Source organism: Sciurus vulgaris (genome assembly GCF_902686455.1).
Source record: "Sciurus vulgaris genome assembly, chromosome: 1".
NCBI classification, from domain to species: Eukaryota; Metazoa; Chordata; class Mammalia; order Rodentia; family Sciuridae; genus Sciurus; species Sciurus vulgaris.
This window is the reverse complement of record NC_136461.1, coordinates 111,442,330-111,586,508: the sequence shown is the minus strand read 5'-3', so window position 1 is coordinate 111,586,508 and position 144,179 is coordinate 111,442,330. Positions and strand designations below refer to the sequence as shown.

Here is a 144,179-nt window from a genome sequence, read left to right as displayed (position 1 = left end):
ATATAATGTAGAGCTCAGTCAAAAATCCCAGAAAGCTATTATACAAGCTGAACACACTTTTACTCTTGCTAATTTTATTTTGTAAAACTGTTACCTGTTTTGCAGAGGTACTGCTTCAAGAACACAGAACCTAAGTAACTTGTGATAATAAGCCATCATCTACAGAATAGATAGTATATAATGGTAACTTCCAGTACTAATACAGACTCCAGTTAAATAAAAGGATAAATAACTGTAAAGTTATAGACATTGAAGTTAAAGCCCAGTACTCTTACTTTATGATTGGTGAGACTGGCTTGCTGGATGGTTAAGATCAAATTTAGAGATTGAGATTAAATACAGAGGCCAAGAAAAACCAGTATTTGGATCTTGCCCTCAGTGTCAGCCTGAACCAAGGGAACAAGAGGACTTCTCTAAGGAGCTTTGCAACTCTGGGTCACATGACCTTCCAATCAGGGAGATTGATGAGACCACTGGAGGATGAAAAGTCAATCAGAGCACCTGCTGCAGAGGAGGGTCATTGAAAAAGGGAGACAACCCTGATGCTTCCAAAGGAAGTCACCTCATCAAGGAGAACCTACCTAGCAAATGGTACTAAAGGAGCTAAGAAGCTGCTCTCAAGTTCTCCATGAGTGACCCCTATGGGAACTCAGCTGACCCTTAACAACAGATAAGAACAAGGTTAATTTGACCAGCTTGATCTTGAACACCTAGCAAAACAGTTAAAACCAAAACATAGCCATTCCTGGGCATTTAAAAGAAGAAACAATAGTTAGATGTAACTTAAGAACACTTATGTTAGCCCCAATAATAAGTAAAACTGGAGGTTACTAAAGAGATTCTTAGGCAGGTGTGCCTGATAACCATCAAGAGAAACTGCTGGAGTCAGAAATTTTGGGTCATTTTAACATCTACAGATCTTTCTAAACAGGACCTTGCCTACTAAATTGCCTACAGAAGTTCCTACAAGATCAGATACACAAGTTCCTGAGCTGACAGATGCACACAAGTTCACCAACCAATCGGCCAATCAACCATTTCTCCTTCAAGACTACAAGCCCCTGACACACAAAGCTGAGACCTGCGATTCACTTGACAACTCCGACTCCAAAAAATCTGCTCCTACGTAAAGCCCTCCCTAATCCTCTTTTTTTTTTTTTTACAGAATGAGGCTCTTCGCCCCTAACCAGGAGGAAGAAGATACAAAAGAAAGACCATCATCCCGCCCCCAGTATCTATAAAAACGAAAAGGGAGGAAAGTTGTCATCAGATCTGTTATTTTTGCTGCTGCCATTATTCTGCTGCCCCATACCACCTTACAACCCAGATCATAAGCCCACAAACTTCCCAGCCAGTAATTGGTCCAGATTGTTAGTAGCCCGCAAAATTCCACTGCTTAAGAATGGCTCCCCCACCATTTTCTCTCTCTCTCTCCTCCTCACTTTCATGCTCTCTCCTCCTGGCTTTCACTCTTTCTTGCATGCACACTCTTTTTCTTTTTTCAGATCTTTTTAAAAAAATTGTTGTTTTTAGTTATACATGACAGTAGAAAGTATTTTGACATATCATAAACACATGGAGTATAACTTCCCATTTTTGTGGTTGTTCATGTTGTGGAGTTACACTGGTCATGTATTAATATATGAACACAGGAAAGTAATGTCTGATTTATTCTACTGACTTTCCCAATCCCAACCCCTCTTTCTTCCCCCCCATTTCCCCTGACCAATCTAGTGAACATCTATTCCCCACCCCTATCCCCCATTATGAGTCAGCATCTACATATCACAGAAAACATTTGGGCATTTTTTTGGGGGGATTGGCTTATTTCACTGTAGCATGATAGCCTCCAGTTCCATCCATTTACCTCCAAATGCCATGATTTTGTTCATCTTTATGGCTGAGTAATATTTCATTATGTATATGTACCACATTTTCTTTATCCCTTCATCTATTGAAGGGCACTTATGTTGGTTCCATAGTTTAGCTATTGTCACACAATTTCTTGGACCAGATCCTAGAGGGCAAGTTTGTGAATAAGTTCTGTGGGCTTCTGATACTCATGGAATTCTACATCACCAGGACTGTAATGATGAGTTTTCTTTACCCCACCAATAGAAGGCACACTCTTAAAAGTTGCTTTTGTAGCCAGTTTCTTCCTGAGCTTTTACAACTGATTATTTTTTTTGTTTTGTTTTGTTTTGTTTTGTTTTTTTGTACCAGGGATTGAACCCAGGAGCTCTTAACCACTGAGCCACTGCCCAAGCCCTTTTTTATACTTTATTAGAAACAGGGTCTCCCTGATTTACTTAGGGCCTTGCTAAGTTGCTGAGGCTGGTTTTGAACTTGTGATCCTCCTGCCTCAGTCCCCTGAGCCTCTGGGATTATAGGCGTGCACCACTGCCTGGCTGAGACATCTATTTTTCATTCCTTGGTAATTATAAATAACTGAAAATGTTGTGGTTCATCTTTTTTAGTTTCTAAAAGAAGCCCTCTCAATCTGAAAATAAAATATCCAATAAAGAATAAAATAAGATTAATACTGAGTACTATCTAAGATTAGAATAAGATTAATACTGAATACTATCTTTACTATAAATATGGTTTCAAATCTTAAATTAAAAAAACAAGCTAGTAAGTGTTATAAAATAGTGAAAGAATAATTCATCATAATTGAGAAGTGCTTACCTCAGAAATTTGAGGATGGGGGACTGGGGTGGTAGCTCTCAGTACCACATAAAAATAAATAAATGAAATAAAGATATTGTGTCCATCTACAACTAAAAAAAGAAAAAAGAAGGAAAATAAATCTGAGGATGGGCAATAATAAGAAATTTATCCTCAAAACACTGAATATGAAAAATGCAAGATCTTATCAGATGTTGTTATTCAATAAAAGTAAACATTCTATTTTAAGTACTTATTAGGAATTATCAACATGATATATACATGATATATATTTTTTAAAATAACAAATAATACTATTCTTATAGAGGAAGGTAAACAATTTCCCCATACCCTTTCTGAGTTCTTAACTAGTAGAGACCCTTGTAACAAAAGACAGATGAATAAGAGAAAAACAGAAGTTTATTAATATGTATAAGTCATGTATGCATGGGAGATACCCAGAAAAATTAGTAAATCTTAAAACGGGGGTCCAGAATTCTGTCTTATATAGCATCTTCAATAAAGAACAATAAATTTTTGGAGAAATGACTGGACAAATGAAAAGGACTTTGAGTCTCTTTGGGGCAGCAAACTGTAGAACAGTAAATAAATGGGAGTTCGTTATGTTTAAGCTGATGAAGATATAAAGTTGTCTTCAGTGACCAAACTTTGTCCTTCCTGGTAGAGAGGGGAAGGAGGGACACTTTTGCCTTTGTAAATATAAATTTATGTCCTGCATTTAGACAAATAAGGGTAGGGCAGATAACTTTTTTGGTATCTGTTTCTTCTCAGTTGCCTTCAGTTCAAAATAATCCTTAATGCCAAAGAGGTATATTTTGGGGTGGCATATTTTCATCTCTTGCATTCTTAATGGCAAAACAAATTTCCATTAAAATGAGAAGAAAATTAAGGATGCTTGCTATTGCTTGTATAAATAAAGAAAGATCAATCAAGTGAGAAAATGCAAATGAGAAAAGCAGCAACTCCCCCCCACCCCCCCTTTTTTTCCATTTGTTTGTTTTGGTGAGGATTTGCCACTGAGCTAAGTCCTCAGAACTTTGATTCAGGGACTCACTAAATTGCTGAGGCTGTCCTTGAAGTTGCAATCTTCCTGCCTCAACCTTTCAAGTTGCTGGCTTACTGGTGTGTTCTACCACACCCAGCAAACGCTTCGTTTTGTCAGAGACTCAAAGGCAGGCAGAGGAATGAGGTAAAGGGAAACTTCAGGTGTATCCTCATTGGAGGCCGTCATGGGGAAGCTATAGATGGGCTGCCTGTATTGGCTATGGAAAATGACAAACCACAAAATAGTGTAGCCTGGGGAAAGGGGATGAGGGAGAAGGCAATACATTGATCCTTTCCCAATACATTCTTTCCCAGTGACAAGAGAGGCCCCAGAAAGGAGATATACATCAAGTCTGAAATGATAGTCTCTGGGAAGAGGCCAAAGCATTGATCCTTCCCAAAACAAGTCCTTCCCCAGACCCTCCATCTGGCCCAGTAAAGACAAATCCCAGATACTGACTGCTGACCCCAGACCCCTTCCATCTCGCCCAATAAAACAGACCCCAAATTCCTGAGTTCCCAAACTGACATACTCATTAATTAAAGCCACTTTTCAGTGGCCTGTGGCTCATTTTCCACCAGGAAAGTGGGTCCATTAGAGGCATGACTCTGTTCCTGAATAAAGGCTTTTGCTGATCCGTGAAGTTTGCGTCCAGCCCAGTCCTTTTGTGCTAACAGCCTGGAATTGGAGCTTATGTGATCTGTTAGGACACTGACTTTCTCTGGTTGGTTCTATGTTGGAAGCAGGGATGAACATTAGGGAAACTGTCTGATTATAATCAAGTCCTGGCTATTTTGAGACAGTTATGACAGAGGATATTGTTTGATTTCCTGGAGTGTCACTAGAGATTGCAACTTGACTTCTTGCAAGTCTGACTTAGTGTAGGTTGTCTTACTTGTTGTTTATTGTAAATAAAATGTTGATCTCTGGGTAGGTTGCTATACTAATGCAATAAGATAGCAAATAAATAAGTAGTTTAAATTTGGGGGAAAATGTAGATGAGGGAATCTCTATGCATAACTATTTAAATTAATATAGGAGTTCAGGAAAAAACACTAATTCTGGCAATAACTAGTAGAAAATTAAAGGAAAAAATTCTATTCACTGTATCAACAAATAAAAATAGTAGGCATATATATAAAACCCAAACTATCAAATTATTACCAGAGGAAAAAAATTAGAAGCAGTCTTTATGTACCTTTAAGTTTTTTTTGTTTCTTTTTTTTCTTTCCTGGAATTACAGGAATGCGCCACCGCACTTGGTTATGGACCCTTAATTTTTCACCACTAAATAAAGGAGAGGCATACTAAGTTTTAGTTGGAAAATGTAGACATTGTAAAGATTTCATTTTGTCCTATATCAAAATTTAAAAATTTAGTACAATTCCCATCTAAATTCCCAGTGTAGGGCACTAGTGCAGGATGGGGCTAGAGAGGAAGGCTTTGGGATTGTCAGGGAGCCACCTGTACCCAATATCTGTTTCTGGCTACCGAGGCTCTAGGATCCAGTGTTTCAACTCAGTGGGAAAATGTAGCCTGTGACTGAGGAGGAGATCCATGTAATGTTTGAGAAGATAGTCAGATACATCAGGGAGACTCTAAAGCAACTGTTCAACAGGCTTGATGGCACCTACTGTTCCAGACTGCACAACAACCATGTGTGTTTCCTGAGGGAGATTTCGAAGCTGGTCACCAGTGTCTCTGAGAACAAGCTGTTGTCTTTAGGAACCTGCTTTGGAAAATTCACTAAAACCCACAAATTCCATTTGCACATTACAGCTCTGGATTACCTTGCACCCTATACCAATTATGGATAAAGCCTGGAGCAGAGCAGTCCTTCCTGTTTGGAAACCACTTGTTGAAATCTGGTCTGGGTCCAATCTGAAACACTTCTCAGTACCAGGGACTGGTGGTGGACTGACTCCATGGCAGACATCCCTTTGGGTTTTGAAGTAGTAGGAAAATCTACAGAAGACTGAAGGAAAGTAGACCCCATGGTGATTGTGGTATTTTATCAAGCAGACACTGGGGAATATGTATGGTATGAAGACACACTGACTTAAAATGAAGTCGTTGCAAGAACTTAACAGCTGTGTGGAAGGGCCTAGTTTCCTGTGTCTACAAAGATGCCTCTATCATGTTGAGTTTTGTCAGCACCGTGACCTCTACAGGAACTTCTTAGTTTAATATTCTTATTATCATTGACAGGTGTAGGCTGGATTCTTATTATACAGAAATGGCTCAAAAGTGGGGTTTTAGATCTTTGTGTTACTTTTATATTTGAATCAGAGGGCTTCTTGTTCTGATAATAGCTCCAAAATTATTGGAACTGAAGACAAGAATAGTGTATTACTGTTATCTGTGATAACACTGTTTTCCAGACTCATGGTAAGAACACAAAAGATTTTCTTTGTTATTTATTAATATCACAAAAGGTAGATATTGTTATTTATGAGTAGTTGACCATGTTTGAAGTTTTAGATATGTTTGACTAAAATAATAAATGCAGCTTAGCTGTTTTTCTATACAGTAAGTGCTGTATGGTATGGAAGAAAAACTTGGATTCAAATCCCACTTCTGCTACGTATCAGCTATGCAGCATAGATGAGTCCTTGAACTTCAGTAAGCTTCATTTTCTTCTGTTTAAAAAAACTCAAAACTAAATAAATAACCAGCTTTAGCCATCAGCCTAAGAATGTTTTTTAGGATTAGGACTCATGACTGTAAAGCATAAGGCACAGTGCCTGGCAAATAATAGGTGCTGGTGAAAAAGGTAGGAGTTATTTTTATATTACGTGTGTTATATTTTTCTTTTACTAAACATAGGGCCTTTTAAAAAATATTTTTTGTTTTAGTTGTAGATGGACACAATACCTTTATTTTATTTATTTATTTTTATGTGGTTTTGAGGATCAACCCCAGTGCCTCACAAGTCTACACCACTGAACTACAACCCTAGCCAAGTACAAGGTCTTATGAGTATAATTTGATTATATTGTCTTGCTCTTTACATATTTTTTTTTCAATATTTCTTTCTTGGATGGAATGATCCCAGGTTGTAATTTTGTTTCATCACTTTGATTTTATAAAACATTTGTCTTAACAAACTTTACTTACTTGACTAGACTGAATAAAAAGCATTCATTACAAACCCTAAAATAATTCAGCTCCTTCATATTTCCTCATGTCCCCAAAATTACTTATAGAATTATTAAAATATTTTATAAAAAAGAACATTGCAGAGACAGAAGTTTTAAAAACTACCTGTACTGTAAAACAAAACCATTTCTTAAATGAATATACTTTTAATTCCAAAGGTGACATTTCTAAAATTAAATACTTTAAACTACAATAAACAAATAAACAAATACATAAATAAATTCCCAGTATATTTTTTCTGGAGTTGACGGGGTGTGGGGGTGACCAAAATTTTTTTCCAAAGTCCTTTTAAAATAATAAACAAAAAGAGCAAGACAAATGTGGTTTTTTGTCCATTCAATAAATAGTTATTGATTTCCATGTTCCAAGGCCCAAGGGCATATAGGAGAGAAAAGGTATCCTATCTTTACCTATCACAAAGTTCATGGCAGAGGCCCCTATAACAAAAGATAGATTAATAAGAGAAAAGTATACACATTTATTTAATGTAAGTTTTATGTGACACAGGAGATATCAGAAACAAAGACCCAGAGAAAAGGGAAACATGTATTTTTATGCCAAGTATTTTGAAGAAGTGGAGAGTCATGGGGCAGTGTGATGGGGCATGGGGGTTTGACCTCATGATAATGGGGGAGACTTAGCATTTTTTCCAACTTGTCTCTGTGTTTTCAGAGATAAGGACGGTTCTTTCCTCTGGATACAGGGAGGACACTTCTGGAATGGTTTTGTGACCTACTTTAGGGAAGAAGGGAGAAGAAAAGGTAAGAGTGACTGAAAGGAAAATGTGACACAGATGAGCAATGCAAAAACCAGGCGAGGAGTTCGGCACATAGAAAGTTTTATTTGCCAGTCAGGGTCTGACAAAGGTCGTCACTCGGGAAAGAGAGAGAGGCAGGTAGAAAGTACCCTTCTAGGGTGGGAAAGTTACTTATGGTAAGAATTTAAAATGCTTGCATAGATTCTAAGCCTTGGACTTAATAGCGATCCTCTTGCTTCTGCTGTTTCCTCAAACGTCAATGTGCCACATACATCAGATACATTAATGAACAGAGTATTAGAAATTTAAGGTAACTTGAGAAGCTGAGGCAGGAGGACCCAGTGTTCAAAGCCAGCCTCAGCAAAAGCGAGGTGCTAAGCAACTCAGTGAGACGCTGTCTCTAAAATACAATATAGTAGGGGCTGGGTCTGTGACTCAGTGGTAGAGCACTTGCCCAGCAAGTATAAGGCACTGGATTTGATTCTCAGCACCATGTAAAACTAAATAAACAAAATAAAAGCATTGTGTCCATCTACAACTAAAAGTAGTTAAAAATATACATACAAGAGGGCTGAGGATGTGGCTTAGTGGTTGAGTATCTCTAAGTTCAGTCTCCAGTACAAAAAAAAATTAAGGTAATCCAGTAAAGTCATTTGGTAGGAGGATCATGAGTTCAAAGCCAGACTCAGCAAAAGCAAGCCGCTGAGCATCTCAGTGAGATCCTACCTCTAAATAAAATACAAAATAGGACTGGGGATGTTGATCTGTGGTCGAGTGCCCCTGAATTCAATCCCCGACACCTCCCCAAAAGGGACAACTTTGTTAGTAATACTCCTTTACTTAAAAAATATTTTGTGGAACCCCCATTGCTTATTCATCTGGGTCTTCTATTCTCCTACCCCTTTTTCTTGTGTTATTTCTGTTCTTTCCCTAAATATAATCTGTTTTCTAGTTACATTGAACTTCTTATTACCACATGTTGTGGGGTAAATTTGTGTTCTCCAAAAAGGTACGTTTAAGTTCTACCTGTAGTATTTATTTATGAATATGAACTTATTTGTAAATAGTGTCTTAATTAAATTATGATATCACATAGGATTAGGATTGGTGTTCTTATAGGGAGATGATAGAAGAGACACAGGCACAGACATAGAGAAGAAGGCCACGTGAAGAGACACACAGACATGACATGACAGTGGAGGCAGAGACTGAGGGGATATGTCTCCAAGCCAAAGAATGCCAGAACCTTGAGTGACCACTCGAAGCCAGGAAGAGGCAAGAAAAGTCTCCTTCTAGAGCCTTTGAGTAAGTATGGCTGGCCAGCAGCTAGGTTTCAGACTGTTGGCCTCCAGAACTGTAAAAGAATAAATTTACATTGTTTTAAGTGTGTGAGACATTGCTTTTGCTGCCATAGGAAACCAGAATACCATATTGTTTTGTTTTTGCTCATGCTTTTCATTCTGCCTGTAATATCCCCACATCTAATCATCAAAATCCTCAGACAAGTAATTTTATGTACCCCTTGGGATAACAGTCTTTCTCACGCATATCCATGGGTTTCTTATCTAGATGAGTTGCTTATGAGATGGCCATTACTCAGTCTCTTATCATTATTCTTCCTGTCCAGGGATATAACTCCTGAAGAGCAGCCATTGTTTTTTGTTTCTTTTACCTTCTTTTTTTTTTTTTTTTTTTTTTTTTTTTTTGGTACCGGTGATTTAACTCAGGGGTACTCAACCACTGAGACACATTCCCAGCCCTATATTGTATATTTAGAGACAGGGTCTCACTCAGTTGCTTAGTGCCTCATCGTCTCTGAGGCTGGCTTTGAACTCATGATCCTCCTGCCTTAACCTCCCAAGCTGCAGGGATTACAGGTGTGTGCCACCGTGCCCAGCTTGTTCACCTTTGTAACAATGCCTTGCTTATAATGCTTCTTTAAGTCTTTATGGTCCCACTAGTTGGGATTAACTGCTTCACTAGAGAAATGTAAGGAGGGAAAGATCTCAAGTGTACTTAAAAAAGACTATTTTACTTTTCTTGAGAGATTATTCCTTAAACCCACACTGTACTTTCTATTTAAATTTAAAGCGTAAAAACCAGTGTGGTAACCTATGGCAAACATCTGTAATACTAGCGACTCAGGAGGCTGAGGTGGGAGGATCACAAATTTGAAGTCAATCTCCATAATTTAGCAAGACCCTATCTCAAAATATACAAATTAAAAGGGTTGGAGATGTAGTTCAGTGGTACAGCACTCCTGGGTTCTATCCCTAGTACTGAAAAAACTTTAAGCATAACGTTCTTGATAGAACACAAGACAGTATCTCTATTTTTTTTTTTGCATTTCCTAAGGGCTGCTTTGTGGCATAACATATGGTCTATTTTCAAGAAGGTTCCATGTGCTGCTGAGAAGAAAGTGTATCTGCTCATTGATGGATGGAATATTCTATATATGTCTATTAAGTCTAGGTTATTGATTGTATTATTGAGTTCTATGGTTTCTTTGGTTGGATTTTGTTTGGAAGATCTATCTAGTGGTGACAGTGGTGCGTTAAAGTCACCCAGAATTATTGTGTTGTGGTCTATGTGATTCTTGAAATTGAGAAGGGTTTGTTTGATGTACAGGGATGCACCATTGTTTGGGGCATAAATATTTACTATCATTATGTCTTCCTGATTTATGGTTCCCTTAAGCAGTATGAAATGTCCTTCTTTATCCCTTCTGACTAACTTTGGCTTTAAGTCCACTTTATGTGATATAAGGATGGAAACCCCCGCTTTTTTACTGAGTCCCTGTGTGTGGTAGGTTTTTTCCCATCCTTTCACTTTTAGTCTGTGGATGTCTTTTTCTATGAGATGAGTCTCTTGCAGGCAGCATATTGTTGGGTTTTTCTTTTTAATCCATTCTGCCAGTCTATGTCTTTTGATTGAGGAGTTTAGGCCATTAACATTCAGGGTTATTATTGAGAAATGATTTGTATTCCCAGTCATTTGGCTTATTTTTGGTTTTTAAGTTGGCTTGGTTTCTCCTTTGAGTGCTTTTTCTCTAAGGTAGTTCCTCCCTTTGCTGACCTCCATTGTTGTTTTTCATTTCCTCCTCATGGAATATTTTGTTGAGAACATTCTGTAGTGCAGGCTTTCTATTTGTAAATTCTTTTAACTTTTGTTTATCATGGAAATAAAACTTTTGTTTTATTTCATCTTCAAATCTGAAGGTTAGTTTTGCTGGGTATAGGATTCTTGGTTGGCAACCATGTTCTTTCAGAGCTTGAAATATGTTGGTCCAGGCCCTTCTAGCTTTTAGAGTCTGGGTTGAGAAGTCGGCTGCTAGCCGTATTGGTCTCCCCCTATATATAATCTGATGCTTTTCTCTTGCGGCCTTCAAAATCCTATCTTTATTTTGAATGTTAGACATTTTCATTATAATGTGCCTTGGTGTGGATCTGTTGTGATTCTGTGCATTTGGTGTTCTGTAAGCCTCTTGTATTTGATTTTCCATTTCATTCTTCAGGTTTGGGAAATTTTCTGATATTATTTCATTGAATAGGTTGTTCATTCCTTTGGTTTGTATCTCTGTGCCTTCCTCAATCCCAATAATTCTTAAATTTGGTCTTTTCATGATGTCCCATAGTTCTTGGAGATTCTGTTCATGATTTCTTACCATCTTCTCTGTTTGGGCGACTTTATTTTCAAGATTAAATATTTTGTCTTCATTGTCTGAGGTTTTGTCTTCCAATTGGTCTAGTCTGTTGGTGATGCTTTCCACTGAGTTTTTTATTTGGTTCATTGTCTCCTTCATTTCAAGGATTTCCGTTTGGGTTTTTTTGAGAATCTCTATCTCTTTGTTGAGATGATCTTTTGCTTCCTGCAGTTGCTCTTTCAGCTTATTGGTATTATCATTCATTGCCTGCATTTGCTCTCTTATCTCATCCTTTGCTTTGCGAAACATCTTAATCATGTATAATCTGAAGTCCTTTTCTGACATTTCTTCTAACATATTGTCATTGGATCCTATTACTATAGAATCTAGATTTGTTTGGATCATTTTCTTCCCTTGTTTTTTCATGTTGTTCATGTATCTTCCCCTCCAGCGCTGCAGATCTGGGGTATTGCAGATTTCCCCCTATAGGCTTATAGTGGCCCTATAGGTTTCCAAAACCTTTTCTTTAAGGGGAGATCAATATTAGCAGTGCCCAAATCAGACACTATGCAATCCTAGACCAAATAGCCCCTGACAATGAGCTTCAAGTCTCCAGCAGGCATCTCAGGATGGGATTTGTCCCACCTGAAGATCGGAGCTACGGCTTCCAGGATTATCCAAGATGGCTGCTCTGGCTTCCAAATGTGTTGGCAAATGGGGAGCTGCAGTTCAGGGTTGGATGTGGTCAGCTGGAGGTCCTGGAGACAGGATGCAGTTGGTCCGGCGGTGGTCCTGGAGATCGGGTGTGATTGGTGTGGTTGTGGGATCCTGGAGGCCGGGTGCAATCAGTTGGTCTGGGTTCCCGGTGATAGGGCACAGTCAGTTGGTCTGGGGGTCCTGGCGGCAGGGAGCAGTCAGTCGATGTGAGGGCCCCAGAGGCAGGGAGTGATCGGTCGGGCTGAGGGATCCTGGAGACGGGACTCAGTCAGTCCATCCAGGGGTCCTACAGGTCCCAGCTGTTGTCTCAAAATGGTGGCAGCCACGTGTAATCAAACCTGCAGGTACTGTAACAGTGAACTTCCAGGCAGCAGCAGGCAGCTGGTTCTCCACTGGCGGTCTGCGGTCAGTCTGCTGGCAGCTGTCGGACGATCGGGAGGTGAACCTCAAGCGTTGGGTGATGGATAGGGGTAAGGCAGACGATGGACAGAAGCATAAAGTTCTTTAGAGGTGTTTTAACAAATCAAGGAAGGAGAAAAAAAATATGTAAAGCATTCCAGAGGGATTACCAAGTAACTAGACATAATTAAATCCATATATTACCAATTTGGATTAAGCTGTTTAGTACAAGGGACACCTTGATGCCCACATTGATGCCAGAGGAAAATAAAGAAAATTTTATGTTCTGATTAGTGTATTCTGTGGATGCTGTTTTCAAAGTCAAGATACTAAATGACCATTGACTGTGACCATTGACTGTGGCTAAGAAGAAATGAACTCTTGTAATTGAAGCCAGATGTTCTAATTGAAGCCAGATGATATTCAAATGTGACAGGCAGAGATGAAACAAGATAATTACTGCAGTTTACTTTCTTAAACTGTAAGTACTAAAATAAAACAATTTCTTACAATTTCTCACATTTCTTTCTTTCTTTTTTTGATCCAATTTGGAAAGAATGTAATTAATAAAGTGGGGGGAAATGGTCCAGGTGGGGCTGCAGGGCTGGAGGATTCCTGTCTATGGTTAATGTTCGCCAGCACCCCAGAGGGTCCCAGGTGGGCAGGGCTAGGACCTGTCTCGGCAGGAGCAGCCTTGACAACCAGAACTACTCTGCAGACCTCACATCTTCCTTGCCACGCCCATTGCTATGTACAGACAGTAAACACCAGACAACTGTAGTTTGTTATAAAGTGGCTTCAGTTCTCCTACGCTGGGCTTGACATACCGTGCATACAAAGTAATGAGACTTCGAGGGCTTCACCACACAGTTAATTTTGGCAAAAAAAAAGAAAACAAAAAGCTAAAATTCATAAACAGGATTAAAAGCCATTGAAGTGAAAACAGTGTATCTTCCCAACAGTATGGAGTTAGACTATCACTACAATCCTCCCCCACCTTTTAAAAAAGTGTCTGCCATCCCCCACACCCCAATTTAGGTCGAAGTTCATAGCAACAATGCATGAAGTCCTCTGAAAAGCCTGTGTTCTCTTCTCCCAGGGTCAGAGTTCACAGGTCAAGTTCAGTCAGTCTGAAGAATCATGGGAGGATGCTCACTGTCTTTGTCTAGGCGCAGGGCACTGGTTTCATCCTTAAGACATGCTCCACCCATGACACCCAGGTCATCTGTGTAGGCTTCTAGGTGTGTCCTGCCCCTTACCAAGTCTTGTTGGAGACCAGGGCATGTAGGCACTTTTTGTGGCTGCTGCATCATACGTCTGAGTTATTAAGGGGCAGTCATGACAGGCAGAGTCTATAATTTCACTGATTGTCTCCATGCTGCCATCCAGCCTGTGCTGTTGCATCAGGACACACTCATAACCTTCCTGGGAGTCCAGGTTGTACATATACAAGTAGCAGTCAGAGAAACCACCAACAGAGAAATCTTCTGAATTGTGGCTAATGAGCAAATGTTCTTATGGCCACTGAATGGCAGGTGGATGGTGGGAAAGGCTCTCATTTCTATCACTTGAAAAAGCAGGTAGCTGGTGGATACCATGAATACCTTCCCAAAGTAGCCAGTCCAGGTGGTGGGCTCTTCTGGAGGTTTTTCTTTCACAGTCTCAAGTCTGAAGATGTGCACAGTCTCAGTGTTCCTCAGAGAGGAACATGCCACTCATGCTAAAGGTCAAAGAGCAGAAGCTTACACACCTCTTAACACCTCTCCGGAATTCAGAGTTTTTGTCCCTCTGGAATGGGAAACACTCTAATCACTGTCCCCTTCTCAGAAGACAGGCAAGTTTGTTTCCATTTGCATCAAAAGCCAGTGCTGCTAAAGGGCTATTATGAACTGGGAACATGTCTATAGCTCTCAAATGAATGGTGTGGAAGACCTGCACCTCTCGGATGGTTGCACTGCCTGGATATGCCAAGTAGCAATTGCCTTTGTTTAATGACAGTGCACACTGGCTTGCAGTGTTTTATTTTTTATTTGGGGGGGAGGGGTGGCGGGGAAGGGAATCTCCCTGATAGTGTACAGAACCTTCATATCCCCAATGTTGTGTATATTGAAAGACTCTTCCAGGCACACGATGAACCTCTACCTGTTGAGCTTCACGACCAGGATGATGTTAGAGTACCTGTAGCTTCCTCGGGGCCTTGAGGCTAACGATGGCCACTAAGCTGCTTGAGAACAATCTGTCAACAATGCACACATCTTCAGTTATCGGCAAGCAAAAGAAGGACGCCCTGGACTAGCTATTCTTGCTGTCTCTTTCACCGCTGTGTTGCCCTGGTTGAAGTTGGCGAAAAGCAGCTGGCCTGCGCGGGCCCCGCAGCTCTGGCTAGATAGGTTCATGGCTGCATGCAGCGGGGCGGCCCATGGTGGCTCAGTGGGGCGCGCACCGGGGCGGGTCGGGCTGCATTCAGGGTCGCTTCAGGGCCCAGCGGGCCGCCCCCGGCGCCTCCACTAGCTGCTGAAGGTTCAACTGCCGCCTCATCCCGGCCCCACTCTAGTTTCAATTTCTTACATTTTCAAATCAGGGAACAACACCTTTTAGCCAGTTAAGCAGACTGCATCTGGAGTAGATATTCTTGTTTTTCATAAAGGTCATAAACGGTGTAAAGTTTTAAGAATCATAACCAGCCAGTCACGGTGGCGCTCGCCTGTAATCCCAGCGGTTCAGGAGGTTGAGGCAGGAGGATCAAAGTCAGTCTCAGCAACAGCGAGGTGCTTAGCAATTCAGTGAGACCCTGTCTCTAAATAAAACACAAAATAGTACTGGGGCTGTGGCTCAGTGGTTGAGTGCCTCTGAGTTCAACCCTGGTACTCCCCCACATACCACCAAAAAAAAAAAAAAAAAAAAAAAAAAAAAAAAAAAAAAAGAGAGAGAGAGAATCATAACCGTAAAAAGATCCTTCGCTCTCCACTGGAGCTCTTCGGTCGTCTGCCATCCAGGAGCCATCTTGGGACTGCTGCGTGGCGGAGCCTTCGAAACCCAAACCCAGATTTGTGCGGTACTGGAAACCTTCAGGGACACTATAAATCTATAGGGTAGAAACTGTACTACCTCAGATCCCCACGACTAAATGGGAAGACACACAAACAAAATGAAAAAAAAAAAAAAAAAAGGGAATAAAGCACTCCAAACAAACCAGGATGCTCCAATTATAGACTCCATTGACAAACCAGTAGAAGAAATGTCAGAGAAGGAGTTAAGAATATACTTAGTAAAACTGCTTCACGACTTTAAGGAGGATATAAAGAGTGAAATCAGAGCTATGTTTCAGGAGATGGAAGATATCTTAAAGAAAGAGATAAAGATCCTGAGAAGAAATCTATAAGAAATCTTTGAAATGAAAGAATCAATAAACCAAAATAAAAATTCAATGGAAAGTAGCACCAACAGAGGAGACCACTTGGAAGACAGAACTTCAGGCAATGAAGACAAAATATATAATTTTGAAAATAAAGATGACCACACACAGAAGATAATAAATTGCGTGATGTTCCCTCACCCAGACACAATGCTTGAACAGCAGCTGTTGAAGCTAACTGAGTGGAGCTACTGTGACTAGTTCTGGGCTGATAAGAAAGACCCCCAAGGCAATGGCACCATGGCGGGATTCGAACTGCCGCTCCAAAAGCAACTGAAGGGCAAACAAATGCAGAAAGAAATGTCTGAATTCGTCTGAGAGAGGATAAAGATTGAAGAAGAATATGCAAAGAACTTGGCTAAGCTCTCTCAGAACTCGTTGGCTGCACAAGAGGAAGGCTCTCTGGGAGAAGCACGGGTTCAGGTGAAGAAGAGCCTGGCAGATGAAGCAGAAGTTCATCTCAAGTTCTCCGCCAAGCTTCACAGTGAGGTAGAGAAGTCCCTAATGAACTTTCGTGAGAACTTTAAGAAAGACATGAAAAAGAGTGACCACCATATCGCTGACCTCCGCAAGCAACTCGCCAGCCGCTATGCATCAATGGAGAAGGCCCGAAAAGCCCTCACAGAGTGGCAGAGAGACCTGGAGATGAAGACCCAGCAGCTGGAGATCAAGCTGAGCAACAAGACAGAGGAGGACATCAAGAAGGCCCGGAGGAAGTCCACACAAGCTGGTGATGACCTCATGCGCTGTGTGGACCTCTACAACCAGGCCCAGTCCAAGTGGTTTGAAGAGATGGTGACCACCACTTTGGAGCTGGAGCGGCTGGAAGTGGAGAGGGTGGAGATGATCCGGCAACATTTGTGCCAGTACACACAGCTGCGGCACGAGACGGACACGTTCAACCAAAGCACAGTTGAGCCCGTCGACCACTGCTTCTAAAAGTGGATCCGGCCAAAGACAGAGAGCTGTGGGTCAGAGAGCACAAAACGGGCAACATTTGCCCTGTGGACATGGAGATCTAGACACGCCTGTGTGGCCCCTGGGGTCCTCCCCAGGAGAGGGGCTGGGTGTCCCACAGAGAGGAGATGGTGGCTCCTGCTGGGTGAAGCTGCCCTCCCACCCATTCTCCTATCCACTGAGGAGAGAGGAGAGAGCTGGTGATTCCAGAAGGGTGATCTGGATGGCCCAGCTGGGGGATCCCAAATATTCCCAGGCCAAGAAGACAGACCTGCAACCCTGCCCTTGTCTCCAAGACTGAAGCCCCCAAACCCCATGCCATGCTTGTTGCTCTGAGAACAAACTGAGGCTGGAACTTTGTGGTCCCTGCTGAGTTCCATAGGGGTGGCCATCACACACTTGTGCCCTTGGGTCCCTGAAGGCCCATCCTCCAACTGGTCCCTTTATCTCCTTAGGGGCTTCGGAAGATCAGGGGAGGGTCACCTCTGCCTCCAAGCCAATGTCAGGATCAGACTCATGAACAGAAGGCGCCATCAGCTCAGCCTGCACCTAGAGTCCTTTACAGCCCTCTATTTTTCTCATTGTATTCTGGGAGCCCAAATCTAGCTTTTCTTGGCCACTTTTCATCCCCATGAGTCTTGGGAAGGCCTGTTTTCTGTCTTCCCAGACCAACCCTGCCTAGAGAGGTCAGGATGAAACTACCTCATTCGGGAAACTAGCCCCAAGTCGGAGCATTGAATCATGGTTTCTATCAGACCAGGCATCGTCTCTGACGTCTCTGGAAATCCCAATCCATCCATTTCTCGGCTGCTTTCTCAAGGCAGTCCCCACCCTGCCACCCCTGTGCAGTCTCACTAGAGGGAGCTTTCCAAAGTTCTCAGCCAGCAAGGCCTCCTTCAGTTCTGTGCATGTCCAAAGGCTTTGAGGGATGGAAATACCAGCTTACCTCAGAAACCAGATGGGGTCTGTCTGCCATGGCGTCCTGTCCAACACTGGGCTACCCTGACCACCACTCTCCCGGGCTGCCCACCATGGGCTTAATGGGGCTGGGTCAGTCCCATATGAGAGACAGATTAGGGCAAGTCCCTTTGTCATTCCTCATATGGCTCCATCTGCTTATGCATGATGGGGTTTGGACTACTGTCCCTTGTACGGGCACTGCAGACTTTCACGGCCATAGGAGTTCTTTGCTATCCAGGTGTGTCCCGCCACCTGGGCCTCCAGCTACTCTGAACTTTCCAGTGCCCTATGCTAAGCCCTCCCTTGGTGCCAGCACCTCCTTTCCCTCTGTCCATCTTCCCTGGAGAAGCCTGGGCCCAGTGTGATTCAGGAAGATTTTCAACACTGCCCTGGGTTCAGCCCGTCACTTCCTTCCTCTACTACAGCAAACATGATTACCACGTTAACCTAGAGAATCAGCCTGAAGGGACTGGGAGAAGAAATTGACATAGTGAGCAAGGAACAAATTCTAGCCAGAAACTCATGCTCTGAGGGTCCATCTTTCTTCATCTTTCCATCAGTGGCTTTGGATTGACCCTTACATCTCCCACGGGGGCAGAATCCTATGAGCACGATTCACTGATCTTTCCCTCAGTTTTACATGCTAATAGTGGATAACATTAATCTTGAATCTCTTGGCATCTCTTCCATTAAATTGGAATTGCTTTCTCATAAAAAAATAACCATAAAAATACGGAACACTGATTGGAAGTGTATCTTTCTCAAATTTGTCCAGGTGTTGGCAAAGGAAGGAAAGTTTTCTTGGAGTATACCCTATTTTTTTTTTTTTTTTTTTTTTTAGTTGTTTGAAGGAATTACAATCCTTAAAAGTTGTCTTTATGTTTGGTAATAGTCAAAGTGTCCTAATAGTCATCTGTCACTAGCAGTTTCTAACATTGACTGTGTTTCTGTCATCAGGCTTAAGTACCATAAATTTAAGTTTTTCTTCTTCTTCTGTCAATTGATTCTTTAAATAAAAAATTTGTGGAAGAGAAATTTATAGCACTCATGGGCCTGCATGGAGGAGGGGCCTGCCCAAGAGCTGCTGCGGCCTCTGCTGCACTGCTGTCCATGCGGCACCTCTCCCAGGCTGCATGCGCCATGCCGAAGCAGCCTGCAGCTGTGAGTTGCTGTTGTCAGGACTGCTGTCCTTCCTCCTAGTGGACCTGCCTTTGAGGCAGTGACAGTACTGGGAGAGCTGGTGACTTGGAGGCCCAAGCTTGACCTAGAGCTGTCACAGGGTGACTGGATTCATGTGGCCCACAGTGTGGCACTGGGCAGTGAGGCTCTGTGCAGGTGAGAAGGATGAGGACACATTTATTCAACCAACAGGATTGTCTTTGATTCTGAAATCATGTCCTTTCTCTTAAGAGGATAAAATGTCCTTTTATAAAATGAAGTGGCAGAGGGCAGTGTTTTGGCTTTTTAAGATGTTCTTGGTCATGGAACAGAGTGTCAGCTGCCCTTCATCAGCCCAGTTTCCCTGAGCTTGCCCTCCTTTAAGCCCGAAATGCAGGGCCTCCTGAGCTCAGTGAGCATGCGTCTACACCAGAGTTCTGGGTCTGCAATTGCCTGCCCATGGGGACAGAGTGTTGCTTGTTCCTGCTGCCTGTAGCCCAAGGACCAGACCTGAGATCCTTCTAAGCTTGAGGAAGTGCAGACACTTCTCAGGGTGGACTGCCCCTTCCCTCAGGCCCTGGGAGACCACGGCACCCCTGGATGCTGGTGATGGTGCCAAGCGTGGCTCAGTGAACTGATGGCACTGGGGCTACAGGCTCTAGCTTCTGCCTCCTTTCCTGCCTGCTCACCCACCAGGCCCTCAGCAACCAGTGCTGCTTCCAGGAGTTTAGATTCTGTGCCAGCACAGATCGTACTCCTGGAAGTGCCTGTTCCCACAGGCCCTCCTTTCTCTCCCTGCTCACTTAGGTCTCACTGCCTCCTCCTGCTCTAAATCCGACACCCTCGGTGTGCAATAAAGTAATTGATATGCATGCATGAATAGTGGGATTCAGGTCCTGTCGCAGAATTCCAACCATTCTAGGCTGTCAGTGGGAGAAGCGAGTGTGGCGGGAGGGACTTCTGTTGCCTTACTGTGTGTTGCTCAGTGTCTTTTTATTCCTTAAGTTGCTTTGATTTTGAGGTCTCTGAGATATACTAGATAACCTCAAAAGGGCATCAATCTTGTTTGAATGTGATGTGTGTGAACACAGCGTTCTACATACAGGGTGACATTTTGCAGCTGCAGTTTAGCCAGCAGCACCCTGCTTTGCCCTGTGGTGTCTGCACAGCTCCTACCACCTGTGTTGGTTGTGACAGGCACTGGGGCCTCTGCCTGGGACATGCTGAGAGATGCTCCCACCAACCCTGTTTCACTTTCTGCCTTGGTGATGAGCATGAGTTTATCTGCAGTGGCTAGGACCATGGCTGTTTTTGCTCCTGTGCCTAGTTAAAGCTTTCAAATGTACGACGAAGGGCTGGGGATGTGGTCAGTGGTACACTGCTTGCCTGGCAGGCATGAGGCCCTGGGTTCCATCCCCAGATTCCCTCCAAAAAAGTATGATGGATGTTTTTGGTACGTTATTATAACTTTAATAAATGCTTTTCCCCCTTCTAGTTCCCCCCAAATGCCTTAATTTTCTGGACCGCCTCACTGGGTGGAAGCACCGGCCTTGTGAAATGTTGGTGTGCGCGGCTCACGACGGTGGCTCTGGACAGCCTGCCATGCCTGGGGGTCGGGCTCTGGAAGGTGCGCCAGGGCCCAGGGAGGCACCCAGATGTTGTGTACAGGTTTGACCTGCTGACAGCAAGGTGTTCACAGCCCACCGCTTTCCAGACAGTGAGGCAGTGCAGTGTTGTGTGGGGGCGAGGGAGACCTGGCGAGAATGTTGTTGCTGGCCCTTGTTCTCTGAGACCGGTTTTGTCCATGTGTTGGGGCTCCTGGAGGTGTGATTTGGGATGAACTCCAGAGTGAATTAACTGAATAAAGAAACTGTCTATTCAAAAAAAAAAAAAAGTTGTCTTTATAGCCAAGTGCAGTGGCACATGCTTGTAATCTCAGCAACTCAGGAGACTGAGGCAGGAGGATGGCAAGTTTGAGGCCAGCCTCAGCAAGTTAGAGAGACCCTGTCTCAAAATAAAAAAATAGAAAAGGGCTGGAGTATAACTCAGTGGTAGAGTGCCCCTGGATTCAATCTCTAGTAACACACACACACACACACACACACACACACACACACACACACACACAACCATACACACACACACACACCACAAAAAAGAAGAGTGTGTCAATATTTGGATCAAGGGGATTACTGGGAACTGCTGTATCAATGGAGGCCTACTAGCAAGACTTCACAGTGGTAGCTTCCACCATTATACACTGAAGACGTGAAATGAGAGTAAATTGTCTGCCAGTTCTCCCTATCTACACTAAGGAGATGATATTGAAATGTCAATAACAACAAGAAGTTGGTGGTCTATTTTCCACCATTTATCCAGTGCAGCTGTCTCCTACAGAGACTTAACTTGTTTTTAATGACTGCTAAAAAGTTCAGCTCTCTGCTACAGGGTCACATCCAAGTAGCATTGTTAACTTTGCCATTTTTGTCTTCTGAAGTCAGATTCTATGTTATGAATCCAGTTTCAGCCTGTTCAACAGCCAGTGTGGTTGGGTGACTGGACTTGTTTTATCTCTTGAGATTTGATAGGTAGCTACTTAAAATTTGCCACATATTTAAATGCATGTGTCACATCTGCTAAATTTGTCTTGCAATGCTGGAATAGATGCTCCTCATTGTATACATGTTGGCCTTAGGATTTTATTTCGAAATATGTTATTTATTTAAAGGTAAATAGCAAATATAGTTTAGTGAAAACATAATAATTATTAGTAACCCAAAAAAGAGTAGACATAGTTTTATAACACCAAGCTAATAATAATGAGATATAACTATTCAAATGCCAAAATTCTGACTTAGCAGGATAGTTAAAGTGCTAAGGGATTAATGAACTCTTACTGCGATAGTTTCCCAGTATTACTATAACAAATTATGACAAATGATGCTAACAACACAAATTAATTTTCTTATAGTTTTGGAGGTCAGAAATATGAAATTGTTCTTATGGGACTAAAATTAAAGTATCAGCAGAGAATCCATTCCTTGCCTGTTCTAGCTTCTAGCCACTTGCCCATCTTCCTTGGCTCATGGGCCCTTCATCTTCAAAGCCAGTCATTACTTCACTCTGATTTCTGTTTCCATATCACATCTCCTTCCCTGTCTCCCTCTTTTTTTTTAATTTTTATTTTTTAATTTGGTACTAAGGATGGAACTCAGGGGCACTCTACCTCTAAGCTACATTCCCAACGGTTTTTATTTTTTGAGACAAGTTCTTGTTAAGTTGCAGGATGGTCTTGAACTTGCAATCCCTCTGCCTCAGCCTCCCAAGTCACCGGGATTATAGGCGTGCACAATTGTGATAGGCACCCGTCTCCCTCTTTTATTTAGAAGGACCCTTGTGATTACATTGGGTTCAGTATAATCTTCCCATCTCAAAATCCTTAACTTAATCCCTTTTGTCATATAAGGTAACATATTCAAAGGCTCTGGAAATTAGGACTTGAACCTTTTGTGTAGAGAGTCAAAGAACCGCCTCCCATAGTGTCTTAAAAAACAAATCTAATGAAAGAATATTTTCTCTAAGGAGTTTAAAGTGCTATCAAATTAGCAATGAATATATAAACTCATTTTTAGCATAATTTGATTTTTTTAAAAAATTGGATGATTTAAAATAATTGTATATTTCAGAATAACCTGAATTTTTTGCGTAACTGAGAAAGGATCCTTTCCATCTGGAGACATACACCTCTTCTCACTCTTCAATTAGAGCAACATCCTTCCAGACTTTGTGTTTCCTTTTAGCTTTTTACTTCCATTCGAGTCATTTAACTCTTCTAGGATCTAGTTTTAAAAATATATCCTAAAGCATTTGATTATCTTTTAAAAGATAAAAGCCTAAAATCTGTGTTTTGCTTTATTATATGATCATCTGACTTTCTAATTGCATTTAATCAGAATAGGATGAAACCAACATAAACACAGAATCAGTAAAGCAATAGCCTCTGAAGAGGAGGTATTGGAGTAATCACAAACTGCTCTGTTGCTAAAAGGATTTCCATTTCAAGGTTCTGCTAATAAGAGCTTGACAAATGTAGAACTATAATATTTGCAGTTTTACTGAGTAAACACAGAAGATATTGGGTTTGAATGTGTTAATAAAAAGCAATAATTTTAAAATCATATATGTGAGTTAAAATTGTTTATTGATATTTCTTGTGTTTATTTCTTTAGCAAAATCAATAAAACCAGTGAGAAATTTAATGAGGGGAGGAAGTTATTTCTCAGTGCCAGTCCAGACTTCCTTTTTATATCTTAGCTATCTAGGCATCAGAGCTATTTGCAGATTTTTAAGTTCATAGAATCAGGTTTACAAACATAATTGGTATATTGGAGGAATCATCATTCATGGAAGATCTGAATAAACCCTCCTGAACACTTTTCTAAAATCCAGATTTGAAACTTCTTTGGATATTTTGTGGGAATTTTCATATTATATTAAAAGTAGTTTCTTGGTTGTGCCTGTGTGGTTAATTAATGCTGACCCTCTAAGATTTGTTGTATTGGAGTACAAATGCTTATACTTCCCTCCCACATTCCCTTCATTTGGCCAGAAAGGCAAGCTTTGTTTTCTAACCATTTTGGAAGGGAGTGAACAAATCTCAGAAATAAAGTTGGAATAGAAAACTGAAAATACAAAGAATGTCCGGTCAGCCAGGACTTCAGTACTTCAGCGGGCGGGGTGCGGGTGTGGGGTGGGATTGCAAGAGGAGCTGAAAGTCTTAATTCTGTTTTTTGTCTTTTATGAAGAAAGGCAGTTCTCCTTTATCTCACTCAAAGGAATTAGTCCAGAGGAGGAATCTTTTTTTCTTCACAGTTTTCAGATCTAATGTGAATGCTTTGGACAACATTCAGGTTAATGCTGTGGTTCTCAGCCAGGAGTGATTTTGCTCTCTTGGGGACATTTAGCAATGTCTGAAGATATTTTTGGTTGTCACAAGTGGGCTCTGTGCGTGTGTGTGCTACTGCATCTGTGAGTAGATACCAGGGTTGCTGCTGAACATTCAACAATGGACAGGACAACCGTATAACAAAGAATTATCCAATCAAAATGTTGATATATGTGAAGTTGAAATATCTTGGGTTAATAAGCTGTTTGATTTTGGGCAGACTTTCTTTGCTTTGGTGTTAGATAAAAGGACAGTGTTTAAAATTTTTATTATAAAAGTATAAGCACTAGAGGGCAGTACCTGCCCAATAGTTGCAACGGATGTTTCTTTAGGGGTCTTTGAAGGAAAAAAGGAGTTCCGGATTTAGGTAATGGGAAGATAAGTGACTGTAGGAGACACATAAAGAACTATTTAAGTAATTCTAAACCAAAAGACAGTTTTAATAACTACTGCTTGAAGTCAGTAAAAGCAGAGCCAACAGGTTTTCTCCCCCTTCTTTCCATAATGATGCCCCGTGAGTTTTTGCCAGAGAAAAGGGAAGATTCACGCTAGGTTTTCACACATAGAAACACCAACGTCATTGCCACTTGCACTTCTGTTTGCTCTGTCAGGGAGCAGGTGATGGAAAGTTGCTATTCCTAGGGCATGCAGATCATTGTAATGCTGTGGAAGGTGTGTCTGGAGCAGGGGAACAAACAAAGCACACAGGAGAAGCATCATGATTGAGCTCATTACACATTTCGGAGTTGGATTCAGCTCTTTGATTCTCTGAAACAGATTAATAATAACCCCTTTGTTGCTTGAAGCTATTTCCATTAGCTAACTATGCAAGAATGCAATGCAACTTTCTCCTAAGGTTCAGTCCAAGCTTAAAAAGGAAACAATTGTTTTTCCTTTTTAGCATCAAAGATGCAGACTCAAACCTCTATGTTTTTGGTTATTTTAATAACAGTTGGTTCCCTCTTCCCCCAAATAGGACAAATCACTTGCTAAATGCGCATTAAGCCTACACATTCCTTTTTAAAATTATTATTAAATAAGGCATATGACAAAGTGCCAAGACTAGACATATGTGAATCTGACATTCAGCTTAAAAAAATAAATCTCAACAACCCAGTTGAAGGCCCCTGTGCATGTCTCCAATTGCATCCTTCTTCTGCCTCCAGCCTGCAATCATTCCAGGGTATATGAATTTGAAGCTGAACATTTCCATGTATTTCTTCCTACTTGTATTACTTACGTTAAATATGCACAGCTATATATGATTTCTGCACATTTTATACCTTATATAAACAGCATCATAATTGTTCTTCTGTAATTTGGGTTTTCTCTTCAATAATAAGTTTGTAAGATTTATCCACGTTGATACTTATAGCTCTAGTTTTAGTATACTCACATTTTTGTTTTTTTGCATATTTGCTAATGCAAATAATGATATTATAACCGTTTCATATATATATCTGAGTTTGTTCATGCGTAAGAATTCTTTAGGGCTGGAGTTAGCAAAGCATGGCGTGGTCCATTGGTCCTCCACCTGTTTTTTTTTTTTTTTTTTTTTTTTGCTTGTGTGTGTGTGTGTGTGTGTGTGTTTTGGTATGATTCTCAAGCTAAGGTGGTTTTTTACATTTCTGATTTTTTGTTTTGTTTTTAAAGTAGTTGTAGATGGGCAGAATATCTTTATTTTATTTATTTTTTATGAGGTGCTAAGGATCAAACCCAGTGCCTCACACGTGCTAGGCAAGCACTCTGACACTGAGCTACAGTCACAACCTTACATTTCTGAATGCTTTTTTTAAAAATTAGTTTTCAGTGTCCATAAATAAATTTTTAAGTTGGAACAACTATATTCATGTATTTTTATATTGTCTACCGCTGTTTGGGGACCTAATGAGTAACAGAAACTAAATGGTCTGAAAAGCCTAAAATACTTACTGTTTGATACTTTAAAGGAAAAGTTTGCTGATTCCTGCTCTAGTATACTCATGAAATGGAAATGCTGGGTTGTATGTATTCATTTTTTGCTATCTTATCATTAAATCTAAGTTTTAAAAAATGCAAAACCCTATAATCTGTTCATTAGATTGTTTTCTAAAACTATGGAACAAATATAAAAAGAATTCTCTGAATCTTATGCTCTTATTTGGTTTACCTAATGAGGTTTTTTTTGTACCAGGAATTGAAACATATCTCTAGTCTTTTTTATATTTTATTTTGACATAGGGTCTTGCTAAATTGCTGAGGCTGGCTTTGAACTTGAAATCCTCCTGCCTCAGCCTCCCAAGCTGCTGATATTACAGGTGTGGACTACTGTGCCTGGCTTAAAGTCACTTTTAAATATCCAACAATAAGTCACCTAAGAAGCTCACATCATTTGGACTGAGTCTTTTGGTCACTAGCTATATTGCCCTCTACTAGAATGTAAACTCCATGATGATAGTATTTTCAGTCTACTTTTGTTTGTATTATGCTTGTGGAAATACCTAGCATAGGGTAGACACTCAAGGAATATTTATTCCTTGAATGAATAAATATAAAGAACACCATCCAGCCGAATGAAAGCTTGAAATTCACTGAACTACTTGGATATTTAGAACAAATCACTTAATATAAAGCAACACTATATTTGGAATTATGTAAGACATTTCTTATTTTCATCTAGATATTTTATACAGTAAACACATAGTTTGTGACTTTGCTCCCATGGTGAATAAAGATGATAATGAAAATAGCTAACACTTAGTAGGTGCTAGGCACTTTTTTAAGCGAGTTGCAGGTAAAGATTCACTTAATCCATATAACCACCCTGTGAGGTGTGGATACTATTATCTCCATTTTCACCAGTTAGGAAACTAAACAGAGTTTAAATAAAAGCTCCCACTTGCTACCTTGTTTGATGACTCTGAACTGGACTGGGTGCAAATAAGGGTTGGTATTCCTAATAATAATAATAATAATAATAATAGTAATAATTTGCACATGGTCACAAAGCTAGTCAGTGGCAGAACAGAGATTTGAATCCAAATCATTTGGAAGAATTTTATTGTTTAAACCTGGAAGGGATCTGTGAAGTCTTTCAGTCTAATCCTTTAAGTCAAGCTATGCAATAGAAACATAATAGGAACTACTTTTTAAAATTTTTAAATTTTTGGTACTGTGTATTGAACTCAGACACTTTACCACTGTGCTACTTCCCTAGGCCTTCTTTATTTAATTAAAAAAAAATTTAGTTGTAGATGCACATGATATCTTTATTTATTTTTTTAATGTGGTGCTGAGAATTGAACTCAGTGTCTTATAGTGCTAGACAAGTACTCTACCACTGAGCCACAAACCCAGCCCCCCTAGTCATTTTTTAAAAATTTGAAACAGTGTCTCACTAAGTTGCTAAGGGTCTTGATAAATTGCTGAAGCTGGCCTCTAACTAGTGATCCTTCTGCCTCTGATCTCCCAAATTGCAGGGTTTATGGGCATGTACCACTATGCTGGCGATAGGGGCTAATTTTGCATTAAGACTTTTTAGTAACTACATAAAAATTCTTTTAAATAGCTGAAACTGATTTGAATTAACAATTTAATGTAGTATATAAAAGTATTATCATTTACTTTTTTTCATATTAAATATTTAAAATATGTGTATTTTACAAATGCAGCACATCTGATTTGCAGGAAGCACAATTTTTTTTTTCCCCACAGTGCTGGGGATTGAACCCAGGGTCTTATTCATGCTAAGCAAGTGCTCTATCACTGAGCTACAACCCCAGCCCAGGAAGCACATTTTGAATGATTAACAGCCACATGAAGCTAGTAGCCACTGTAGCTGCATAGTGGAGCTCCAAATTGTAGAAGGAATTCAAACCTTGAAAGCACATAATTTGAACAAAGTCATGCAGTTAGTTGGGTAATACACAGATTTTGGTAAAAATCTTATGATTCTGGGGGTGGGTGTTGGCGACAGTGGGAGGGAAGTGATAATAGAATGATTGATGGTAAATGAGAGTTTCTAAAACGACTTGGACCACGGCAGACCCTTAAAAATACAGAGTAGTATTAGATATCCTAGAACTGCTAAGTAGATTGGTTTTAGTTATCAAGAAGTTATCTGTTCACATTCTGAACTAATATTTACTTAGTTACTTATTCATGTATTCATCATGCATTATTGCTTGCCTACTATGACAAAAGAAGTAAATATATACCATATACCCTTGTCATATCTCAGGGCAATGAAAGGTCTGTTGCCAATTATGTTTGATTGTTTCACTAGCCATACTATTTAGTTACTATTTATCAATTAGAGGCAGAGTCAGAAGAAATTCTAATTATGTGCAGAAGGGTTGGGGTGTGGAGATGTAGGTTTGCTACAGAAACAAACTATATGATTCTGGCTCTCAATCAGCTTGAAATCTAGTGGGAAAGTAATATTAGTATAGAAATTTAATATAGTCTTTAAAATGTACACCTAAAATGCTAGAAACTGAAAGAGCTCAACTCATGGTTCCAGAAAGAGGAAGATCAAGAGATCATTGCGGATCCTGAGTTAAAATGAATTATCTGGTTCTTTCAAAACAATTTCATATTAATCCCAGTAAATTAGGAATATTTGCACATTATAGAAGCAGTAGGTTTTAAATTTGTTTTTCCCGTTATGAAATTGACTCTTGAAAAAAATTAATCCATAGTCCTAAAGACAAATATTTCTGTATATTTCCTTCCAAGTGCTTTGAAAACATTTAAAAAATATTTGTGATCATGGAAAGCTTTTATTTTGCTTTTTATTCTCTTAAAATTTTGTCATAAGCATTTGTTTTAGTGTTCACAAATATTAAAAATGCTTACGTGAGCCAGGTGCAGTGGCACATGCTTGCAATCCCAGGGGCTCAGGAGGCTGAGGCAGGAGGAGTGCAAGTTTGAGGCCAGACTCAGCAATTTAGAAAGGCCTTAAGCAACTTTGGAAGACCCTGTCTCAAAATAAAAAATAATAATTAAAAAAAGGACTGGGGATGTAGTGATTAAGTGCCCTAGGTCCTGGGTTCAATCCTTGTACCCAAAAAAAAAAAAAAAAAGAAAAAAAAAGCCTACATGACAATAGTGTGCCACGATCTGTTCAAACCTCTCCCAAGTTCAGACATTTATTCCATTTTCCCATCTTTGATGCTTTAGTGCCTGTCCTCAAACATAACTCTTTTTCATAGTCAGAATTTTCTTCTTGAATCTGATTCCTGGAATTGGAGATACCAAGATGAAGAGTATAAACATTTTAGACATTTTAAGGTTCTTGATATGTTTTGACAAATTGCTTACTGAAAGGTTGTCCCCATTTGCATTCTTACCACAGTGTGACAGGGCCCATTTAATGGCTGTCACCAGCACAGAGATAGTCTTATTGGTATTTTAATGCAAGGTTGGAGACAAAATTTTTTTTTAAATTGTTGTTCTACAAAGTATTTGATTACTATTACTATGAGTATTTCACCATATTTATGGTAATTCTTTATTATATTATAACTATTTACTTTCTTTTCAAGTTTTTATCAGTTTTTTTGAGTTCGTGATGTATCAAAACATTGTTTTTTAAAAATGAACATTGTTAATAGTTCTTTTAAGATATTTTCCTTAAATGCCAGTTTTCAACATTTTTTTCTTTTTGTATCTTATGTGTGAAAAACACCCAGTTTCAGTTCTTTTAAGTCTTTTTTTCCCCTTGTCCTCCTCCTTCTCTTGTCTTGTCTTGTCCTCTCTCTCTCTCTCTCTCTCTCTCTTTTTCCCTACTGTACTGGGGATTGAACCCAGGAGGTTCTACCACTGAGTTATATCCCCAGTCTTTTTTATTATTTTAATTTTGAGTTAGGATCTCATTAACTTGTCCAGGCTGACCTCAAACTTGCAATCCTTCTGCTTCAGCCTCCTCAGTAGCAGAGATGGGGCTATTGCCTGTGGCAATTTTTATTCACTCTTTTTTTTTTTTTTTTTTTTTTCCTGTACTGGGGATTGAACTCAGGGCCTTCTGTATATGTATATATACAAATATATATATATTTGTATATATACATATATATACATGTATATATATATACATGTATATACATGTTTGTTTAGAGACAGGGTCTCCCTAAGTTGCTTAGAGCCTTGCTAAGTTGCTGAGGCTGCCTCTGAACTCTTATCCTCTTGCCTCAGCCTCCCAAGCTGCTGGTATTACAGACATGGGGCATCAGGCAGGGTAAAACTACTTTTTACTAAGCAATGTTTAAAGAAAAATAAAATTACAAAGATAAGTCTTATGTAAAATCTACATAGGGTATACCAAAGTATAGTAAAAATGCTTTTGAGAAAAAATGTTTTTGAGAATGTTTATTATTTTGGATTATCTGTATCAATTCTTATTTTAGTGGTACCAATAGAGTATGAATGTGAAAAAATTCTTTAAAAATTAATGTGTTGGGGCTGTGGCTGGGGCTCAGTGGTAGAACTCTTGACTGTTGTGTGTGAGGCCCTGGGTTCAATCCTCAGCACAGAAAAAAAAAAAAAAAATGTTGAGGTTAAAGTCATGTGAAAAGATTTTTATGTTTAAAATTTGGAAAATGATAGTTTTATTTGGAAAGGAGGAACAGGTTATGCATGTTCATTTTTATTTTTAAAATTTTTGATGCTGCATAACCCAAAGAGTACTTTATTGATTCCTAAGAACTTTTTTTTTTGTGTGTGTGTGTTTAAGTTAGGTTTGGTTTCTATGGGATGCAAACTTTTCTGTAGTAGCTGAAAGCAAAGACTTCTGGTTACTTTTTAATTTTTTCTTTCTTCATGGTTTTAAAAGAGTCCCTTGCCTCCTCTGTTTGTCATTATGTGTACTGAAGGACAGAATAGAAAATGCAAAACAAGACAGCTGTACAGGAGGGTTTTCTTTTTAAAGAAGTTGATAGACAAATGGCGCAGGGTTCACTGTTCTTGCCAGCTGAGAGTTTAGCTTCCAGAAAACGCTACTTTAGGGGAACAAGCGAGGTAGTGTGGAGGGCCTGAAAGGCTTCATTGACACAACGGCTGGGAGGCTCTTGTAGCACATTGTCTGGTATGTGGTGCCCTTCGGAAACCAGCTCTCAAGATTTCTACACCCCTCTACATCCCCAAAACTTCAAATATTAGGGCCCCTCCATCGTACTTGGTTTTCCAAGTGAAACTCCTGAAAAGTATTTGGTTTTGATTTTGTTTATCTTTTGCCTTTGGATGTCGAGCAATGATTCCAAGGGGCACTGGGCTTATTTGTAGGAACACTGAGGATGTGGGTGGGAGGGCTGCAGTTTCCTGGAGAAATCCATGGTACAGCACTAGTGTGTTTGTTTTTTGAACCAAAATCTAAGTGCTACTGCAAAAGGAATGGCTGGGGTAGGAGAAATGAGGCAAATTTGAGGTTTATAATTTAAATCATTAATACTAGTTTCTTAGTTTTTTTGGGGGGATACTGGGAGTTGAACTCAGGGGCACTCAACCACTGAGCCACATCCCCAGCCCCTTTTTTGTATTTTATTTAGTGACAGGCTCTCTCACAGAGTTGCTTAGTGCCTTGGTTTTGCTGAGGCTGGCTTTGAACTTGCAATCCTCCTGCCTCAGCTCCTGAGCCACGGGGATTATAGGTGTGTGCCATGGTTCCTGGTATGTTTTATATTGTTTTGTTTGTACCAGGGCTTGAACCCAGGGGCACTTAACCACTGAGCCACATCCTCAGCCCTTTTAAAAATAATTTTTAAGTTTTGAGATGGGGTCTCACTAAGTTGCTCAGGGCCTCACTAAATTTGCTAAATCTGGCTTTGAACTTCTGTTCCTCTTGCCTCAGCATCCCGAGTCACTGGGATTGCAGGAGTACAGCCCCACATAGCAGTTTCTTAGTTTTCTTGATGGTTGATCTGGAGAGATTTAAATTTACACTAAGGGTTACACTAACCCTCTCCAAGATATTGAAGTTATTAAATTTGTATCAGTGAAGTTGTAAAATCATCTACAGACTTTGAGAGAGCGCTTCCCAGGAAAAATATAATTATCTGTGGCATATTGGTTTGCTAGAGAAAGTTTGGGGCCAGGCAATTTCTTCCTCATTGGTTTTCATTCAAGCATTAATAGAACTCCTAGGAGCTGGGTGTAGTAGTGCATTCCTGGGATCCTAGCAACCCTGGGGACTGAAGCAGGATGATTTCAAGTTCAAGACCAGCCTTGGTAACTTAGTGAGACCCTGTCTCAAAATGCAAAATGAAAAAAGGACTGGGGATGTAGCTCAGTGGTAGAGCACCCTGAGTTCAATTTCCAGTACCAAAAAAAAAAAAAAAAAAAAAGGGAGAGGATGGAGGTGGGTGGGCATTGTAGCTCAGTGATAGAGCCCACGTGGGTTCCATCCCCAGTACTGAACTGTGGAAGATCCTTACCGATCAGCAGTCCTTCTCTTACTCTGCAGGGAGAACTAAGTCCAGAAAGGTGACTTGTTGAAGGGTACTTGTTGAAATTAGTGGCAGACTCTTAGTGAAAAGCCAGACCTTTTTATTCCCTATGTGGTATTTGTCCATTCTACTGTTGTTGAAATTACCTCATAGCTGTAAGAGATAATTTAAGACAATATATAGTAAGTGTTAAATTCCAGACTCGATTGCCATTGCACATGGGGAGAGTTCACTGTTAACTGGAATTATCTGCAAGTGTGATGGATTTTCAAGAATAGAAATGCTGTGGACATTACAAAAGAGCCAAAAAATCTGGTCTTTGGTCTATGTTGTTTGGGGACATCCATGAGGAAATTACATTTCTTACAATCCTTCAAGTCTGAAGAAGTCTTTCAATATGCCCTCTGCTGGATGAGCATGTCTAGAAGTGCCACTGATGAGCATCCTGCAAGCTGACAGGGAGAGGGACACAGTATGCTGAAAGCTCACTCTTTTCCCAATCAAAACTGAAGCCACTGTGGTGGGAGGGGAAGTGGAATCCAAATGATTCACAGATTTCTGAGTAAGTTTGCAAAGGTCATTTCATTTCTGAGGATGAACCTAGGTTGCAGGAACTTTTGACTTCAAGACAGGAGGGGTCTTCGTGTAGGCCTTGGTGTAAAGAACAGTTTCCTCTCATAACTTCTCCATGGCTGCTGACAGAGTTAATTCTCCCCGCCACCCTCACCCCCGCTGTGCTGGGGATTGAACCCAGGGCCTTATGCTGGCAAGCATCTGCCACTTGAACAAGAGATTTATTACTTTTAATTGGGGATACTTGTTTTAACAGGAGAAGGGTATGCACATTGAGGAAGCAAGCCTGTGGCAGTGGCTTCTTAGTCTCTTTGACCTCCCAGTGTGTATATTTAGGTCACTGCTCAGCAGTTATGTTGTGGGGTGGAGGGCAGTCCTTGAAGAGCAAGCAGCAGGCATGAATGTTAGAAGCTGGAGAAAACAATAATGGTTCAGGAAACAGAAAGGGAAGTACCTAAGCAGTGTGACTGGAGTTTAGAGCAGAGGATGGGCCCTAGGGTATCTACAAAAGGACTGAAGAGGGAGGAAGACAGCGACAGAAGGAAGCAAACTCCAGATCCTGTGTTAAAGACAGTGAACTTTAATTCATGGGCAATGGGGAATATGAGTATCAAATATACATTTTTATATCACTCTAATTGCAGTGTGGAGATGGATTATGGAAGCAGGAAGATGAGAAACAGTAGAATCAATGAGACTGATTGGAATACTTTGTAGTGGTTGAAGAGAGAGGGGTTGATGGTTTGAACCAGGAGAAGCAAAACCCTGAAGAGCAATTTTGGTACTCAGGGCAAACAACTCAAAATTGACCTTCAAATAACTCTGTAATTCAAGATATGGCTTGCAAACTGGTGTGACTGGTAATGTGTCTTTTGATAGTGTTAAACCAAAACTCTCGAAAACTGAGAGATATCTGAAAAAAAAAAAAAGTTTATTGAACTATTACAGATAGAGTCAGAAAGAAAAAACAGGTCCTGGGGCAAGTTTCCACAGCCCCCAGCTGCAAGGCTAGGTAGTGGTGGGAGAAGTGTCTGCTGGATCTGAAAAAGTTAGAGTATTTTATAATGAAAATTTTGGGGAAGAGAAAGCACAAATTGTTTACATCAGGTGTAGAAAAGAAGGTAAGAGAAAGCAGGCAAAGTTTGGGTTAGGAGAGCAGATTATAAGAAGTACTTGCTGGGTTGGGGACATAGATCAGTTGGTAGAGACCTTGCCTTGCAAGTACAATACCCTGGTACCCTGGGTTCAATCCCCAGAACTGCAAAAAAAAAAAAAAAAAAAAAAAAAAAAGTACTTGCTGCTTCTTGTGTTGTAGCAGAATGTGAGGGTGCGTTGATGGGTGACTTCTTGGGTGTTTTTTTTTCCCCTCCCACTCCTTAATGTGTGTGTATGTGTGCTGGAGATGGAATCCTAGCCCTCACACACAGGGCCTCACACCAGCTAGGCAAACCCTCTGCTACTGAACCACACGCCCAGCCCTTGGGGTTTTGAGTCAAGGTTTCAACACACTTTAGGAATGTGAAACAGTTCCTTGGTTGGTTTGGGCAGATGTTAGTTGATTAACTTTTTTTGTTCTCTGCCTCTTGTAATTAAATTTAGGACATCTCAGAATTTATCTCCTATCAATATCTTTAATTTTAATCCCATATTCTGGATAACAAGGTGCTATTCTTTTAAAAGAATTATGCAAGAAAACAACAACAACAAAAACTATGCTGTCTCCTTTAGATTTTGATGTTCAAGGGCAAAGCATATTCAGCTCCTGTGGTGAAGCTGGTGCAGAGGCCCTACGAGGGAGGTAACCAGATTTGGGAGATACTTAGGAAGTATGATGTGTGAGTAAAACTTTGGAAAGAAATGATTTTAAGTTTTTTTGTTTTTGTTTTTTTTAATTGAAACAGGAACACACTCTCTAGTAAAATCTGAATAGTACTAAAGATAAACAAAGAAAAGTAAGTCTTTTTAATGAGAGTAAACCACTATTAATGTTTTTTGTGTATTCTTTAGGAATTTTTTTGTGCCTTTGTAAGCTTATATTTCATATTTTTCATTTTATTTATTTATTTATTTATTTATTTCTGGCACTGGGGTTGAACCCAGATGCCTTCTACCACTGAGCCACATCCCTGACCTTTTTAATTTTTAATTTTGGGATAGGGTCTAAGTTGCTTAGGGCCTCATTAAACTGCTGAGGCTGGCTTCAAATTTTGATCCTCCTGTCTCAGTCTCCTGAGCCACTGGGATTACAAGCATGGGACACCACACCCAGCTGGGCATTTCTTACAGGGATGAACTGAAGCTGGCCAAAACTGCTCCTTCACTAATTAAAGATCTTTCAGGGGAGGAGGCTGTCACTGCTATGAACGTTGACCATACTCCCAGCAGAAATGCATTCTTGCCCATCCACAGCTGTCGTATCCTAACTTGACCTACTGCCATAGTTGTTTCTCTGGACACTCTCCCCATAATGAGAAATATGAAGTATTTATGAAAGACACAAAATAGGTTTCCTGGCTTAAATAGGAAGTGGTGTCAGGGAAAAATGAGAAATGAGCCATTTTTTTAAGGTCACCTTCCATTAGTTCCTCCTTTTAATTTAAGCACACTTGGTCCTCTCTCTGCTGATGTTGGAAGGATTAGTTTTAGATGTAGCCATTTACCAGTTGCATAATCTTGAGTAACATCTCCAATCTTCAGTTCCCCATGGTAAAGTGGCATAATTCCCAGCTGGCATAAGTGTTGGGAAGATTTAATGAACCAATTGATGGAGGTGGAAGGGCCTATGTTTCATTTTACTTTTTCCCAAGGCCTTGCAAGCATGGAGTTTATAATACAATGCATTATCTGACCCAAGACAATAGACAGAAACATAGTCTTTTTTTGCCTGGGATGTGGCTGCCCTTGTCAGCCTCCCACACATTGTGTGCTTTATTGAAACTATTCCTGAAAGTTCATTACATTCAGGGCATTCTTAACAGATTTATTTATATTTGTGTTAGTGCTTTATGGCTGCCAGAGGGACATCGGCAACAATTATCTAATTTGAACACTCTAACAAACCTTCTGGGATAAGGCATATTTTGTTTCAGTGTAACAGATGATATAACTGAGGTTCGGAGAGATTGATATAAAGAAATTGAGTTTCAGAGTAGACACATAAATAGTTGAAGCTAGAAATAATTCACTTCAAGATTTCAGATGCTCTTCCACTTACGATGGGTCATGTCCCAATAGTTGAAAAAAATCACAGAGTGAAAATGTTTTTAATACACCTAACCTACCAAACAGCTTAGCCACACAGTATACTGTAAAGGATCAGTCAGGTTTCCCTCCCCAACCCCCAATGCTGATTGTTGGATGTTTGGGGACTGTGACTCACTACTAACTGTCCAGCATTGAAAGAGAATATCTAATGCATTGTAGCTAGCCCAGGAAAAGATCAAACTTCAAAGATTGAAGTATGATTTCTATTGAATGCACATTGCTTTTGTACCATAGTAAAGCTGAAAAATTCTAAGTTGAACTATTGCCATGTAGAGACTGTTTGTACTTCAAGACTGCTAAGGGAATATATGGCTTCCTGGATCCCACTCTGCTTGGGATTGAAATTCTTGAGTGTGTTTCTCCAGTCATTTTGCTTCCTAAGGAAATGCGTGCCACTTCTAAAATCATTTTTTTGTTGTTATTGAAATAATAATATCAGCAAGTTATGTTATAGTTTGCAAACACTTTAAAATCCATTGACTCATTACAATAATCCTGTGGGATAAGTAGAGAAAGTATGAGTAATTCCATTTTTTCAGATGAGGAAATAGATTTAGGAGTTGACACTTGTCCAATATCAACCAACAATAAGGAATAAGGCCAAAATGGAAACCTGGCCTTCCACAGCAACTTCAATGCCTTTTTATACTTTCATTATTATTGTTATTATAGTTTTATTATGTTTTCATTTTGCTCTGTAATTCTTTTTTTTTTTAAACTAGTTAACTTCTCGTAGATATTATTAAAAACATTTATTGAGCACCTGTGTAAACTGCTCACCATCTAGTTTGGAGAAAGGTAAATAAACAAATGGTTATACTTGAAGACAAAACATACTTTGCAACTTGGAGACTTAATAAATGTTTATGATGACAGCAGGATGACAGTTTTTACTTTAGAGTTAATAGCCACTATCACATTTTGCAGAGTGGGAGAAAGAAGCCACATTCCGCATACCCCCACACACTGAGAAACCCACCACACACACCAGTGAAAGGCATCTGAAGTCTACATATGAATAAGTCACTGGCATTTTCTTGGTGTGTTAATCTGTAGGAAATTACAGTCTGTAGTGTTGTAGTGTATCATCAGAGAATGTCAAGTAGATTACAGTATTACATACTCTGATGTCACTGCCCAGCATTGTTTTGGTCTTTTTCTTACTAACAGATACATTTATTAGAACTTATTTCATGTTAAAAAAAAAAAGAAAGAAAGAAAGAAAGAAAATTTGAAGTAACTTTTAAAATAAACAGCACATCTCTTGTTTGATAATAAGGATTTTGCTGACTTCTGTTCTCTTGCTCTTTTCAGGTCAGAGCTCACCCTTGTAGTGCTCCAGAGCAACGTTGTGACTTGAAGCAGTATCTAAAAGTGGAAGAATGGGTCAAAGACAGAGTTCAAAGATTAAACAGGATAGTGCCTTGAGAGCTCTAGATTTGAAATTAAAACAAAGAATGAAACAGGGAGTTTACAGCCTTGGCTGTTTGTTACTGAGAGATGATCTCTTGGCCCCTGGAATGTCTCGCCTCATAGACTGTCTTTGTTTGCCTGGGAAATTTGGCCATCACATGGTTGAACAACATGGTTTGTAATGGGGGCTTTGGAATATGCCATATCAGTTCTGAAGGAAGTGGAGACTAAAGATCAGCCATGTGGGTAAACCCCCAATAAAAGCTCTGGACACCAAAAACTTGGATATGCTTCCCTGGTTGGCAGTACTGTTGAGCGTTGTCACATACCAGGGTCAGGAGGAGGTGGCAATGTCTAGAACTCCATAGAGAAAATGGAAGTTTTATATTTGGGCCCCTCCCAGACTTTGCCCTATGTGTCTCTTTTTGTGGCTAGCTCATTTGTACCCTTTGGCTAAATAAAACTTTTCTTGTAAGTATCAGGCTTTTCTGAGTTCTGTGAGTCATTCAGGCAAATTATCAAACCAAAGAGGCTAGTGGAACACCTGAATTTGTGATTGGTGTCTGAAGTGAGGGCATCCTTGTGGAAGACTGTCCTCTTACCCTGTGAAGTCTGGCCTAACTCTGGGTAATTGGTGTCAGGCATTATTGCATTTTCCAAAACACACTTTTAAATTTAGATTTTGGTACTTTCTGGCTTGGTTACTTCCCTCAGCTTCAATTCTTTTAAATCCTTAATCTGGCGGTGATTCTGTTTTATTTTCTTCACAAGGTTAATGTGCCAGGTGCAGTGGTGCACGCCTGTGGCTCAGGAGGCTGAGGCTGGAGGATCACATGTTCAAAGCCAGACTCAGCAATGGTCGAGGCGCTAAGCAACTCAGTGTTTCTAAATAAAATACAAAATAGGGCTGGGGATATGGCTCAGTGGTCCAGTGCCCCTGATTTCAATCCCTGGTACCACCCCCCCCCCAAATTAAATAATGTGTATAAAAGCTATTATGAAAACAAAAATATGCTATTTAAAATTGTAAGAGGCCATCAAAATATTTAAATATTTTTATAATGGAACTAAATGGTGGGGATCGACGTGGCAGAGGTATGGCTGGCTTAGGCAAGACTTCTTTTTCTTTTCTTTTTTAGTCGTAGGTGGACACAATACTGTTGTTTTACTTATTTTTATGTGGTGCTGTGGATCGAACCCAGGGCCTCATATGTGCTGGCGAGCGCTCTGCCACTGAGCCAAAACCCCAGCCCAAGACTTCTTTTTCAATTATTTATTACACAAATAATAATTGAATTATATTTCATGTAGGGCCTTGGAACAGAGGACAAGTAAGGGCCCTGCCCCTGTGGGGCTTATGTTCTACTCAGTGAGAGAGATAATAACAAGACAAATGAAGCGAATAATTAAACTGCAGTCATTGTGAAGGTAGCAAACAGGATAATATTGGTAACAATCCCATTGAAAGAGGAGCTTCTCAAGACAGGGTGGACAGTAAAAGGTCTCAGAGGAGCTGATGTTTGAATAAAGATTTTAAGGAAGAAAACAAAAATATTTTATGAAGAAGGAAGAGCAAGAGCAAAACCCTGAGGTATGAAAGAGGTTGACGTGTTTGAATAACAGAAAGGAGGTCTACTTAGAGGACACAGGTTGGAGATATGTGTGGGTTAGATTAAAAAGGGCCTTATGTATCAAGGAAAAGATTTGGATTTTTAAAAGTTATGTGAAGTGCGGATGATTTTTTATTTTTAGTTGTTGATAGACCTTTATTTTTTATGTATGTATGAATGTATGTATGTATGTATTTATTTCTATGTGGTGCTAAGAATTGAATTCAGTGCCTCACACATGTCAGGCAAGCACTCTGCCACTGAGCCACAATCCCAGCCCAAGTGCAAATGGTTTTAATAGACAAGTGGTATGAATTGCTTCAAGAAGACGTGCCATGGGCTGGAGATGCATGAAGCCCTGGGTTTGATCCTATCCCTAACACCACAAATAAATATATACAACAGTGCTTTAAAAAAAAGAAGAAGAAGAAAGAAGAAGAAGAAGGAGGAGGAGGAGGAAGAGGAGGAGGAGGAGGAGGAGGAGGAGGAGGAGGAGGAAGAGGAGAGGAAGAAGACGACATGCCAGCTGCTGAATGGGAAGAGGAGAAACAGCGAAAGAGATCATCAGAAGACTGTAGCTGTCAGGTGAGGGTGGACAGAGAAGAAACAGAGAAATGGTCAGATTCGAGATGTGCTTTAAGGTAGACCCTCTAAAGACTTCCTGATGGATTAGAGGTTGAAGTTGGGGAAAGGGAGAGAAAGAAAGGTATGTCAGTTGGGCACTCTGGGAAGCAGACGATGAGGAGTTAGGAGTGTAACAGCCATTTGAAGGGGTAATGCCTATAAAGAAAAGGGGAGTGGGGCATGGTGAAACATGCCTGCATTCCCAGTGACTTGGGAGGCTGAGGCGGGAAGATCACAAGTTTGAAGTCAGCCTGGGGAACTTAGGAAAACACTGTCTTAAAATTAAAAAAAATAAAAAGCTCATTGGTAGCTGAGTGGTAAAAAAATAAAAAGCATTCCTGGGTTCAATCCTCAATAAAACACACACACACACACACACACACACACACACACACACACACACACAGGAAAGAGGAGAGGAAGCAGGGGGTACCTCAGACTGAAATCCAGATAAATGTTTGGGCAACTCATGGGGGAAATCCAGAGCAAAGGTGTTTCATTGAAGAGTTCCTACTGGGCAGAAATTTCCAGACTCTGGTAACCCTTCCACTCTGCTCAGTCATTGGCCAGGGCTGCCTTGGAAGGAGTAGGCCTTGGGTGGAAATCTGAGACAGATTCTGAAGGTACTAAAAGCTGGAAGCTGGCAGCTAAGTGCATCTCTTGAGTTTGAAAGGTAGGCTCTTTTTCAAGACAGAACTGGGTGGGGCACTTCTGTGGCTACCAGAATCTTTTTCTTATTCCATGTGAATCCACGTTTTGGTACACATCAGGAGTTGCTCTTTTGGACTTCCAGTTGGCTCTTTTCTTAAAGAGACTTAAAGTGGGATAACCACAGGTTGTTGCAGTTTTGGGGCTGCAACTGGTACCTTATCCCCTTCCATTATCCATTTTAAATTCCATTCTCACTCTCTGCTAGAGATGATACCATTATCATCTCTGCTGGTCTTGATGGCTTACCTGGTAATGTAACATAAACCCTTATTCTCAAGGGGGTAGGGGTCCCTGATAACACTACCATCTACAGGCTAGGCTACACTTACCATTGATGCCACAATAGGTCATGAAGATAGTGCCAAGAGGTGCCCAGGTGGATCATCTTTCCACACATATTCTAGTCCTATGGTACAATAGCAGTTATAACTCCTTTTGATGAACAGGCTCAATATTCCTGTCCCAGCCTCACTCAAAACCTTAGTCTTGCATGCCACTCAGCATATAAGGTGAAGCAGTATTCCTGGATGTGGAATATTTTGTCTTCAGAACTCAGAGGTCCTCCTGGCATTGTGTTTCCATCTTTGTGTGTGTAAGAGGGAGCAGTTTGTCTTTTCTTCTAGCAGTAGTGTCCTAGCACACCCCTGACCATGGGACACCAGAACATTTTACTGAAAGGGCAGGCTTAGGTGTATTTTCAGAGTTTATGTCCCACTTTCTAAAGTGCATGTATCTTACTGAGGCTTCCAGGTGCAAGTCACTTCTTACTGAGTTTTCCCCAATCAACCTGTCATTGATGCAGTGGGTCAATGCGATGTTCTGTGGGAAGTACAGTTGGCCTAGATCTTTTCTGAATATATCCTGATATAGACTGGGAGAGTTACAATAGCTTGGGGGTAAGGAAAAACTAAATGAATAGTGTCTGCCCCCTGCTAATATTGTTTCTGATTCTCTTTCATTATTGTGATGAAGAAGAATGCATTTGCCAGATGAATGAACGCAAGTCATGTCCTTGAAGCCATCTTTATGTGTTCTAGCAATGAGATCAGATGCAGCACAATGGCTTCAATCAGGACTTGAGTTGAGCTGTCAGTAGTCTCCAGGACTCATGTGTTTTCTGCAGGAGCCTGATTGGTGAATTAAGTACAGGCATGATGGAGACCACTTTCCTTGATCTCAAGGAAGCTGAAGAGTGGTCTCCATCATGCCTGTACTTAATTAGATAGATTTCAAGTCTGAAAACTGACTCAGATCTAGAAAATGGGCAAGAAATTATGACTTTTCTTTTGAGTATTTAAAAAATATTTTTAATTGTGGTGAACAATATAAAATTTATAATCCTAATCATTAAGTGTAGAGTTCAGTAGTGTTAAGTATATTCACAGTATTGTCCAACTGAGCCCCAAAACTTTTTCATTTTGTAATACTGAAACTCTACAGCCATTAAACAATGATGCCTCATTTCCCCACACCCGAGCCCCTGGTAATCACCATTCTACTTCCTCTTCCTATGAATGTGATTACTTTACATACCTTATATAAGATGAATCATGCAGTATTTGTCTTTTTGTAACTGGTTTATTTTGCTTAGAAAAATTTCCTCAAGTTCATCCATATTATAGTATGTGACAGTATTTCTTTCGTTTCTAAAGCTGAATAATATTCTATGTTCATACCATATTTTATTATCCATTAATCCCTAGATGGACCCTTAAGTTGCTTCCAGCTCTTGGCTGTTATGAATAATGCTGCCATGAACATGGGTATGAAGATATTTCCTTGAGCTCCTTCTTTTAGTTCTTTTGAATATATGCCCAGGAGTGAGATTACTGGGACATATGGTAATTTTCGTTTTAATATTTTGGGGAACCATTATACAGTTTTCCATAGTGGTTGTACCATTTTACATTCCCATTAACAGTGCACAAGGATTCTAGTTTCTCTACTTCAGGATTTTTTTGACTTTGCACTGGGGCAACTGTGACCAATCTCCTGCTCATCTATTATATATATATTAAATTTCATTGTGTATATTGAGCAGTGTCCTTGTTGGTTTTCTGTCCATCTATTTTGTCCCTGGGGTTATCAACTTTTATTAACAAACTTAATTCCATGTGAGTTAAGTTCCTTTGACCGGCTGTTTGACTTTGCAGATCATTAAGATAATTGTGATTCCCTGAGTTCTACTACTGCCACCTGGCCTGCTTGCTTGGCAGTGCGATTGGGAGTATTGTTTCTACTGCTATTAATAATCCCAGCTCCCTCTCCTATCTTCATGCCTAGACTGCAGAAGAGAGCCATCCATTGAGCTTAGGGCTGTTGATGTTTCTCTCCTTTGTACACTCCTTCATATTGTGGTGAATGTTGTGTCTCAGGGTCTTCCATGAAGCATAATCCCATGGTGAGTCTCAAATAATAGATCCATTTCAGCATGTCTGCTTCCCTAAGCTTCTAAATTCCTTCCTTTACAGCTGATACGGCAATTCATGAATTTCAACTTTGCTTAGTGTAGGGCATCACTTTTTCTAGGATTCCATAGCACATCTGAACCATCTCCTGTGGTCCATGCTGAAGTGTAAATCCTGTATCCCAAGAGGGTACCCTCCAACTCATAAACTCTTTCTTATTCAGGATTATATTCTGGTATTATCAAAATCTAGATCCTGGGTTGGGGATGTAGCTCAGTATTAGAGTGCTTGCCTAGCATGCACAAGGCCCTGGGTTCAATCTTCAGTACCATCAAGGGAGAAAAAAAAAAAAAAAAATCCAGATCCATGTGAACCTACCCAGATCCTGTTAAAACATGTTGGGTATTATTTTCTTTCCTCCCTAATCAGGTCCAGCATGTTCTTGGCTGAATTATGCTGTGACTTGGCCTTAGTTATCATTTTGGCAGCCAGGAGAGGAGATGGGGCAGATCTGGAGGGGCATTCCTGTTACCTTGTTAAAAAAAAAAAAAGACCTCTGCATTGTTTTTGCTGAGTGGCAAATGATGTTGTCTTTTAATGGGGAGGGGTGGGATGCTTTTGAAGGCTATGAGGGTTGAGGGGAAACTGCAAATTAAAAATCTTTGGTTTGCATCAAATGTTCCCACTAATGTGTCAGGGTTCCAGTCCAGATTTCCTCAACCAGAACCCAGATCTTGGCATGGCAGAGCTACCTGCTTCAGTGGAGGGTAGTTCTTGAGGCTCCACATCTCTATTAAGCTCAGAATTAGTCGTCTTCTTACACTCTTCTCCTACCTTGGCAGATAATGGCCTCTTTGTAAGTACCAAAGAGGACACTGACTTTCTCATACAGTTTCAATTGTTTGTTAACTGCTTTCCCTTATCTCTCTAAGATACCAAGGCAGTTTAGTAACAACCAGCCATTTCCATTGTCCTTGTATGCATTGTACTGCTGTACTTTTCAAATGTCCCAGTTTTTTCATTGGCCAGGGTGTTTCCTTAGATCAGATCATCTTCTTAAATGACTACTGGTGAAAGTTGATATACATATTTTTTAAAGCTGGAGACTGTTCCATATCTCTGTTTTCCTTCAAATATTGCTTACAAACTGAAAAGTTCCTTTTACTTCATCCTTCTAATAATATCATTCATAGCTAAGGAAGCCTTATTGGTACTTTCACCATTATGCCTGGAAATCACCTTAGCCATCTCCAGTGAGTTTCGTAGGTACATTTTCACTTTGACAGGTAATATAAATCACTTCATTTCTATAAAAGATGGCAGAACCTGTCTCTAGTTCTAATAGCAATTTCTTCCCTGATCATCCAGCCTCAACTAACATGTCCATGTTGCCCTTCTAGTCCCTGCAGCTGGTCCCAAGTCAGTATCACATGTTTTAGGTTTTAATTATGGCAACATCCTACTTCCAAGAGCCAATTTTTGTTTTAGTATGAATTGCTGAGTAACCAAGCACCCCAAAACTTGTCTTAAGTCAACAATGATTTATGATTTCCTCAGAATTCTGAAGGTTGACTGGGCAGTTTGTCCTCCGGTTTTACTTGGTTCACAGCCTTCAATTGTATTTGGCTGGAGGCTTAGATGTTGGGATAGAGCCACATGGTTTGGGGGCCTCTTTCACCACATGATGTCACATCAAGGATACTGGGCCTGCCAAATGGACATGCAACTGAGTTTTAAGAGGACCAGAGTGGAAACTACAAGTTTCCTTAAGGCCTAAGCGCTGGACCTTACACTTATGGTATGTTTTATTATTAGTCAAAGCAAGTCATGAGATTTGAGGAGCAGCTGGAGAAATAACAATGCCTCTTGAATAGAGGAAACAGTAAACTCACATAATAGAAGAGTATATGGAAGGTTGATTGAGGACTTTTTTTATACTGGGGACTGAACCCAGGAGTGCTTAACCACTTAAGTTACATCTCCTGTTCTTTTTATTTTATTTTTTTTTAATTTTGTGGGCTGGCTGTGGTGGCATACACCTGTAATCCTACCAGCTCAGGAAGCTGAGGCAGGGGGATCACCAGTTTAGAGTCAGCCTCAGCAACTTAGCCTAAGTAACTTAGTGATACGCTAAATAAAATATTTAAAAAGGGTGGGGGTGCTGGGGACCATTTTTAAATGACCCATCATGTTTAAGATTCCTTTTAGACAGGTAGAGATATCAAATAGGCACATGGCTATGAGGGCTTTGATGGGGGAGGTTTTGGACTTAGGCTTGAGAAATGCATTCAGAAGTCATCACCATATGGACATGGCACATTATGTGAATCATCCTGCTCTCTGGGTTCTTGGTTATTGCCTAAGTCTGAATTGTGCATGAGGCATAGTGCTAGTAGAGTGCTGCCCTCTGCAGCCAGGGCTGGTGGAGGTTGGGGGTGAGGGGAGGAACAGTCTGTTTTTGAGGTGGCTCTAAGTCCACTTCTCCTCCTGCACATAAAGCAGTTCACTAGCCCTCTTCCTCCCTTCCTCCCTCCCCCTTCCATCTCCATAGAAATACACATTGGAGATTAGGACACTGGGCTAAAGACAGGACAAGAAGCTATTCCACTATCTTGCTTTGTACCTAAGGAAAGGAACCCTGGGACCCGGTCCACATGCTTGTAATCCCAGTGACTCGGGAGGCTGAGGCAGGAGGATTGTAAATTCAAGGCCAGCTTGGGCAATTTAACAAGACCTTGACCCCAAATAAAATACAATAAAAAGGGCTGCAGATGTAGTTCAGTGACAGAGGTCCTGGGTTCTATCTGCAGCACCAAAGGCAAAAAAAGAAGAAGAAGATGAAGAAAGAAATATTGGAAGGGGATGTTTGCACTCATGGTTTTAATATCTGGAGAAAGGAAGAGGAAAAATTGAAGTTAAGTCTAGTATTCTGAAAAAAGGGGTGATTTCTAGGTTATCCCAAACCAGTTGGAAGCAAAGAGAAGAAGTGAAGAGCTGAAGGTCATGACTCAGATCTGGAGTTCCAGTGCTTGCTTTTCTATGAGTTACTGTTCCTCATATTAAGTCTTTAGGAAAATTGCCTTAAGTCTGTCCTTGCTTTAGTGGTATCAACCTCTATGCTTATGATCATTTAGGAGGAGATGGGAATCTATAATTGTCCAACTGCTCCCCAACCTTAACACACTTCTTTCCACACTTGTTAACTCTCCAAGATCCTATATTTAAACTGATCCTGCTAATTTTTGCATTCTCCCCATTCCTGCTTCCAAACCCTGGGGTTGCAGTGGGGTTGGGCTAAGGCATGTACACGACTTTCAGGCTCCATCTCTCATTTCCTGAGTGGAGCTGGGCTGCACTAATTGACCTCGAGGGTCTCAGCTGTGCTAAGTTGGGTGTTTGTTAGATCTCGTTAGGCTTGTAATTAGTGCAGGGAATCTAGGTCAGAGACAACCGTTGGAGTGATGGTCTCCTGGGGCATGAATAAAAGTGGGGAATAGCAAACAGGTTCCTCATTCTGTGGGTGGGATGAACTGGGGACAGTGGAACTCATGTGATACACACAGACACAAGATCACGTGCAGAAATGCACTCAAACTCTGGTGTGTGTGTGTGTGTGTGTGTGTGTGTGTTCGCTCCCGCTTTTACTCCGGTTTCCTTCCAACCTCTCCATATATGGTGTGGCTCTAGAGCAGGCTGGGGATTGGCTGCTGTTGGAAGGTAGAGGATAGCAGAAAAAGAAATAAACCCAGCTTGGGGAGGGAGTGAGAAGGCTGTGTGTGTGTGTGTGTTGGCACTGGGGAGCACGGTAGCCCAGTTCTGAGGGTGGTAGAATGGGCTAGGTCTGCTCGCCTGTGAGGGGCAGATAGGGGAGAGAATCTTTTAGACTGGTTTCTGGGGAGAAGGAGGTTAAGTTACTGTTGGCAGAGGGGTTGGAAGAGTGGGTGAGGAGGAAGGCAAAAGCTATTTCCCTAGGGTTGGAGTTTTAAGCCTAGCATGGTGTTTATGAAGGTTGGAGCAGGGGTTAGAAAAATGTGCTTTTTTCTTTTCTTTCCTTTTCTTTTCACCCTAGACAACCTACTGCTATGCTGTGGAAATTTCGTGGAAATTAACTCATCAGCTTTCCTGTCCAACATCTCAGAAATTCTTCCTAATGGAGAAAGATCAGGACTGTGCCTTTATCAGCTCCCCCAACCTCTCACAATTCATGGGAGGAACAGGAAGAGCTGAGGAAAATATCACTGAAATGTGAATTAAGCATTTGGTTCTTTACCTGTCTTTATCTATCTATGTTTCAACTCTACTTCCTGGATTTTCCCTTCTCCCCATCATGGGGCCACCCAAAGGTGTTTCCCTTCCCAGTTCATTGTGTTAAGAAAAAACATATAGCAAAGTTGCTGGGAGGGACGAAGGCAGGAAAAATACAAACATCCTGAAAAATGCCTGTTGGCAGCTGTGTAATAAGAAAGTTGCCCCATGTAGCCATGGAGCTCTTCTTCACTCAGTCCACCCATTTACTGAATAACACAGTTATTAGGAGGAAGTAAGGGAAATGTTGCAGAAAAATGGTTTGGAATGAAGGGAGGGAAGAGAGGCACTGGGTGGAGGGGAAATTAGAATAATGCTTGAAGATCCTGTCATGGTGCCTAAGCTCAAAACATAGTTTATGTTTACAAAATTTTCTTTACTTTGCTAGGGCCTTCCACGTGGTAAGCAAATGTACTAACTGAGCCAAATCCCCAGACCAGAACTCTTGCTAGTAGCCCACCACTAAGGTATGCTTTGTTTTTCTATTGGGAAGCCTGACTTTGTGTTAAGTTTTGAAATTCTTGAAGACCAGGAATAGTGTTTTCTCCCTCTTTATAGCTGGCACACTCTTTCTTTTGAAGAGGTATGAGCACAGCTTGTGGCCTGATCAAGTGTGTGGACTGAAACTAAGTGAAAATGATTAACTTTGTGTATTAACTCTCAAACTGGGCTCGGCCCCGTAAACTCCACGTGAACTTACTGTTTAGTGCCCACTGAGCCACGCTGGTAATAGCAGGCATAGTAGCCATTTATTGACTGACCTGCATTTTTCATATATCCACCTTACCCATTTAACAATTCTACAGTTTACGGATGAGAAAATTGGCACTCAGAAAACTTGTGTCTTGCCCAAAAAGGGACAGAGAACTTGAATCCAGATCAGTCTGGTTTCAAAGCCAGGCTCATGCCCCCAATCTTGTGATCTTGGATATCCTAGCGGTTGCTGGAGAACTGAAAGCCACTAAATTTGGGGACTGAAAATCCTAGGACCCAATGCCCAGTTCTTCTTGTCTCCCAAGGTCCCTGACATTTCTTTTTTTGCTTCCCCTCACCTGCCATTCCTCTCTCCAGTGTCTCCCTTCATTTTCTGGTTCCCCTGGGAACCACAGATGATTGGCATGTTGGGACACATTATGTCATTCTTGCTTTTGTCTTTTTCCTCATTATGTGGGAGTGATAAGGAAGAGGGAAAAAGAAAAATGCTGATAAACAATACAAAAATGGAGACTCATAAGGAGAAAATAAAAATTTAACTCAGACTTTCAATATTTGTGGCAATGGGTGACTCTGATGACCAGGTTTGGAGTTTTGGAGAGTAAAGTCTATCTGGAGGACAGGAAACCTGAGAACTAGGTTCCCTAATCTCACCTCCTAGGAGATGCTGGGAACGACAGTAAGTGCACTTTCCCTGACTCCAATAGAATACTTTTTCCTCCAGAAGAGACTAGATTAACTACAGGCTACATCTATAGAAAACATTCATGACAGTGAGTGGTAGGGAACTAAAAAGAGAGCAAGAATCTCTTTTTCCTAGAGACAGTTTAACTTGGAGAGATTCCCTCATCTAATGTGGTTGTAGGGGCAATGTCAAGAATAGAAGAATGGGAATCGAAGGGTCTCTTTTTCCCCAAAGAATTTGCCTCTCTCCTTCCTACCCAATCTTCCTAACATCCAGCAGGCTCATGGCTAGTATCTGTATGCAGTTTACCCTATTTCCTCCCCCTTTTCCCCCAGTGAAACTTTAGGACTTGGCTCTTGGGTGAGAACAGACCTAGGGAAGAGGATCAAGAAGTTCACAAGGGATGTATTTTTTTAATCCCTCATTTACTTGGTCCATGAGGTTCTCTGCTTCTTTCCAAAAATCATTCATATTTTGCCTTCACAACATTTTTTCTAGACCTTAGCACTGTTACTAAACCTGATCTGAGAAATTTTAGAGAGCTGGGTGTGGTAGTACATATCTGTAACCCCAGTGACTCAGGAGGCTAAGGCAGGAAGATTGCAAGTTCAAGTCCAACCTGGGCAATTTAGAAAGACCCTGACTCAAAATAAAAAATAAGGGCTGGGGATGTAGCTCAGTAGTACGGCACTGGCACTCCTGGTTTAATCCCTAGTACTGTAAAAACAAAAAAACTTCAGAGAAAAACAGCAAATGAAATGAGTTGTAGGGGACCAATCATAGATAAGCATGCAAGGAAGAATGGCCACTCAAGGCAGTCAGGCACAATGGTGGTGGAAGCAGATATGTTTCCTAAAGCTGGTCTGCTTAGTGGTGGGAGTAGCCTGAGGAAGGACAGGGAGTGACTACAGGAAACCCTCACTTGGCAGAAAGAGGAACCTAGACCCAGGTTTGGTTTTCCCCTTCTTTCTGCCCAGCCTACAATTGCAAATCAGTTTCATTCTTAGTTCAGTTCTTCCATGGGGTCAGCTGTCCCCATTTCCCCTATGTTAGTCACTCCCTAGTCAAATGACCAAGCCAGGCCCATCATCCAAAGGTGTATCTTTGAATCCATGCTTGGAAGGGCATGAAAGATGGATAAAGCACCTCACATATGAGATCCTAGCAGCTCAATCTCTCTTTTTTAAGATACTGGGGGTTGAACTCTGCTTCTCATGCATGGTGGCAAATGCTCCACCACTGAGCCCCAGCCCCAGCCCAACACAGTTCAATTCCAACCACAGACCATTTTGGGGGAGAAGCCAGTGTTGGGCAGGGAGATTTTAATTCCACATATCCTCCTCAGGGCTGGGGTAAATTTCACTTCTCCTATGGCATGGACAGGTGGCACTATCCTCCACATTCCTGGAACTAAAGTTGGGCAGTTGAAATTTCACCCTCAGATTGAAAACCCGGAATGGGACATATGAGAAACTCTCCTCTTCCCCAGCTCCCTCTAAACTTAGAAACCTGTGCAAGTACTTGACAATTTCCCACTGCCTGGCAGGTGGGAGGTATGTGTAAAATGAGCAGACTATGTCTTTCCCTGTGCTGGTGAAAGCTCCTTATTACTGTTATAATTACTGTTATAGGAATCGGCTCCTTCTCAAGTATGAGGGGGAGTTAAGTAGGGAAAGAAAGGCTTAGGGGGTCAGGCATCAGCAAGAGCAATGAGTTTGATTGTGTGTGGTTTTTTTTTTTTTTTTTTGAGGTAAATAAAAAACTTTATCCTGTAACACTTGGAGATAAGAATCTGTAAGCCCCCCACAAGTTCCAGACCTTGCTCCTGTCCTTCACATCAGGCTTTTCCGGTATTGACTGTGCTGGGTGGTCTGTTTGAGGTGGGAGTCGGGGGTCTGTAGGTCCATCTGTCTGTACAGGTCCCTCAGCTCCCTGACTTCCTGCAGCACTCTCTTTGCCTGGCTCCAGTTCGATGATGCCTCTCCTAGCAGCCGCTCTGTCTCCAGCAGCAGCTGCTCAGACTCAGAATCGGGTGGAGACCGTGGGGGGTCCTTGGCCTTTCGTTTGCCATCTCCTAGTCCCTGAACTTCTGCCAGCAGCTCCTGTGTCTTCTCGAGTTTCCTTGCCACCAGGTCCTGGATCCGGGACAGCTGCCCCGGGTGGGGTGGGCTGGGGGCTGGGGATTCCTCAGCCCGAAGTTGGAGGGTACGGGCTGGGGCAGCGTCCCGCTGAGACAGGATTTCCTCCAAGGAGGCACATCGACCTTTCTCTGTGGGGGTCAACTTCTTGGGTGCCTGGGGGGTGTAGGTGGCCCCCTTGTCTGGCTTTTCCCAAGGTCGAGGGAAGCTGCTTGCCCGGTCTGAGGAGGACTGGATCCGGTCAGAGTCTGCTCTCCGCCGACTGCCTGCGAGCTGGGCCACAGACTTGTCCAGGTCCACCCGAAAGCTCTCGGCACAAGAGGTTGGCTCCTCAGGGGAAGGGTCTTCCTCTTGGATCAGGTCCAAGGTCAGCATCCCGTCTGAGGTAGAGGTCGAAGCCTGGGGAGAAGGGGTGGGAATCACGGGGGTAAACTGTCATCAGTAGAGATTTCAGCAATAACAGACTGAAAGATGGAAGCTGCTGTCATTTTCCTTCTCACTGTGCCTTCTCTGAATGAGACCTCTTCACTCTAGACTAAGCCCTTCTATTTTATTTGCAATTTCTTAATTCCTTTGATGGTGATTTGAGCTTTTTATTTTTCCGTGACCTAATTTCTTCTGCTTGTTTCCCATATTTTCCCCTTTGCTACAGGCTTCCTGAGGAGTGTCTACTTCCTCTGTACTGTGGACTCCAAGCACAGCACTGGGCTTGGCACAGTAAATATCCTTTTCTATCTGCATCCTCTGAGCCACATACCTCAGCCACCAGGCTACCCTCCCAGCCAACCTGTATACATTTTTTTTTTGAAACAGGGTCTAGTTAAATTGCTAAGGCTGGTCTTGACTTTGCAATCCTCCTGCCTTAGCCTCCCAAGTCACTGGGATTATAGGTGTACACCACATGCCTAGCCAAACCTTGGTTCTTATTTCCAGAATACTGTAACTTTTAAAAAGTGGTAATATTCAATACTTCATATGTAGTTTACAAATGTGTTGTTTTAATCACCCTTTTAGCAGCCCTTCAAGGTAGGTATGACTGTCCTGTCCCATTTTACAGACATGCTGTTCCAAGGAATCACACAATTAACAGCAAAAGTTACGTTCTGCCTGACTCCAGAGTCTTTGTTCCTTCTACTGTACCTGACTGCTTCTCTCTCTAGAGACTTAGAGCTCAGATGAATGAAAGAAACCATTGCTTTGTTATGTCACAGGGGTTTGCTGTGATCCTTCCTACCCCGAATGCATGTAGTTTTTAACCTTGTTACCCATCAAGATACCCACCATACAGTTTATGCCATCTTGCATGGTATTCAACTCCTCTACTTTTTACTTTCCTGGGTAGTCTATCTCATTTCCTCCAAAAGACGATAAAATTACTGAGAGCAGAGATGTCTTAGCTCATGGTAGATGTTGAATATATATTTCTGATAAATAAATAGTTCGATCTGAGACTGACACAGAATCAGTCTTTTGACAATGTTTACTTTCTTAGGCTTACATACCACAGCCATGAGGTGTCCCCGAGTTGGGGGGGCGGCGGGAGTGTTGGATTTTTGCTCTGTCTCGAGTGGGGTGGGCGAGATAGCTATCCTCTTCAACAGTGACCTGAAGCAAAGTACCATGAGTAATCGGTCCTCTTCAGGACTATCTGTCCCAACCCAACATCCCCCAAGGCCTGAATATGCTTGGATTGGGAAATAAGCTCACCCTATAAACCACTTTGGAGCAAGTCACAGGCAAGGGGATTTACTGGATATGAAAGGGTTCCCCAAGGCTGGCTCATGCATCATGATGTGGGGGAAGGAGTTGGCAGAAAAGACTCAGAATGTAGAAGGACAACAGGGATTTCAAAAGGGAGAGAAAGAAGAAGGCTAGTGGGGGAGCAAATAAATGAGGCCCCCAAATAATAATCCTCTCTCTGAGCATCCTTCTCCCCACAATGAGCCCCCTGACCTCATCCAAGATGCGGTTCTTGGCTCGGGTGATAGCAGAGTTGAGGGCATTGATCCACGACTCCTTTTCTTCTGGACTCACTGCCAGGAAGATCAGGTTGGGTGCCTGTGAGGGGAAGAGTCTTATTTCAGCCTGGGTGTTAGAGTTGGCGCCTCACCTTGACAGCGAAGAAATAAGAAATCATAATCTCATTCTCTTAGACCCAGCTCCTGGAAGGAGAGAGATTCTGTTTCCAGAGTCATCCATAACTCAAAGAAACCCAGCTTCTACTCCTGCAAAATGGCATAGCTCGAATGTTGTTTTAGAAATGACCAAAGAGGAGCTAAGAAGGGTACGTGGCACTGGAAATAAATAAAGGAGATTTGAAAGACAGATATTTGAGATCTTTATATGTCTGAGGAAGTAGACGGTGACAGAAATGGCTTCCCTGGGTTTCCTTAGATGAGAGGAATCAGATTCAGAACCTCAATCACCTAGCAGGGCACAGAGACCAGTGATTTTTCTCCCAAGACATATAAGTGTGTATGCAGGTATGTGTGTGTTAGAGTGGGGGAGAGAGCAAAGGGGAGGCTGCTAGGGATATAGACAAAGGATTTTTGTGGCTGAACAGTTTAAAGGCCTGGAGGGAAGAAAATGGCCACAATATTCTCTGGTTAAAAAATAAAAGCCAGCAGGAGAGTAACTCAGGGCCTCTGAGCCAAGACTGCTCAGAAAGGAGAATCTGAAGGGGGAAGGTATTCTCTTCTGCCCCTTCCAACCCCATCAGTACCCTAGTGTCCAGGGTGGCAGGAGATACCTACTGTGTTGCCGGGCTGTTTGGAGTGGGCGAGAGTAAACTTGCTATGATTTTTCTTGCTCCTGCTCTTGGATTTCCGGAGCTCTTCACACTTCTCATAGTCACTCAGGTCAAACACCTCTTGAATATTTTTCTCATCTTTTACCTAGGGGAGATTTGTGGATGTGGTGAGAAGGATAAAATTACTTAGCCTCTCCCCCAAAGTTAGTTTAGATAAGTCTTGGGAACCCAACAATGCCTGAGGGGAGGAAAGGACAATGGGACAGGAAGGTCCATCCTATCCATGCCATATAGAGACCCTACATCACAGGTTCCAGACTGGTACAGTCTCCAAGTTCTAAGTCCTCAGGCAGATTTCTCTTTAAACCACTAACCCTACTCTCCTTAGTCAGGCTACCATTTCCAGAGCCTCTCTTTACCCATGAACCCACTCTACTCTTGAAGGACACAAGGACACAGTGCCCAAGTTCAGAAAAGGCTCAAGTCCTTAAAGGGACATGGTTAATAGGTCAGTATTATCATTTCCAAGTAAGGAAGACCTGCGTAGCCCTCAAAGGTTCAGAGGAAGGAGATCAAGACGGACCCAGGATCAGGATATCTGGAGGGAATGAAGGGCTGCCTATGGTCTCTCGATGGTAGCTTTCTTGCCCCCATCCTGTTTCCACCTCTAATATATGCTACTCTAAAGAGACTTATTCAGCCTGAGCAGTCTGTCTACCCTCTTCTGCTCAGTTAGAAACACCTCAGGAATTAGTTGGTCATATTTCCTGGGATGAAAAGTAAAAACCACCAGCACTTGTTTTGTTAAAATTAAGTAAACTTGTTTAAAAAAAAAAAAAAAAAAAAAAAAAGGCAGCCTCAGGTCTTCCTTGGAAGACATTTACCCTTCCTGACTGGAACTGTTTCACAAAAGAGCCCCCACTTCCCAAACTCCGACGTAAGAATTGTGGGAGTACGTGGCAGTGACCTCATCTATACTCCTGGTTATTATCAACTTTGAAGCTGGGTAGAGCGTCTCTCTTCTGTTCCCCATCCCATCTAGTATCTACCCATCTTTCTAAATTGCTGCTGGACCCAGGGGGTTGATGATAGTCACATAGCTCCCTTCAGGTGAGTGAGGGCTCCTTAGTCTATCTCTCTTTGTTTGGGCAAGGCTTGGCTCCTCTAGGGCTCTCTCCTTCCCAGCCATCCCTGGCTTTGGGCTGAGAAGTGACCAGAAGCCTTGAAGGATTATGGGTGGAGGTGAGACAAGGTGTTGGCAGGGGCATCTAAGAACAATTCCCAGAAACACAGGGCCAGGATGCAGGATGACGCATTATCCCTCCCCTTCCCCCTCTCCCCAGAGTCAGACTATCAGTAGAGGCCAGAAACCTTGGAGAGGAAAGTGCTGGGTGTGTATATGTAGCCAGGGGAAGAGAGTAACTTGTTCTGTTTTCCTTAGGGAGAGGGAAGGGCAGGGAGTTCTGGCTTGGTCATTGGCTGATAAGGAGCTCTGGGAGCAGGAGATGTTGACAGAGGTTAGCCACTGGTAGGGGAGGGGTAGGAGAGGAGGTGAGACAAGCAGTAGGACAAGCATATTCTAATGCCCAGAAAAGAAGGACACTCCTGGGAGCCTTGTTCTCCACTGTTTTCTGTTCCCTCCCCCTAGCTAATTCTCAAAGTCTCATTTATAATTACTCATCTTCCAAATTAACATTTCCTTTCCTCTGATTTTTCATCCATTGCCCATAGGAAGGAATTTTTCACATGCTTGCTAAAAGTTGTCTAGAACCTGACTTCCTCTACCATGAGGTTTCCCTAAGGTCTAGCTCAGAAGATGCCCCAGCCCTGAGAAAGGGCACCCTTTGAGAATGAAGAAAATGATTCACAACAACACAGACAGAATTCTATGATGGAAGTAATTGTTGGAGACCTTGCCTTTCTAAGTGGAAATTATAAAACTGATGTAAATGCTGGGGAAAAGGGTTAGGAATTTTTCTAATAAATTTATAGATAAAGGTTAGGAATTTATAAAACAAATTACAAATATGCTATGCTTTTTTATTTTTGTTTAAATCTTCAATCTGTTGGTTCTGGAGCTTTTGAGAAGTGGACAGAATAAAACTTGGGAGTCTTTGGTCAGTTTCACATTTAACAAAGGCCCATGGTAGCATGCAAACTGGCTTTGAAGAAAAGTAACATCAATATGCTGTTCCCTCTTTTGCTGTGCCCTTCCCAATGGGGGGCAGTTGGCCTCAGGACTAATCAGATGCTCCTGACTCATAGGACACCATGCAGAGGTCATTGCATCCTTTCTCTGGCTTTGTATCCCTTCCTCCACACACAAGGCTCAATAAAGTTCTTTCACCCACAGGCTCTACTGTTTGGATAAATAAACATGAAAAAAAAAAAAATGTCTTGTTCTTCTACCCTTTCACTGTTCTCTAGTTTCTCCTTTGACGTGTAGGAAGTTCTCTCGATTGCTCACTGGAGTTTCCTGCCATTATCAAGTTGGGGAAAGACAGGAGACACACTTTGACTCTTTCTCCCTCTTTCTTTTCAAACTGGAAAGTCAGAAAACTGTGTAAAAAACTTTCTGTAGGATTTGTGATTGGCAGAGGTGACCCTTAAAAATAAATCCTCCTGTCAAAGTCTTCCCTTTACCTCACTCCTAAGACTCTCCACCAGCAAGTTCCCAACTTAGAGTGAGTAGCTAGGTTCAGACATCCCAAAGAGGGATCTTTTCAGCCCTGGCATGGCTTTGTTCTTCCCTAGTTGCCTCAGTAGATACTGTTTCCAGATGAGTACATTCTCTTGGGCTGCACATGCGTCTGTTTCAATACCATAAAAGGATTTATTTACCTAAATATAATCTACTGAATAAGAGTGCCTACTGCCAAAAGCAGAAGAGGTTAGACTCAAGGAGGGCTTCCCAGCTAGCCTGGGGTAAGGCATCCTAAGGGGAGTACAGGACAGTCTACATCGACATAGTCACAGAATAGCAATTTTAGTTACTCAATATTACACCATGTTATCCATCCCAAGCATTAGGGACAAAAGGGAGAAGAGCTGGGATTTAATGATTTGGATGCAGGTTCTGACCAAATGTGGTCTATGGTTTTCATGTTTAACTACACAGCCAAAACCATGCAGAGACATAAAGGAACTCATAATTCCATTTTTCTTCCCTCTGATATAAATAGGGGTAGGCAGGAAGGGGGCAGAACATGAGCTAATTGCCCCCTCTTTTTTTAACTGGAGCAGTGGGGCACAGAAAGCATATTGGTTAGGGACACTGACTTCTACAAACATAACTATCTGGCATTCACAGATACACTACCTGAGGTCACAAGACACCAACCCTGGGTTGTGTATTTTCTATGATTCAGGGTGGCTGTGCTACTGTTAACCCTACTGCAGATAGGAAAAAGAAGCCTAGCTGGGTTAGGGTAGTGGGACAGAACAGGGAAAAGCTGAACATCGTGTTTCAGCAACAAGAGCAAAGGGGGAAAATATCCCATATTTTGGGAGGCAGCATAGGGTAGGAAGCACAGCAAGGGACACTTAGAACTATGGGACCTGTTACGAGGCGACTGTCGCTGCTGTCAGAGAGGTAATTGCAAAGAAAAAACATTTATAAGGAGCAAACTGAACTTCTGATTCTTACTCAGATCTTCTCACTAAAGGGTGACCTTTCTCTGCAGAATAAGATTGGGTACAGACTAATGTGACCACTGATTTTTCTTGGAGACCCTGTGGGCACAAAGTGGGGAATACTAGAAAACAGGGTTAAGTTAGAGGTAAAGGGCACCTACCTCCTTCTCAGAGATGTAGAGCTGGTCCCCTTTTAGTACCACATAGCGGTTTTTCCAAATCTCCCTGAAAATCCCTTTCCCGCAGAATTTCCGAACCCAGCCGACCTTCTCTGGCGGTGCAGACTGATGATTTCCATCCTGAAGTCCCTGTCCGGGGGACAAGATAAGAACCAGACCATTAGGTGATTATGGCTCGTTCAGTCTCCTAAGGCGCCTCCGAAGACTGGAGCCGGGAAGCCCAAGGTCCGCTCCCCACTTCTGCAAAGGTTTTCGCTCCGAGCAACTCTCCATCGCTCCCCTCCCCCCTCCCAAATAAACAACCGAAACTGAGAGAGGAAGGGGCCAGGGCCCGGCCAAGTCAAGCCGAGTGATGGCTCTCGGATCTCTACCCAGGCCCCCTCCCCCCTCCCCCTGCCTCTCCTTGCAGCGTGGGGACTAACGGCATCTTATTTTATTTCTCATTGTCTTCTCGTCACCGCAGAGCAAGATGCAAACCGCTGCCTGTCGCCCAGGAGGGGAGGAGGGTGCGGGTCGGGCAGAAACTAAGCCAAGTTAAGGCCCCCCAACGCAAGTAAACAAACAAAAGCCCCCCTGGCGGCTCGGCGCGGGGCCGGGCGCACCGGGCCGTGGCGGAGGGGACCCAGCAGCCGGGCCGGGAGGAGCGCGGGCGCGGCCAGGGTTGGGGCTGGGGGCTCGCGCAGGCCGCCCAGGAACCAGCCCGGCAGCTCGCAGCCCCGACGGGGCCAGGGTCCTGGCAGCACAAAGTCAGGTGCGGTCACGGTGTCGGCGGACGCACTCACCCTCTTGGTGGAATTGTTCTTCTTCATCATTCCGGGTGGGCGCGGGCGCGGGGTGTGGGGCCCAGTGGCGGCCCCGCGAGGGGGTCGAGGCCGCTTGGAGGGGCTCCTTCCCAGCGGGAGGGTGGCGGAGATGTCCCGGCGCCGCCGCTGCTCCGCCCTCGCTCCCTCCCTCCCTCTCCCGGACTCTCCCCCTCTTTGTAGCTCCGGTTACACTAAAGGCCGGCCTCCCTCGCACTCGCACTCGCACATACACGCACGCCCGCTCCCCGCCCCTCGGCGCCCTCCATCCCGGAGCCCACGCGGCCGGGGCCCCCAAGCGCGCCCCCGCCGCCCACCCGCCTGGCCCAGCGCGGCAGCTCCCCTGGCCCGGCGCGCAGTGGGCGGCCCAGCCCGCGCCCCGCAGCTCCATCCGCGGGCCCGCTGACGTTGCGAGTTCAGAATAAAGGGCGAATCGCGGAGCCGCAGCGAGTGCGCTCCCCCCGCCCCCCCTGCCTTTGTTTCTGACTCACGGAGGGTGAGGAAGACAGACCTGAACCCCGCCGAGACCCAGACTCCGACAGTCCAGCGAGAGGTGGAGCCAGAAGGACAGACCGCCCGACCTGCGGAGACACCCTTCCGAGCGGGCCGAGTGGATAACAGAGACACACGGATTTGGGAAGACTGGAGATAACCAAGATCGAGATCATCTCCCTCTCAAACCCAAAACAAAAACAAGAGCGTGAGCCTGCAGGGCGCGTCACCAAGAACTAGCATCGGAAATTCTCTCTTTCTGGGTAGTAGAGAGTGACCTGGGCAGGTCAGATGTTGGGGAAAAGTTTTATGCTTCCAAGGGTATTGTGTTGGGATGGAGTGGGAGAGAAGTTCCTATTAATACACCTCTCTTCCAGTTTACAAAGCCTCAGGCCTTATTTGAGCCGCTGAATAACTCCAAATAGAAGGTGGATCTTATGATCTCCATTTCACAGGGAGACAAGTGAGACTCAGAAAGACTGAGGATTTGCAGACGCAGCCTGCATAAGTGCTGGCAAGAGAACTCTGTTTCCAAGGCCATGATCCATTATACCAGAGGGCTTTAAATATAAGCTCCAGGTGAGGCTTAAACTTCCTGGGTATCCCTGTTGTCCTGCTTTGTAAACATCAGATCCTGTCTACACACGAGTCCAGTGAAGGGAAGGGATCAGTGCCCAGAGGATGCTCTGACTAGGGGAACCTCAGCTGAACCCTCCTACCCAGATCTGCCTCAGAGCCTACAGGACACATCTTAATAACTTCATGTCTTTCAGTACACATGTACAACGGGAAAAGGGCAGTAGGGAAACTCACGTTTGACTACTGGTTTCATCACGACTCTATGGTCTTTCAGCAAGTCACTGAATTTCTTTAAGCCTCTGTTTCTCTACATATTAAACGGTGAGGGATGAACAGCCATTTCCATCAACAAGGAAAAAGGAATATATGAGATGACCAGTGAAAGTCCTTCGAAGATAGAAATTTTCTTCTCTAGGGCTAATCATGAGACAATAATAAGCTAATAAACCCGTTGCCTAACATATGGTAGGCACACAATAACCACAAAATGAATTAAGAGTCTCTGGCATGGAAGGGCAGGAAAAAAGCAAAATTCTTTTTCTGGAGATGTCTCAAGATAAAAGGTTGACTAAATTTATAGATTGAGGGGCTGAGGATGTTTTGTATTTTTCAGGTATCTTGTCAAATTAAAGGGGGATGCCCTCTCTGTTCACAGACCCCCCTTTCCTCTTAACCCAGTAATATTCTTCTCAATCTCTTTCCATTTACATACAAGTGAACTGATTTATTTTAGCCGAATACAGAACTTTATCCTTTCAAAATACTCATCATTTCTTTAAATCTTTAGTGCCACCTTGTGAGGCATATAGAAAAAGTATTAATATGCCCACTTGGGAAATTAAGATATGGTATGGGGAATCTACTGACTTGTCCAAATTTACACAAGTTACTGGCTAAATGGATTTGAACCCAGGCTTTCTGACTCCAGTCAACTATTCAGATTTTACACACACACACACACACACACACAATTTCTCAAACCATCCTCTCCACTTCCTACTATCTATTTCCTACCCTGCTTAAAAAGTGGTGAAAAAAGAATGAGAAAATCCTGGATATCTTCATATAAGAGCAAAATGTACCAATATGAGGACAGTGGTGAAGAAATCAACCTGTATGATTTTTTGAGGGCTTACTGGCCAGGCAGATTGGAGTGGTTTGGATTAATATTTTAAGTAGGGGTTGAGGGTGTAGCTCAGTGATAGAATACTTGCCTAGCATGCACAAGGCCCTGGGTTTGATCTCCAGAATTGGGGAAAAAAATAAAGTTCAAGTAGATTCTGGCTTATGGGAAAGAAAGATTTAATGACTTGACCCATCTTCCGCCCTTTACAGTTCTTTTAGTCAATACCTGAGTCTCTTCTAAAGGCAAGGTATGGGGCTCCTTGTGTACTGCATCAGATCGGAGCTACAGCTTTGTGAAACATCAGGCAGAGGGACCCATAAAAAGTAACCCTCCAAAGTAATTTTCAGATTCTAGAGCAGATGCATGTGGGCTGCAAAACCTTCTCTGCCTGTCTGCTCCTTAAGATGTTACATAAATCTCTGGCTGGCTCTCTTTCTCCCTCTCACTAACCTGAACCATTGTACTGTTTCATCCTATCATCCTGCCCCTACCTTCCCTCACATTTTCTCTTTGTCATGCCAGTCACCCCTCTTTCCACATGCCATACTCTTACTCCAACCTGTTTTTTTTTTTTTTATATCTAACTTTATTTTACTTATTTTTATGTGGTGCTGAGGATCGAACCCAGTGCCTTACATATGCTAGGCAAGTGCTCCACCACTGTCCCTGCAAATCTGTTCTTAAAGCTAATTTCTTTCTTACCAAGTGAACTCATAGCATCTGATTTTAGATCTATGGGGGACTGTTTTCCAAAAGCTTAAGTGAGAAGTTGGAATAAGCACTCTTGGGTTTCTTTACACATTTTTATAGCACTGTCTCCTTAGTGAGCTTGATGCTACCATATACACAAATGACAAAAATAACTCTCAAGCTCTCAAGCCAATTTTTCTCTTTGGTGAAGATGAGATACTGGGAGGACTTATGATGGGGTTACCTCCCTAATTATGTCCATACTTAAGATATCACTGCCAGTAATTTTTCAGTTGAATATTTTATAAGTAACTGTACTTATGGGAAAAAGAAGACTACCAGAGGTAAAAACTTGTGAATTGCTGCCTGCAAATTTACTGAGCAAAACTGTTATCCAAATAGTTGTTTAAAAACAAATATCTTTGGCTTTTGTAAATGGGACACAGGTTTTCACTAGGGTGTTTCAATCTATGGGGGGAGAGGGTTATTAAAAGTTTAATTAAAATGATGTTTTTAAAAGGGAAAATTAAGTAATAATGGAATCAGCTCTGTAAATCATATATAAAAATGAGTCATTGTTAGGAAAGAAATGCCAATTTTTTTGACAGTGTTATAAAAAAAAAAACCCTGTGTGTAGTGTTCATTTTTTAGATTTCTAGATATTGCTAGTTGAAAAGGCACAATGGAAGCAAGCAAATAATGAAGAGAATGATATAAGAAGTTTGGGTTTTTTTCTTTTTATTCCAAAAATTTATTTTGCCAAGAGGAAGGGAAGCACAGGTAATTGTTTGAAGGAGGATGAAACTTTCCATTTTTTTTCCCCAAGACTATGTAACTTGTAAAACGCTGCATTTAACATACTGCCTCCCCAAGTGCAAAGTGTCTCAAAAACTTACAACAAATGAAGAATTAAAAAATTATTAAAAAAGACTTTGATCTTAGCTGTAATGTGACTAGAATCCTTATGGCTTTACATGGGTGAATGTAAAGAAACAACAGCTGAGAGCTGAGAGGAGTGGAGAAAAGTGAGATGGACATATCTTTCAGCTTTTCCCTGTTTGTTTCCCTGCATTGGAAGCATTGACAGGAATCCAGTTATTTTACACAGTAATTCTGTATTCCCCCACTTAGAGAAAGGAATCAATTTTATTTATCATTATTAGTCAAATTAGCAAATGGTTAATTATGTGCGAACAATGTTCTAAGCACTTTATATGTATTATCTCATTTAATCCTTAAAAATCCTATGAGGAAGATACTGTTATTACTCCCATTAAATAGATAAGGAAACTGAGCCACAAAAGCCTAAAGGAGGGATTATACTGTGGTGTTTTTGCTATGATGATTTGAGAGTGCCTTAATTTCCTGGCATCATTGATGTCATCACTTTCTACTGCTTTCAAGAGAGGCAAATTGGGGCTGGGCTTGTAGCTCAGTGGTAGAGCACTTGCCTAGCATGTGTGAGGCACTGGGTTTGATCCTCAGCACTGCATATAAAAATAAAGGTCCATTGACAACTAAAAATTTTTTAAAAAGATTAATCATTGCTTTGGTATACTTTAGGTAGAGGCAATGCCTGCATTATGTTTGATGTAAAGTCATCTCAAGCCTCACCTTATAAGTTTCCACAAAGGAACCCCAAAGAAATAAAATCAAATCACTCATATCTTTTCACAAAATGAATTTTTTATTGTGGTCATACATGGTTTCTTAGTGCCACAGAAAATTCCAAGGTACGGACAAACAATTTTTGGATGGCTCTTCAGAGAAACATGATGAGTTCTCAGAACTGAGTTGTGCAGGAATGTGGTTAATAGAAAGAAAAAAGGTTCAAGGGGAGAGGAAATTGAGGAAGGTGGTATGTATATTACATGATTAGTTTTTAAACCCCTCTTGGCTCTGACAACACTTTTCCCAAGTAAGATCCCAAGAAAACCCATCACAAACTGGAGTGATTGTACTATCAAATACACAAAGAATACATTTACTTGATAAAGAAACCACAAGAAAAGTGGGTTGGGAAGGTTCAGACTTGTTCCCAGTGCATCACTGGGAGTCTTGGTGTTTGTGCCAGCAGTTCAGGAATCGCAGGCTACCAGGAGATGAATTCTAACAACAAGCACAAGACCCCTCTCCTTCCCTCTGGTCAGTAGGGAAGGCCTGTACTGGAGGCCAGAGGGGAAGCTGTGCTATTCTCTTTGCTCTCCATCATCTCATCTCCTGCTTGCTGACCTGGAAGGAACTTGAGAGCTGTCCTTGCTTCGGCTGTGCAGTCCAGAAGCCAGAACTTCCTCTAGGAAACTAACAAAAAGACTTGAGGTTACTTAAAGGAAAAAAGAAAGTCTCAACAAAAACAGAATCTCCTTTGTTAAAAAAAAAAAAAAAAAAAAAAAAAGAATCTCTTGCTCATGACATTGAACTACATAGATATGAATAGTATGCAAAAGTACAGGTCTGAAAAAAAATATTGCCACTGAGGAAAAAAAAAGTACAGGTCTGATATTTGGTTATAAAATACAAGTTATCATTTGAGCCTTAACACATCCAGACTAGAAGGAAAGCCCCTTTGTGTTCTTCCCCAGGGTCCTCATTGTCTTTTTTAGATTGAATTTGTAAGGTCTGTTAAGATTAACATTTTGCCGAGTGAGGTGGTATATGCCCATGATCCCAGTGACTCAGGAATCAGAGGCAGGAAGTTTTAAGTTCAAGGCAACTTGATGAGACCCTGTTTCAAAGTGAATATGTGGGGATGTGGCTCAGTGGTAAAGTAACCCTGGGTTTAGTCCCTGGTACTAAAAAAAAAGAAAAAAAGAAAGAAAAACAAAAGAGATTTTAAGTTTGAAATTTCTAGATAGGAACCCAGAATTTTAAGGGGCAAGGCTCCTATATTAACTTGGGATCATATTACATCAGCATTTTCTATCTATAGTCTTGAAATTGCCTCAGAACTTATATTGTGCCTTAAGTTTCTTCCTTATCCAATCTACTACAAAGAGGCACCAGAGTAACTTTTCTACAGTACAGATTATATCCTATTGCATACTCACCTCTTCTTTAAAAACTTTTTACTTACAGAAAAATGTATATCAAGTTCAAAATCCTTCATACTGTAGCCTGATAATAACTAGAATTTACATTTACTGTAGCCTGATAATATGTTGTATTTATTTTGTTCTAAGAATTGTTTTATCCACGTATATGTGCATATATATGCATGCAGCCCTATGAAATAGCTGCTCCTATTATCCTTATTTTAGAAAATGAAGAAACAAAGTTATAGAGAGGTAAGTAACCTGTTAAGGTCACAACAGCGAGTGAGTGGCTTAGCTGGGATTCAGACCCATGGTCTAGAGACCATGCCCTTCAGCATGATGTAAGGCTGCCTCTCACTTGTCTAGGTCAATGTCCCACAAGATGGCCTGTACCATCCATGCCCAACAGCACTCACTCTTCCCTAAACATAGCACAAGCTTTCACACCTTCGTGCTTTTGCTCTAACTATGCTCTATATCTGAGATGTCAGGTTGTCCCCTTCTCTCTTTGCTAAAATCTTTTTTATCTTTAAGGCTAAGAATCAAAAATCATTTTTTCTGCAAAGCCTTCCCAGACCCCTCCATGCTGAACTACCACTTCTACCACTATTATCACTTAGTCCCAGTGCTATTTTAGCAATATATTATTAACTTGGTACTGTATATATTCTTGTTGCCAAAATAGACCATGAACTCCTCAGGATGGGAATAAATTTTACTCAGCTTGTTTCTCCAGGGCTTAGCAAAGGTACCCAATAAAGGTAGGCTGAATAAACGAATTAATTAAAATAGCAACCCACTGGCAAGAGAACCTTCTCTATAACACAGGGGTTATTTGGCTGGTATTTGTAAGTATGCTCAGGACTTTCTTAGGAGACAGATCTACAGAAGACAAAGTGTTGGAAGAATGACCAGGAACCTTACTTATTATTATCATTTTATAGCTCTAGACTTGGAAGATTCTGGGCTTGAAGGATTTAAATTCCAAACTCCTTTGCAAAAAAAAAAAAAAAAAAAAAAAAAAAAAAAAAATTAGGTACAGGGAAAGGAGTAAGTTAAGTTCATTTACTCCTCTACTGAAATATAGGCAAGGCAACTCTGTGTGGCCTGGTCTATTAGCCAGTTGAACTGAGAACACTTGGAGGTCAGAAAACAAGTGTTAGGGAATGAGGTAGTGCTGCTTTTTTTGAAAGAGAACATAACAAGTCTTTGATTAGTGACTTCTAGTAACAATGAAACAAATGTGCTGGGAAGCTCTACAGGAATTTATCAGGTGATCTTTGCTTCATTTCCAACACTGCTACAAAGGAAAAAATAACTTTGCTAAAATTATACTTAAAGATCCTCCTCTGTATATCAACAAGACCCTACATTCCTGACTGCAAAAGGAAAACACTATATTTTCCAAATCTAATTTTGCTTCTTACGGCCATTGTGACTTAGAAAAATCTATTTGGGGACTTTGGTGAGTCATTGCACAGAATGCTTAAAAAATTATGGGCAGTGAACATATTGGTAGCTGTAACCCTAAATTTAGTCTATGTTTAAAAGCAAAAACAAAACAAAAAGGATGATTTTTCTTTCTAGATTTGTTTTAAACCAATCTCACTTAAAAAGCAAACTCAAAAATCCCCATCTCCTGTGGTGCTTTAATCCAATTCAATTCAGTTTAATTCAATTTAATGAATATTTACTGAGCATCCATTGTGAACAGACATTGAACTAGGAGTATGAATGAACACCTGTTATGATTCTTATCTTAAGGGGCTCTCAGTCAGAGACACATACAGAATCACAGCTCAACATGAGACATGGTATAAACAGAGCACCAAAGACTCACTAACCCAGTGAGTTAACACTACTACTCTTCTTGGTTTGTACTGTCATCAAGTGTGCTTTCCTGACTATGGATAGAGGAAGGTGGGTGGGAAAAAAAGCAGAATCCTCCACCCCTGATTTTAAAAAGTCATCCTCAAACAGTCTTAAGTCACACATCAATAAACAAGTGTCTTCACTGTTAAAGTCTCTGGTATAGGATTAGAGACCAACACTTACAGAATTAAAAATTGTAATTACTAAAGTAATTCAGCTAATTATATCCCTGAACTAGGCTATATAATATAACAAACAACATATGTGTATGTATCTATACTTAAAATATATACTCCTTTTTCACTATAATCCATAGATAAAAATTATAAGTGATGGGAGAGGGAAGAAAGGGGAAAGGTTGATCAGTGTATACTAAGTTATAGTTAGATAGGATTAAGGAGTTTGAGTGTGCTATTGCATAAGAGAGTGATTATAGATAACAATAATGTACTGTATATGTTAAAAAGCTAGAATAAAGGATTTTAAATGTTTCTACCATAAAGAAATAAGAAAAACTTGAGAAGACAGATGTTTATCCTGATTTAATCATCATACAATGTATACATGTATTGAAAGGTCATATACCTCATAAATATGTATTTTTATGTTTTTAGGTATCATTGAAAAATAAATTTCAATTAAAAAATTACACAGGAGTTTTTTGTAACAAAGACAACTTAGGGAACCTAAAATATGAAGAATGGTATTGGTTAAAAAAAAAAAAGGTGGGGGGATCTCATAGGCAACAGGAAAGTAGAAAAAGACTTTCATAAAAATGAGAAAACCCCAAGGTATTAGCTTCTAATTAAGCTAAACACTTGGAGATGTTTGAGTATGGGAGTTGGTGAGGGAGAAGAATAGGAAGGAATTTTTAATAGCTTTAAACACTGAAAGCTCCCCTTCCTTCTCCTCCTGGTTTTCAGAGACACTATTATGTTTCATAAATTTTTTTTGTTTCATATATTTTTGCTTTTTACACATAATATTCCTTCTGCTTCCCATATGTTGTCTAGTAGAACTATGCATCTTTTAAAACACACCTTTCACATGATCTCTCTTCTATGAAGCTGTCCTTACCTGTACTTCCTTCCTCTTAAAGTTACCTACTTGCTTCTCTGTATCTTATACTATGTTGTTATTTGTCTACATGTCTATTTTCCATGTACGCCTATGAGTTTTTTGAGGTGATACATGAATATTGTAAGTTTTAAATAGCACACAAAAAATCTCATGTCTTCCTTGAATCTTCTTCCCATTATTCTTTTCAAAGATAAAAATGGATTTGATCAACAAATATTTATTGAGCGCATACTGTATGCTAGGCACTGTGCTAGAAGCTATGAATATAGCAATAAAGAACATAAAAAACCCAACTTTGGACTCATGGAATTTATATTCCAATGGGGGAATAAGGAAGATAAAAGTAATTAATGGGTAAATTATAATAACACACAACAAGAATAAGGAAGAAACTATGTCACTTTACAAAGAAATTGAGGCACAGAGAAGTCAAACTCTTTTATCTTACAATACCAGGCACTCTAGCTTCAGAGTTTGTTTTCCTAACTATGATGTTACGCTGCCTTGCTACAGTATGTTAGATGAAGGACATGCTATGGAGAAAAATAAAGCAGTTTTAAAGAATTGGAGATGTTGTCAGTGGTGTGAGATTTTAAATTCAGTACTCCTGGATGACCTCACTGAGAAACTGACATTTATAAGTCAAGACCTGACTTATAGCATTTATCTGGGGGAAGAGCATGTGCAAAGGAACCAAGGCTCAGAATGTTCACTGAACAGAAAGGAGACTGGTGTGGTTGAAGGGAGTAAGGTGATGGGTAATAAGGAATGAGATCAGACAGATTAAGGAAGGAGATGGAGGGGAGTATGAAGATGAGATCGTTTGAGACCTGCTGATTCTTGTAAGAATTTTCATATTTTGGGTATGAGGAAGGATGTTTGTAGGGTTTTTCAGAGTGACATATCCTAAATTACATATTTTCACAAGATCATTGTACTCCTGTAATGATGATGTGATGGATAGAGGCAGGGAACCAAGAGGGCAAAAGATTCTGGACTTATTTTGAAAGTAAGGCTCACAGGATTTACTTATAAATCAGGACGTAGATGTGAGAGAAACAGGGGCGTCAAGAAAACAGCAAGGTTTTTCATCTAAGTAACTCAAAGAAATGAAATGTCACCGAGTTGGGAAATCTGAGAAGGATTATGTTTAGAAAGAAAGATTATAAGTGTTTGTATTTTTAATCAGTACTAGGAATGGAACCCAGAGCCTTATACATGCTAGACCAGCACTCCAATAGGTGGGTTGTACCTCTGGCCCCAGAAATTTGTGTTTGATCTCATTAAATATGGATGCTTGTTAGACATTCAAGTAGAAATGATGGTATAGAGGGAATATGGGTATAGAAGCCTGGAGTTTGGGGAAGAGGTTCAGACTAGAAACAGGGTTTTAATGAAGGTGGTAGTATTTACTTTCAGGGGAATATATGGCAATTTCTGGTCACATGTTTCATTGTCATAATTGGCATCTAGTGGGTAGAGGTCGAGGATATTGCTGAAAATTCTACAATGCAAAGGGCATTTTCCTACAACAAAGATTATCTGGTTCAAAATATTAGAGTGTTGGGGTGGGCAAGAATGGAGGAAGGATGGATTGTATTGAAGAAAATGAGGGTGGGGAAGGGGGAGGGAAGAAAAGATAATAGAATGAGACAAACATCATTACCTATGTACATGTATGATTACACAAATGGTGTGACTTTACATTGTGTACAACCAGAGAAATGAAAGCTACACCCCATTTGTGTACAATGAATTAAAAAAAAAAAAAAAAAAAAAAAGAGTGTTAAGGTTAAGAAACTTTGGACTAAAAGTAAAAATCTGGGAGTCAGCAGTGGAGAAAGAGAATTAAAAGCCAGGATACCAGATGAGATTGTCAAGGCAACAGATGTAGATATAAGAGATGGTCTAAGGACAGCGTCCTAGAGATACCCAAAATAGGGGAAAACAGCAAAAGAGACAGAGAAAGAATGGCCACTGAGGTAAGAAGGGTAAAACAGTATAATTCCTGGAAGCTAAGTGAAAAAATGATTTTAGAGACTTGGGTGTGTAGCTTGGTGGTAGAGTGCTTTCCCAGCATGTGTGAGGCTCTGGGTTCTAACCCCAGACCCTGGGGGTGGGCGGTGGGGAGGGAAGGTTTCAAAGTAAAAGAACTGACCAAATGTGTCAAACACTGCTGAAAGGTCAAGACAAATGAGGAATATATTCACTCTGGGTTCAGCCATATGGAAGTTCCTGGGGACCGTGATAAAAGGATTTGGGGAATGAGTGGAGTGGTGCAGGAGAATGTGGGTTGAAGAGGATGGATGAGGGGAGGAATTAGAGATAATGAATGTAAACAACTTTTGGAGAATTTTGCTATAAAAGAGACAGAGGGGCTGGGAGAACAGCTCACGTATAGAACACGTGCTTACCATGCACAAGCCTTGGGTTCCATTTCCAGCACAAGGGGAAGAGGGTGGGAGGAAGAAAGGGAGAGGACACATAAGAAAACCCTGAGAGAAAAAGGAGGCTAAAGAGAGGGTTTTAAAGGAAACGGCTGCATGTTTCTGTTTCTATGAATGATCCATTGCGGCGCGGGGGGATGATTTAGGAAAGAAAGGGGACAAGTTTGGAGTGATACTCTGGAGTAGGTGAGGCAGGATGGGATCTAGTGCCCACATTTTAGAATGGCTGGCTTTAGCCCAGAGCATTCATCCAATGTGACAGGATGCAAGGTAGTGGGAGGCAGTGGTTGTGGAAGTTGTGGACGGTCTTACCTAATGGTTTCTCTTACCAATTGACATATGTCTTCAGCATTACCATCTTCATGTGTGTATCCTTAGCATAAGGTAGGTATTGAATTAAGAGTTTGCTGAATGACTACATGAATCAGATACATATTTTTAAAATAAGTTAAGACCTCCCAGTATAGATGTCACCTACTACGATACATACCCAATAGCAACTGTAACAGGAGCAAAGAAAAAAGGCTGGCTTTCGGCATCTGTCTGAAATGCCAGGAATCTCATACACAGAGATCATCCTGCTCCACGGTGGATATATACTTTACCCATAAAGAACTTCTCATTATGTCTCAAATGTGCTATTTTCTTCTTCTTCTGCCTTTTTTTTTTTTTGGTACTGAGGATTGAACTCAGGGGTACTTGATCATTGAGTTACATCCCCAGCCCTATTTTGTATTTTATTTAGAGAGAAGGTCTTACTGAGTTGCTGTTTTCTCAGCCCTGACTGCTCAGTCTTCCTATGGAAATCCTATTTATCCTTTAAGGTCGAGCTGTCCTCTGTGAAGCACTTCCTGATTACTCAGTTGGAATTCGTTATTTCTATGTAGGACACATTTTATTTATATTCATTGACACGTCTCAATTTTTTATCAGGCCTAAGAATGCCTAAGAGCAGAATAAAACAAATTTCTTGGTCTCAGAGGTGTAGACTGGATTGGTATACCAGTTTATACCTTTCGTTGACTAGTGTTTTAAAAATGCATGATTTTATGTCATTGTTCATAAATTGACTTTTAATTATCAGTTAAATTATTTAATTCTTCCCCACATATCCCTCCAAATTATAAGAAAATGGTCACTGTAAAAAATAATATAATCCTGCCTCTAAATTATGTTAAAAGATGTGTCATGTTCATTTTGTGCCTTTGTGTGTCCCTAGGACTAATAATATCCTAATTTGAGAAAAACAGATTTGTTTTATTCCCCCTCTGGATCATAAAGGATAGGCACATCCTACCTATTTTTGTATTTTAGCATCTACCTTGAATAGTAGCTTATAGCTACTCAAAAAATATTCTCCCTCCTTGCTCTCAAGCAGTATAATAATATTCTGTTAATTCTCTTGGTTCATATTTCTTCTGTTACTGAGAGAAGCAACAGTGATAGTAAAAAATAAAATAAAAAACCTTAAGTGTCTATGGACAGGTGAATGGAGAGAAAACTGTGGTAAATTTATATAATGAAATCTTACACAGTACTGAAAAATGAATGAACAAGGTTACATGCAATAATACTGATAAATCTTAGAAAGCAATGTTTACTGAAAAAAGTATAATACCATTTTTATAAAGCTCAAAAACAAGCAAAGTTAAACATGTTGTTTAGAAATACATAGATAAGTGACAAAAATACCACCTTCTTCCACCAAAGCAAGGGAATTAAACACCAAATTTAAGAGAGTGCTTACTTGTTAAGGGAAGATAAGGGATGTAATTGGAGAGAAACACATGGACAGATTTATGTTACTGACAATTTTCTAGTTCTCTCTTGAGTTAAATGAACAGTTCAAGGACGTTCATTATATAATCATGCTAACTTACATGTTATATATCTTGTTTTATAAATACCAAATGTTATACTAAAATACAATAAAACCCACAAAAGTTGGGGGCTGAACAAGATTCTTTTTCTTTTTTTTTTTTGGTACTGGTGATTGAACCCAGAGGTGCTTTACACTGAGTCACATCCCCAACACTTTTTATTTTTTACTTTGAGACAGGGTCTTACTAAGTTGTTTAGGGGCTTGCTAAATTGCTGAGGCTGGCCTCAAACTTGTTATCCTCTTGCCTCAGTCTTTCAAGTTGTTGGGATTACAGATGTGTAGCAAATGTACCCAGCCACAGTGAGATTCTTTTTTAAAAAATAAATATACAGGACACAATACCTTTATTTATTTTTTTATGTGGTGCTGAGGATCAAACCCACTGAGCCACAACTCCAACCTCAGAGTGAGATTATTTACTCTAGATTTTCTCCGAATCTTTAACATGCAAATGTGAACTGTGATTTTCCAAAAAAGGGAAACAGCATTTTCCAAACTTGGTTGACTATAAAATCCTTTTTAAAAAATGGAAAAACTATCAGTATCTCCCCAGATTTTCTATAGAATGGATCCTGGGAAACAATTAGGGTATAATATTTCCTTGATTATAATCAGTTCCACTGAGGTTACTTTACCTGTGATACAAAAGATGTAATTGCCTATTAAAAAATATAGCTACTCCTCCTTCTCAAGTCCCACCTTTTTACTGGACACCTGACTTATGAAAAAATAAACACTGAGAAGAAATAGGACAAAAGAGAAAACAATGGAATTCTACATGCATCCAGCATTGTGCATGTATTATTCCTTAAAATATCATGTGAAGAGAAAGGAAGAAATTACCCTTAGATTCCACAGGTAAAAGATGGATTCCTTGAGACAGAAATGCCTGTAATATCAGTCACACAGAGGTCGAAAAGGAGGTTATCATCTGAGAATGAAAAGAGCTATAGATGTGCTTTCCCACCACTGGGAACATTCAAGACCACTTGATTTGTCAGAGCAACCACAACTGCAGGAGTAGAATCATGCCCTCTATTTAAAAAAAAAAAGAAAGAAGGAAAGAAGGAAAGAAAGAGAGAGAGAGAGAGAGAGAGAGAGAGAGAGAGAGAGAGAGAGAGAGAGAGAGAGAGAGAAAGGAAGAAAGAAAGAAAGAAAGGGAGAGAAAGAAAGAAAGGAAGAAAGAAAGCCCCAAATAACTCAGCTGTAGCAGCAATGGAGGGTTAAGACTCTTTGCAAATCTTTAATTATAGAGGTACTGATGCTGGGGGCTTCAAAGGGAAAATTTTAAGTGAGCACAAATGGAAATGGAACTAGTAAAATTTTTCTCCTCACAGACCACAAAGGTCATTTGGCATCTGGACTACCTCCACAGTAAATTTTATCACTGCCGTGGTATATTTCCACTTGGAATAATAATAATGATAATAATATAACCCTGCCCCTGAATTACGTTAAAGGTTCTTAAAATAAGCAATACAGTTTTGGTAGAGGAATGAAGTGACCCACTAAACAGAGTTAGCATTTTTGAGCTTTTTCTTCCATTTTAAAGTTTTATTATTTTACCCAACAAATCCTGGAAGAAATTTGCAAACATTGTATTGGATTTTATACACTACACAAAAAGGCATTTCTTGCAAACTTGTGAGAGAGAATGTTTTCCTATAACATTTTCCCATAAGTCAACATCTGGCTGCAAGAAACAGAAACTCATTCAAATTAGCTCAAGCAAAAGAAAAATGTTTACTATATGGCACTGGAGGTGGAGTGAGGAGTGATGAATTGTAAGAGTGCTTTGGAACCAGACAGCCTCTACCTCTTTGATTCTTGTTTCACTCTTTAAGTTTCACACTATTAGTCTAGTTCATTCTTCTTTGCATCTGGGTTGAAGTAAACTGGTTTTTAGCCAATCTTTTCACATATAAATTGGAGATTTACCAATTTAAGTATCCTCAGCAGCTAACCTCAGTGCTGGCAAAGGCATGATGTGAAAGTATAAATACACTTTTAGGTATTTACATTATAAAGGTATAAGAAAAAATTTCTGGCTGTTAATTTAGTAATTCAGCATCTTAAAAATGCTTATATCCCCTGATGAAGTGATTTCATACAACATTGCTAGCATACAAATTTGAGCCTGAAGTCTAGTTTTATACTTCCTGGCTATCCGATCTACTTCAAACTACTTAATATCTCTATGTTGCAGTTTTTTCATTTAAAATTGTGATCATAATAATCTTACTTCTTGGATCATCATAATTAAAAGAGATAATATACATAGTGAATTAAGCAGACTGCATATAGCTTATCTTAAGTAAACAACTGGACACGTGTATAAAGATGTGTATATAAAGTGTTGTTTATTATAGCACTGATTATATAAATAAAAAAATTATAAAAAATTAGTATCAAACAATATTTGTTTTGTTCACAACTATATGTTCGGTCTCAAGATAGTTCCTGGAACTTGGTGCATAGTAAGTATTTGTTGAAGGAACAAAAAACAGGACTGACTAACTAATGTGGCACAATACAATAGAATGTGATTCAGTTATTAGAAATGACATAGGTAAGCATTTTCATTGAAAACACATTAGTATACTTCCTTTTATTAAAAAAATATATATTTATAGAAAAAGTCTATGTATCAGGATGCTGACAACATTCCCTATGATGGGATGGTGGCAGTATGGACACTTATATTATCTGCTCCTTGTTTTTTTTTTTTTTTTTTGTTCTTATTTTTTCAACCCAGGGCCAAGGACCAAACTCAGAGCCTTGAGCTTGCTAGGCAAGTAATCTGGCCACTGAACTAAATCCCCAACCCCTATTATCTTCTTTTTACTTAGCTGTATTTAATATTTTTCCTGCAAGGATTATGTATTGACTTTGTAATAAAAATTTATTTTTAATTTAAAAATACATTATGTACATAAATAAACTGGAATCAGGAACCATGTCTAGATTTGAGTCTTTGGTTAAACTCAACTTTAAAAGAAGGATTATTAGATCTCATTTATATGTTTAATTTTGCATTAGACATTAAGATCTTATAGGTGTAGAACATGTCTTTATCGTTCTAGCACCTCGAACAAAACCTTACACATAATGGGTATTCAATAAATGCTACATTCTATCATGACTTCTGCAATGTTTGTTTAATACTTTGGTCACAGGAGGAAAATAAACTCCCAAAGAAGATCTTTACAAAGAAGGTAATGGTTTCAACAGTTTCAAACAGCATCTTGAAATGCCCATAAGTGAAGAAGAGAGTTCCCTGGATTCTTTTCTCTTTGAAATGCAAATTCTGTCATAGTATCCTAATTTTTCTGTAAATAATTCAGAGATCGAACCAACTTGTGGTTACAGGAGAAGGTCCAAGTTTCTAGTGTTACTTGTTTAGGTAGAAATCTATAAAGTACTTCTTGATAACATGAATTGGCCTCTTCCTGATTTCAAATTTCTAAGCTTTTAATTGTGTTCTCTACAAAAAGATTAATGTCACTGATTCACTGTCACAGTTAAAATCATTTTTAAGATTTAGACATCATTTCAGATAGTGATGAAAATAACAGCTATTACTAGTTATCAAGTTAATCACTTTTATTCAAAGAGCAACATGGTCACTTAAGTCTCATTCTAAATCTTTTGTGTGTGTGTGTGTGTGTGTGCGCGCGCTAGTGCGTGCGTTACTAGGGATTGAACCTAGGGGTGCTCTACAGCCAAGCCAGAATCCCAGCCATCTTAATTTTTTATTTTGAAACAGGGTCTTGGCTATTGAGACAACCTCCTGTGTTGCTAGGATTACAGGTGTGGGCCACTGTACCTGGCTCTTAATCATCTTTGAATGACAAAAATCACTTCTGTTTTATTTTCCTTCTGCTCTGGTTTACAGTATTTTTTTTTTATTGTAAACAAATGGGATACATGTTGTTTCTCTGTTTGTACATGGCGTAGAGGCATTACATTTGTGTAATCATAAATTTACATAGGATAATGTTGTTTGATTCATTCTGTTATTTTTTCCCTTCCCCCCACCCCTCCCACCCCTCTTTTCCCTCTATACAGTAGTTCCTTCCTCCATACTTGCCCCCCTCCCTAACCCTAACTCTAACCCTAACACTAACCCTTCCCTCCCCCCCATTATGTGTCATCATCCACTTATTAGCGATATCATTCATCCTTTGGCTTATCTCACTTAGCATGATTTTTTAGTAGACAAAAAGTTCACATTTTGTCTATTTGGTAAAAATAAATTTTGCTGACATTAAAAGGGGTTAAAAAGAAATTAGCTAGGCAGATCTTCTACAATATTTCAACTGAGTGCCCACACACCCAGACTAGAAACAGACTCTGTTCAATTCCAACTTTACAAATTAGTTTTATGATTTTGGGCAGGATATTTAATGTCTCAGTTTTCTCAAATGAAAAACAAGGTAGATGATGAAATAAAATTATTTATCTGGGTTGTGACAAATGAAACTGAATGCATAAAGTATTTGTAAATCACAAACAAGGACTGCATAAGTAATTTTTTTGGCATGTACATGTTAGGCAAATGTTCTATTACTGAACTACACTCCCAGACCATGCATAGGTAATTTTAAATGTTTTGATAGTCACATTTATTTATTTATTAGTGTCAGGGATACTTAATCACTGAGCCACATTCCCAGCCCTTTTTATTTTTTATTTAGAGACAGGGTCTTGCTAAGTTGCTTAGGCTTCCAAGTCACTGGAATTATAGGCATGTGCCACCATACCAGCCTGAACTGTATCTTCACAATGCCAAATCCTTTAAAAAAACTCAACCCTATAATGCTAACTCATAATGAAAATCAGTCCTTGCAACAGTCTACAACGCCCCTCATGATTAGGCCCAAGGTGACACTCTTCAATTTTATTGATATGGTTCACTCCCTACCACCTTCAACTCTTCGCACAAATCTCATTTTACTGAGACTTTCCTGACATCATATTGAGTAGTGGTGACATACTCCCATTGTCCTCAAGCACTACAATTTCCCTTTACCCTGCTCTACACTTTCTTCCACAGCATATATCATTTTCTGATTTTGAAATTTATGCATTTATTAAGTCTATTATTTATTTGTCTCTCCCGCACTAAAATGAAAAAAAAAAAAAAAAGTCTCACAAGGGATAGGATCTTTATTTTATGCGTGTAGGTATCCCAATGCTCAGTGAATGAACTACTGACTTTATGTTGTTCTCATGTATTCAATAAATATTTATCTATTCTAGAACTCAATTAGGGCAATATGACTTCTGACTTCGGTGAAAATACTTGTGGTGCTATAGTAATGATTCATATCACATATAATTCCTAAAAATTGAAATCTGACATCCCCCCGCAACTGAGGATCTATTAGTCTAATATGATTAATGAGACAAATTAAGAGGGAAATAGTAAGGGAGAAAAATAATCCCATAAGCAGGGCACTACTGAGAGAGGGGAATGATAGTCTGTACATTGCAAGCCTGCATGAATTCAGAGACATACTGGACTGCTTAGGGCAGGCACTTGCATATGTTCAGATCACTTCTCTGCCTTAAAAAAAAAAAAGCATGAACATTATACCTTTAAAGAGTTCTCTGTAATTGGTTAGTATGTTTTATTTCTTTATATTTCATCTTATACAAAAAGGAAAGCAATACAAAATTCATATTAAATTTCATATGGCTATGAAAGAAAAAAATAATAAAATATTGACTGCCTGCTTAATTCAGAAGGCAATTTTATTAAAAATATTGCTAAGGAGATAATTCCCTTCTACATAGTTCTTTGGTATCTTAGCCGCAAATATATGCCTTCTATTTTAAATGGTATTTAAATCTAAACAAAGGTTATCACAATTATAACTAATCAGAACAGGTCCTACAGAAACAGATTATACAACTACAGAAGGCCTGCATATATATAGAACTCAGTTTCATTATAGCCAGTACTAGAACCACTAAAAACAAAAATCATAAAAGAATTGTCTTAAGTTAAAAAGAACCACTTGTAACTTTGGCAACATATATTTCAGATTAAATTAATGCATACTTCCCTTCAAGATATAAGGGATATGTAATTCCAGGTACCTTCTGGGTTAAGATGAAGAAACATATTTACACGAAAACTTTAGTCTTTCATGAAAAATCATATTCATTTCTGGAAATATACCAGAGAGGGAAGGCAAGAATTGCTTTTCTTCTTCTTCTTCTTCTTTTTTTTGCTTTTATTCTTTAAGTTTTGTTTACAACTAAGATTTTGCTTAAATTTATAGTAAAGATCATCTTGATGTACGTTAAAAATAAGAGGATATCTCAGGATGAAGAGTGTTAAAATTACTAAATGAGGGACTAACAGTATAATTTTCTGGTATGCAGGAACTAATTTTGACACATTAACTCATTACATTAAGTAACTCACCTGAATCATAAACTCTTATGGTTTATGTAAGTTTTATTAAGTGGTGATTTTGAATTTGACTGCAGAATAGATCTATAGTAATCTCAGATTTTATTTAAGAGTTATAAAGATTAGGGAAGCAAAGTGAACTATATCCCAGAAACATCCCACAATAATTATTTGCCACTCTGAAAAAACAGTGGCTTCTGTATCAGCATGTCATACTGTGATGACAGGATATGATTTATATCCTGCTCACTGGGGTACCCCCTAATGCAGATCCTCATGGGGCAGCACATACTATAACTTACATGATTCCAAGTATAGAAGGAGGGCATTCATCATGGCACATCTAAAAGCAGACTGTTTCCTAATCTCCATATTCTCTCAAAGTAATACTTCTGTACTGTGGAGCTCTTGAAATTAAGGCTATTTCTTTGTTATTTATTCCTTTGACCTTTTTCTTAAGAAATAACCTATGTATTACATTGGGGGTATAATAAAACCCCATTAAAATTAAGTTCTAATAATTTACAGCCACAAATGACTCAACTTTTTCTTCCCCATCAAAATTTTTGTTAGGACAGAGCAGTTTTTACTATCTCCAGCTTAATACCTGGTGGTTTAAAAAAAAAAAAAAAAAAAAAAAAAAAAAAAACACTGGCATTTCTCTTACTGAGAACATAAGATTCCCCCTGTCCCAGGGCTTTGTGTATGTCAGGCAAACACTCCACCACTGAGTTATCCATTTCCATTCCTAGGATTTCAATATGCATTACAAGTTGGATACACGGGCACAATGGTGTACAGCTGTAATCCTAGCTACTCAGGAGGCTAAAGCAGGATGATTGCTTGAGCCCAGGAGTCTGAGGCCAGCCTGGGCAACATAGAGACTCCACTTACTCAGTAGATTAGTAAGTGGTAGCCCCCATTCATCATGAAATTGAGTCTTTTTACTAAAAGCTGAAACTGTCGCCTTCCATTTCTTAAGCCTTTAAACTAACTAGTCTCTGAAATGTAGGTCTTCTTACTGATAGTGATAAATTTCACTATTTACTTATTGGCTAGAGGCTACATATTTATAAAAGTATACTATAAAAATCTACTATTAGGTCATTTATGCATTGCAAACATCAACTAACCCACCTTCCCCAGTTTGTTAATTACCATAGCAACTCCTCCTTCCTAAAAGTTTTTTTGGTCCGAAGTCAATAAATAATCCTGCCCAAGATTTTACTGAATCTCCTATTGTTATTTGCTCAAATGTAAATAGTTTATCATATTGTTAGGTTAGACAAAGAAATACAAAAGCCGGTCGAAGTTGGAAGAATCTGGCAAAAAAGTTTTTGCAGGGATGACTTAACTCTTAATTTAACATAAAGGATTTTTTTGCTCAGTAATCTTAGACACTAATCTAAGGAAAAACCTAGGTGTTTAGTTTTTTCTTTTCCTTTTTTTAAACAGCAAAATAAAGTGTTATTTACAGTATTATTAATTGGACACATGTGAAAATATGCACTTTTATTAGTATACATTGAAATTAAATTACAAAGTTATATACAAATTGCTAATCTATTTTCCATCTAAATTAATTTTTAAATTTAGATAGAGGTGCTTAGTTTTAAATTTCTTATATTTCAAGTTAAAGGGAAGATGCTACAATTGTTAGGCACATGGAGTTGCCTTAAAAACTCAATAGGAATATTAACACTCAGAATGATCATTTTAGGGTTAATTAATCTTTTCAAATGATGATAACAGAGCCTATTTGAAAGCATATGATTATATAAAAATACTTGAGAGAACTCATTTGGGTCAAGAAGATAAAATCCGGGGGGCTGGAGTTGTGGCTCAGTGGTAGAACACTTGCCTAGCATGTGTGAGGCCCTGGGTTCAATATTCAGCACCACATGAAAATAAATAAAATAAAAAGATCCATTGACAACAACAAAAAAAAAAAATTAAAAAAAAAGACGATAAAATCCCATATGGCTATCAGCAAATAAACAAAACCTGTGGAACTTAAATTATTAAATATTATTTAGAGAACAATATAGTATCAGGCATTTAAATAATGCTTATAAAAATGCATATGGGGGCTGGGGAGATAGCTCAGTTGGTAGAGTGATTGCTTTGCAAGCACAAGGCCCTGGGTTGAATCCCAAGCACTGCAAAAAAAAAAAAAAAGAAAAAAAGAAAAAAAATGCTTATGGTTTTCAATACTGGACTATGAGAGTTATATTAGCCATATTTACTTGAGTGTGTAATTAACCACTCTGTGCTTCAAGTTTCCATACAGAGATGATAGCATATACAAGCATTAAATGAATTAATATACATAAAGTACCTAATACAGTTCCTAGAGCATAGATATGCTTAATAAGTGTTAACTATCATTATTTATCTTATCAGCAACAGTAGCAAATGGAAAAACAAGAATTAAATGGTTGGAACAATATTGTGTCATGTCTGTGATCAACAATGTTCACGGTTACCCCACTGGCCACTGAATTATTTATAAAACCTACCTTTGTCATTTTTGGATGCAAGGTTACCCATCCACGAAATATCATCTAATAGTTCTTAAATTAAAGTTCATACAATGTCACTACCATTTTATATTCTCCCAAGATCATAACTACACTGACATTTCCATTTCTGGACTTAAGGCAGATTATATAAGGTGAAAATTGTCTTATAGTAAAATACATAGAAAGGCAGGATAAAAAGCCCAAACATTCTTTAAATGAATATCCAACCTCTTAAGGAGAAAAGAAATCTCCAAGGGTTATCACAAAAATGGAATCAGTTTGGGCATGGTGGTGCACGCCTGTAATCCCAGTGGCTCAGGAGGCTGAGGCAGGAGAATTGTGAGTTCAAAGTCAGCCTCAGCAACGGCGAAGCACTAAGCAACTCAGTGAGACCCTGTCTCTAAATACAAAATAGGGCCGAGGCTGTAGCTTAGTGGTTGAGTGCCCCTGAGTTCAATCGCCAGTACTGGTCCCACGAAAAAAAGATACATAAAAGGTCAATGAGCTCTGGACACTGACTGCCTGAGTTAAAAAAAAAAAAAAAAAAAAAAATATATATATATATATATTTATATATGTATATATATGTGTGTATATTTAACACTAAAGGTGTTTCTATCAAACTATGGAATGGAAGTTTTAAGGCAGAATGTACAGTGAGATCTATTTCTGCCCATACACTCAACATAAATGTCTATACAGGCTTAGAAGAGGTCTGAAAAGACCAAAATGTAACAGTGGTTAGATTATGGGAGCTTTGTGTTCTCTATATACTTATTAAATTAAAAAAAAAACTTCAGAATAAGCATATATTACATTCATAATAAAGGTGAAAGTTATGTGCATATATATATATATATATTTTTTTTTTTTTTTTTTTTTTCCTTTTCTTTTCTTGCAGTGCTGGGGATTGAACCCAGGTCATTGCGCTACCAACTAAGCTATATCCCCAGCCCAAAGTTATATATATATTTATTTAAATCAAGCAATAAACAATAATACACAATGAAAAAGGACACAAATATCTCTAATGATTCCCAGTTATCCATGCATTGCTCTCTCAGGGTTGCTAAATTCAACCATCTTGCCCCAGTTCTCCAGTTTCTTTTTCTTCTACCCTTTGCTGTCAAATGAATCTTCCTAAAGTACTGTGACCCTCTTAAAATTTCACTGCTTAAAAACCTTCAATAAAGTCCAATTTTCTATATAAGAAAGTAGAAATTCCTTAGCCTAGCATCTAAGCTCTTCCATAATTATGGCAAGCAATCTTTTTACTTTAACACACATTCCAAATAGTTACTTGCTGTTCTTTGTATGTGTATGTTGCCTACAGCTTTCATTTGTTCATGTGGTTAACTCCACCTAGAATACACTCTTTCCATATGCTAATGTTCTACCTAAAGCTTAGTCTGTTTACTGTCTTCTCCATGAAATGTTTGCTAATTTCTTATAGCCATTCTAAGAATCCATAAGTCTCTTCTTTGTCTCACAATTTTTTTTCTTACTTTTTGTTCTATCTTTCCTAACAGACAATGACTAACTTGGGACAAGATCTTCAGTTTGTTTATCTTTGTAGTCTTCTTACTGAATACTTATTGAATGAACAAAATAGAAAAACTGACAACTCAATGCCATTATGCTAGATATTTTTAAAGTGCCAGCCTATGACTACTGGGTTTCTCCTTTGAACACAGAACACACAAATTGTTAACAACACAGGATGGTTCTCCAGGTCTTTGACCTAATAAAATGACTGATAAACTTAATGGACTATAGATCCTTCATCTCACGAATGCTAACTTATTCTATGAACTGATGCTATATACACAGAGCATTTGGTTAATAGCAGTTTGGTCATCATTGATCAATCTCTTCAACATATTAGGAATTTAAGCTTTCTTCTCTGGGAAAGGGAAAGAGTTGTAGGGATGATTGTTGTCTTTTACCTTTTTGTATTATGCACTGTGGTTCCTCCCAGGACAATCCTCACTCCAGGAGTGGTACGGTTCAGGTTGTAAACTGTTAAAGCCTCCTCATAGGTGGCTCCTCCAATTACAAATACAATGATATCCTGAGGTCTGCAAAAACAAAGACAGATAATGTCACAGGATAAGAAAAAAAATTAGGGCAAAGATTTGTTGTTATTATTATATACAGAGTTTTAATTTCTTAATCTTTCTTTTTTTGGTGGAGGAAGCAGAATTAAAGCAGAATAGAATAAAGGGTTTAAAAAAAGTTTTAATTATCTGAAATTGGCAGGAAACAGAGCAGGAAATGCTGAATAGTGATTTGCTTTCTGTTTATGAGCGGATGTCTTATAATTTCTGTGCTGTGGATTTCAGAATAGCACAATAGTGTTTGCTGGAACCAAATGCAGAAATAGTCTTTCATATTCAAGAGGCCGCAGACCACCACACTGTGACATGATATCAATATAGCACTAATCTGTGCTTGTACCATACATCTCCTTTCACGTATAGCCCTGTGTCAAATACTTGGTACAGTGTTATTACAATCACTTCTATCCAAGGACCTCAAAGCATTTTGGAAAGTAACAGTATATTTGGATATTCCCATAACACAGGAAACATCTAGTATTTTGAGTGTACAAAAAGAATGTAATGCATAAATGAATGGCACTTCCAAGAATTCTACCGTTTCTTAAATTTTTTGTTTGGAGTCCTTTGATAAGCAAGAAAAAGAAACCACGAAAACCAAAAACGAAACAAAAAAAGAGTGGGTGTAATCTTTTTTTTATGCGGTGCTGGGGATTGAACCCAGGGCCTTGTGCTTGTGAGGTGAGCACTCCACCAACTGAGCAATCTCCTCAGTCCCTGGGTGTAATCTTGATACTGCACATGTTGACATATCACATATTAGCTCAGCCACTAGCTTCATTTGGGTGGCACTATGTTGTTTTACTATATTTCAATCTTTATCAAAATGGCTTCATAACAAATGAATGGATCTCCTATTAGTTTCATTTGCAGATATCAATAAGCAACCCATATATATATAGATTTTGTGTGTGTGTGTGTGTGTGTGTGTGTGTGTGTGTGTGTGTATTGGGAATTGAACCTAGGTCCTTGTGCATGCAAGGCAAGTACTCTACCAATTTAGCTATATCCCCAGCCCCACAACTCATATATATATATATTTAAATTTATTTTTATTATAAACAAATGGGATACATGTTGTTTCTGTTTGTACATGGAGTAACAGCATACCATTTGCATATTCATACATTTACATAGAGTAATGATGTTTGATTCATTCCGTTATTTTTTTCCTTCTCCCCACCCCTCTCATCTCTCTTTTCCTCTTACAGTCCCTCCTTCCTCCATTCGTGCCCCCCTCCCACCCCCCATTAAGTGTCATTATCCGCTTATCAGTGAGATCATTTGCCTTTTGGATTTTTGAGATTGGCTTATCACACTTAACATGATATTCTCCAATTTCATCCATTTGTCTGCAAATGCCATAATTTTATTATTCTTTATAGCTGAGTAATATTCCATTGTGTGACATATATATACACACACACACACACACACACCACAGTTTCTTTATCCATTCATCAACTGAAGGGCATCTAGGTTGGTTCCACAGTCTGGCTATTGTGAATTGAGCAGCTATAAACATTGATGTGGATGTATCTCTGTAGTATGCTGATTTTAAGTCCTTTGGGTATAGACCGAGGAGTGGGATAGCTGGGTCAAATGGTAGGTCCATTCCAAGTTTTCTAAGGAATCTCCACACTGCTTTCCAGAGTGGCTGCACTAATTTGCAGTCCCACCAGCAATGTATGAATGTACCTTTTTCCCCATATCCTCTCCAACACCTATTGTTGCTTGTATTCTTGATAATCACCATTCTAATTGGGGTGAGATGGAATCTTAGTGGAGTGTTGATTTGCATTTCTCTTATTACTAAAGATGGTGAACATTTTTTCATATGTTTGTTGATTGCTTGTAGATCTTCTTCTGTGAAGTGTCTGTTCATATCCTTAGCCCATTTGTTGATTGGGTTATTTGTAGTCTTCGTGTAGAGTTTTTTGAGTTCTTTATAGATTCTGGAAATTAGTGCTCTATCTGAAGTATGAGTGGCAAAGATATTCTCCCACTCTGTAGGCTCTCTCTTCACATTGCTGATAGTTTCCTTTGCTGAGAGAAAGCTATTTAGTTTGAATCTATCCCAGTTATTGATTCTTGCTTTTATTTCTTGTGCTATGGGAGTCCTGTTAAGGAAGTCTGATCATAAGTCAACAAGGTGAAGATTTGGACCTACATTTTCTTCTATAAGATGCAGGGTCTCTGGTCTGATTTCAAGGTCCTTGATCCATTGTGACTTGACTTTTGTGCAGGGTGAGAGATAGGGGGTTAGTTTCATTCTGTTGCATATGGATTTTCAGTTTTCCCAGCACCATTTGTTGAAGGGGCTATCTTTTCTCCATTGCATATTTTTGGCACCTTTGTCTAGTAAGAGAAAATTGCATTTATTTGGGTTTGTGTCCATGTCCTCTATTCTGTACCATTGATCTTCCTGTCTATTTTGGTGCCAATACCATGCCGTTTTTGTTACTATTGCTCTGTAGTATAGTTGAAGTTCTGGTATTGCAATACCCCCTGTTTCATTCTTCCTGCTAAGGATTGCTTTAGCTATTCTGGGTTTCTTATTCTTCCAGATGAATTTCATGATTGCTTGCTCTATTTCTGTAAGGTACGTCATTGGGATTTTAATTGGAATTGCATTGAATCTGTATAGCACTTTTGGTAGTATGGCCATTTTGACAATATTAATTCTGCCTATCCAAGAACATGGGAGATCTTTCCATCTTCTAAGGTCTTCCTCAATTTCTTTCTTCAATGTTTTGTAGTTTTCATTGTAGAGCGCTTTTACCTCTTTGGTTAGATTAATTCCCAAGTGTTTTATTTTTTTTGAGGCTATTGCAAATGGGGTTGTTTTTCTCATTTCCCTTTCAGCTGTTTCATCGCTTGCGTATAAAAATGCTGTAGATTTATATGTGTTGATATTATAGCCTGCTATTATGTTGAATTCATTGATGAGGTCTAGAAGTTTTCTGGAGGAGGTTTTTGGATCCTCTAAATATAGAATCATGTCATCCGCAAATAGTGACAGCTTAAGTTCCTCTTTTCCTATTCGTATCCCTTTAATTTCTGTGGTCTGCCTAATTGCTCTGGCTAGAGTTTCGAGGACAATGTTGAATGGAAGTGGTGAAAGAGGACATCCCTGTCTTGTTCCCATTTTTAAAGGGAATGGTTTCAGTTTTTCTCCATTAAAAATGATGTTGGCCATGGGCTTAGCATAAATAGCCTTTACAATGTTCACGTATGTTCCTACTATCCCTATTTTTTCTAGTGTTTTGAGCATGAAGGGGTGTTGTATTTTGTCAAATGCTTTTTCTGCGTCAATTGAAATAACCATATGATTCTTATCCTTAAGTCTATTGACATGATGGATTACGTTTATTGATTTACGAATGTTGAACCATCCTTCCATTCCAGGAATGAACCCCACTTGATCGTGGTGCATGATTTTCTTAATGTTTTTGGATACGGTTTGCCAATATTTTGTTAAGGATCTTTGCATCTATATTCATCAAGGATATTGGTCTAAAATTTTCTTTCCATGATGTGTCTTTTCCCGGTTTGGGTATGAGGGTGATATTAGCTTCATAGAATGAGTTTGGTAGGGTACCCTCCTTTTCTATTTCCTAGAATACTTTGAGAAGTATTGGAATGAGTTTTTCTTTGAAGGTCTTGTAGAACTCGGTTGAGAATCCGTCTGGTCCTGGGCTTTTCTTGGATGGTAGATTTTTAATGGCTTCTTCTATTTCATTGCTTGATATTGGTCTGTTTAAATCGTGTATGTCCTCCTGGTTCAGTTTGGGAGGAGCATATGTCTCTAGAAATTTGTCAATGTCTTCGGTAGTTTTTATTTTGTTGGAATACAGATTTTCAAAGTAGCTTCTCATTATGTTCTGTATCTCAGTGGTGTCTGTTGTGATATTTCCTTTTGCATCATGTATTTTAGTAATTTGAGTCTTCTCTCTCCTTCTCTTTAATTAGTGTGGCTAAGGGTTTATCTATTTTGTTTACTTTCTCAAAGAACCAACTTTTTGTTTTGTCAATGTTTTGATTAGTTTCTTTTGTTTCAGTTTCATTGATTTCAGCTCTGATTTTAATTATTTCCTGTCTTCTACTACTTTTGCTGTTATTCTGTTCTTCTTTTTCTAGGACTTTGAGCTGTATTGTTAGGTCATTTAGTTGTTGACTTTTCATTTTTTTCTGGAATGTGCTCCATGCAATGAATTTTCCTCTTAGTACCGCTTTCATAGTGTCCCAGAGATTTTGATATGTTGTATCATCATTACCCTATGTAAATGTATGATTATGCAAACGGTATGCTGTTACTCCATGTACAAACAGAAACAACATGTATCCCATTTGTTTACAATAAAAATAAATTTAAAAAATAATGGTTTTTAAAGGATAAATGCATATACATAGTATAAAATACAAAAGGTTACACTGAAAAACTAAGTTCCCTTCTCACTTACGCCTTTTTCTTTAAATATTTTTTCTTTTGGAATTAGGGATTAAACCCAGGAGAGCTCTACCACTGAGCTATATCCTCAGTTCTTTTTATTTATTTTATTTTATTTCAATTTTGAGATGGGGTCTTGCTAAGTTGCCCAGACTGACCTTGAAATTGTGATCTTCCTGCCTCAGTCTCCTGAGTAGCTGGGATTACAGGCCTGGGTCACCATGCCCAGCTAACAGCAACTTTTGACTAAGTTGATCACCTGCTCCTCCTGAATATATTTTCTTCTCTTGGCTTCCAGGACATTATATTCTTGGTTTTCTCCCTACTCCATTAGTTGTTACTTTTTAATGTCTCTTGATGGTTCAACTCTCTAACCTCTTAATGGTAGAGTGCCCAGATTCTAGTCATTGGTCCTTCTTCCTTCCTAACCTTACATATTCCTTAGATCTGCTCTAATACAGTGTCCACTAATTACATATGGTTATTCAAATTTAACTCAATCAAAATTAAATGTTCAGCTCCCTTAGTGCCATTAGACACAATTCAAATGTTCAATAGCCACATGTAGCTAATGGATACCTGCTAAGGTTTAGATATTATTTGAGGGTGTCCCCCAAGGGTTCATATCCTGAAATTTAATTCCCATTGTGAGGGGACCATGGTGTTTAGAAGTAGGACCTCTGGAAACTGATTAGAGTTAGATAAAGTTATCAGGGTGGAGCCCTGTGGTTGAATACTGGTGGCTATGTAAGAAGAGATAGAGACCAGAGGATACAGACAACATATTCTCAGAAAAGGAGCATTTTATTTATTTATGTTTTGATACTGGGGATTGAATCCAGGGGCACTTAACCTCTGAGCAACATCCCCAACCCTTTTTTACATTTTACTTAGAGACAGGGTCTCACTGAGTTGCTTATGGCGTTGCTAAGTTGCTGAGCCTGACATTGAACCCACAATTCTGCCTCAGCCTCCAGAGTCTTTGGGATTACAGGCATGTGCCACTGCACCTGGTATTTTTTTAACAGTAAGATTCCACATGCCATGTTCCTTAGGGTAAGGGACAACTCTACCAATGTCGGTTATACGGTTTTATCTTGAATAAATACTGATGAATTACCCAGATTGTTGAAACATACAGATTAGTCCATTAAGAAGAGGAGAAAGAGTTTCTCCCCAGGGGTACAGTGACCATCTTGGTGTTGGGAGAAATCAGATGGTAGTACCTTTGTTTTGAGTTTCTGATTTGATAAGTCAATTTAAAAAGCAGCTAAGTAGACAGAATCATACTGGAAAATGATGATACTTTTCTGTAGCTACTCTCTATTATCTACCTCAAGGGTATAGTTGTCTCTATGGAAAAGAAAAGTGAGAACTAGGAGAGAATAAACTCAGGTTCCTAGAATGTTGTCCTTTGGTTGATAATTTCAGGTTGCCAGGGTATTTTTGAAGAGGGAAGAAAATGTCATGGATAGTTATCTGTAGGTACAGGTTATACAAATGTATGAACAAAACATAAATACAAGGATAGGGTCACAGTACTAGGTTCAACTATATACCTAACAAAAATGACTGTGCTACATTTGGTTATGAATACATGAATACATGTTTTCCTGAGCTCTTACTACTTATTCAATTTGGTTTAAGGAAGAATATCTATGAAAAAAAAATTAATATCTCTGTTGTTTTTCCTTTCCATTCCTTTCCTCAGTGAATTTTAAAAGCAGATGTTCTGATGAAGCCAATGGTAAAATATTCAGCAAAATCTTTTATATGATGGTCAAAGTTAAGTGGAAAATACAAGTTCAATTTTTTGTGTACATCTTCCTGTGTTCTGTAACTCACCATACCAACCAAAGGCATTAATGAAGGCAAATAGCAAACACTGGAAAACAGCAGCCAGTTTATGCTATAGCCAGCTATAGAAGGACATCCTAAGAACCCAATCAATTTGTATTTTACTTTGTTAGAAAACTTAAAAATTTTTCACATACAGTATTTTTGCAAATCATTATTTTTAAATGTAAATAAGTTAGGCAGAAAAACAAATTTTCAAAAGGCAATACTTTGTATAATTTGTGGACCTTATATTTATATCTAAAATTCAAAATTTTCAAATACTTACAGATGATAAAATTCTTATAAGCATTTACTGCAGGGGGAAAAAAAAAAGCCAGTAAAAAGAACTTCTGCTTTTATAGAAACAAAAGTAACTTGATGCAACAAGATTCTACTAAACTTATAGAAACATGGAAAGTATTTCCTTTTTAATTGCTTGACTCTGGAAGGTATAATCATATAGCTCCATTTTCCCAAGTGAAAAGTTTTCTTCTTATTATTTTTTAAAAATCAAGGATAAGAAGCAATTCTGGAGAGGAAAAAAAATAGCCTAATAATATTATATGTGGGAATCCCATCTGTAGAATAAAGATCAAATCCAATTTAAGGATATGGCTATATTGCCAAACAGGTTAACCATTAATTTAATAGCTAAGGGCTAGAAAATTTCTACAATACAAGTGTTCTGGTTTTGTAAAGTTATATTCCTGCCACATCTCCTCTGATACTTTCTAGTATTATGACACTAATAAAACCAAGATGTTCTAGCATGAAATTTAAATCATTATAAAGATGACTAAAACCAATGACTTTTTCAATGTGATGAACTAGAGCCGAGAAAGTACCTAGAACTGACAGTGGGACCAAGTAGATGCAAAGTCAAAATATTATACAGGGTTAGTAGCAACCTGCAAAAATCTAAATTTTCTGTGCCATCAACTAAAGTTATCCTTTGGTTCAAATTTTCCAAATACAAATCTTGGCAAACCAACTGCTATACATGCCTACATAATTTAATGAACAAGTATTGAATACTTATTATTTGTAAAGCACCATGTTAACTGTTGTGAAAACCTCAAAAATTAATAAAATGTAATTTGTACTTCAATAATACTTAATATAATAGCTAATGAGAAGGATAGATATACATATTACAATTAACTACTGTCTCAATATCCAGAGATAAGGTCTACTAATAATTTCTTATTTATTTATTTATTTTATTTATTTATTTATTTGGTGTGTATGTGTACCAGAGATTGAACCCAGGGGGGCTTAACCACTCAGCCACATCTCAGTCCTGTTTTATATTTTATTAGAGACAGGATCTTGCTGAGTTGCTTAGGACCTCACTAAGTTGCTGAGGCTGGGTTTGAACTCATGATTCTCCTGCCTCAGCCTCCTGAGTTGCTGGGATTACAGGCATAAGCCACTGCACCCAGCATCTTATTTATTCTTTTAGAAATAGTTACTGTAGCCGAGCATGGTAGCTCAGGCCTGTAATTCCAGCGGCTCAGGAGGTTGAGGCAAGAGGATTTTGAGTTCAAAGCCAACCTCAGCAACTTAGTGAGGGCTAGCCAACTCCATGAGATTCGATCTCTAAATAAAATATAAAAAAAAAAAGGGCTGGGGATGTGGCTGAGTGGTTAAGCATCCCTGGGTTCAAATCCTGGTACCAAAAAAAAAGTTAATGTATGTGTGCATGTGTACATATACATGTTTGCATATATATTTATTTTCAAGCATATATTCTTTTATACACACATATATAGTCACATTTATGCTTATATATTTTTTTAAAAGTGATATGATAGCATCTTGCTTTCTATACAACAGAAGTTTTGCATATCACCCCACGGAGTTATGCCATTTTAAAACAAGAATACATAGTAACATACTGTAATTTAGATAACCAGTCCTTTATTAATGGGCATTGAACTTGTTCCTAGATTTTGCTATTACAAATAATGTTTTGGTGAATAACTTGTTTATATATTTTTGTATACATGTGCAAATATATTTGTAGGGTAAACTTTTAGAAGTGAATTATCAAGAAGGATTCTTTTGAAGTCTTCTGCAGTCTTACTTCTGTTAAGCAGAGCCAGGAGGTCATGCAGACATTTGTTGTTTTGTAAACATTTCTCTGTATTCCTCCAAAATTTCTTCAATTTTAGAAGCTTGTAATTTAGTTTCACTGTTTTCTCCTGACCTCCTTTCCTGGTCACTCTTATTCCCTAAAGTATTTAGCTCTGGCTTACTGTCCTCCTTTTTATTCCTTCTCTTTTCAAGATATTCAGTGACTCTGACATCAATGTAGATTACTCATCTAATACCCTGGTCTCCTCACTCACACTGATTCTTTTATTCCATCCTTTGTAACCACCTACATCCCTGATTACAACCAACTATTCATTACACGAATCTTCAATTTAACATCTCTTTATCCAAGAACCACTTCTCAATTTTTAACCCAACTACAAAAATGTTCTACTATGATAACTCTTTGACCTCATCAGATTCACTCACTGATACTTTTTTCACTATCCAATATCTTCATTCTGTTTTCATTTTCTAAAATCCTGGTTGGATCCAACTATCTCCCTTCTCCACATTTAACCCAGAGTATCTAAAAGTTGCTGGAGAAAACCACACAAACCAGACTCACTATTCCAAATTAATGGCCACTAATAGGCATTCAACCTTGCCCAGAAGGTGTATTAACATTTCCCTGGTAAATCTGATTCTTAACCTACAAGATGACAACTTCACAATATTACCTGTTTTCACCCTCTCCCTTAAATGATAATCTGGCATTATATTTCACTGAGAAAATCAGAGAGGATGACTCCAGGTCATCAGGAGGTAAACCTGGTATACTATATTGTTTTTTCTCCTGTTAAAATGAAAGTACCTTCACCACTATCAAAGGAAATCCCTTTGTGATTTAGATATCCTAAGGATTTTACTTCTGCAGCTCTTCCTCTTTAGCTTTTTCATCATCTATTTCTACTTCTTTATTGGATAACTCTGAACAGATTACAAATATGCTCTAGAATCTCTCTCTTGAACTCACAATCTCTTAGATAGATACCATCCCATTTCTCTGTCTCCTTTATGCAAACTTCCTTAAAAAGTTTTATGTATATATGTCTCTATTTTATTGTATATCCTGTAAACCTAATTTGGTTTCTAGCATCACTGAAACTTAGGAATAAGAACATCAAAGACCTTCATATTGTCAAAACTGACAGATTCTTTCCTTCCTTCACCTTCTTTACCTCTCAGAAGACTGGACACAGTTTACACTCACTTGATGCCTTTATGACACCATGCTGTCCTGGACTCCCTTCTACCACTCTAGTTCCTCCTCAGTCTCCATTGCTGGCTCCCTTCCTCTAGATAGTACTTGATCCTTAGTGATCTTTTCTCTCTCTATTCTTTCTTCTTAACTGATCTTATCTAGTACCATGGCTTTAAATATCACTAACATGTTGTTAACTCTCAATTTAGCATATGATATTTCTATCTGGTTAATAGGCATCTCCAATTAAACAAGACTATTTCTTTAAAACCTAAGCATTATTCTTGACTTCTTTATCTTTGTTCCATTAATCTACACCACTAAATAAATCTACTGATTTTATTTTCTTCCTCAACCTCCTATCCAAACCACTTTGATTTGTTACTTGGACTTTCATGGTCATCTCCTCCTTCTATTTTTGCTTTCAAGAATCCATTTGCTTGACAAAGTGATCTTTTAAAACATAATTCAGTTCACACTGCTTACATGCTTAAAGCTCTTCAATGACTTCCTATGATAGAATAAAATGAAATTTAAACAAAAACTTTTCAGCAAGGGCCTACAAGGCCCTCTGTGATCCAGCTCCTATTTAGCTTTTCTTTTAAAAAAATTTATTTTTAGTTGTCAATGGACCTTATATGCGGTGCTGAGAATCAAACCCAGTGCATCACACATGCTAGGCAAGCGCTCTACCACTGAGCTACAATCCCGACCCCTATTTATCTTTTCAACCTCTCATTTCCTCCTTCCTTACTATACTCCAGCCACACCAGGCTTCTTTCTGCCTACCTGCCAAATTCTCCCTTTCTTCAAAGCCTTTGATCTGGTGTTGCCTTTACTTGGGATGCTTTCTCTTCTAATCATTATGTGATTGGCTTTCTTGTAATTCAAAACTCATTTTAAATAATCACTTCCTCAGAGAGGCTCTCTCTATCTAAAGTAGTTCTCCCCACTTCCACAGTTACTTTGCAGCTTATTATCCTCTTTACGTCCTTGATAGCACTTAGGTTTGTTTACTTATTTTCTCTCTGTCTCCTTTATTTTAGTTCCTTGAGGGCAGGTACCTTTTCTTTCCTGCCACTTCTATACTCCTAGCATCTAAAACAGTTAACATATTGAAGGTATTAAATAAGCATCTGTTGTATAAAAGAATGAAGTGATTAATTTATTAACTACATACATATTTAGACTATAGTGACAAATGCTAACAGATGCTAACAATTGATAAATGTGCCTTTTTGGGGAAGAGCATTATTTTGAGCTTTGTTTGGGCATGAATCATACAACTTAGAAAGGTTTGCTGTTGTGCACTAATCATACACAATATATTCTTCCAGCCTATGGTTTCCCTTTAGCAATATGTACCTAATTTCTTCCTCAGCAATTCTTATATGAAATACATAAGTTAACATTTTTACTTTATTCAAATTAATTGTCTCAAACATAGAGTTACATTTTTCAAAATTCCTCTCAGATGAATAACTTGGGTTGGTTTTCATTATTCCTACTTAGCTGACATTTCTGAATCTTGATGCCAAGATCCTTAAACATTTTATTTGAATGAATGTACTCTCTGTATTTAACACCAGATGTTCAGCCTTTCAACCTTGGATTTTTAAAAGATGATCTTTTTTTCTGTTTTACATCAAATTATAGAGTTTTTTTTTTAAAGGGACAAAGTGAAAAAATAAATTTTATCATATAAAAGAGTCACCTCAAAACATTTTCCCTTTTCAGAAATTCATTTTTTAAATACTATCCTCCCAAGGCTCTCAGATTATTAGTAGCTGAAATAACAGAAGAATTATACTACTAGTATAAAATTTTCACATTAAACTACCTAATAGGGTTCAGGTATATATCTTAGGCCCTGCAAAACATGTGGTCCAAGAAAGAAATATAGAAATGTATTTTTAACTAGTAGAATCTGTGTATATTTAAAATTTCAGATTGATCTAAGTAAATTGTTTTAGGACAAGTTTTATATTTATTAAAATTTACTAACTACTGGATTTAAATTACAACTAAAAGAAAGTCATCTTTTTCTCCTTTGTAACACATGGTTTTTATTAATTAGGTCTCTCAATTTGTGTGCTGACCACATTTGGCAAAGTCCAGTCCTCACCAAAATAGTAACAACCTGCTTTCAATGGCAATCAAGCAGCAAATCTATTTTTGGCTTTAATGTTTGAAACTCCAAATGCCAGATGCCATAGAACTGAACCTTAAATGGCTTAAGTAAACTGGTCTGCTACTAAAACACAAAATATTAAGGATTGGGATCCTCCAAAAGACCTCTTTATTCCAAAGTAAATAAGTGTTTCAGGTTTACCTGGGGAATTCAAATCTAATATTGACATATGTAAAACAAAAAGAATATTAGAACTGAAACAGGAAGGTGGAACATGATATAACTTTGGTGTTTGTCCCTAACATTACTCTAAATGTCCTATTCTCAGAGTGTTTCCAGTTTTTATTATTAATATATTTATTACCTTACCTGTCTCTGAGTGTGCTGGGGCCTAGATAAGGATAGAGGTTTTCTTTAAGCTTTCCTTTGATGAGATGGTCCAGGGTCTCATGTAGGAAAGGCTGATGCTGGGTATACACATTTTCTACTCCCTAAAACAGGGGAAAATGGTTCTTATGTCATTTTGGGAAAACTAGCAATACAACAGTTGATAATACTCATACTGGAAAAGGACATACACTCAATAGATATTTCGTAGGGTAGATTCAAATAAGTATTTTATGATATTAAAAATTATTTGAATCTTCAGGCATGGTGGCACACACCTGTAATCCCACAAGCTTGGGAGGCTGAGGCAAGAAGATGGTTGAGTTCAAAGCCAGCCTCAGCAACTTAGTGAGGCCCTAAGGAACTCAGTGAGACCCTGTCTCTAAATAAAATATAAAAAAGGGCTGAGGATGTGGCTCAATGGTTAAGCACCCCTGGGTTCAATCCCTGGTACCAAAAAAAAAAAAAAAAAAAAAAATTTTAATCAAAAATTTAATCAGAAATGTTCTAATCTCATAAAAATACTAAATTTAAATCTTTTATTATGTCTTTGATGAGTCTTGCTCTTTGGTGAAAATGTTAAATGACAAGTAAAGCAAATAACAGGAAAGGACTGTGTAGAAAAGGAGACTTGTAAATACGGAAGAAAAAGAAAAAAAACTTCAGGAAACATGAGAAAAGGTAGTAAATTAAACTAATTTTTGATCATTAAAAAAAAGTAGGTTAGTATTTTTAAAAGATCAAAAGTGTTTGCTTTCTCTTTAATTTCCTTAAAAGAGAAACTATATAAATCCCAAATTCCAAACAAATAACGATGAAAAATAGCTGTAACTAATAGAACGGTTTGTCTTTTTACTCCTGAGTACTTCCTGGAAATATCTGCAGCTATTTCCTTCTTGGCTATTTGGTCCAGTGTGGATACTGCTCCAATACAGAAAGCACTGAAAGAAAAAGTTTTCAAGAGAATGTCTGATTTAATTTCATTTAACTGATCTAGTACTAAACCAGTGGCACTCATGAAGGTAATTTGAAGATCATAATCATTCACTCTCTGCCTTAGGGGCTTTGACTGTTTCTAAGCACAGAAGAGATGTCTATACCTTCAATCCTTTGAGGAACTGTTTGGTAATAGCCACAGCATCTTTGGGGCTAAAGAGATCACTTCCTCTAACCCGTTTACCACCATATTCCACAACGGCAGACACGAGCTATAAAAAGAAAAAAAGAGAAATGATCTTTTATTGTTTAAGAATCAGGAAGCTCATTTAATTAAAAAATACCTTTATTAAGGAAATGAACACATGACAAGACAGAATTACACAATTCTATAAATAAAAAGTATGATTTATCATTTGTTGGTGCTAAGAATATGACAGAACTGGTTCCTATTTATTAGGTTCAATATATAAAATTGGTTACCTTTCGATACTTCTCAGAAACACCTTTATTCCTGAGATCTACTATTAGTCCTGGCAGGCTGTTACTGCTGTGTCGTTCATAGTGTAGAGCATAGAGCATCACCAGGCGAGCAGCATCAAACTCTGTCACTTTGGGGTTCTGTAGGAGCCTCTTTACATTCTGAAGGAAGAGAGAACTGATATTTATCCCCACCTTCACATGACTGATGTCTTGTACAATGCTTTAGATTTAATAATTATTGAGTAGTAGTGATACATCTGAATTGATGAGATGGCTATGAAGACATTGCACAGGTCATACTGTCTCAACTATAGAAAATTAACTGCCTTTTACTCAAGATAAGAATTAAATAAGGAAATATATTCCCAGTATAATTGCTTTAGAAAAAAATGAATTTAATAATGGATAGTTCCTGTTTTCTAATAACCCAAGTTGTCATTTCCTTGCTAAAATAAGGAACAGATTACTATTTCCATTACTTTAGTCAATACAGCCCATAACAGAATTGACCAGTTGACTTGCAACTCTACTACTTTCTCTTTGTGCTACTGATTAACCACTGAAGTACAGATGAGTTGGTAGAATTTTACATAGGACTGGACTTAATCCCCAAGAAACATCAGAAGTAACAATATGTCTCAACATAGGTGACAAGAGACATGAGTATGTAAAGCATGCAATCTCTAAATTGAGAATTTATGATCTTAAAGTACAGACACAGACAGTAAAGGGAACCAAAAGATGTTTAGATTTTTTTCATTCTCACATTAAGGGTCTTCCATATGGTACAGATTTATATTTATTATACAGCAGAACAAATAATTCAGTTTAAGCCAAAAAATACTTTTTAAGTCCTATCAGGTACTATGCCAGGCATTGTTGGGGAAACAGATGAGTTAGAGCCAATTTCTATCCTCAGTGAGTTCACAATGAGGTAAAGAGGGTTACATGAGTATACTCCATTCTGTAACAAAGCATGTTTATTTAATGTACTTTAGCTTTAGAAGAACAGTAAAAATGGAAATGTATCAGTTTAACACAGAAGGCATATTGATTTATATGTAATTTTCCCGGCATGAACAGGCTTCCTGATATTTAAAGAAGCTTTACCAAAATTTTAAGAGGAAAAAAAAAAGAGAGAGATGACAATCTTACAGAGGTATTTCTACAGGAAGGATCTGGTTTTATAGCTTTAAGAGCTGCTGTATTTCCACTATGTTAAACTATCTGGAGGAGGAGCAAATGCCAATGAAAAGTATGCAGAGATATTTCATTGTGTTAAAAATCAAAACAAAACAAAATGACAACCAAAAACTGACTGATAAAGAAGACTACCTCAATGGTATTTTTAATTTTGATGAAACTAGTCTCTATGAGAAGCAAATGTCTTCAGGACCTTGGATCTTTTTCTTTTTGGGGTGACAGAGGTTGAACTCAGGGGTACTCAACCACTGAGTCACATCCCCAACCCTATTTTTTATGTAATTTAGAGACAGGATTTCACTGAATTGCTTAGTGCCTCCCCATTGCTGAGGCTGGATTTGAACTCTTGATCCTCCTGCCTCAGCCTCCCAAGGTGCTGGGATTACAGGCTTGTACCACCACACCCAGCAAGACCTTGGATCTTTAGAAAACAGGAGCCCCAGGAATAAGGCTGCAGAAGGTAGACTAGCTTACTTTCTATGTGTAAATTCCAGTGGAGATTTAATTTGCTAACATTTTTATTATGATTGTCATTTTTATTAGTGCTCTGATTACAACATTATATAGATTCATTTTTTTAGATAAAGTGATCTGCTTATAAGCCTATATTCCCATAATCTGTTTATTTTTATTGCATGATTTTGTAGAACATAAGAGTTTTCAGGAACAAATATGTGGTATTATAACAGATACATATGTATTAAAAATAGGCTGAAAATCAGTGCAATGGGAGGAAGTTAAGACAAGTACATCTGATTGTTGAGGAAACAGGAAAGACTTCATAAAGGAAGTGACATTTGCAAAAGACCTCAAAAAATCAATAAAAGTTGGAATTAGTATAAAGGAGTGAAAGCAGTGCCATCATTAAGAGGAATATGAAAATTTGAGGAAGGAATGTGAGAGTGGCAAGAGACTTGGTGGGCACTAGAGTCTGAGGGCATAACAACTACCCTCTGTATGGTACTTTATAAGATGCTGTCATATACATTATTTCTTTAATATTACACAACCACCATGTCCAATGTCTAAGAATTCTTCTGTACATAATGAGTAAGGACTAGGATGACAATGGGGAGTGTCCCCAGGACCTCTCAAGTAGAAAGTTCTCTGAGAGGGACTCCTGTTGTTGCTTTTCTGGGTTAATATTTTACTACCACCATCCTTAAGAGACTAAAAAGGAGGAAGTTTCTCCTTTAGGCCCATAATCAAAAGGAATTTCTTAATTTTTTTCCTCCCTTTGTGGTATACTTTCCACAGAGCAGTCATGGAATATAGCTTATTTAGAGTATCTGCTAATAATTTCCACTATTTTCTACCATAATGTAAAGACATTACAGGATACAATTTATTCATCAAGTTCTTACATACAACTTCACATATATTTTATCACATATATTTTAATCAACTGGTCATAAATTTAAAACATTAAGAAATCCCACCTTGGGAATCTCTGTTGTCACTCTTCTTATAGGCACAGTATTTCATTTCCTGCCCTTGCAGTCACTCTTTCACCTTTAATCTACTCAATTTCTGGCTGACCTGTCTCTACTTTAAAGCAAATCTGAGATGAGATACCCAAGTAACAATAAACCTGGATAACTGGCATGGAAACAGACCATTTTCAGTAATCAGTTAATACCCTTCCTGCTTGCTTCCTTCCTAATTACCTTCACTTGGATCTTGACTCTTGGTTCTGTTTCCCATTCTTGAGATATGGTACTGGTATTTAGATTCCCTGACTTGACTCAGCTCTCCCTTGAGGGCTTTCCCCAGATCTGACCTAGGATTACTTTGAGTAGATTAGTTTGCCTATTTTTTAGCTCTTAGAACCCAACTCAGGGTTCAGGTACATGATCTGGCTAGATTTATCTATTTTCCCATGAAAAGAAACCTGTAGGTAAAAGATGAGTTCTTTCTTCTCTTTCAGCTGTATCAGTCCTTGAAAAAGCAGGACTTTTTTGTCTGACTTGATCCCATGCTATCTTTTGATTTTAAACTATCTCCCTCATGGCCACTTGACTCATCAACTTGATTGACAGTGGCATACATTATAATGAGATTCCTGAGTACTAACCAGAGAAGAGGAGGAAAAGAATTAGAGAGGCTTCTAACTGCAGAGCAGGTATGTGCCACATGGCAGTATTTATTTGTTGGAAATATAACTGAATTACATAATACATTTTTTTACTTAAAAACTTTTTTTAGGGCTGGGGTTGTGGCTCAGTGGTAGAACACTTACTTGCCTACCATGTGTGAGGCACTGAGTTTGATTCTCAGCACCACACATAAATAAATGAATAAAATAAAGGTCTATCAACATCTAAACATTCTTTAAAAATTTTTTTTAGTTGTAGATGGACACAATACCTTTATTTTATTTATTCATTTTATGTGGTGGCTGAGGATTGAAGCCAGTGCCTCACATGTACAAGGCAAGTGCTCTACTACTGAGCCATGAACCCAGCCCATATAAATTTCTAAATTTCTCATTTCTCAATAAAATTTCCATAAGCTGCTGTGTGTGGCAGGGTACATGCCTGTAATCCCAGGTATTGGCTGGGGTGCAGTGTTGAGTAGTGGTGGATGTGGGGGGAAGGGGTTGTTAGGGCCAAGACAGGAGGATTGCAAGTTTGAGGCCAGCCTGGGCAACGTAGTGAGACCCTATCTCAAAAATAAAAAATACACTCAGCCATAAAAAATAATAAAATTATGGCATTTGCAGGCAAATGGATGAAATTGGAGAATATCATGCTAAATGAGATAAGCCAGTCTCAAAAAAACCAAAGGACGAATGATCTCACTGATAAGCATATGATGACACATAATGGGGGATGGGAGGGGGGCAAGAATGGAGGAAGGAGGGACTGTATAGAGGGAAAAGAGGGGTGGGAGGGGTGGGAGGGGTGGGGGGGAAGGAAAAATAAATAAATAAATAAAAGGAGATAGGTATGTAGGTCAGTAATAGAGGACCCCTGGGTTCAACTCCCCCTATGATAGATAAAATTTACACAAGCCTTGCAACTACCAAGAGAGAAATGTACATGTCTCATAATGATAATAGATGAATAAAAAAAAAATCTACTGTTTATTTAAGAAGGTAGGATTCAAAAACTTTATCCTGAACTCTGACATTTGTGTAGGCCTAATCAAGGAACAGGAAAAGAAAAGCAAAAATACTGTCTTCAGAGGTCAAGATTCCAAAAGGAACTAACACTCACTCATAATAAGAAAACAATTATTTTCCAATATTTAGAGATTTTCCATTGTTTCTGTTGACTGCTTTTTGTTTTCTTCTATTAAAATTGATGAATTAGCACAGCAAAAAAATCTTTTATAATATACACACATTATACAAATTACAGATAAACTCAGTAATTAAAGAGTCTCCTTTTTTTTTCCCCCCTTTAATTTAACTTAAAGAACAGGATTCCTTCCTTGCTACCATCACAATAATGTAGTAAAATAGTTAATGAGTAAGGAATTAAAATAATAGATTAGGATAAAGAGCTTATTTAAGAAAAGTGATAGAAAGTACTCAGAACCCAATACTACTGACTGATAAATACATGTGAGAGTCAGTGTTCTTTTTCTTTTTTTTTTTTTTTTGCGTGAAACAGATGTTCTCTCATTCAGTGCTTTCACTAAATACCTGCGTATGAAACAATCTGGACAAAAACCTATCCCAGTTCCCACTAGGAAAACCCTCCAGGATGCTGTGGGATGCCACACGCTCGCTCCCGCCTCCAGCAGAGGCTCCACTCCACCCTGAGGTCTCCGGCTTCTTGGCATCCACCAGTAGAGCCTGGTTGAAGGAGTGTTTATGCAGGGCAGGGCCTAACTTTCTTCAGCAAATCTCCATTCCAAGCAAAGGACAGCACAGGCCGGAGAGGACAAAGCTCAGCTCTGGGGGTTGCTCTTGGCTGTCCCCAGAACTGCAAAGCTGCACTGCCATTGCAGCCCCTCAGGAGCCAAAGTTGTACTGGCCGACTAGGTCAACAGAGGAATCCTGGGAATCCAAACAGAGGCACACACCCAAGGCCTTTTTCCTAAGAAAAGTCTCTTGCTGTCTACAGGGTGACACCTACAGACCAAGTTTTATTCTTCATGGGACAGTCAGTTCCCATCACCCACATCTATCTTCATCAGCAGCAAAAATAAATACCTGCTCCCTCCAGAGGGGTAGGAACAATTCCACGTGGTTTGATGGAGACCCAGAATGTGCTAGAAGGCCTTCAGTCAAGTCCCTGAGTCAGTCATCTTCGCTGTCCTCTGATTCTTCTGAGGACTCAGATGCACTTTCTGGCAAGTCATCTCCCATCTCCTGGAACCTTCCGGACTGTGCATCCCACATGTATTTGATGGTCACCTTGAATTCAGCCATCTCATACCCGAAAAGCTTCAGGACGCGGGCCTGCTCCAGGGTCAGCACGTCACCCTCCTTGCACACCTCGTAGTCAGACAGCAGGGTCACCACACCTCTCCTGAGGGCAGTGGGCAGGCCCAGCTGCCTCAGTTGTGGCTCCATGGAGTGAGGGAACTGCTCCAGGGGCCCTGGATCCAGGTTCACGGTGAAAGCTGCTTTGTTGCCAGCTCGGGCAAAGTCCATTTCTGTGTATTTTGTGAACCACTCATTCACCTCCTCCTTTGTGCGGTTGGTAAAAAGGAGACCAACTTCACCCCTCAACTTCTTGCTGACCTGGTGCAGGTTGTCTTTGTACTCATCAGATGGGCTCCGACCCAAGGCCACCATCATCACCTTGTTTTTGCCAAAGAACATCCGGCTGTGTTTCCAGGCATTCCTGATGTCCTTCAGCTTGCTGTTCCTCATGTTGGCCACAGAGAAAATGAAGAGGTACTTGTATGTGTCCACACATTTCCGAAGCTCTTCTATCAGGTTCTGTTTTAGTTCCAAGCCTTTCTTGGTGGTTTTGGTTAAGGAAACTTTCTTGTCGCGCTTGGATTTCGGCATCTCGATGAAGCCACGTGCGGCAGACGGCGGTGTGGCCCGATGGGACCCCGGCGGCGCGGGGGCCTCTGGGAGGGCCAGTGTTCTTTTTCTTAATGACTAGCTAACATAAAACTTAGCTTTCTAGTCGGTCTCCTGAGAGTCAACATTATTTCTGAAATATTGGTTAAGTGGTGGTTTAGAGGAAAAAAGATCATTTTTACTCTTAATTGACCAAAGTAAAATAATCCAATGTGTTCCAAACAGTTTTATTATAATTTTACAGAAAAACCTTTCTGAAATCAGGAAGAAATCCAAAGTCATCTGTGGACTAAAAAACATGTCCTAAATACTAAAATGAAAATAGAATGTACCATAAAATAAAATTATACTTTATGGTGACAATAGTTGTTGAAAATTTTAAGTACTTAGTACATATTTAATGCTTTACATGTGTTAGCACATTATACCCTCACCACAATCTTTAAGTACTATTATTTTCCTGCATTTATAGATAAAGAAAGGGGCTTACGGTAATTAAGAATCATTTTCAAACTCAAGTCATCAAAGGTCCAAGCTTTTAGGCACCATGCTATATTGCTTCAAAGAGGACTCATTCTCCTCATTTTTCTAACAAATATTTATTGAGTTTTTACCATGTGTCATTAACAGTATGATTTGAGATCTTTCAAGATCAGGAAAAAAGGATATAAAATAGACCAGTTCCTCCTTCCAAATAAAAAACTGTGATATGACAACATGGGTGGAACTGTGGGGGTAGGGTGGGAATTGCTCACTTTCTGGAGATGTTTCTTTTAATGATATGAAAAATCTTCATTACTAATCAAATCAATCTCTTTTGAGAATGTGGATGTGCTTCAATAGTAGTACATTGCACTTGGTTCTAGTAAAATTCTTTATAAATAATAATTTTGTTAACCTGTAGGATAGAAGTGACAGCAATTTATAGGTTAATTTTTAGCAATATATGAGCTTTTCTTTTGCTAACCATGATATGCTTACTATTCAATAAAACAACCCCATCTCTACTCAAAAAACTCAATTCATTGCTTCATGACGTATTATTCTCTAAGGTCAAGTCAAGGAATGCTATAGTCATTTAGGGATCAGGCCCCCGGCATCAACTTACTATCAAACAAAAGTTCCCTTTATAGTCTATTTAAATCATGTTGCCAAAGAAATTCTTTATGGTGGGAGAGTCCAAATCTACTGCTTACTGTAAAACCCCAATATCCTGGACAAGAAATCTTCAAAAGATAAGTTTTAGAAATATAAAGTAGATCATAAATAGGGTTCATATATTTAAAATATCTACTTTTAAAGTGAACAAAGTTTCAAAGAGGGAATTACAAAACTTTTTCTAATTCATTTCCATATGGTAGAGAGATACAAACAAAGACACTAAAATTGGCTAGTGATAAAGTTTCATTTTTTTTTTCCTTTCCATACTGAGGTTTGAACACAAGGGTGTTCTACTTCTGAGTTATACCCCAGTCTTTTTAAAATTTTATATTTGAAACAGGTCTCCCTATGTTGCCCAGGCTTTTTCTTGAACTTGCAATTCTCCTACCTCAGCCTACCAAGTTGCTAGGATTATAGGTATGTACCATTACACCTGGCTAAGTTTGGTTTTATTCTTTTAATAGAGAAAAGTCAAGTGATAAACATAAGAAAATTTAAATTTAGCTATAGGACAAAATTTTGTTTTTATTTAATAAGAGGTAGAAAACTCATTTTATTAATATAAAGGTAGAAACATTTCTCTTAGGCCTACAAAACAACTAAAAATTAAGATTAGTGGGGTTGTTTAAAGTAAACTGGCAAAGTTAAATAGATTTGAATACATTTTTACAAAGGATACTATTTAGTGATTAAAAAGAATGAGACTTTAGGTTCTGATCTGAAAGAGTCTCTGAGATACATGGCTAAGTTAAAAAAAATGCAGATTTGTGTCCAGTATGGTAACATTTGAATTAACACACACACACACACACACACACCCTTGTATGCACATGGAATAACTGAAAGGATGCATATGAAACTATTAACAAACTCAGTTTCTACTATACACCTCTTTTACCAAATACTTATATATTCTATTTAGGAGTTAAAAGTTAATGCACTATTAAAATAATGCCAGTCTAAAGAACAGAGTCCTTTGTGAAGATTTAGAAACACGGACAAAATAAAACAACGATAGAGAAGCACTTTACATAAAAATAAAAAATAAAGGAAATATAACTTTATAATTTTCAAAATGATGGCATTTTCTGAGAAATCCTGATGAATACTTTAAAAAGTTAAAATTAAGAACTAAAAATTTCATAAAGATCTTGATGTAATAGAGCACCCATAGGTGGGTTTCCTTTTTTTGACTATACCATGCATAAAAATATTGTGCTTAGAGGAAGGTAACCGATATTTACAAAGCAACTATCATTGCATTTTATTATCACACTGAATCTTCATAACAATCTGAAAGTTTGAAATCACTATCCTTGATGCTTGGACAAAGTAAAGAATTTTCCCCCCAAAACTTCGGCAAGTAGAGATAAGATACTATCCAGGACAGCTTAGCTCCAAAGCCTGTGATGTTTCCAATAAACCAGACTGGCTTTATTTTATGAAATCAAGTAAAATTGCAATGGGGAAAGTAAGAAACTAAGTTTTAGTATATAAAATCCTATTATTGGGGCTGGGGAGATAGCTCAGTCGGTAGAGTGCTTGCCTTGCAAGCACAAGGCTCTGGGTTCGATCCCCAGCACCAAAACAAAACAAAACAAAACAAAACAAAAACAAAAACAAAAAATCCTATTATTGAGGAAATGTGCTTCTTACAGGTGGTTTAGAAATGACTGCCTCTCAGAGGACTGTTATTCCTAAATTACTTTTTGGTGACACCACATTTTGTTATTACTCATGAACCTTGGAATTATCTCTGATTTGTTCTTTCAATCCTTATATCCAATCTGTCATTTAATTGTTTTCTCCCTTTGCAATGTCTCTCAGATTTTCCCCTTACTATACATTGTAATTAATATCACTATAAGTCTATAAGGCTCTCAGTTTTTTCACTGTAATGCATTCTTACTAGATTAAATTTCCTAAAATACTGCTTTCATAACATCAACTTTCTACATAAGATCCTGCACTGGATCTCTGCCTATCTCAGCAAATATTAACTCCTCTTATAAGCTTCTTTATAAACTGGTTCATGTTTATCAATTCAATTTTATCTTCTCTTTTTCTTGCACACCCACTCTCAACAAGTCAAACTGTTTATTATTTCCTGCATACTTCTGCATCTTTTCTTTTGCTGTTATTCCTGACTGAAAACCTCCTCTAAATTCTATTCATTCTTTATGGTTCATCTGAATATTGCCCTCACTAAGGAAGTCTTCCTAATAACTTAAAATCCTATTATAGTTAGTATCACAATTTTGACTTTATTAAATATTATCTTGAAACATATTTTTTCTTATGCTTTAGTTTTGTTTCTTCAAGTATACTATAAATTTCTTGAGGTCAGGGTCTGATTATGTCACTTTTCTTCTAAATCCTCTGGTAACTCTCATCATTTAAACATTAAAGCCCAACCTCCTTTCAAAGGCCATAATTGGTCCTAATTTATCTTTCTAGTTTATCTAAAACCTCTCCTCAGCTTGTATCCTACATTAGCTACACTGAATTATTCTCTGTTCATACATACAACCCTGTATACTTGCATACTGTCTACTGAGAATGTTCCTAATCTTTGCTCTGCTTGGTGCTCTCTTACTTATTTAGCTGTCCACACCCAGTTTTCATGTCACATTTCTCTAGGAAGCTTTAAGAAGCCTCATTTTTGTATTTCCTCTGTACTTCCAGATTCTTGTAAATACCTCTATTATAGCACTTACTGCTGCATGGTATTATAGTTCCTTACCTCCCATAATGTGAGTATACTGAAGAAAGGGATGGTATTCATCTCTCTACTCCTAGATCCTCATAGCAATATGTGCATAGAGGAGGCATTTACATATTGTGGAATGAAAAGTAATCTTCAATAATTTTTTAAAAACTTAGATAATCCATTTTATCTTTAAAGGTCTTCTTAACAACCCTGTGAAACAAGTAATATTGTATCTATTTTACAAATGAGGAAACTGGCTCAGAGATTTAAGTCAACAGCTTCAGGTCACAAAGCCAGTAAGTTGTAAACCAAACACTAAAATCCAGATCTTCTGATTCTAGTCTACTGCTTTTTCTAATTAACTAGGCTGCCCTCATAAATACTCAATTAACTGACTGAACCTTGGGGACTGTACTTTATATTTCTTCTGTTGCTCTTATTATATATTTCTCTTAATGGTGTTCATTTGTGTTCTTGTCTTAATTTCTTGTTAAATGAAATTCCATGTTGATGAAGAAGGATTACTTGCCTTTATATCTCTTGCTCTGCCTGGCACAGTGCCTTACACATAGTGGGTGCTCATCAAATTGGACTGACCTGAAGAGCACTAGAATGGTCATTTTGACAGGCCAGTTCTTGCTCAACCTCTGAAACCTCCAGCAGATTCCGCTCACTGACCAACCGAGACAGTTCTCCGACCACTGTCACATGCTTTGATACAGTCCCAGACATCTTCTTAAACTGTGGATAATTCTCAACAAAGGCCTGCCATGATAAAACATCAATGGGAGAGGTTCTGTTATTTTTTGACTGAGAACATACATATGTGAAGAAGGAATAAAAAAAAAAAAAAAAAAAAAGCCAGGAGAAGTTTTTCTGCATAGGCTAAGGCATCCACAGCTCTCTATCACATAGCATTTTGTTATGCTTGAGAGAAAAACTGATATATGTCAACAGACTAAGTCTCTAAAGAATACAAGTATGACTGAACAATGGAAAGAAGCACATGGCTTTTTATGAACTTCTCACTTTATTGTTTACTATAGAGAGACATTACAAAAAATGTCTCAACCAAACCAATTCAATCAAGGTAGAAATCATACCTGGAAATTCCAAGAATCATGAATAATCCCAAAGTATCACATGTAAGTCAATGATGTATATATTCAATTTACCTTCATGTCTGCTATTGATTCTAGTTTTTGCTGTTCTTTTGGTTTCTTCTTCTGAAAATCTTCCATGAGGTTCTTTATATTGCTACCAATCTCTGCAAAGTTCAGGTACATATTCTGTGAAAAAGGAAGTTGGAAGACAGTTCATCAACTAGCCTTCCAAATAGTTTAAAAGAAGTGAAAAAGAATCCTGAACACAGAATTGAAGGGCAAATTCCATTTTAATTACCAAATATGGACACCAGTGATGAATACCATTATTATTCTCACAAAAAACCATTGGAAGGGAGGGAAGTAAATAACTATGTGATCTCTTTGGAAAAAAATACTGTTAAAGGATCAGAATCCAGGTCTTTTACATTCTCTTGAGATGGAACTTAATCTATAGTATGCTTCTATCATTTTTTCGCATGAAATCCCATACCTGTCCCCATTCTAACAAGTTAGTATTGACCTTCGTACATAAAAACAAAGAAAATTTAAAAATTTTAATACCACCTACATTAGCATAGAATTCATCATTTTCAGCAGATAGAACCACCTCTCTTAAGTCTTTACTAATCCCCGGCACTCTGGAAAGATCAATCCGATTGTTGTTTATGCCTAGTAGTTCATGAACCATGGCCTGATATGTCCACTAAATAAAGAATTAAGACAAAAAAATTGGTTATTGACAAAACATGGATATAGTACATACTCAGGAAAATAAGTAAAATTGATAACATTCTTAGTAACTAGTCTGCTTCACATGAAGATTCTCTATTTTGTTCAAATTTTATTAATAGTTTATGTTATAATAAGCATTAAGAATATCATTTTAATTGGGTAAACACCCAAAAGTCAAAATACTTTTAGATTTCACACTTCTGGAAGAATGACAAGAAGATTAATATTCTTGATAGAAAGAAAACAAATTATATTTATCATTAGCTCTAATTTTTGCCTGTGAATTAAGAGTATATTTTTGGCTTCACAGATAGGGCTATATTGGTACTGCAGTTACAAGCTGTGCCATTTCCTGTATGCTTCTGTGGTTTTTCTGCAGCATGAGAAGTGTGTTCTTGCAGATCTGAGTGATGCTATATTTATCCTGGGAACACTAATATTATCAGAAAAAACCTTGTGAGTTGGTCAAAACACTGGCATATTCAGACCTGCCTCAGAATCCATTTTGTTTTATATTTTTACTTAGTATAAATTACAAAGAAGATTGGTTCCTAAAAATGTAAATTTATTTGATAAAACAGGAAAGGAGAAACTCCCAAATTTTGCCTTATCTCCACTAATGGGAGAACGGATTACTTTTTGTCATAAGTCCGTAACACACAATTAAGTATTTTCCAGCATATTATCTTTTAAATATAGAATTCAAATGCTAGAAATACTTATATATAAATATATTTTGCTTAAACAAACGATTTTTTAATAAATAACATGAATTAATAAAAGAAGGTGCTTTATTTCTTAAAACATTTGCCAAAGGAACCCTTGAAAAAGCAAGTTCCTTTGGTATTTAGAATAAATATAATGTAATGCTTCGTGCTTCAATGGGCAGGATTCTGTATGTGGTTCTACCACACCACTTTACTATGTAATTAAAATTATGTGTTTTCTGCTTTCCTCATTGGACCATGAGCTTTTGAAAGCAGAGACTATCTCTCTTAACCTTTTATCTCCAGTACTTAGTTTAGTACATGGCACCTAATAGATTCTCAGTGAAATTTGTTGAATAAATAATTGCTTTACTTTATGAGACAGAATTATATGTAATTTTTTTCTAATATTTTATATTACCAAAGTTTCTTTAGTGAACATATATTACTTTCAGTTTTAGAAATACAAGATTATCTTATACTATAAAGAAGTTTCTTTCCACAGCCACAGATTTCTCTTAGCATTAACATTATTATAAGCTTGGCAGAAACTGAAACATAGATTCTACCTTTCCTTATAAATCCAAAGTCACTATTCATAGAGCAACTACTAAGTGCAAAGAACTTTTATTTGAAGGAGAACAAACACTGGTGAGACAGTTTGTTTTAACAGAACATGTAATCCAGGGAAGGGTAAAAACAACCAAAGACAGAACTCAGAAAGTGTAGCACCAGATATAAGAGACACAACGCTCTACAGTGATTTTAGGGAGAAAAGAACCTGTCTAAAGATGTTATATGACTTATGTGGTTTTAAGGGAGAATATTTTGATAAATGAAGATGGGAAGAGAAGGTATTCCAAACATTCCAGAGTTTAGACAGTGGTCACAGTAAAAGCAGGATGTTAACAAACCATGTGGCTTCTATGTAGCAGGGAGCTATCAGGTCTTGTTTTGTTTTGTTTGTTTGTTTTGGGGGCACCAGGGATTGAACTCAGGAGCACTCAATCACTGAGCCACATCCCCTATTTTGTATTTTATTTAGAGACAGGGTCTCACTGAGTTGCTTAGCATCTCACTTTTGCTGAGGCTGGTTTTGAACTGGCAATCCTCCTGCCTCAGCCTTCCAAGTTGCTGGGATTACAGGCATGCACCACTGTGCCCGGTGAGCTATCAATTTTATTTGAGGTTCAGCACACACTGTTAAGGATCTTGTATACCAAATTCAGGGGTGGGTGGGTGGGTGTGTGTGTGTGTGTGTGTGTGTGTGTGATGCGTATGTGCGCGTGTTTCAATCCAGCAGGCAGATGGGAACCAATGAAGATTTTTTTTTTTTTTTTTTGTGGTGCTGGGGATTGAACCTAGGGCCTTGTGCTTGCGAGGTAGGCACTCTACCAACTGAGCTATATCCCCAGCCCACCAATGAAGATTTTTAAGCCGGAAGTAATAGGACTGCAACTAGGCTTTAAGAAAAGTAATTCAATAACATTGTGTTTTAGAATATATTAGGGTGAAAAGAAATTAAAAGAAAGGAACCAAACAGATGACTATTTCAGTATTCCTATAAGAGATTAGGGTCTACACTAAGGCAATAGCAATAATAATGGAAAAGAGCAGACAGAAGAAAACACTGGATATTAGAATCTATGATTAGGGAAAGATAATTAATAAAGGAAGATCTAGAGGAGAAGAGAGAAAATAAGGGGAGGTAGGAGGGAAGGGAAAAGGATGGGGAATAAGTATTAAAATCAAATTCCTTACATGTATGGTTTTGTCAAAATTAACCCAAATACTACATATACTTATAATGCTCTAATAAAAACACAACAAAGAAACAAAAACAAAAAAAGGAATCCTTGATTTGGGTGGGAGTAGTGGCAGAGAGAGATTGGAAGGATGAGGTAGAAGAGGGAGTGACTGTGACTATGGTTGGAAAAACAGTAATATCAAAACACCAAGAAATACAAGGCAAAAAACAAGAATAGATTAAAAAAAAAAAAAAGGAAGGCAAGTAGAATGGACCACATTTGCAGTTTGATGAATATCACTTTAAAATTATCCTTGTATCATGCTAACGAAGGGTTCTGCACCTGGTTAAGCAATGGAGTGATGGCATCATCGCAGCGATCTAAAATAAGTAGCAATGGAGGAACTTCTGTCCGCCGGAATTCAAACAGCTCATATTCTTTAGTTATTACTTGCTGTAGGCAAGACAGAAAGAAGATTTGGACAACCAATTAGTTGTAGATAGAATAATAAAAATAGGAAATTAATAAATAAAACCACTTTTAGCAGTTCTTCATACTCTCATAGGCCTTTCATAAAAGCATTCAAAACTCTACAGCATACTATTTAAGAGCTTAGGACTTTACCAGTTGTTTATCTGGATCCCCCCAAAATTAAAAAGCTTGTGAATGTTTATTAGGTTAAATCCAAACTTAGCTCTAATTTGCTGTTTTTTATTTTATTTTATTATTATTATATAGACATCCTTCTTTGCCAGTAAACCTAACACATCATCATCCCCTTGGCTGTAGAGAAAATATTCCTGATAGTTTCTGAATACAATAGGGAAAAGAATGGCCTTGATGTTTTGGAACCAGAGACAGGGAATGCTATACCTTTACACATTCTGCAAGTCTCTTTGCTGCCTCTGATGAAAGTTGATAACGAATCATGGGACACTTTTTCAGAGATAAAAGGAGAGCTGTCAGTCCTTGAGTTGTTCTGGAGAGCTGAGCTGGATCCCAATTTCGACCCTTTTAGTTAAAAACATATATTCAGAGAATATATTTTATTTCCCTTCCAAGTCCAATTTCTTGCTGGATTAACTCCCACCTGATAAGTTATTTTTAAAATTCTTTCCTTTCATACCTGACAGCAACCCAAAATATTGAGGGAAAACAAATGTGGATTCACAGCAATGTAATCACCATAAAATTCCTGTAAATAAAGCATCAAGATCAGTCATTCCATGAATTCTGTCAAGCAGAAATATCTTCATATGTGATCTAATACTATGATATAAAATGGTAAAATACAGGCGAGATATGAAAATGTTCAAATAAATATATTCTCATGAGGAAGAATATGATTTAAAATAGGTCATTTGAAAAATTCATTTATCAATCAGGCATGGTGGTGCATGCCTATAATCCCTTGGGAGGCTGAGACAGGATTGCAAATTCAAGGCCAGCCTCAGCAACTGAGTGAGACCCTGCCTTAAAATAAAAAATAAAAAGGGCTGGGGATATAGCTCAGTGGTAAAGTACCCTTGGGTTAAATCCCCAGAACCAAAAATATAAAAAATAAAATAATAATTCATTTATCATCTAGCAGTTTTTCTGAAAAATTCAAAACTAGTTTATTTGCTAACCATGAAGACAATATTTTCCACTTAGATGATAAATATATTCAAACTTTTGTGAAAAATGTATTTAAGAACACTAAAGAATTCAAGAAGGAAAGGTAATGTAATATGTCCTAATGTGATTTATTATATAGCATGCAGAATGAAAGCTTAGGAGTTTCCTAGTTTCAACCAAATGACAAAAGTCACACATTACCTCCCACAGAATAATAACCACAAATAGAATTTCAGGAAACTTCATTCACAATCTTTCTTCTTATTCTTTCCCCATTAACCTATCCTGTTGAACATTCTTATAGTGTGATTCATAGGACATACTTGACTGTCTCAACCCAGTGAAACTCTTCCTACCATTCACTGGCCTGCTCTCCTTTTTGCTTATTTCCTTTAATTATTCCTATTCAGTTTGATACCTCTTCCAAACTTTATGAATATAAGTAGAGTGTGGCATATTTATTCTATCTAATCAATAGCTTCCCTTATTTTGAGACAGCACCTTCCTTCCTTTTAGACTAAGATCTTTTAAAAGGGCCATTATAAGACACGTGTTACAGAACCAACATGTTTACCTGAACCTCAGCCACAACTTCCTGTTCATCAGCTTCAGCTAATGACTTCACATCACTCTTGCTGATCACATTACTGAAATCTGAAACAGACACATGAGTGTGGGTGTCTCAAAAGAGATTATCTCCGCAGCAATAAGACATAAATGGGCCTGAGAGTTAAAGCCTAATGAATAAGCAATGTTTGATATCTATTGTGGTATATGTCAAACCATACACCTTCAAATTGGAATGAGAATCATAAAGGTGTTTAAATGCATAAATTCCTAAAAATACTAAAAGAGGGGGGGCTATCTTTGGAGGATACTAAAGAACCAAGTAATTACATTGAAAATAACAAAGGGAAAGAAATAAGTTCTTATCCTCTTATATAGAAATTGTACCAAATAATAAACAAGAAAATATTTTCTTTGTGGAAATATTCCATCTAAAAACCAAAGAAAGAATGTTAATAATTAGAGTTTCATCAATTTTTCCCAACCCTTAATCAATAAATAGATCTAAGCCTTGTTTATTTACAGCTGCTAGTATCAAAAGAAGAAACATTCAATGAAACTATACCACATCACTTAAGTATTCCTGCCCAAAGGAAACTGAAACTTAATCTAATTAAGGCTCTATATCCACCTACAAATTTACAGGTACAAGGATAGAAGTACATTTTAAATTGCAAGGAACATGTAAAACTACCCCCATAGAGATACAATCAGCAAGATCCAGCTGAGGAAAACTTAAGTTTCTTCAATAAATAAATGGAATGGAAGGGAGGGACCTATAGAAGATTAAAAGATATTCAACATAGACCAATAGCAATGTGTGAACTTTATTTTGATCCTGATTCAAATAAATAATGAAAAAAAAGACATGAGAGAATTTGAAATTTGAACACTGAATCAGTATTTGATAATACTAGTCTTTTTTTTTTTTTTTTTTTTTTTTTTTTGCGGTGCTGGGGATCGAACCCAGGGCCTCGGTGCTTGCAAGGCAAGCACTCTTACCGACTGAGCTATCTCCCCAGCCCCAATACTAGTATTTTTAAAAACGAGTCTGTATCTTTTAAAAAGGCATACTGAAATACTTATGGATGAAATGTATGATGTCTTAGATTTGCTCCAAAATAATACTGATGGAGGAGAAGGTGTTAGCATAGCTAAAACAAGATTGGGCATGGTTCAATAATTACTGAAATTGGATGATGGTTACATTGAGATTTATTACACTGTTATTCATTTGAAAATTTTCATAATAAAAAGTTTTTTAATAAGAGGAAGAGTCTGTTATATGACAGATTTAGTAGACCTAAAATATACCAAAATGTGATTAAGAAATAAGATGAACAGGTCAGTTTAATGTCAATATAAATTGTGCTGAAAATGTATGATGAATAAAATTACTATATAAAAATGTATTTTAGTTTACTTTAACAAATAAAATTTTGAAACTGAAGGCTGTACCCTAAAAAATTTCATGTCTATTTTTTATAGATTTAGTAGTAACTAATATAATTTCTTCTTCTGCTTCATAATTATATCCCAAATTAAAGAGTCTTTAGAAGCAGGAGAGTAAATACTAGATTTATTATTCTTAATCACAATTATTGCACTAAAGAACTTTCTTTAGAGGAAACAAGGGTCTTATGCCACATGACACCATTCCAGTTTTAGCAGAGATTTAATAAGAGTGTTTTTATTATATATTCAATTAAATCTGGCAGCATAGAGAATATGAATATGTATAGATATTCCCTATGCTGCCAAATAAATACATGTGTATGTTGCACACACATATATACACAAATATATAGGTAGATTTTTATTTGCATATATAAACTGACTAAGGACTTAGCTTGTGATCATACTAAAAAATTCTGGAAATAAAATACAGAGACAATACCCAATGCCTGAGAGGATGCAAAGACACCAGATCACCAGTATATTGCTAGTGAAAATGTAAAATGATGTTGTTATTCTGGAAAACATTTGGCAGTTTCTTAAAACACTATAAACATGTAACTACCATATGACCCAGCAATTGCATTCCTAGGCATTATTTATCTGAACAAAGGAAGACTATATTCACATAAAAACTTGTATAGAGATGTTTACAGTAGCTTTATTTGTAGTAGTCAAAACTGGAAACAACTCAGATATCCTTCAACGGTGAATAGTTAAATAAAATGTACAGTGGAGTACTACTCAGCAATAAAAAGAAATGAACTGTTGATACACATAACAACCTGGATGAATCTTCAGAGATCTATGCTGAAAAAAAAAAATCCCAAAAGTTTACATACGTATGATTCCATTTATTTCACACTTTTGAAATGACAAAATTATAGAATGGAGAACAGAACAGTGGTTGCCAGGATTAATGATGGGGTTAAGGTAGGAAAGAAGTGAACATGGTTCATAAAAGCCCAATATGAGAACCTTGTGGAGACAGAAATGTTCTGTAAATGAAATGTGTCAATATGCTGGTTGTGATACTGTACTATTGTCACGTACGATGCTATATTAGGGGAAAATGGGTAAAAGATACATGAGATTTTTGTATTTTTTTTTACAACTGCATGCTCTCTTTTTCAGTTTTCTGCTGCTAATAACACAATACCACAAACTGGGTAAGTTATAAGGAAAATAAGTTTATTTTGGCTCATGGTTCTGGTCCAAAGATTAGGGCAGCATCTGCAGATGGCCTTGCTGCTGGTATAGTCCTGAGGGAGTGCAAGGCATCACAGAGACAGAGAGACCTAGCCAAACTAAGCTTTTATAGCAGATCCATTCAAATATCACTTTAACACCTCAATCACATATATGGATCAATTACCTCTTAAAGTTTCCACCAATTACTTCTTAAATTTTCCTACCTTTTAATATACCATAATAGGGATTAAATTTCAACATGAGTTTTGGAGAGGACAAACCATATTCAAATAATAGCAAATGTAAATCTACAATTATTTCAAAATAAAAAGTTTAATTAAAAAAGAAAACCTGCAGGGGCAGTGGCCCATGACTACAATCCCAGAAACTGGGGAAGCTGAGGCAGGAAGATTTCAAGTTGAAGGCAACTTAGCAAGACCATCTCAAAATAAAAGCAAAAATGTCTGGGGATATAGCTCAGTGGTACAGCACTTGCTTAGCATTTGTGAGGCTCTGGGTTCAATCCCCAGTATTGAAAAAAAAAAAAAAAAAAAAAAAAGGAAGAAAGAAGGAAAACAAGAAAGAAAGGAAGGAGAGAGGGAGGAAGAAGGAAAGAACTAAAGGAGGGAAGGAAGGAAGAAAGAAAACTTGTGACTATTAGCCCTAAACAAAAACTAGGAAGAGAGATTAATAAAATAACCTATTTTTACTTCTTGGAATGTGGCAAAGGGCCAAATGAAATAAAATGAGACGATTCTATAAAATATATAGTCTTAATACAAATGTTAATTCTGGGTATCAATATTAAAGAAAATATGTATGCTTTATAGTCTAAACCCTAAAATTCTAAAGCCTTTAAGTTATCTTTAAAACCTCTCCATCTACAACTAAAAACAAAACAAAACAAAACAAAAGGGCTGGGGATATAGCTCAGTGGTACAGCAATTGCCCCTCATGCATGAGGCACTGGGTTCGATTCTCAGTACCACATAAATAAATAAAATAAAGGTATTGTGTCCATCGACAGCTAAAAAAAAAAAAAAAATTTTTTTTTCAAAACCTTTCAAAATGCCTTGCTTACTGTTAAGTAAGTTAAGTAAATGTTATGTTTTGTTCTTAGTTTTGAAAACATTACCAAATAGGCTATACCTATTCTACAAAGATGAATAATGACATCTAGAGGAGAACAGATGTAATTTCCATAGCAGAATGTATTAGATAAGAAAAATCCATATAAATTGTATAGCAAACATAAACCTAGTTTACTTCCATAGTTTCCCTATGCACTCTCTACCCAAAAAAGATATGCATATAAGAGATAACTTCCTGATGGTTTACACTTTCATGTATTACATAGAGTGGCAAAGAGAAGTGGGACGCTTTTGCCTGGTATGTAAAGGTAACCTCTGGTTTTCTAACAAACTCAAGTATATCCTCTCCCAAATAAGTCAGTTTCTATACTTCAATTAGTAAGTGAAAAATAGGAATAAGTATACACTTTATTTTGATGAAGGTGGGATGTAAAATTTGGTTACTTACAACTTTTGACTTATTAAGTATCTTTTAAAATTTTTTTTTGAAGTTATAGATGGAGAATGTTTTATTTTGTTTATTTTTAATGTGGTGCTAAGGATTGAACCCAGTGCCTCACATGCTAGGCAAGTGCTCTGCCACTGAGTTGCAGCCCCAGTCCCTTACTAAGTATATTGAAAGGCAAAGTAAAACTTAAAAATTTTAATCAAGGCAATCAATGAATAAAAACCATATTTAGTTCTTTGAAAGAGAATGCTGGTTACAATACTTATAATACTTTGAAAGAACACTAAATAAACTAGACTTTTAAAGAGATGAATTCAATGAACTTGATATGAAGTATTCAGTGGAACATACAAGCTGGGATATAAGTACATGATTGAAAAAGTGAATTATCGTACTTACAAATAAAATATATACTGTATTTGGGTCTTCGAAGCTCCTGAATTAGATAATCCACATTTTCCTAGAAAATAAAGAGCAAACAAATTTTGAGGAGAGTTGCTTAAGTAAAAAAACAACAAGTATTATCCAGTCATTTATTTACTGAGTCTACTGTATGCTGAAATTGAGATTGTGTGTATGTTGGGCATTGGAGGCTGGGGACAGAAAAAGAGCTAAATTAAACAAAATGATCAAAATCATATACAACTTAATATTACAGACATAATATTAATTAATATTAAATATTAGTTAGCTGAGTTATCTTGGCCAAATTAAATATATAAAGGATACACATTGAAATACAACATAAAATTGATAATAATTCTTCAAATTTGCCTCAAGTTGTCTGTCAATAAATTGTATTCATCTGATGAAAATTTCCATCCAGAACATCAAAATGTGTCAACAACATTCAAGAGAAAATACAGTTAAGTATATTCACTCTGTCTTTTAACTTATTGGATCTAAGAGTCTGAACAATTAGCAATATTTGTAAACATTTGCAAATAGCAGGCAAAGACCTTTTCTATAATTGTATTATTTTAAAATAAAATGAGTATTAGAAGCAAAAAATGATTATTTTTCTATGGTTGAAATATGAGAATTCCAATTATACAAGATCAGACTACATGCTTTTTTATGATAGAACACATAGTTCAATTTCACTATAAATTGGACCTCCAAAGTAAACATGATATACAATTTTTGAATTTTTAAAAAATAGTACATTTATATACAGTATTAAAATTAGTTTAAGAAATGCACATTGTAGTTGGGCACAATTGTGCACACCTGCAATCCCAGCTCTCAGGAGTTTGCAGCAGGATTGAAAGTTTGAGGCCAGCCTGGGAAATTCAGTGAGATCCAGTCTCAAAAAAAAAAAGACTAGATTGTAGAATGTAGCTTAGTAGCAAAGAGTCCTGGGTTCAATCCCCAGTACCTCAAAACAAAAACAACAAAAAAGAAATGCACATTGCTTATTAAATGGGGGAAATGTTTAACTATCATTTAGATTTAAAATGAATTAAAAATTAATTTTGTGATATAATCTCAAGGACAAATTGTTCTTAATAAAAGTACTTTAAACCTAAAATTACTTCTTCATAATGTTCTAGATAAAAATGACAAAGTCTCAGAGTTTGAGAGAAAATATGTAACTGTGAATGAGATTTTCTCATTAAAAATGTAGGAAATAATGAACTTAATGATCTCTAAGATTACTCTCAAACCAAAATTTCATGAGTACAAATATGAAACAATTGGAAACCACCACAACACAATATGTATTCATTAATTCAGCAGCTATTTATCAAGTGTCCACTATGAGGGACATAAAAGTCAGAAAAACAGATAACACCTCTGCTGTCATGGAGGTTACTGCTGGTGAGATAGATATTAAGTAATCATACAAACCATATAACTTCAGTCATGACAAGTGATGAAAGGAAGGTGGGTACTGGAAGTTCTTATAAGAGGTGGGGGGGGTTTACTTGGTCTGGAAGGCCAGGAAAGTTTTGTTTAAGGAAGTGAATAAGTTCCATGCAAAGGAAGGAGACCATGCAAGGTCCTTTGGTCTGAGGAACAAGGGGAATAGAGTGAACTAAAAGATTATTGTGGTTAAGGTGTAGGGTGTAAAAGGGAAAATGGTTTGAAATAAGATTATTTTAATAATCTTTTAAGTACAATTATTATCCTACAATAAGATATTGTAGGATTTAGACCCACATTGGGCCTTGCAGAAAACAAGGAAGGAGTTTTGTTTTTATCCATAAAAGCAATTAGAAGTCATTCAAGGATTTTAAATAGGGACGACATGATCAGATTTGCATTTTGGAAAGTACAAATGTGACAAAAGTGCATTTAAGCTTAAGAATATGAATGAGGTAAGAGAAAGTACAAACTAAGATTAAAATAGGAAAGAATATTTAAAGGAGATCCTCAAGCTATATTTAGAAGCTGACAAAAACTGACAAATGGTGGAAGACCCTTTGATTAGGGGAAAATAAACAAGGGAAAGGAATGACCATGTAGAGGGATGATTAAAAGGCCTAGTTGGCTATAGTGGACAAACAAAATGAGTACATAAAAAGGTTGGATAAGTAAGGGCAGATCAAACTAGCTGAAGGAGGGCTTTAACTGATGGGCTATTAATCATGGAAATCAAATTGAGCCATTACAGGTTCCTGAGCATAGATGTGAATGAAATGGTAAAAGCTCAAGAAACTAATAGCTGTATGTAAGATTAAGTGGAAATGGCATTCAGTAATAAGTATGGAGGTCAGTCCAGGAATAAAGTGATGTGAGTCTCAGAGTTGTTAATGACTTTGGGGATAGTAGTGAACCTAAATGATATGTTGAAGGAAAAACTGGCTATAAGGGGTGAACTGAGCTATGGAAAGGAGAATGAAGGTTATAACTCTGACAAACCATGTTAATTATGATGCCACAAATGATGATAATACAAATTTATTTTGCCTTCTTAATGCTTTCAGATCAGAGGGTTCTGCATTTATCTGGGCAGACAGCAGATCAGTTTACGTAGTACCTTCGTAGGTCGAAGAAAACAAATTGCCTTCAGGTGTTTCATGATCTCTCGATTTTGAGAATCAATGCGTTCAAAAAGGTACACTTCCTTCTGAAGAATCTCTGATTGTGTGTATACCATACTCACTATGCCAGTCTGTAAAGAAGAAGAATTAACTAAGATTATGCTAGGTCAGAATAACAAAAATAAGCCTCAATATTTTTTTTTTTTTTTGAATTAATGTTTATGTTTATGCTGGTAATTGTTCCCTCCCAGATCTTCATCTTTGGAGGGAGAATCATTTTCATGTTAATGAAGTCCCAAACTGATCATCTAGATCTAAAATACTCAGTCTTAAGTTCAATACAAGTTTCAAAGCAAAACCAATCCAGAACACAGATGTTTAGGCGCATAAATGAACACATGGGCTACACTTAGTAGAGATGGTCAATACTGACATTTTGATGTGTGACCTGGTACCCCTAATATTTCTCTGCTATTGATTCAGCTATGCTATAAAAACCTTAATAACCAACTGAATCTCTTTCTTGCAAATAGGACATGAAGCCCCAGCCTTCTTCAATCTTCTGGCGCAGTGAAAACAAGTTGTAAGATGGCTTGTCCTTCCATGAATAATGTTTCCATCTCGTGGTCTTTTCTCACACAAGCTACATGGCTTCAAGATATTCTGGCAATCTTCCATATTTTCTACATCTGTTCTCTGCTCAGAAAGGTTATCTGATTGTTCTCCCATGCTTGAGATGGTCTCTTGAATAAGCCTCAATATTTAAGCCTTTTTTCCATTAGTACTTAGGGAAATTTAAATATTAACATACGGAATAACATTTATGGAACATTCAAAACATATAGTAAGGTACCAGAATGAAAAACATGATCTCTCTGAACACAAACAATCCATAAATTTCTAAAAATAATTTCTCCATAGCCTTAGAGTTTTTTAAAAAAATTAAGTCTGTGGACAACAAATAACCTGTCGTATTAGCATGAGCCCCTAACAGCTTTACTTAAAAAATACAACGTTGAGCGGAAATAACAGGGCCATCCTGAAGTATTCCAAATGCTCTATCTCAATAGTAAAGATTTCTTGGCAGAGACGCTGTTCCAGGTACAAAAAGTCTGTGGGCAGCAGTTTAAGTCACTTAACTGAAAACTCATTGGGCAAGCTTTATACAACTTTTCAGTTCCACACAGAGCTGATTCTTATTATCTTTAATTAAATACTATAGTGAAATGGAACCAGCTATTCTCAGGGAGGGAAGGTTCCTTCAAAACAAATATTGAGCAAAAGCAAACTCACCGTCTCTTTATCCATGAGAAGTACTTTCATACCGGGCCCGCTGTCCTCTATCATTTTGGAAACATACTGCTTAACAGCAAAAACAACGTTCATGGTGGTAAATTGACAGGTGCCCTACACCCCTTCCCGCCCCCTTTTTCTTGCTGAATTAACACTCGGCCTGTTGGCGGGGTCTCAGAGGCTTCCGCCGAGCGGAGGATCGGCTTCCGGGAGTCCGGGCAGCCACAGTGTTGGGAGTTGTAGTTCCGCTGCAGGGTCCTGGGGATGAAGTCTTCGCGGGAAAAATGCTGCGGAGAAGTGAGCTGCCACGCACTGGGGCGATTCCCGACAGTCTTTCAGCCTGGACTCTTAGACCCCGGCTTTTGGTGCCTTAACCCGGCCTCGACCTGAAATCTCTCCTGCTTGGGTAGAAGGTGGCACCTCACAATATAAGGCAGGCTCGGAGGCACGACTGAGCGTGGGCATGACCACTGTTTGCAGTTAACGCTTTTATGGGTGGCAGGGGGTATGAAACGAATGAAGGTGCATAATTCTGGCCACTTGGTTCTTGGAGGAGCGGCGTTTGGTAAATCGCCCGCGGTATTTACTAGGCAGTGGCTGAGATTCATCGTCACCAATTTCTTTGGGTCATTAAGGCGGGGGTAGTGCTCTGTGTTGAAGAAGAAATTGAGGCCCGAGTTTGTTTTCCGAAGACAGGGATAGCTTAAATATTTGTTGAATGGATGAACAAAGTGAACACTTTTTAGCGATGTTGTGGGAGAGACCATAGATTTCCCAGGAGGGCTTGAACTGCGGTGGCCAGCGGGATTATAGGAGCTGTGAACTCAAAAGTTTTGGCGCCCTCGGCTGTTGGGACTCCCCGGGATCCGAGGGGCGCATTGTTTATAGGGTCCGAAATGGATCGCGACACTTGTGCTATCCCTTGAGGATAGAGCAAACTAACATGGGAATTTAAGGGGTTAATGACAGATTTTAAGAAATGACAAAATTAAAGCAACAAAAATTATTTTAAAACCATCAACTTCCAAATGTCTGCATTTGTGTTTACAGCACACAGGTGTCTCCTTCATGTCATTTCCGGAAAAGGAAAGTTGGTGTTTGTCTTCCGATCCTTTACTTTGGGGAATTGGAAAATAACAAGAAAATAAAATCTGGAAAATAAAATAAAAATAAAAATAACAAGAAAATAAAATCTGGAAAATAACAAGAAACAACTGCAAGAAATCAGTGCCTATAAATGCTCATAAATATTTCCACTAAAATAATGACCAGCGTTTTGGGATAAATATGATCAATGTATTCAGCATTAACAAGTAAATTATTTCAGTATCTTGTAAGAAGTATTCATTTAAAATAGGTCCTTAATCTGGCTAAGATTATACAATATATGCAATTTTCAAATCCTTTAAAAGAGACCAGAAGTCACTTGAAACATGAAACTTGTCATCTCTGAAATTATGAAGAATGTTCTTTTTTGTTTTCCTACCAAGTAAAGGTGGCTTCCTGTTGAATGTTTTATTATTATTATTTTTTAAAAAATTTTTAGATGCTGATAAACCTTTATTTTATTCATTTATTTTTTTTATGAGGATTGAACCCAGTGCCTTACACTTGCTAGGCAAGTGCTTTACCACTGAGCCACAACCCCTGTTTTATTATTTTTGAGATGTTTTGAAACAAGTCTTTGATAACTATATTAAATGGATACAAAGTAAAATCAAATGTTATATAAAATTGTTATTTTAAAAAATTTTTTCAAGTTGTAGATGGACACAATATCTTTATTTTTTTTAACTTTGTGCAGAGGATCAAACCTTGAGCCTCACATGTGCTAGGTAGGCACTCCACCGCTGAGCTACAACCCCAGCCCCTAAAATTCTATACTTGTCAATGAATAATGTTCATATATTACAGAAAGCATTGGAACAATGCTTTCACCTGCAAATCCCACTAGTTATTAATGCTTGAAAATTCACCTCCAATCTCCCTTGTCACTTGAATTTTGTTTTTCTTATCTTTAATTTGGACTGTATTATAGTATACTATAAGTTTATTTTCTATTTTCTGCATTTTTAAGAAACAGGGAGGAGAAAAAGGCATGTCCATGACATTTGTGGTTTTTTTTTTTGTGTTTTTTTTTTTTTTTTAGGCAATAGTCAATTTGCCAAAAATACATGGAAAGAATCTGTATCCTTCTGGTTATTTATACTTGGACAGTTTTAACTTTTTGAGGGAGGAGGAAAATGACAAGGCTTTCTAGCTTATTCCATTTCCCATAAAATTCCATTGATGTCAATGGCTGTGTTATTTTATGCATTGAGTGATAAGATATGGAGCATAAAGATTTTGAACGAAATGATTACGTATTTAAAGGGTGTTGTGATGGTCCTCAAGTTTGATAGCATACTTACTTTCTGAAGAAAGCCACGCAAGCCATTTTCAATGTCTTCAGATCAAGAACATTTTTTGTATCCCCATGTCTCTAAAAATAGGGCTGAAACCAATGATAAAGTCCAAACTCTTGCTCTGTGACTCATCCAGAATAAACCCAGGGTGATTTGTTATAGGCAACAGACAGAAAATTCAAAGTCAATATGAAGTACTTATTTAGACTGTAAAAAAAACTAATCAAGAAACATTTTAAAATAAAGACCTTAAACTTGGAAAATAAATTGCATCTTTCAAATATGATTGAATGATTATGCCACAAAAGCTTCAAATGCAGTTACTTGAGATATTTATTTTTACTGGGTCCAAGAAATCAAAACTTTAAGGATAGACAATAAGGAGTTAAAGTGATTGTTTGCATTTGCACATTTTATTTAGAGTTGTATTATGTAAATTAGTTAATGATAATTATAAAATAATTACATGTATTTCAGCTTCCTCCAAAATATATATTTAGAGGTTTAAATGCTGGTTTTATATTTAATCAAAATCATGTTTTTCCCCCATCAGAACTGGAGGCTTCAATATAAAACAAAAAATATGTAAAGTAGGTTCAGTATAATTACAGTAAATAAATGACAAACTTTTGGTTATTCTGAATTGTGAATTTTCTGTTATTCTCCTTGTGTAAACACTTATCTCTCAAGGAAAGCTGAAATTCAATGAAACTGCAGTTACCTAGATTTCCTACTTGATAGAAATTGAAAAAATATTTGGAAAAAGAATGTAGTATTGGTAGTGTCAGACAAGCAGTCCTTAGGCAGTATTCTTAACCTCTCTAACCATGCTGTCCTCTGATAAATGGTGATAACATAATCTATCACAAGAAATTGTGAGAGTTAAATGAAATGATGTGCCAAAAGTGCATAGAGCTTGGCACATGGTAAATGCTATACACGCATGTAGGCACACACACACACAGACACACAGGCATGTTAGCTTTAGTTACTGGAAATAAAAAGATTAAATATTTCCATTAACAAGAAAGTTTAAAAATAAAATTGATTTCAGAATTTGTAAGCTATAACTTCTAAATGTAGTTTTCATAATAATTTTATTTTCTGTTACTGTATAATAATAGAAATATGCATGGGAAGATTTGGCCCATTCCATTGTAATTTGTAAAGCATGCAGTTTTTATGAAGGCAAAACAGGAAAAATATGCTTCAATTGATTTCAAAATTGATTGTTTAGAATCAAACTATGTAAAATTTTCATCCCAGTTGACTCTTGTGAAAGCATTAAGTAAAAAATTGTTTGCATAAAGAATTCTTTATACATATTCAATAATTTCAATGACTTCAGCTTTCTGGGTAAGTTAATTGATAATTGTCCCAGTGAGTGGTGTTGTAGCTTAGCTGGACTTGTATATAGCAAGACTGTCAATCAACTGTTGTCTTGTGCAGGCTTTTTAAAAAGTAAAGATTGTGAATTCATGGTTTTGATTACAAATAAGTTCATTTGGGAGAACTTGAGATTACCTAAGAAGAGCTGGATTTCTGTGTGGGAACCACCCTATAGCAAGAACAGTTCCTATCTACAGAAACCACAGTCAACATATTGAAAGACCCAGGTAACTGAAAATTCCTTTAAATATGACCTTGGCATTACCAAGGCTGAAATGATCTAGTTTGAGTAAATTTTGATTCTGTGGATTTGGGATTATTGTGACTAATTCATGTTTTCTTGTCCTTTTTTGCCATACTGGGGATGGAACTCAGGACCTTGTGCTTGCAAGACAAGCACTCTACCAGCTGAGCTATCTCCCCAGCCCTTCTTGTCCATTCTTTAACCAATTCTATACCATTGTATAGGTTAGCAGTTTTCAAAATGTAGACTGGACCAGGATAGTTTTGTAAGTAATTCTGATATATAATACAGAATGTACTTTTTTGTTTAAGAGAGGATCCTAGCCAACATAGGTAGAATAGTTGTTCAGAGTAAGAAAAATTTTCCTGGACAAAAGATTGGTGAAAATGTAGAAAAAATCAATATATTGCCAGGAGGAGTGTAAAAATTGGCATAACATTTTGAAAAGCAATGTGGAAATATCTTAAAAAGCTGTCAATATATGCACTCTTGGGCTCAAAAATTCTGCTCCTTGGTACACATCTAGAGCAGAGCTTTCCTTCCTTATTGTTATGCCAAGAGTGGCCAAGCAGGGCTTGGGTCAGCTAGACTCCCTGAGCAGGTCCTTTACCTATATGCTTTCCTAGTGTGTATGGTCATAAAAGAAATTTCACCGCTCTAGAGAATTCTGCGTGTGTGTGTTGGGTGTTTTCATTACCTGGGATTGAACTCAAGGACTTTTTTGCCTCTAAACTATATCCCTACCCTTTTATATTTGTTAATTTTTAAAATTCGAGCCAGGGTCTCACTGAGTTACCCAGACTGGCCTTGAACTTGCAAGCTTTCTCCTGTCTCAGCCTCCCAAATTGCTGGGATTACAGGAGTTCTCACATGTTTATGCAACATGTACACAAATGTTCTTTTTTTTTTTTTTTTTTTAAAAAAAGACACATTTATTCAGCATCATGATCAGACTATTACATTTAGCAATCAACAGCATGGGTGCAAAAAAAAAAAAAAAAAAGAAAAAAGAAAAAAAAAAAGTCTACATTAAAACCCTTTGTTGGAATGCTTTACACTTTCCACAGAACAGAAACTAAAATAACCTGTTATACAATTAGTCACAAATACAGTCCTCGAGTTTTTTTTGCCCATACACATGAGTATTGTCTAAACCATGTCTTCTTTGTAGCAGCTAGGCCCTGCCACCACTGTGCTTGGCTGAGTTCACAAATCTGTTGTAACCTGTAGCTTCCCTGTCACTTCTCTGGCTCTCCTCTCCTGCTAAGCTTTGTTTTCTGGCAATATTAAAACCTTCTGCCACTGCCATAGCTACTGCTGCTGCTGGAACCGCCACCTTGGTTTCGTGGTTTGGCAAAGTATTGGCCTCCACCACCGTAAGGTCCAGAGCTTCTGCCTCCAAAGTTTCCACCCTTCATGGGTCCAAAATTTGATGACTGATTGTTGTAATTGCCAAAATCATTGTAGCTTCCACCACCTCCAAAATTGCTTCCATCATTACCAAATCCATTGTAGCCATCCCCGCTGCCACCATATCCACCACCACCACGGCTGCCACCAAAGCCACCACGACCACTGAAGTTTCCTCCACGACCAAAATTGTCATTTCCACCAAAACCACCTCCACGACCACCACCAAAGTTTCCAGAACCACTTCGACCTCTTTGACTAGATGAAGCACTAGCCATCTCTTGCTTTGACAGGGCTTTCCTCACTTCACAGTTGTGGCCATTCACAGTATGGTATTTCTGAATGACAATCTTATCCACAGAGTCATGGTCGTCAAAAGTTACGAAAGCAAAGCCCCTCTTCTTTCCGCTGCCTCTGTCAGTCATGATTTCAATAACTTCAATTTTCCCATACTGTTCAAAATAATCTCGTAGATGATGTTCTTCAGTGTCTTCTTTAATGCCACCAACAAAGATCTTTTTCACAATTAAGTGGGCCCCTGGTCTCTGAGAATCTTCTCTTGAGACAGCTCTCTTTGGTTCCACAACTCTTCCATCCACCTTGTGAGGTCTTGCATTCATGACTGCATCCACTTCCTCCACAGTGGCATAAGTGACAAACCCAAAGCCCCTGGAGCGCTTGGTGTTTGGGTCTCTCATTACCACACAGTCCGTGAGTGTTCCCCATTGCTCAAAATGGCTTCTCAGACTCTCATCAGTTGTTTCAAAGCTCAGCCCTCCGATGAATAGCTTCCGCAGCTGTTCGGGCTCTTTAGGGGACTCTGATTTAGACATGACGGCAGCAGGAACAGAGACTTCAACGATGCTTTTTCGGCGGCGTCCACGGGCAGAAAGGAGTAAGCTAACCAACGTATCCCCACAAATGTTCTTAACAGTATTTCTGATAATAGTAAAAGAGTTGAAAGCAACCTAAATGTCCATCAATAAACGAATGAGTAAAGAAATTCTATTTATAATAAATAGTAGTTTCATAATAAAATTTTATATCCAATGGCTATAAATGAACCAGAATTAAGGGCATCCGTATGGTCAAATCTCAAAAAAATGGTAGGAGGATAAAAACAACATGCACAGTCTTTATAGAATATATTATTTACATAATGTTTGGAAGCATGCAAAAAACAATAGCATATTGATTAAGACTACAAGCCTGTAGAAAAATGTAGAAAGAAATGCTGCATGTAAATTATAACCAAATTAAAATTAGTGGTTGTTTCTAGAATGGAAACAAGAGGGTTAAACTGGCGATCAGAACCATCCTTAAGTTATAATGCTGATACTATATTCTTAAAAATGAGTGGAGGGTACATGGGTATTCCTTGTATTATATCATTTTTCCATGTTTTATTTCATTAAAAATGTTTTCTCAACTTTACTGGTGGAAAGTCAGCCATCAGTCTCAGCTTTGAGCAGAATTAAATGCTGGAAAAAATATAACATTCATTCCTTCAATAAATATAACAGACTTTATGAATTGCTAAATTAATATGCTAGGATTGCAATAATAAATTACCAAGACTGAGTGACAACTTAAACAGCAGAAGTGTATTTTAGGAGGCTAGAAGTCCAAGATCAAGGCATCTGAGGTCTTTTTGCAGATAGTAATCTCCCAGTGTTTGCGTGGTTTCTCTGGGTGAGTCTGTGTGCTAATCTAATTTTATAAGAATACCAGTCTGTTGGATTAGGGCCTTCCCTAATGACCTCATTTAAATTTAATTGCTTCTTTAAAGAGTCTATCTACCTATGTTACATTCTAAGGTACTGGACATTAGGACTTCAACATACATATTTTGGAAGGGATACAATTCATCCCCTAATAGATGCTTATTGCTGAGTGAGTCCTTCAGCCCTGGATGTTACCTAATAGCAAAACAATATGTGGGAAGAGCCACGGAAAGTTCTCTGAAGGAGCCACTGCTGATGTGGTATTTCTATACTTCAATCTTAAATAAGAATGTACAGCCCTATGTCTATCCTTTGATTTCCCCCCTCTATTAAATTATCTTATACTTTATAAAATGGTTGAGAATACCAAAAATATACAATATCGAAAAATGGCTGTTTTTTTCCTGTTGTTGTTGCTGTTTTGGAATGTCAGGTAAAACTGATCATGTAATCAATATTGATTCCTCCCACTTTCAGCTGAACCATTTATATTTATATTGTGTAGTTATGCTTCATGTTAATAAACATTATTAGTGAAAGTTTATTTTACCCTAGCTAGATTGAGCATTAAAGAAAGAGAATAAACACTGGGCACAGCGACACATGCCTATAATCCCAGCTACTTGGAAGTCTGAGGCAGAAGGATGGCAAGCTCAAAGCCAGCCTCAGCAATTTAGCAAGACTTTAAGCATCTTAGTGAGACCCTGATTCAAAATAAAAAAATAAAAGGGCTGGGGACGTGGCTCAGTAGTAAAGCACCCTGGGTTCAATCCCTGGTCTAATAACAACAACAACAATAATAATACTATTCTCTACTTTCCGCTAAACCTTCTGTTTCATAATCCTTTATCCATTTCTGCTAGTATTTACTCCATGAAATGGACTTGTAACTATGCTCCAAGGAGGGCAGTGCTTTCACTGTTACTTTTCTTCTTTGGATTTGGTTAAGACACTTAGGGTTTAGTTGTAATGTTAGCTAACTATAAATCTGTTTATTCACATTTATGGTCTTTACACAGTTATGTCCACATTCCTATAGGAAGGATTAGCGAGTGTATGTGTATAAAGCATTATGATAATGAAAAGTACTTTATTAGACAAAGCTTAACAGTGTTATTTCACTGTATAATGTCTTATAGTATTAAAACACAAAACTTTGGAATCATAAGCAATACTTTTATTTCATGATTAAAGACTTATGGATACTATCCTAGGAAAAAGATTCTTTGGATCTTTTGTTTTAAAACCTTTGGTTTTATGACTTATAAATACAAGTTTACTGTATAATGTCATCATCCAATCTCATTCCAGAAGTATATAGTACATGAAGGACAGGTTTGATGCTTGGATAATTCTTCTTAGCTCCTCTCCCAGTGACCCTAGTCACCTCATGGAAGAACTTACCAATTTGGACTCTGAGGAGAAAGAGGAAGATAAATTAATAAGCTCGAATTATGAGTTTTAAGAAAATTGTTACTTTTTCAACTTTTTATTTTGAAATATGACTTAGAGAAAAGTTGCAAAAATAGAGTTCCCTTATAACCTTTGCCCACCTTCCCCTAAAATTAACATCTTACAAAGATTTTTGAACATAGTACAAAGATCAAAACCAGGAGATTAACATCAACAAAACAGCATGAACTAAATTAAAAACTTTGTTCAAATTTCACCAGTTTCCAATTAATGTTGTTTTTCTGGTCCAGGAGCCAGTACAGAATCCCATGCTGCATTTAGTTGTCATGCCCTTGTTTTCTCCAGTCGGTGAGTTTTTCAGTCTTTCATGACTTTTTATTGATGATGTTAACTTTGATCAATTGGTTTAGATGGTATCTGCTGGGTTTCTCCACTGTAAACTATTTATCTCCTTGTAATTAGCATTTTTCATGTAGAGAAATGTACTAAATAAAATGATGCAAAAAATCTTGTTTTTCATATTTTCCCCTGTTTAATCTTATCAGAAATTCATTGATAGATCTTGCCTGAAACAATTGATGTTTACCTAACGGGATTATTTTCCTCATTTCTTCTACACTTATAAATTGATATTCTTGCTGGGCACGGTGGCGCGTGTTTGTAATCCCAGCAGCTTGGAAGGCTGTAACAGGAGAATTGTGAGTTCAAAGCCAACCTCAGCAATTCGGTGAGGCCCTAAGCAGCTCAGTATGTTGAAAATACAAAAAAAGAACTGAGTCTCACTCAGTCAGAATGGCAATTATCAGGAATACATGGGGCTGGGGATATAGCTCAGTTGGTCAAGTGCTTGCCTCTCATGGACAAGGCCCTGGGTTCAATCCCCAGCACCACCAAAAACAAAACAAAACAAAAAAAATCCCAAAAAAACAGAATACGAGCAATAATAAGTGTTGGTGAGGATGTGGGGAAAAAGGTACACTCATACACTGCTGTTGGGACTGCAAATTGGTACAACCACTATGGAAAGCAGTATGGAGAGTCCTAAGAAAACTTGGAATGGAACCACCATTTGACCCAGCTATCCCACTCCTAGGTTTATATCCAAAGGACTTAAAATCAGCATACTACAGAGACACAGCCACAGCAATGTTTATAGCAGCTCAATTCACAATAGTTAAACTGTAGGACCAACTTAGATACTTCAACAGATGAATGGATAAAGAAAATGTGGTGCATATACACAATGAAATATTACTCGCCTTAAAAGAAGAATGAAATTATGGCATTTGCCAGTAACTGGATGGAGCTGGAGAATATTGTGCTAAGTTAAATAAGCCAATCCCAAAAAACCAGAGGCCAAATGTTTTCTCTGACATGCAGAAGCTAATTCACAATAAGTGGATAGCTAGAGGAGAATAGAGGTACTTTGGATTAGGAAGAGGGCGGTGAAGGGAGGGGAGGAGCCATGGGGGTAGGAAGAATGAATTGGACATTATGTACATACATGATTATACAATCGGTATAATCCTACATCATATACAACCAGAAGAATGAGAAGGTACACTCCATTTATGTATGATGTGTCAAAATGTATTCTATTGTCATGTATAACTAATTAGAACAAATAAAAAAAATTTATTTGCCTCAAGTGGGGATATATGTAAATAATTTGTAACTTTTTAATAATATTTTTCTAGTGAAGAAAAACAGTGATCTTGATCAAACATTTGATTGAATTGATAATGTCATTTCTAATGGGATAATTTCTTTTTAAAATTTTTTGTAGTTGTAGTTGGACATAATGCCTTTTGTTTATTTTTATGTGGTATTAAGGATCAAACCCAGTGCCTCACATGTGCTAGGCAATTGCTCTGCCACTGAGTTACAGCCCCAGCCCTATTGGAATAATGTCAACATGAAAAATATTATATTCTAGACTACTTTACCCCTAATGAGGTTGAAGGAGTTATTAGAATATGAATTTTTTTTATACTTAAGTCAGATGACTTGCCTGTTCCCTTGAAACATTATCTAAGATCTTAAAAATTAATCACATTTATTGTCTTTTATATATCTAACACCATGGAGCAGCCCAAGAACAGAATCATGATCATAGCAATAATCTAATTTGATGTTTTTAAGAAATTAGAACTTATTATGAATCTCCTTAACATTACAACGCATTTTAAAATTTATTTCATGAATTTTTGTAATTTCTCAGGAAGGCAAGAATATAATGAATATTTTATATTCAGTTTGTAGATGTGGAAACATAGTGAAACTAAGCATAGTACAAAATGTTCGCTAAAAAAATTAAAGTTAGGGCAAAGACTACATGTATTATCTCAATCCTCACACTAAGCAGAAGTAGCTATTAGCTTCTTCTTTTACGAATGAGAAGACTGAAGCAGAGAATTTGCCAAATTCACACAGAAGAATTAAATCCAGTTTGATTTTTTCCATTCTGAAACTTTAACCTCTATATTATATTCTTCCTATTACTTAAAAATAATTTTCTTAAATATTTTGTGTCTGACACTAGTACATGATTGAATAAATAAATGGGATGATCTTCTTTACAGAATTTCAACTTATTTATTTATTTATTTTTGGTACAGGGGATTGAATTCATAGGTGCTTACCCACTGAGCCCATCCTCAGCCCTTTTTAAAAATTTTTTTATTTGTTCTAATCAGTTATATATGACAATAGAATGCATTTTGACACATTGTACACAAATGGAGAACAACTTCTCATTCCTCTCTGTGCATGGTGCTAAGTCATACATAATACATGTATGTAGGGTAATAATGTATGCCTCGTTCTACCATCCTTTTCATCCCCACCCCCCTCTCACTCACCTCTGCATAATCCAAAGTACTTCTTTTCTTCCCTACCCACTGCGTACTATGGATCAGCATTCATTTATCAAAGAAAATATTTGGCCTTTGGTTTTTTGGGATTGGTTTATTTCACTTAGCATGAAATTCTCCAGTTTTCATCCATTTACCTGCAAATGCCATAATTTCATTCTTCTTTTAAGGCGAGTAATATTTCATTGTGTATATGCACCACATTTTCTTTATCCATTCATCTGTTGAAGTATCTAAGTTGGTCCTACAGTTTAACTATTGTGAATTGAGCTGCTATAAACATTGCTGTGGCTGTGTCACTGTAGTATGCTGATTTTAAGTCCTTTGGATATAAACCTAGGAGTGGGATAACTGGGTCAAATGGTGGTTCCATTCCAAGTTTTCTTAGGACTCTCCATACTGCTTTCCATAGTGGTTGTACCAATTTGCAGTCCCAACAGCAGTGTATGAGTGTACCTTTTTCCCCACATCCTCGCCAATATTTATTGTAGATTTTATTCTTGATAATTGCCATTGTGACTGAAGTGAGATAGAATCTTAGAGTAGTTTTGATTTGCATTTATTTCACTAATGGCTAAGAGATGTTGAACATTTTTTCATATATTTGTTGACTGATTGTATTTCTTTTATGAATTGTCTGTTCAGTTCCTAGCCCATTTATTGATTGTGTTATTTGTTTTTTTTGGTGTTGAGTTTTTGGAGTTCTTTATATATTTTGGAGATTAATGTTTTATCTGAGATGCATGTGGTAAAGATTTTCTCCCGTTCTGTAGGTTCTCTCTTCACATTATTATTTCCTTTGCTAAGAAGAAGTTTTTTTTAGTTTGAATCCATCCCATTTATTGAGTCTTGACTATACTTCTTACACTTTAGGAGTCTTGTTAAGAAGTCAGTGCCTAAGTCAACATGGTGAAGATTCGGGCCTACTTTTTCTTCTATTAGGTGCAGGGTTTCTGTTCTAGTGCCTACTTCCTTGATCCACTTTGAGTTGAGTTTTGTGCAGGGTGAGAAATAGGGGTTTAATTTCATTTTACTACATGTGGATTTCCAGTTTCCCCAGCACCATTTGTTAAATAGGCTATCTTTTCTCCAATGTATGTTTTTGGCACCTTTGTCTAGTATGAGATAACTGTATTTATGTGGGTTTGTCACTGTGTCTTTGATTCTGTACCATTGTTCTACATATCTATTTTGGTGCCAATACCATGCTGTTTTTGTTACTATGGCTCTGTAGTATAATTTAAGGTCTGGTAGTATGATGCTTCCTATTTCACTCTTGCTAAGGATTGCTTTGGCTATTCTGGGTCTCTTGTTTTTCCAAATGAATTTCATGATTGCTTTTTCTAATTCTATGAAGAATGTCATTGGGATTTTAGCAGGAATTGCATTAAATCTATTTAACACTTTTTGTAGTATGACTATTTTGACTATGTTAATTCTGCCTATCCAAGAGCATGGGAAATCTTTCCATCTTTTAAGGTCTTCTTTAATTTCTTTCTTTAGTGTTTTGTTGTTTTCATTGTAGATGTCATTCACCTCTTTTGTTAGATTGATTCCCAAGTTTTTTCTTTTTCTTTTCTTCTCTTTCTTTCTTTTTTTTTTGAGGCTATTGTGAACAGGGTGGTTTTCCTAATTTCTCTTTCAGTGGATTTATCACTGATGTATAGGAACACATTTGATTTATGGGTGTTGATTTTATATCCTGCTACTTTGCTGAATTCATTTATTAGTTCTGGAAATTTTCTGATAGAATTTTTTGGATCTTCTAGATATAGAATCTAGATATAGAATCATGTTTTGGCAAATACTGGTAGTTTGAGTTCTTCTTTTCCTATTCGTATCCCTTTAATTTCTTTCTTTGGTTTGGCTAGAGCTAATTGCTCTGGCTAGAGTTCCAAGGATGATGTCAAATAGAAGTGGTAAAAGAGGACATCCTTGTCTTGTTCCAGTTTTTAGAGGGAATGCTTTCAGTTTTTCTCCATTTAGAATGATGTCGGCCCTGGATTTAGCATATATAACTTTTACAATGTTGAAGTATGTTTGAAATTTAATGTAGGCCATTATTATTTAAGATTTTTCTCATAATGATTATAATAAATAACAGTCACCTTTACAAATATTTCAATTAGCCTTCACAATTTTCTTTTGAGATGGGTATTATCTCCATATTACAGATGCATTGAAGTTCAGAGAAGCTGAGTAACTTTCCCAACGTGCCACAAAGCAGCAAATTGAGAGAAGCATACTCTTTCAGTGGGCCTTTTACTATGTTTCTTTGTATATATCCTTTTGTTGGAAACTAGATTATCATTTCCTTAAGAACACAGAAGGTTTTTTTCTATCCTTTTACTTAGTACAGTGTGCTGCACTTAGAGGATACCCAATAAATATTTTATGTTGGTGAAACTCATTACTGGGAAAACTGTTACAATGGCATGTTAAATACAGTGTAGTTTTACATGGGCAGAACAAACAAAGAGGTCAATAAACTTACCTAGGTGATTCATACAAATTACTTTATTGAATGATATAAGAGAAATTCTGAGAAAAATATGAAACCTCTTTCCAAATTCCCAAGTAAATTACAGAGAAGTGTAGATTTGGTGGTCTTTTAATAAATGATGTTATATTTGTTTTTTTTTCTGACCACCCTGTAGCAATGATTAAAGAAAGGATCAATTCCATAGAACTATTAAGAATTTACTTTTGAGAAAGCATTAGTTTTTATTAAGTATTTAATTTGGCTTTGAGTTGCAGTCCGACAGAGGGCGCCATTGGACTACCAAGAAGGTACCAAGAACTAATGGGTTCTTTAAAACTGGGTGCTGTTCCATTGAGTAATGGTTACATGAATGAGAGAGGGAAGCATTGTTTTGACTGAAATAGATTATTAAAAGCTTGTTTATCACAATCTGAAATTTTTTTTTTCTTCTGAGACAGAGGTCTTGCTAGGTTGCCGAGCTTTGTGGTTATCTGGGCTCAAGTGATCCTCATGTCTCAGACTCCCAAGTAGTTGGGATTATAGGATATGAGCTGTTTTGTGAATTGTCTACTATATAGTTTTTTCATTTCTTAAAGACTAGATAAAAATAACTGCTGTAGGTTTAAAATGAACAAGCATTCTAATTTGGAAGATTTTTTAGTAATTATCTAAAGTTTGAAGTGTGGGAATATGATTACAATTTCCATTCATGTCTGATAGTAATACTGATTAAGAAGAAGCATTAGTATATCTGCCAATATGAATATGTATATGTGAGTGTGCGTGTACGTGTGTGTTAGGCCATGGGCTAAGAATTTTCTGTGCATTGTTCTCAGAACAACTCTATCAAATAAATAATGTTGTTATCCTCTTTTTTTTTTAATTTTTATTTATTTTTAATTGACAAAATCATGTTTATTGCATACAACATATTATTTTGAAATATGTTTTATCTGCTTTTAAAAAAGAAAGAAAAGAAGTTGGGCATAGTGACACATACTGGTAATCCCAGTTACTCAGGAGGCTGAGGCAGGAGGAGCATAAATTTGAGGCTGGCTTCAGCAAATTATCAAGTCCCTAAGCCAGAACCTGTCTCAAAAAATAAAACAGGGTGGGGGAAACTCAACTATCCCTCTAAAAAACATTAAAAAGACTGGGGATGTAGCTCAGTGGTAGCATACTCCTGGGTTCAATCTCCAAAACCACAAAAACAAAACAAAACTCAAAGAGAAAATAAACCAGGTCCAGTTGTGTTTGCCTTTAATTCCAGCTACTTGGGAGGTCGAGGCAGGAGGATCCCTTGAATGCAGGAATTGGGGACCAGTCTAGGTAACATAGCAAGACCCTGTCTCTAAAAACAAAAACAATAAAAAATGAGAAAATAGTATATTAGACAGGTTAAGATTATTTCCCCTGATAAGTAACAAAACTGGGATTTGAACTTGGAGGTTCAAATCCATGCTTTTATATGGTATATTTTACCGCAAATGACTTTCCTCTGTTCATGGCACAAAATATGCAAATAATAGTGAATTGGGGTTTCTTTTCCTTTAACTTTCAGTTGTTGTTGAAAGTTTGCAGCAATATTCTGACCCCCTACTACTTACTTTAGGAATACTACTGGGAAATTTGACTTTTAATTTCCTGGTGGTATAGTAATTTAAACTCAGATGCCTTATGATGTTTTAATTGCTGGTCAAAACACTCACAATTAGAAAATAGCATGATAGGATGAAAAGAAAACTGAATTGAAAACCAGGTAATCTGATTTATAGTGTATTTTACTAATATCTGAATGAGTTTCAGAACTAATCCCTAGACCACTGTCTTTCAGAAGAAGGACTGGGAAACCTCAGTTTACAAATCTGAGTTTTTTGGTTTTGTATGTGGAAATCTTGTTTTATATCCACGTTAACATGTCTCGTTCAATTTCTAGGAGCAGTATATTAATACAAATGTGATAATGTCATGTTCTGCTTTAGCACTGGTGTAAGTGCTAAAAAGGTGTAAGGTTCAGAATCGTTTGTCTTTGACATTTGTTAGGACATGGTCTTTCTTCTACCTGTGCATGAATTCCTAGGAATAGCTTGTACATTCATCCTTTAATTTTTGTTAAAGCATTTCCTTAGAGGAAAAGAAGGCTGTCTCTGGTTTTTAATTCGTGGTGAAGGGGTATGGAATTTTTCAATTTTTGAGAGAAGACTGAAAAGTAATAGTATCAAAATCTCACTATTCTTATTCCTCAGCTTTCTTCTGTGGAGGCATTTAAGAATTATATCTTTCTGAAAGTAAAGTGATGGCATCAATTCTTAAGAAAAAAGTGAAGAGATATGGTTACCTAATTCTTATGTGAATGGTTAATAAAATGCTGCTTTTTTTTTTTTTTTTTTTTTTTTTTTTTGGCACTGAAGTTTGAACCCAGGAGCACTTTACCACAGAGATACATCCTAGCCCTTTAATTTTGAGACAGGGTCTTACTAAATTGTTTATGCTGGCCTCTAATTTGCCATCCTCCTGAGTAGCTGGGATGATAGGATTATAGGCATGTACCACTGTACCCTGCTAAAGTTATTTTTCTCTACAGTTCTTAGAGAAAAGTCTTTGGGTCATGTATATTAGCATCTAGCTCTTACTGGTTACTAGAGGATTTGTAGATGTTATACATTCATTCAACAAGCATTTGTTGAACACTGTGTTAGCCAAGGAAATATAGCATTGAACAAAACACAAATATCCCTAACCTCATGGAATTTATAATCTAGTGAGGACAATGAGATAATAAAGAAAATAGATAAAATATGTAGTAATTATGTGGTGGTAGAGTCTATAAAGAAAAGCAGAACAAGTTTAAAGAAAGGAGTTGGAGGGGTATTGGAATGTGTAAGGTTTGAAACCAGTTATAAATAGGGTATTCAGCTAAGTATGGTAGCACATGCCTGTCCCAGCATTCAGAAGGCTGAAGCATGAGGATTGCTTAAGCCCAGGAATTTGGAGGCAGGCTGGGCAAGGTAATGGGACACTGCTTAAAAAAAAGGAAGAAGAAGCTGGGCATTATGGTACATGCCTCTAATTCCAGCAGCTCGGGAGGATTAGGCTAAAGGATAGCAAGTTCAAAGCTAGCTTCAGCAATTTAGCAAGGCCCTAAGCAATGTAGTGAGAACTTGTCTCAAAATTTAAAAAATTTAAAAAGGGCTGGGGATGGGGATGTGGCTCAGTGGTTAAGCACTTCTGGATTCAATCCCTAGTACAAAAAAAAAAAAAAAAAAAAAAAAAAGAAAAGAAAAGAAAAAGAAAAAGGAAAAAAAGATACAAGTAAAAAAAGTAATAAATAGATAAAGTATTCAGGAAATCATCTGCTGAAAAGTGGACATGGAGGAAAAACCTGAAGGAAGTAAAAGGAATAAGCCACATGAACTCTTAATTAAAAAACAAAAACAAAAAACTTTCCAGGTGAAGGGAAGAGCAACTGCAAAATTCCTGAGGTGGGAGTGAGCTGTTCATAAAAGAGCGAAGTGGTCAGATAGATGATGAGAAGTAGTTTGTGCAGGACCTAACGTGAGGATATTGACTTTCACCTTAAGATAGAGTGTCACTGGAGAGCTTTGAGGAGAGAGGATCACTGCTGAGAATAAATTGAAGGGGACCAAGGCAAAAGAAGGGAGATCAGTTAGGAGTTTTTTGTTTGTTTGTTTTGTTTTTAGATATTTGAAATACAAGTTTATTCTGGTGCTAAAGGAATGACAGTAACAAGATTCACCACTGAATATTGTGATGTGACTGTAGCAGTCACATTTGAAACTCAAAAAAGGAAACAACTGCGTTCCAAACAATTAAATATGCAGGTCCAAACAATGAAGGTATTTTTTTTTTTTTTTTAACTGCTACATGCGCTCCGAAGCCCATTCATCTCTTTCGGCAGTCCACAAATGAAGCACATGTTCGCTTAACTAGATTTTAGTAAAGTGGCACACACGCCGCACCGCTGACGTCACAGGATGGTTGCCTGTAAAACTAGACTTCTGACGCGGGGCTCCAGCTTCATCTTCTCACGGTTCATCATCCTCGTCTGGTAGAGCAGTTGTCTGAGCAACGTCTAAATCATGTTCATACTGGGCTGCCAAAGCAGGGTCTATGACAACCTCTGGTGGGACTTGAGCAGGCATGGCAACAAACTCCAAATTAGGGTCTCCAATGAGCTTTCTAGCAAACCAGAGGAAGAGCTTTTCAAAGTTGTAGTTACTTTCCGCCGAGATGTTATAGTACTGGAGATTCTTCTTTCCGTGGAAGACAATAGATTTCGCCTTCACTTTCCTGTCCTTAATGTCCACTTTGTTGCCACACAACACGATGGGGATGTTTTCACACACTCATACCAGATTTCTGTGCCAATTAGGCACATTCTTGTAAGTGACTATTGATGCCACATCAAACATTATAATGGCACACTGAGCTTGGTGTAGTAGCCATCCCGCAGGCCACGAACTTCTCCTGGCCCACCGTGTCCCAGACGTTCAACTTGCTGGGCCCTCTGTTGGTGTGGAGCGGGTGGACCTCCACTTCCAGGGTGGCTACGTACTTCTCGAACTCGCCGATCAGGTGGCGCTTCACTAACGTCATCTTGCTGGTGCCGCCGTCGACCACCAGCACGAGCTTGAACTGCACCTGCGACCCCCACTGCGTGGCCATCGGTCTCCGCGCCGATCTGACTGAGACTGGAAAGATGGCTGAAGCCCAGTTAGGAGTTTTTAAAATAAATAATTTAGGTAGGAGCCGGGAGATTTTAGCTGGGGACCTGGAGATGTGGAGGGTGTGGTTGTATTCTGGAGATTGTGACAACAGACTGTGGGAAAAATGGGTTGTGGGGGCAAGACTGCATTTACCCCTTTAATTTCACGGTTACTTCTGTCACCTATAGGCCACACAACTGGAACTCGGAACAATCAATTTTCATCTTCTTCCTTTTCCAAATCATGCTGTTTGCCATAGGAATTAAGACTAGGTTGTTTGGGAGAAAGTGAATGCTAGAGCAATACAAATTAATTGGATATTTGCCTGTGTATTCTATTGTTTTCGACATTGTTTTAAAGGTTCGATAAACTCTGAATGGAACTACAAGCAATCTCATCATTTCTGCTGCTTTATTAGAAATGCTTGTGTAATTGTGTTAATTATATTACTTTTAACTAAATAGGCCTGTGTCTCTTCCTTATAAATTGATGTTTATACCCTCTGTAAAAATAAATATAAAGGCTTTTTTCCACTATTTTATATACTTGAGCACTTACTGTAAGAATGTAGTAATTGGCAGTAGAATGGTGGATTTATATTATTAGTCTGAGTTTACTGTTGTAACATAACAATTATGCAAAATATATAATTAGTTTGTTTTTGTTATTTAACATATGTAGAACTGCAACAGCACAGTCTTAGCAAAGATGACATAAGGTAGAAAAAGGCAAGTAAACTATCTAATTAAAACATTTACTTCTAACATTAGTAGGATAAAGAGTTTCTCAGTGCTTTCTTTGTTTCCATGTTACAAAATGTCCCTCAACTCTGGTAAATGTCTATTGAGTAATATTACCTTGAACCCTCTCTCTCTTTTCAGTGCTGGGAATGGAAACAAGGTCTTGTGCATTCTGGGCAAACAGTCTACCACTGGGCTACATCCTTAGCCCCAAAATAATATTTCTGATTTTAATAATTTAGTTTAAATTGGGTGTGGTGGTGCATACCTGTAATCCCAGTGACTTAAGAGGCTGAGGCAGATGGATCACAAGTTTAAGGCCAGCCTCAGCGACTTAGCAAGGCCCTAAGCAACTCTGTGAGGCTCTGTCTCAAAAAAAGGGCTGTGGTTGTGACCCAGTGGGTAAGCACCTCTGGGTTCAATTCCCAGTTCCAAAAAAGAATTTAGTTTAAGAAGAAATAAAATGTTAACTTTTTTCCCAATCACTCTCAGTGTTTGTGTTAGCCAGTTTCTTATTACTGTAACAAAGTACCTGAGATAATCAACTTAAAAAGAGGTAAGTTTTATTTTGGTTCATAGTTCTGGAGGTTTAAATCTATGGTCAGTTGGTTCCTTCGCTTTTGGGCCAGAATATCATGGTGGGCAGTGTCTGGGAAGCAAAGAAAAGAAGAGTAGGGGCAGGGGTCCCAATATCCCCCAATGATCTAACCTCCTCCCACTAGATTCCACTTCTTAACAGTTTCCACCACCTCCCTAGAATGTCAAGCTAGAGCCTTTGGGGAACATTTCAGATTCAAGCTATGGCAATATTATCACTAATTCCCTTGACACCACTGAACAATTTTCTGTTTAAGGACATTGGTTACAACTACTATATAAACATAGTGATTTATAATTTTTTTGTTTATTTAGTTTTTTAATGTGCTGGGGATCAAACCCAGTGCCTCATGCATGCTAGGCAAGCGCTCTACAACTGAGCCACAATCCCAGCCATGATTTATAATTTTTCTACTTTATAACTGTTTCTTTTTTCTTCCTGTCAATTTAAAGGTACACAATTGAAGAACCATTTTCACAGATAAATAATTCATCTCATCTCTACGTCATATTTTAACTATTATTTTTCACCTTTATGACATTGAAAGGAGTAGATGAGTTATGTTATAGACATTATAATGTTGGATTGTTATAAGAAAATTTCCTTGCCTCACATCCTTGAACTTCATATAGGCAATAAGTGAGGTATTTGGTCATTGCATATCTTTTGAAAAGATTTTTGTGTTTTTATCCCTCAGGATATTTTGCACATTATATATATGCGCAAAAGTATGACCTAGACTAAACCTTTAACAACTCTTAAAATTTAAAACATATGATTGTGTGAAATTTTATTTATTATGACCAATTTTTGTTGTTGTTTTTTTTTGGTACCAGGGATTGGACCCAGAAGTACTTAACCACTGAGCCACATTGCCCAGCACCACCCCCCACTTTTTTTGGTTACTGAGTTTGAACTCAGGGGCATTTAACCACTAAGCCACATCCCCAGCCCTTTTTTCTATTTTATTTAGAGACAGGGTCTCACTGAGTTGCTTAGGGCTTTGCTAAATTGCTGAGGCTGTCTTTGAATTCACAGTCCTCCTGCTTCAGCCTCCCAAGTCTGTGAGATTTTAGGCATACAACACCACACCTGTCTATTCAGACCAATTTTTGTACGTGTTGTGTTAAATCACTAAGTGTGTCTGAATCCTTAACTGTGAGGAAATGGGTCTTAGCATCATTTATTATAATTTTTACTGAGCTCAGGTGCCTAAAATTAGAGAATCTTAAGAATCCTGAGGATTGGAAAGTGTTCAACCTTAGGGCTTCAAAGGCCCCAGCACACTGTTTACAGATCTGAATGAAAGAACTTGTAGAACTCAACTGAGAGGTTGGAACATTTTAATATTTATGCTCCTCAGTGACAGTGGGCCAATATAATATAAAGGGCTGCCCCATGCCCACAAGCAGGGGGAAAATATAGGATAGGTTGCACGCCCACTGTGCAGATGGATTTCTTCAGATGTTTTATTTGTATATTCTTTACTTTACAGAACCAGAAGATGGTTCTGCTTTGATCCCCACCTAAAGACTGGAGACAAGGAAAGTGCCCAGTTTCCCTTCTAAGTTTCCTTCATTATCACATTCCTTGGAGTCCTTCTTATCTCACCTGTGTGGAACAAATCTTTCTAGGCACCGATTAGTGTTTAACCCAACAGAAGGGAATATAGAGATCATTTAGTCTGATGTAAAAATCTCTTTTCAACATTTCTGGCATAAGTCATCCATTATCTGCTTGACTATGTTCAAATGGGGTGAACTCACTAATTCACAAGAACCCTATTCTAGTTTTGAAGAGCTTAAATTGTTGGAAATCTAGTCCTTACTTTAGAGCCAAAACTGATTGCCAGTTTTGTCATTTTTGCCTTAACCCTCTGAAAACTATATGGAATAAATGTAAAGGACCTTTCACATGAGTGGCATCTCTTGGGTTCTGCCCACCAATGCTTTACCACTGGAGCTACAACCCCAATCCCAATATAGTAATTTTTATATGACATGATCCCTAGTGGAGTTGCTCTGAACTTACCTAAAGCATATCATTGTGTCACTTTGAGCAATAGTTGTTCCTTCAATGTGCTAGAATAGACTCAGCTTGTTAGAAATGGAGATTCTGGGACGCTATCCCAAAAGACATAATAGAGCTGGGCATGGTGGTACATGACTAATCCCAGTGACTCAGGAGGTGAGGCAGGAGGATCATGAGTTCAAAGCCAGCCTCAGCAATTTAGTGAGACTCTAAGCAACTTAAGGGAAACCCTGTCTCAAAATAAAATATAAAAGGGCTGGGGATATGGCTTGTAGTTAAGTGCCCCTGAGTTTAATCCCCAGTACCAAAAAGAAAAAAAGAAAAAAAAAGACAATAGATGTGAGATGGGACTCAGGAAGCAATACTTTTAATTAATACCACTGATGATTTGAATGCAAAGATTTCTGGACCTCCTTTTAAGAATCTTTGTTTCAAAATATAGTGATAACAGATCTCTGAATTCCTTACCTTAGGGCCTTAGCTGGGCAGGAAAGATAGATCTATAAAGTGACCCTTACAAGGTGGAGCATGGTAAAATGAGTGTCTGGGGAACACCAGCTGAAGAAGGCATGCTAATCTTTAGCTCAATGGATGAGGCCAATTTTGAGAGTGTTTGCCCTGAGGTGGGGAACTGATTTTCTGGGTGGAAATGAATGTGAAGGGAGAGATGGGGTGAAAATATACAGTGCCAACAAGTAACTAAATGAATAACTTAAGATAAAAAGAACTTTTGTAAATAACTCTTGAATTAAAGGGTAAATAGAAATTGGAATTTAAGACAACACTGAAAACATTACAAAGCAAAACCTTCAAGTGTACAGAAAGTGATATTTTAAAAAATGCATAGCTTTAGAAATCACTAGTGTTTCACTTAAGAGATTGAAAATCAATGAACCACACATTAAACTCAATAAGCTGGACAAAGAACATCATCAACAATCCTTGAAAAACACTGAAGAATACAATCAAAAGAAATAAAAGCAGAAATTAATGAGGTGGAAAACAAACAATAAAAAGTATGCTTGAGCCAGGCATCCTGGCACATGCCTGTTATATCAGAGACTGGGGAGACTAAGGCAGGAGAATCACAAGTTTGAGGTCAGCCTGGGCAACTTAGCAAGACCCTGTCTCAAAATAAAAAAAATCAAAAAGGACTGGGGATGTATCCCAGTGGTAAAGCTCCCCTGGGTTCAACCCCCAGTATCCCTCACGCCTTCCCCCAAAGAAAGAAAGAAAGAAAGAAAAAAAAAAAAAGATGCATTTGATTAAAAAACTGATTCA

The 144,179-nt window shown here is 38.2% G+C and overlaps 5 protein-coding genes and 4 pseudogenes across 11 annotated transcripts; 2 read left to right on the top strand and 7 right to left on the bottom strand.

The window, feature by feature from the left end:
* Positions 1–3,212: 3,212 nt before the first annotated feature.
* Positions 3,213–5,796, top strand: LOC306665012 (60S ribosome subunit biogenesis protein NIP7 homolog; annotated as a pseudogene). The gene is made up of 2 exons: positions 3,213–3,269; positions 5,269–5,796. The product of its transcript is annotated as a 60S ribosome subunit biogenesis protein NIP7 homolog (transcript).
* A 7,733-nt stretch (positions 5,797–13,529) lies between these two features.
* Positions 13,530–14,804, bottom strand: LOC306653607 (WD repeat domain phosphoinositide-interacting protein 2-like; annotated as a pseudogene). Its single transcript has one exon. The product of its transcript is annotated as a WD repeat domain phosphoinositide-interacting protein 2-like (transcript).
* A 561-nt stretch (positions 14,805–15,365) lies between these two features.
* On the top strand, positions 15,366–17,603 carry LOC306655163 (growth arrest-specific protein 7-like; annotated as a pseudogene). Its single transcript has one exon. The product of its transcript is annotated as a growth arrest-specific protein 7-like (transcript).
* A 32,681-nt stretch (positions 17,604–50,284) lies between these two features.
* PLEKHO1 (pleckstrin homology domain containing O1) lies at positions 50,285–58,428 on the bottom strand. Its single transcript, XM_079153225.1, is given in 7 exon segments — positions 50,285–51,107; positions 52,211–52,240; positions 52,242–52,313; positions 52,662–52,766; positions 53,462–53,602; positions 57,252–57,398; positions 58,052–58,428. Coding segments are annotated over 7 exon segments (1,230 nt in total). The 5' UTR covers positions 58,082–58,428; the 3' UTR covers positions 50,285–50,402.
* A 4,194-nt stretch (positions 58,429–62,622) lies between these two features.
* Positions 62,623–121,120, bottom strand: VPS45 (vacuolar protein sorting 45 homolog). 3 transcript variants are annotated; one of them, XM_079107375.1, is made up of 15 exons: positions 120,863–121,113; positions 119,566–119,700; positions 116,982–117,042; positions 112,405–112,484; positions 111,340–111,408; positions 111,087–111,224; positions 110,556–110,666; positions 107,595–107,729; positions 107,096–107,209; positions 106,518–106,685; positions 95,860–96,018; positions 95,541–95,648; positions 94,423–94,544; positions 82,162–82,293; positions 62,623–63,257 (listed from the first exon to the last, which is right to left on the bottom strand). In XM_079107375.1, the coding sequence occupies exons 1-15, from the start codon at positions 120,953–120,955 to the stop codon at positions 63,170–63,172; spliced, it is 1,713 nt and encodes a 570-aa protein (XP_078963501.1). In that variant the 5' UTR covers positions 120,956–121,113; the 3' UTR covers positions 62,623–63,169. The 3 variants fall into 3 exon arrangements, with proteins under 3 accessions (XP_078963501.1, XP_078963502.1, XP_078963503.1); XM_079107376.1 differs by lacking the exon at positions 82,162–82,293 and having other exon boundaries at positions 120,863–121,120; XM_079107377.1 differs by lacking the exons at positions 111,087–111,224; positions 111,340–111,408 and having other exon boundaries at positions 120,863–121,112.
* LOC306641538 (mRNA turnover protein 4 homolog) lies at positions 100,685–102,101 on the bottom strand. The gene has a single exon (XM_079106667.1). It carries the CDS (start codon positions 102,029–102,031, stop codon positions 101,312–101,314), a length of 720 nt encoding a protein of 239 aa, XP_078962793.1. The 5' UTR covers positions 102,032–102,101; the 3' UTR covers positions 100,685–101,311.
* Positions 119,784–120,437, bottom strand: LOC306654284 (protein Mdm4-like; the record flags this gene model as incomplete). Its single annotated transcript, XM_079127667.1, has 2 exons — positions 119,784–120,310; positions 120,423–120,437. 2 exons carry the CDS (start codon positions 120,435–120,437, stop codon positions 120,053–120,055), a joined length of 273 nt encoding a protein of 90 aa, XP_078983793.1. The 3' UTR covers positions 119,784–120,052.
* Positions 121,121–125,935: 4,815 nt separating the features above from the next.
* LOC306642178 (heterogeneous nuclear ribonucleoprotein A1-like) lies at positions 125,936–127,206 on the bottom strand. The gene has a single exon (XM_079107739.1). The coding sequence runs from the start codon at positions 127,141–127,143 to the stop codon at positions 126,187–126,189; it is 957 nt and encodes a 318-aa protein (XP_078963865.1). The 5' UTR covers positions 127,144–127,206; the 3' UTR covers positions 125,936–126,186.
* Positions 127,207–138,697: 11,491 nt separating this feature from the next.
* On the bottom strand, positions 138,698–139,488 carry LOC306642212 (GTP-binding nuclear protein Ran-like; annotated as a pseudogene). The gene has a single exon. The product of its transcript is annotated as a GTP-binding nuclear protein Ran-like (transcript).
* Positions 139,489–144,179: the final 4,691 nt, after the last annotated feature.

Coding starts and splice junctions, on each gene's coding strand:
- LOC306641538 (XM_079106667.1), bottom strand. CDS start 102,031: ATGCCGAAATCCAAGCGCGACAAGAAAGTTTCCTTAACCAAAACCACC.
- VPS45 (XM_079107375.1), bottom strand. CDS start 120,955: ATGAACGTTGTTTTTGCTGTTAAGCAGTATGTTTCCAAAATGATAGAG. Junction 106,686..107,095: donor AATCAATAGCAGACATGAAG/GTAAATTGAATA, acceptor TTATCATGGCAG/GCCTTTGTTGAGAATTATCC. Junction 96,019..106,517: donor ACCATTCTAGTGCTCTTCAG/GTCAGTCCAATT, acceptor CTCTTCCTTCAG/AATGTAAAGAGGCTCCTACA.
- LOC306642178 (XM_079107739.1), bottom strand. CDS start 127,143: ATGTCTAAATCAGAGTCCCCTAAAGAGCCCGAACAGCTGCGGAAGCTA.